The following is a 112,800-nucleotide window of genomic DNA, read 5'->3' as shown; positions in this document are numbered from 1 at the left end:
AAGAGAGGCAGGCAGGGCTCCCCTGTTGCTAAGGTCACGGCTCAGCCAGGCTGAGCAGACTCTCCCTCGTGGGCTTGGGCGAGCTCTTTCCCCACACAGGGTCCTGGCCTACATCCCAAGCCTGGAGAAGAAGGGTCGTCCCAGTTCAAAAGGGCCCAGGGACACAGCACCATGAATGGACCACTGGGGGGCCTCAGACCAGCTCCTGCTGCTTCCGTGGCCACCTGCCCTGCCCCAGGGCCACCCGAGCCCATCCAGAAGCTTGACCACACACAGTGAGTCAAATTCCTATCTGATACTCGCCCAGATCAGCAAAAGGAAGGATTGTTCAACAGGATCCAATGGACCCTGCTGGCAGGAGGCTGGGAAGGGGGGGGTGTCGATTAAAACACTAAGTTCTGTTTATCTGTTTAGTTAAACAAATATTTATTAAGCACCTTTGTGCCAGGCACTGTGCTAGGCGCCCTCACTGCACGCTGTCCCCACAGCACAGTCATCTGCTCAGAAGTTAAAACCCAGGAAAGGAACACTGTCGCAACCCTACGAACTGGGGGTGGGTGGAAGGGGGGCAGAGTGGGTGCAGGCAGTGCCTGTGAGCCCACCCCAGACTTGTTTGCTCTCTCCGGACAAGTCTCTACTAAGCGGCTGCTTTAAAGCATCTTGATTCTTACCGAGAGGGAAGGCAATACCCCCATGCCCCGCGCACGGGTGCCTGGTGGACGTTCAAATGCTCTGAACGTTCTTCCAAAAAAAGGAGGTGGAAAGCGTGTTCCTATTTGTAATAGAAAATCCTTTGCTCAGTTGGTATGGTCGCAACAGCCCTTAAGAAAGATACAAACATCCCTGCCCTGACTACGTAAACGTTTAAGGGAGACCTAGCGCGGGATTCCTGAGTCAGAACCTTCCAGATGTCCGCAGCCTCGCGAGGTCAGGGAGGCGAGAGGAGGCGTGTGTTCCGGAGGGGAGAGTGGACGGCACCACGGGTGTGGAGGCGCAACAAACCACACCTGCACTAACAGAGCGACGCACACGAGAGGACGCCCCAGCCCTCGGCCCACGGCCCCTAGCTGTCGGCCCCCAGCTTGGAGAGGCCGCGGCGGAAGTCGTGCAGGCCGTCGATCTTCGCGTCCAGCACCTCCAGGAAGCTCTTGAGCTCCACCTTCAGGTGGCGCTGGCGGTACTTACTCTCCTCAATGTCCGTCTTGAGGGACCGCACCTTGCCCTCCAGGTTCTGATTGTCTCTCTCTGCCGCCTGAAGGAAGACACACCGGGGGACCGGTCACCGAGACCCCCTCCCTCTGGGGGGCCCGCATCCTTAGCTAAGTCCCCCAGCACCCACGCCTGTGCCTGCTGACGTCAGCACAGAACTCGGGGCTCTCCGGTGCACCCCCTTTCCTGATGGTTCCCTGGCAGAGTGCGTGACCAACACCTGAGCTGATAAAGGGCGGCTCCACACAGGACGCAGAGCTTGGGTCCTGCCTGGGGGAGCCTGAGGCAAGAGGGCCTTCTCACAGAGTGCCCAGGGGAGGAAGCAAGCAGGCCTAGCACACGGGGTTTTCCGCTCCAGTCCCAGAACGGTCAGCAGAGACCACATGCTAGTTCCATTCTGAGACAGAGAAGCAGGTCCAACGGGAGAGTGACTTGTCTCCCCGGCTCTACGGAGAGGCTCCCGGGCCAGCCTCTGGCGTCCATGAGGAAGGTCGGAGCCGTGCCAGACTCAGGCACAGCGGTCTGGGCACCGGCATCAGGTGGTGTGACCAAGGGGGCAGTCGAGCTCCTAAGGGTCTGGTGGCTGCGAGTCCTTAAACAAGGTGTAAGCCTGTGCTCTTCACATCCAGTAAGAGCTTCATCTTATGGACGTGATCAGGAGTGTTCTGCTCACGTGTACAGGAACCACCGACTAATATGGGGGTCGTTCCTGAAGTGGGGGGACCCTTGGAGGTGAAAGGGGATGTGGAAACCCCTCTCTGTGGATCGGGAACCTGAGGCCAGTGCGGTGGGGGGGGGAGGGGGAAATGGGTGCCCAAGGTTAAGTCCAAGGTCACGGGCAAGGTGGGCTCGCACCGGGGTCTTACACTCTCCGCCCTCCCTTCTGCCGGGCTCCTCACCGCCCAAAGACTCTGCAGAGACTTCTGTGGGCGGGAATCAGTCACCGCACGATGATTATTCACAAGACACCTTTGCAGAAGTGGAAAAACCAGAAGGCAAACACTGCTGAGTCTGCACCCTGGGGAGGGGTCACAGATGGCATCTGGCAGGCGGTTACCAACGGCTTTTCAGGACTAGAAAGTCACTGTTCTTTACCGCGGGAGGTGTGAAAAGGGGGAGCCCGGAGAAACGGGTAGCCCCCACGAACGCCTTCCAGTCGGAGCCAAGGCAGATGCGCCCCTCCTTACCTCTAACTTCTCAGAGACGTATTCGCACTCCGACATGAGCTGAGGTATGATTTCACTTTGTTTGCGGAGGTCATTCAACTCCTACGGGGGACAGAGGTTTGAAAAAAAATCGTGAAAGCAAGTCAGATTAAAAAAAAAAAAAAAAAAAAAAAAGCCCTCGTGAACGTCCACGACCCGTGTGCAGCCGACGGAGGCAGCTGTGCTGAGTCCGTACCGTCTGCGTAACGACAACGGGGATGAAGTTAACACGTAACGCGCGGCCGGGTGTGTTAGGTGTTGTTATCGCGTGAAGTCTGCACACCACCACAGAAAAGACAGGTGCTCTTACGATCCCCGACTTGCAGATGGGGAAACTGAGGCTGGGAGGTTTGGTACCTCAGCTGTCCTGCCAACCCCCCCACCCCCGCCCCGGGGCGAAAACAACTGCCTGATCGCAGATCACCTGTCACAGTTTCCGAGTGTTTCGTAAGCGTCCAGCTCCCCCGCGGGTCGGAGCCGTGGCCTGGCGACACAGCTGGTGTGGGGGCTGCGCAGGGCAGGGTCGGCCCCGTGCTCTGAGCGTTTGTGCCTCGATGCAGCTCTGGGCGGTCCCCCGCGGATGCCCAGGCAGCTGCCAGGCAAGTCACGTGCTCCCCAGACACCTGCCGTGTCCCAGGCATGGACGGCCCCTCCGGCCCACTCACCGTCTCCTTCTCCCGCACTTCGGACTCCAGCTCCTCGATCCTCTGCTTCAGCTGCGTGTTCCTCTCCTTCTCTCTGTTTATCTCGCTGCACTGCTCCTCCAGCTCGTCAATCTTTCACAAAGCAGGGATGCCACGTTACTTCGGTGGTGAAACAGAAGGTCACCACGGCTGTTTATGCTGTCTTTCCAAACAGAACCACAAACTAACCCCCTTTCGCATCTTTCCTCGCGTCTACGAACCAACTCCGGGCGGCTGCCCTCCTTCACCCCCGGCAGAGCCCAGTCCCGTCACCAAACCTGGCTTCAGGACGAGCCGGGCTTCCGGTTCTCTCTCTCAGCCACGGGATAGGAACTTCAGGTTTGCTTTAAAGGATTCCTCACAAGTATAGGGGCCAGATGTCACATGAATCTATCTACTTCTCCCCATAATGATCGGTACATCGTTTAATCAGGTCCTGGATCATTCTGTTTCATCTCAAAGGCTTAAGCCAGCAGGGAAGAGAACCAATCAGCCGTGTGGGACAATGGCCACCAAATGGGACACAGGGACATTTCCAACATTTTAAATCAGGGTGACCTTTCCTTACCGGTGCACGGCAGGAAGGGCCTGGCCCGCGAGCCTCCTCCTGGAGACAGGCGACGTGCAGACTGAACTGGTGAGTCCCCAGAGTTCATTCTTCTCCCCTTCCTAGCCCTGACCCCCTCAGAAGGGACTCAAAGGCCTCACCACCTTGGCACTGCTGTGTGTCTGATGCTGAGTGCTTCCCAGCGGCCAGAGCGCACGTGCGCAGTAGGAACGCAACCCGCTGGTGACACAGAACCCCACACCGACGGGGTCCCGCAAACAAGCAGCAGGCCTCGAGGCAAAGGGCACTGGGCGCTCACCACGAGGACACTCTCAGAGGTGGCTGGCACACCAGCTCTCGGGGTCTGAACCCCCAGCCACAGGAGCTGCTGGGGACCCCACTGACTTCTACCTTGCACCCTGGAGGTTCCCACTGCTTCTCGTTGAGGGGAGCGGACTCCTCCCGGGTTTGGGTCTGACACTCAGACGCAAACAGAAACCAACTCCCTGCTTGGAAAGAGCAGCAAAGGGCCACCGATCCCTCTGGCAGGCCACTCGGCCAGGCCTCGGGAGGGAACGCGGAGTCAGCACTTGGCCTGGCGCCCTGGCCGGCAGCACTTACGGCGCCGAAGTGAAAAAGACAACACGAGGCAGGGCTCCGCGCCATCCGTACCAAAGGAAGGTGGGGGGACAGGGGGGCGGCTCTGCGGGTCCATCCAGGCCGGGCGGGCAGGGGGCCAACGGGGGAGCGACAGCCAAGTGAACGCCAGCCTCCGCGCGATCCCCCCCACCCCTCCCCCGCCCGGTCCTGAACGTCACAAAGCAGCCCCCGACCACGGCCGCTGTCCCGGCGCCCACCTTGTTCCGGAGCCGATCGTTCTCCTCCCGGCACAGGGAGAACTGGCGCTTCCACTGCTCCACGCTGGCGGCCGACTCCTGAAGCGCTGCCGTCAGCCGGGCGTTACTCTCCCGCAGGGTCTGCAGCTCCACCTCCCACTTCTTCACGTTGGCGGCGCTGCGGGGGCGCGCGGGAGGTGACCGGGTGGCCGTGTGCCCTCCGCCCCGCTCCACCCCACCTGCCACCCCGGCAGTGCGGGCAAGACCCCCTCGCTCCCTCCTGAGCCCTGGCCCCAGAGCCCTGCGTCGTGTCCTGTCCCGTCCCTTCCTGAAGGAGTGTCACGACAGCCAGGCCCTTTCCAGCAATCCCGGACACCTGAGGACACCAGGTATGACAGACACTGGCTCCGGGCCACAGTAGGCCCCTGTGTCCCCTCCAAGCCCCAAGAGGACTCCAGAGCCAGAGACCAGAGGGCAGAGGACACAGTGACCGTGTGAGAGAGGGGGCCCAGGCTGACCTGACGTCAGGGGCAGAGGACGACCACAGGTCTGCGGGACACCTCCATGTGACCAAAACAACCTCGTGTTTGCCCTTCATCCTCTGTGCTCCCTGAAGGAGCTTCAAAAAACAAACTTGGCGGGAGGGTGGTGCCTGCGTGGCTCAGTTAGTTGAGCATCTGACTTTGGCTCGGGTCATGATGTCGTGGTTCAACGAGTTCGGGCTCCCCATCGGGCTCTGTGCTGACAACTCGGAGCCTGGAGCCTGCTCCGGATTCTGTCTCCCTCTCTCTTTGCTGCTCCCCCACTTGAGCTCTGTCTCTCCCTCTCAAAAATAAACATTTAAAAAAAAACAAAAAACAAAAAAAGAGAAGCAAACTGGAATCAGGTTCCCCTCAGGTACTGTTGGCTTTCATGTTCCTCTGTCTCCTGGCTTTGGAGCCCAGCGTGGGGTGTCGTGGGTGCCCCGAGGGCTGAGCCGCACAGGACACACAGGGCAAGCCCGGGATTCTTATCAATCCTGCCTGGGTGAACAACCAGACTTCTGTCTCTAAATGCTTTTTGACAGGGGGAAGGGCGGGGGGGCGGGGGGGGGAGATTTTTTTTTTTTTTTTTTCAGTAAGTAAATAGGACTGTATCTCAATAATCTGTGTCACCTTTCATCCTAGTCTCAAGGATCTAGGAACTTCACTGGAAAAGATAAGCTTTCAAACACCATAGCAAAAAAAAAAAAAAAAAAAAAAAGGTAAAATATAATCTGATTAATTTCAGAGGTAATGATCGAGAATGTAAGCTGATTTAGAGAAATGGTTTCATGCTCTCTTCCTATAATTCACTTGTTCATTAAGTGGGGATTTAAAAACATTTATTTTTAGGGGTGAAACGTTTTCATCCAGGCAGTGCTGTGTTAAAACCACGAAAGAGTGAAAAGCAGGTGGTATGATGGAAAAATTTACTAGCCGTGGGACCTCAGGCATGGACTCACTTTTTACCACCTGGGACTAAGTTTCCTCATCTGTAAAATGGAGTTCATATGACCCAGCTTTTTAATGGGGGCAAGTCTGAGGAGAGCACCTTCTCAGCCACAGGAAGGTTGGGGGAAGCTGGCCAACCCCCCCGCCGGGGGAACGGGATGATTCCCAAGGATAGCAGCAGCTCTGAATATGCTCACAGGGTCAGATCAGCCCAGCCTTCCGGAAAAGGGCCATCTCAAGATACAAAAACATACACATAGCCTGTGTAGTCATTACAAATTAAAGTCATGTTGATATTATTATGGGGATTGTGTTAAATAATTTATACATCAGTTTAGGGGAAATTGATTCTATCTATCTATCTATCTATCTATCTATCTATCTATCTATCTATCTATTATTTTTGAGAGAGACAGAGACAGAATGCAAGTGAGTTAGGGGCAGAGAAAGAGGGAGACACGGAATCTGAAGCAGGCTCCAGGCTCTGAGCTGTCAGCACAGAGCCGGGATGTGGGGCTCGAACTCATGAGCTGTGAGATCATGACCTGAGCTGAAGTCGGATGCTCAACCGACTGAGCCACCCAGGCACCCTGGAAATTGATTCTTTTTAAAATATCAAGGCTTCCTACTACTTTCCAACAGAAAATATATTTTTTAATTATTCATTTATAGTCCTCAAAATCATTTTAAAGCTTTCTTTACAGAGATACTGTATTTTCTGAAGTTTTCTGTATTTTATGATTCTGGCTCATGTAATTTATGGTTCTAGCTCCTATTGTTAAAGGAAATCTCTTCTCCAAATACATATTTTCTATGTGATGTTTGTATATAGAGAAGCTATTGATTTTTGTCAGATGTTATATTATTTTTCATAGTTTTTCATAGTTTGTTAGATTTTCACAGGTTTTTCTTGAGTATTCAAGATGCAATCTTATATGTGTAAATGATAAACTTGGGTCCTTAGAAAACAAAACAGGGAAATCTGGGTGGCTCAGTCGGTTGAGTGTCAGACTTCAGCTAAGGTCACGATCTCAAGGTTAGTGAGTTCTAGTCCCGCGCTGGGCTCTGTGCTGACAGCTTGGAGCCTGGAGCCTACTTTGGATTCTGTGTCTCCCTCTCTGTCTCCCCCACTCACGCCCTGTCTCTTTCTCTTAAAACTAAGTAAACATTAAAAAAATGTAAAAAAAAAACCCACGAAAAAAACCACATACAAGCGCAGGCACACATCTCTGTCACACTCACACAAACCTCTTTCACGTTCTCTGTGCTCTCACTGTAAGCAGACACACACACACACACACACACACACACACACACACACACACTTGCACACTCACACACATGAACTGACACCAGTCTGGTCAGCCAGACGGAGAATAGCCACAGAGCCAGCTGGCCTTCCTTTGGCCCGGAGACAAGACCAGACACTCTGAGCAGGACCCCGTCTCCTCAGGAAACCCTGCCCAGCAGGAAAGGCTGCAGGGAGGCACTGAGCCGGGAGAAAATAGCGTCTGGATTTCAAACACCCTTACCTCTGCGTCAAAGCAATCTTCAGCTTGTCGTTCTCAGACTTCAGGTGCGTGTCAGCAGGACCCACGTGAGAGGCCTTTTCATCGTCCGTCCCGTTGACGCTGGATGCCTGAGTAGAAGACGGGCTTTCACACCCAGATTCCTGGCCAAAGTGAATTCCCTTCACACATTACTGTTCACAGTAGCAGCAAATCGGGCATAACGAGAAAGCGTGTTAGTGAGCGGGGGAGAAGCAAGTCGTGGGACCGGGATGCGGCAAAGACTAGCACGTGGAAAGATATCAAGAACAAAGGAAGGGGCGCCTGAGCGGCTCAGTGGGTCGAGCTGAGCATCCGACTCTTGATTTCGGCTCAGGTCATGATCTTGTGGCTTTGGGAGTTCAAGCCCTGTGTCGGGCTCTGTGCTGACAGTGCAGAGCCTACTTGAGATTCTCTCCCTCTCTCTCTCCCTCTTTCTGTCTACCCCTCCCCCACTTGCACCCTTTCTCTCTTGAAATAAATAAACATTAAAAAAAAAAAAAAAGAACAAAGGAAAAGGCCCAGAGGAGTCTCCTCAAAAGCTCAGAAAGTCTGTGCACTTTACAGAGAAAAAGAGTCCACCCGGGGCCCTGACTCAGGATCACTTACTCAACTTTATACATAAATCTAACAAGCTTGGACACCGGGCCTCCCTTATTTAACACAGAAGCCACAGACGAAAACAGGGGGAGGGATTCACAACAAGGAACAAGAAAGAGGGAATGAGGAGAAAGTATTAGAAGCCGGAACTTAAAACCCCCTGGGGCCACAGAGAGACCAACACTCCTTAAACATGCAGGACTCGGATGTGGCTGTGGCCTCCACTGCTGTCAGATTATGAATATGAATATTCTGAGCTGCTTTGTGTAACAAGTCATACCAACCGTGGGTGACATCTCATCTGGTCTAGGATAAGACCTTATTTAGCCTCCAATAAGCATAAAGGCAAAGGCAGGGACCCGAAAGGGAATGATGTGTACTTCTGACTTTAAATTTCTGCTCTCTCTCTTAAAAAAAAAAAAAAGTGCCATAAACAAAATTAAAATGCACACAAGAAATGTGGGAACATATCTGCTGCTGAACATTTGCATATATGAAAAACAAGATGTTAATACTTTTCTTGTGCTGGAAAACTCTCAGAGGCCTTGTCTTCTAGAGCCACGCACTGACATGTTTACAGATGAAATGATCTCTGGGATTTGCTTTAAAATTTAGGGGGAGAGGAGGGTCCGGGGTGGGGCGATGGATGAAACAACAGGTCATGAATTCTTAATCGCTAAAGCTGACCTATGCGTCACACGGAGGTTCATTTTACAATTCTGCCAAGCTGTGAACAGGTTCAAAAACGTCCACGTTAAAAAAATAAAATTCCTAGAAATCTACGCTAAAAGATTAACACTTTAATGTTTTTTAAAAAAGGAAAAAAAGGGGCGCCTGGATGGCTCAGTCGAGCGTCCAACTCTGGATTTCGGCTCACGTCATGATCTCACAGTTTGTGAGTTGGAGCCCCGCATCGGGCTCGTCGCTCTCAGCAGATCATACCTGCTTGGGACTCTCTCCCCCTTCCCCTCTGCCCCTCCCCTGCTCATGCTCTCTCTCTCTCTCTCTCTCTCAAAATAAATAAATAAACTTAAAAAAAAAAAGGAAAAAATACATAATTGACATTTACAGAAGAAGAAATGCATAGAATCAATAAACAAAAAATATTTAATCTCACTGGTAAAGAAATACAAAATGAGAAAAGGCCAAGAGAATATAGTTTTCTTCTGTCAAGTCAACAAAGCGTTGCTGGTGAGAGCGTGGGAAGAAAACTCGCTCTCAGTCACTGCTGGGGGTAGTGAGAAGCATCCATTTCTGTGGGCTAAGTCTGCAGTATTTATCAAAACCTTTTAAAATGTCCCTGCCTTTTACCCCAGTACTTCCAGCCCAAGAATTTATCTTGCAGAAATGATCAAACGCACAAAGATGTGCGAGGACGTTCATCACAGTGTCATTTGTATTCATGAAAAATCAGAAACCACGTGGATGCCCCAAAGTAGAGGTTAATGGAGTAAGGTGTGATACAGACAAACACTAGAATGTTGTCTAGCCATTAAGATAGTTTTGAAAAGGGATATTTGAAAACACAGGGGAATGATCACGAAACATAAAGTAAAAAAGGTTAAAAAGAACAATATAAATATATACTAGATATTTCACACATCTCTTTGTGTGGTGCGGACTCTATTCTTTAGAGAATGGCAATGTTTTGATTTTTACAATAAATATATATTGCTTTCACGGTCAGGATGAAACCCCTATTAAATGTTTAAAATCTTCAAATATTTGGAACACTGGGCCAAAGTGTTCATTCCCCAGGAGATTCAGGAAAGCAAGCAATTGTATGACTTCTAATAAAAATGAAAAGAAAAATGTACAGTGGTCTCTACATCTGGGGACACATCAAGAAGGATAAATAAAAACTAAACCTTAGAGATAAAAAAAAAAAAACCTGATAGGTAATTAATACATACACATAATATAGCATCTGATGGGTACACATGATTTAAGGTTTAAAATACCTTTTGTGTGTGTGGGGGGGGGGGGAACAAAGATTAAAATAAAACACTTATATAAAGAAATTCTGATATTAAAGTTTAAAGGTATAGCTATAATATGTGGTGTCCAGAAAAAGATTGTATATTAGAAACTCTAGACTGTGGACCATTTTGGGGGTCCAATTTCATTTCAGGGGTCCAATTTCATAGGTGCTCAGTGGTTACTTATGGTTATCAGTTTATGAAATTAACAGGATCACTCAGATTACATTAAAGATTATTCAGAAAGAGTCAGGAGAGTTCTTGCCCACCTGAAGTCTAATACGCATTCATTTCCATAAACTCACACGGGGCATCTTTCATACGATGAGCCGGGACCGGCGCTGGGAAATCCCGGTCCTGAGGGTCAGTCACCGTGGTGGCCAAACCCGGGGCCCTCCGCTCTGCAGCACAGACTCACTCAGCACGTGCCTGCCTCGGGTCAGTAACGGGGAGATTTCTCCTCTGTCTTCCTCGCTGGGCCCCTTCCCATAGCTGGGCAAACTTAACAAGGCTCTAGCTTTGCCCTCCTCTCCCCACGGCTTCTTGGAAAGGCCAAGCCTTCAGCTATTACTTCTTCGAGGCTGACAGTCAAGTCTAGAATGTCAGTCTTGACAGCTCAAGATGCCCAGTCCCCTGGTTCTCTTCCTACAGGCTGTCCTCAACGTCCCTCCCTTCCTCCTCACCCCTGCAGCTGCGCCCTCGCCAATCCACCGACCGTCTGTGGCTCCCTGACTTCCTCCCCATGTGAGTACAACCCTCACATCAATTCCAGAGAAACAGTCAGGGAACACCTCCAACGTCTACCACAACAACCCAACAATAAGTAGACAACAAATAATAAACTGCTAGTCAAGAATTCCAGGTCTTTTGCAGGATCACCAAGTCCAGCTCCAATTCCTCTCACAGGGCACCTTGCTCCCAGCCAGGCAGACTCCCGGCTGTGTTGGCTGTTGTATCGTGCTTGTTCCGAACCCCGAATCCTGCCCCTGACGTCTCCTTTCCGTCTTTGTGCACATAACCTTACCACGAGATCAAGGCTTCCACCCACCATTATGTACACCAAACTAGACCTCAGAAACTAGACATTTTTAAAATGTTTTTATTTATTGGGGGGGGAGGGGCAGAGAGAGAGGGAGACACAGAATCCGAAGCAGGCTCCAGGCTCTGAGCTGTCAGCACACAGCCCGACGCGGGGCTCGAACTCACAGACCGTGAGATCATGACCTGAGCCGAAGTCAGACGCTCAACCGACTGAGGCACCCAGGCGCCCCAATCGTCACACTTTTAAGTAGACAGACAACTCAATTTCTGGCAAAGCCGTATCTCCTTTGCTAAACCAGAGCCGTCGGAATACCATCTCCCATCTGACTTTGTTAAAACAGAGAAGCAGAGCCAAGGGTTCTCCGGCATCAGCCAAGTTTTCTCTCTTGTGGGCACGAGGTACCCACCGGTATTGTCACTGCACATCGTTCACGCAGACTCGCCCCCCAGCACTGAAGGGAAACACAGTGCTTTGCCTCTGGTATTTAAACACAATGACAAAGAATGCCTCCTAGGGGCCAGAGGCATGCGGTAATTCTAACCTCATCTAGTGCTTTCCGTCAAAAATACATCAGCACATCTGGAAAACTCAAGACTCTCAGAGAAACACGTCCTCACACCTCAGTGCGAGCAGGCTAAGAGTGGAAAAAGCCTTCACAACGCCCCTAATGCCGGAAGTCCCTACTTCTCGTCGCAAGTGACAAGGAACAAAGAGGCTCAATTACTGATCACACTCAGATTTATTTTGTGGACAAATCACTTACTTGGGAATGATTGCTCGAAGTCTCCGTTTTCTCCTGGGACTTGTCTCTGGCTAGTCTGGCGGCTTCTTTCACCTCCTGGAATTTCTCTGCAAACTGAACGTGAACAGGAGTTACTGAGGTTGTTCTCAACCTTACACACAGCTGGTCTCCAGGACCCACCTTCGGGACTTTGCATTCATTTCAAGTCAATAAAATCTGTATAAATCCAGAAGAATAATTTTATTCAAGACTAAAACTAAATGATACAAGGAATGCCTCTTCCAGTAACCTCCCGGCCTAGGTCAGATCAGAATCATTTTCTAAGCTGCTGAAGCCAGTTTGATACTGAAGTATTGGGACACTTGGGTGGCTCAGTTGGTTAAGCATATATGACTTTGGCTCAGGTCATGATCTCGCGGTCTGTGGGTTCAAGCCCCGCGTCGGGCTCCGTGTTGACAGCTCAGAGCCTGGAGCCTGCTTCCAATTCTACATCTTCCTCTCTGCCCCTCCCCTGCTCAATTCACCTCTATCAAAAGACCTGAACGGTCCAAGAACTTGTACGATATGATGGAAACGAAGAAGAAGATCCAGTGAGTTGGGGAGAAGGAACTGGTCTAGACTTTAAAACTTGAAGCCGTAAAACAGCAAAATGCAAAAAACAGCACAAGTCAACATGCGGCATATGATCGAATCCTGCCCTGAACAGACCATCCGTGGAAGACTTACAGGGAGGCAAATGAAGAAATGGGAACAGAGACTGGATTTAAATGACATCAAGGAATTACTCATTTTACTAGACATGCCCGTGATGTCATGGTTATGAGGGAAAATGTCATTATTTTTTTAGAGATAAATCCTAAAATGTCTGGATGTCTGCAACGTACTTCAGCAACAATCATATAGACGAAGGGGGCGCCTGGCTGGCTCAGTCGGTTAAGCGCCCAAATTCAGCTCAGGTCACGATCTCACAGTCCGTGGGTTCCAGCCCCGCGTTGGGCTCTGTGCTAACAGCTCGGAGCCTGGAGCCTGCTTCAGATTCTGTGTCTCCCTCTCTCTGCTCCTCCCCTGTTCACACTCTGTCTCTGTCTCTCTCTCTCTCTCAAAAATAAACATTAAAAAAATTTTTTTTAAATAGATGAAGAAATGTGGCAAAACAAGGGTTAAGTCTGGTGACGTGTATATGGTGTTTTTTATCCTATGCTCTCTACTTTTAAAAAATGTTTTAATATTTTCATAATAAAAAATTTCTTACAATGCCAGAGCAATCAAATCAATCACTGGCTTATAGTCACTGACAAGGCAACTGATTTTAATTAGCAAATACATTGTTCAAGCAGAGAACGTTCTGTGATAAAGCTGGCATTACAAAGCAAGAGAGAGCTAAATGTGCTTGCTGCAAAACACAAAGAGCTAGCAAGTTGCAAGGCTGCGAGGAGGCTTCTGCTGAGAACACGTTAATTTCGGAGCACAGGCTACTCTGGGAGCATGTTTACAACGCAGGCAGCAGTGGCCCGCTTGGGAAAACCTTGCCAGATGACAGACACTGTGAACAAAGCACCCTGGCTGAAGCAGGAAAGGACAGCCCTTCTGTGCTGGCCGATGTTGCTCCCGCAGGACCATAAATAAAGCCCAGCCACGGGGCTTCATATTTAACCATCCCAGAGCAATCAGAGGAAAATCACATTACTTGTTTAAAACATGTGAGGTCCAGGGGCGCCTGGGTGGCTCAGCTGGTTAAGCATCCATCCGACTTCGGCTCAGGTCATGCATGATCTTACGGTTTGTGAGTTTGAGCCCCGCGTCGGGCTCTGTGCTGACACCTCAGAGCCTGGAGCCTGCTTCGGATTCTGTGTCTCCCTCTCTCTCTGCCCCTCCCCCGCTCGTGCTCTGTCTCTCAAAAATAAACATTAAAAAAGAGAAAAAAAACCATGTGAGGTCCAGCCTGAGACAAAGCCCTCCCCTCCCTGCTTCCTCTGAGGGGACTCTTAAAGTCAAAACATCATGCCAGAACTCCTTGATGGTAGGGTCCATGCCTTTCTCTTAGAATCTACCCAGCACCTGCAGAGAGCAGGCACAAATCAGTTTGTTCAGTGAATGAATGAACTCTGGGTTCCAGACTCACACACCCTCTGGCCACTTGAAAAACAAATCACGTCCAAGGTGCTAGTGGAGCCTGAGAAAGGCACAGCTCTCTTCTGCTAGACCAATGAGCGGATACTCTGCGAGGAACTGCGGTGAGTGTCTGGGGGCATCCTGCCCCATCTGGCCGCCTCCTACGCTTACCCAACTAGATGGGGCATCCCTCAGAATATGAGCGTTATCCCAGAAGAGATTTTGTGTAGGCACCATAAAGACCTTTCAATCCTATTAAGACGTTAAAAGATTCCATTTTTAAATTTTTTTAGCGGTTATTTATTTTTGAGAGCGAGTGGGCGTGAGTGGGGGAGGGGCAGAGAGTGAGGGAGACACAGACTCCGAAGCAGGCTCCAGGCTCTGAGCTGGCAGCACAGAGCCCAACGTGGGGCTCGAACCCATGAACCAGGAGATCATGACCTGAGCCGAATGAAGTCGGACGCCTAAGGGACCGAGCCACCCGGGCACCCCTCAGAGATTCTATTTTCGAAACGCATCATTTTAAGTGCTTTTGTCCAGTATCCATTAAAAGTCAAATGTGATGTGAAGAAAACTGTTCCCAACAGACAGCCCTGCCGGGTCTCGCCCGTGCTGCACTCAGCAAGGAGGGGGACGCCTCTCTCCCTACCAGCAGGCCGATGTTCTGCCGGGCTCCCAAACCAAATGGGCACTCTTTCTCACGGATCCTTTCTTGTCTCTGTCTTGTCTCTGCCCCTTGTCTCACGGGAAGCTGTTTTTAAACTAGACTGGAAATGTCATTAGCCAGCGTCATGCTCATTCAGTCAAAAACACATGGTCCAAGCAGCACTCAGCCCTTCGGTGGAGAGGTACCCCTCCCCTCCCCCCCCCTCCTCCCCGGCCACCATGTGTGAGCTGGGCCCTGCAGGAAGCTGGGCGCTGAGGCATGTATACTCATATACTCAGATATACTCAGATATACTCATATACTCATATTCAGATACACTCATATACTCAGGTATACTCATATACTCATATATTCAGATATACTCATACACTCATATACTCAGATATACTCATATACTCAGATATACTCAGATATCTGGTGCAGCTACCAGAAACCGCTCTGCCTCCCAGGAGGCCAAGAGCTGAGTAACAGAAGTCAGTGGCAACCAAGTCAGTATACAAAGTTCTTCCAGGCTTTGACAGAACAAGTCACTTCTGGATGAGTTCGGGGCCTCCATTCGCTCTGTCTCTAACATCCCTAACTGGTGAAGACCTTAGCTCTGCTCTTGGAGACTCTCAGCCTAAGGCGCAAACCTTCCATTCCAGGGGCGGCTTCTTTCTTTGTCCCCTGACACCCATCATGGCGGCCCCTCAGTGGTCCCACAGTCGCTGCCTTGGGTAGGCGTACTTACCCCCCACTTCCCCTGGGCCCTGAGCACAACCATATCTACGTGTGAAGGAGTGGAATGGCTTCTTAACACACGTTCTCTCTTCTGGTTCCCCCCCCCCATTCTGTACGACGGGATAGCTCGACAATGTTCCGATGAGAAAATGCAGCCTTAGGGAGGCTGGTTAAAGCCCGGGGTCACACGGCTAGTTATGATAAACCTGAACTTGGACGCAGATCTGTCTTCCACACACCCAGTGAGCTTCCTGTGCCAACAAGAATGCCAAGAGTCTTGCCCAAGGCAGTGGCTGAATACTTATCTGATTAGGTTTTCCACTTGCAGAGAGAAGCTCCATTACCTTAAGATGTAAAACACGGTTGTAGACACTCCCTCTTTAAAAGAAAATTACTGGGGCGCCTGAGTGGCTCAGTCGGTTGACCATCTGACTTGGGCTCAGGTCAGGATCTCGTGGTTCGTGAGTTCGAGCCCCGTGTCGGGCTCTGTGCTGACAGCTCAGAGGCCTGGAGCCTGCTTCAGGTTCTGTGTCTCCCTCTCTCTCTGCCCCTCCCCTGCCCACGCACTGTCTCTCTCTCAAGAATAAATAAACATTAAAAAAAAAAAAGCCTTTAAAAAATTACTTCTAAAAGCTTCAACTCAAAACAGGCCACGGGGACCTTTAAGGCAAAGACGAGGCTTGAGGCACAGAATGCCAGATATGGAGTGGGGAGCCCCTGGCCAGTCCCGATTTTGCAGCTCTCCTCCGCTACACTGATGGGCAGCTCTCCTTCTCAGTTATAAAGGGAGAGCACGAACACATACACCAAAACACACAACCGCAAAGGGACTGCGGGATGAGGGTGCCGTTATAAATAACAACAGCCAGGGGCGCCTGGGGGGGGGCTCAGTCGGTTGAGCGTCCGACTTCAGCTCAGGTCATGATCTCGAGGTTCATGGGTTCGAGCCCCTTCTCGGGCTCTGTGCTGACAGCTCAGAAGAGCCTGGAACCTGCTTCAGATTCTGTGTCTCCTTCTCTCTCTGCCCCTCCCCCACTTGTACTCTCTCTCTCAAAAGTAAATAAACATTAAAAATTAAAAAAAAAAATCATAACAGCCTAGAACATCTCAGAAAAGGAAAAAGAAAGACACCTATTCTTGGCTTCACAGGGATAAGAGGAGAGCAGCTGGAATGTCTCGTCTGGCCGTGCACTCCCAGCGACCCTTAGGCGCTCAGTATCCACATGGGGACACGTGGGTTTCGTAACCGCCAAGGTCACCCTGAGACTGAACACAGGCCATCTGACACCAGCACTGGACACTACAGCGTCCTAAGACTTACCTGCTTAACTGCTAGCTTGGGTGAGCTGCTCAGTTCCGACCCTTGTCAGCCTTTCAGATGCAGGGAGATGAGCCACTCTGAACCTCGGTTTCCTCATCTATAAAATGTGGGCAATAACACTACCTCCATGGGTCACTGGAGAAAAAGGACAGGGCCTTGCTGGGCATGTGACAGGGGTTCAAACAGGGAACTGTGGCATCTCTGGCCTCGATCTGACTAGTCTCTTCAAGTAAAATAGAAGCGAGAGCCTTGAAACCATGAACGTTAGTAAAAAGAGTGCCGAAACAGGGTGAATTCATTCATTCAGAACTAGGAAGTGCTGATCTCTATGTACCTGGGACTGTGCCGGGGACACTGAAATACCTAAGATTTGGTTTCTGTCCTCAGAGAAACTCTGAGTTTTTGGAGGATTTTGTTTTACATTCAAATGGGTGAGGAAAAAAAAAGGAAATTTCACAAAGTAAGCCTAAAATGCAACCAAGTAGGATCCCTATAGGATCAATTTGGAACAAAAATAATCATTGTAGGGGCGGTGCCTGGGTGGCTCAGTCGGTTAGGCGTCTGACTTCGGCTCAGGTCATGATCTTGCGGCTCGTGGGTTTGAGCCCCATATCGGGTTCTGTGCTGACTGACAGCTCAGAGCCTGGAGCCTGCTTCAGATTCTGTGTCTCCCTCTCTGTCTGCCCCTCCCCTGCTCACACTCACTCTCTCTCTCTCTCTCTCTCTCTCTCTCTCTCTCTCTCTCTCTCAAAATAAATAAACGTTAAATTAAAAAAAATTTTAATAAATAATCATCTTAAAAGATGTGTTATCAGTAGCCGCATGAGGGAAACAGGCCCTACCTCTTACATAAACATCATCTTGTGACAAACGAGGAATCGATACACTGATAGGGAAGGTTACCCCACAGAGATGGAGTGACACAACATTAGTAAACAGGGGAAATGAATTTAAACCTTTACTACAAGCAAGTGGCATGATACATGATCAGTGAGGTAATGGGGTCGGGATATTTTTTAAAAATCTGGATGCAAACAGAATTGAACGTTCACCAAACTTCTGCTTGAGGGGTAAGAAGGTAATGTTCTCAACTTGGAAGAAATAAAAGAGAATCACAGAAGAGACAGATTTGTCTAAAAAAAACAGGTGAAAGCTTTGCAGCAGAAAAGGGGAAGAAAAACTAAATCAGAAGGGAAACAAATGCCTGGGGGGGAATATCCGTTGCTAGGCTGGTATCACAGAGAAGGGGCCATTATCTTTAGTAGAGGAAGTTCGTACACACTGAAAAGGAAAACGTGAAAACCCCAGTAGATAAACAGCAAAATGCACAAATATAAAACACAGTAAGTAAGCAATTGATAAAAACAATTGTTCAGTCCCACTGGAAATGCAAATCAAAACAATGAGGTACTATTCTTTGCTTGCTAAATTAGCAAACAGTAAATACAGTTACAATACCCAGGGCGGGCAAGACATTTCCAGATCATCAGTGAAAACAGCGTTCACACCCCTTGACCTAAGTGATATCACTTCAGGGAAACTATTCTATGAAAATAATTGAGAACGTGAAAAAAAAAAAAAAGGCTTCAATACAAAGATGTTAATCCTAGCATTATCTACAATAATGGAAACTTAGAAGCAACCAAGGAGCCAGGGGATTGTCCACCGGTGAAAAATCTTATCTCCGAGGCTTAAGTTTTCTAATATTCCTCCTTACTATAAAAAAGAACACGCAGGGCACCTGGGTGGCTCAGTCGGTTGAGCATCCAACTTGAGCCCAACTCATGATCTCACAGTTCATGAGTTCGCGCCCCGTGTCGGGCTCTGGGCTGACAGCTCAGAGGCTGGAGCCTCCCTCGGATTCTGTGTCTCCCTCTTTCCCCCTCCCCCGCTCACACTCGATCTCTCCCTAAGATAAACATTAAAAAAAAAAAAAAAAGCACAAGCTTCTGAATGTAGAAAGTACAGTTTAGAAAAAAATATTCTTCAAACCTATGGTCCCACCACCACATAAACTTCCAATATTTTCCTATCTCTATGTATGCATCCATTACACACATTTATCTTTGAAACAGAATGATATGGTACACCTCGTTTTATAGCCACTTTTGAAATTAACAGGACATTAATATTCCCATGCAATTATATGCTTTTCTATTACCGCATGTGAATTGCTATGCAGTATCTTGCCCTGAAGGATATACTGGAATGTATTTCACCTAATTTCTTACTGTTGGACATTTGGCTGGTGTCTTGATTTTTTGCTTTTGCTGTTATAAATGATATTTCAGGTCAAATTCTTAAAGCTCAATCTCTGTACTCAGTTATAATTATTTCCGTAGAATAAAAGCCAGTTAATGAAACCAGTGGATCAAAGGATATTCCAAGCATAAAGCTTTCTAAAATGTATGCCAAATTCTCACGTCTTTATTTGTTAGGATAATTTTCTGAAGTTTTAAAAAAAAATTTAAATGTTTTTTATTTATTTTTGACAGAGAGAGAGACAGAGACAGAGCATGAATGGGGGAGGGGCAGAGAGAGAGGGAGACCCAGAATCTGAAGCAGGCTCCAGGCTCTGAGCTGTCAGCACAGAGCCTGACGGGGGGGGCTCGAACCCACGAACCGGGAGATCATGACCTGAGCTGAAGTTGGACGCTTAACCAACTGAGCCACCCAGGAGCCCCTTAAAATTAAAACAAATTTTTAGTGTTTATTTGTTTTTGAGAGAGAGGGAGACAGAGCACAAGTGGAAGAGGGGCAGAGAGAGAGAGGGAGACACAGAATCCGAAGCAGGCTCCAGGCTCTAAGCTGTCAGCACAGAGCCCGACGCGGGGCTCAAACTCATGAGCCGTAAGATCATGACCTGAGCCGAAATCGGACGCTCAACCAACCGAGCCACCCAGGTGCTTCATCGTTTTCTGCAGTTTTTAAACTTGCAGTAATAGTTTTTTAAAAGTTAAAATCATCATCTTTTTCATCATTATCCTGCTAGAAAATGAAAGACTATTATCTTATTTGTGGCTTTTTTGGTTTTTTTGGCCTTGGCCAGTGAAGACTCTGCGACAGACACTATTTGCTCCATTCAAAATCCATTTCTTGTTTTCTCTTGGCTTAACAAAATCTCAAATTTGACTGGAGCAGGAAATTTGCAAGGTGAGAGAGAATGAGAACCACTCCAAGCTGGCCATAGTGACCTACTTCTTCTTCCTTTTTTTTTTTTCCCCTGTGGGAAGGTGGCCCAGGGACTGACAGTTGGACCCAAGGAGAAGTCTGCCAAAGGACCTCACAGGGAAGTTCCTGTAGCACCACCTTCTACCTTCCCCTCTTACGATGAATGCAGATGTGATGGATAGAGCTTGAGAAGCCATATTAGCATCATGAGGAAAATGCCAATAAAAGAAACAAACATGCAGAGCTCTCACACCCAATATCGTGGGGCCACGGCATCCTGCTGGCAACTGTCTGCCTTAGGACTTCTCTTCTGTGTGTAAAGAAGAACTCTATTTGTTTCAGCCTTGTGACTAGTTCCCTGTTACTTGCAGCCAAAGGCATTCTCACCAAAACATCAAAAGAATGAATGACTACTATCTCCTACTTTAAAACAACTGCCCTTAAATCAGAAAGGTGGCAGATAGAGCAATGTTCTTACAACTACACAGACTTAAGTGAACATAAGGATACAAATATGAATTACAGGTGAAATAATTAAAATGGGTCAAGAGCAAATGTTCTGTGTGCGTGTGTGTGTGTGTGTGTGTGTGTGTGTGTGTCAGGGTTCAGACGAATCAATCGCAGGGCACAAGCAACCCCACCCTGGGTCACTGCCTTCGTGGCAGGAAGTGCTTCCTTCTGTCTGGGATAAATGACACCAAACTCAGAGCCAAACTCAGAAGACTGACATCTAAGGTCAGATACCAGAAAGAATCTAAACTCTTGCAAGTGGCTCACTTTTACATTTGGGTTTCCTTCCTTTTTGTCTCTTTTCCGAAGCTCCTCCTTTTAGCAGAATGTGCACATCCCTTTTAACGTTCAGTAGGCCGCCATCACGTCCCCTCGGGTGGGTGGACAGCCGAGTCCCAGCTTACCTCTGGGACTACACAGCTGCTATTATTTTTGGAAAGCCTGTCTAAAGAGCAGAAAGTGTCCCTGTAGGACTTTTGGGACCGTGGTGTAAAGTGGCCCTTATAATGGGAACAGTGGAGACCAAGGTTTCTATTTTCCTTCCGGGGGGTAGAGAGAGACGTGCGTAGAAAGTGTTCTCAAATGAAAATAGCCGCGCTGCTGTTCCTTTTTCTAGCCTAGTTATAGGGTTTGATTACAGATTCCTGTCTCAGGACTGTGGGTGGTTGCTCTGTGGAGTCAGAAATACTCGGCCACAGCTGTCCCCTCAGGTCCAAGTTCCTTTCTGCTAGCTAATTGCCACTTGTCGAGACCTCCAGCCGCACTTCATGGTAATTTATCCGTGTGTGGTTAATCGTTCCCTTCACAGGGAAGGGGAAAAGTTGGCTTGAAACATTCTGAACAAAGGAGACATCCGAGGGCTTCTTTGATAAGCCTCTGTGACAAGGGCAGGTCACAGTCACAGAGCCGAGACTCCGCTAGCAGAAGAGACCAAGTGACTCGGGAAGACCAGACACTCCTCCTTAATGACAGGATGTTTTCTTCTGCCTGGGAAGGATGCAAAGTGGCCGAGCGTGGAGGCAGGCATGGCTTGAGGTCCCCCCAGGTCTCGGCGGACAAAGAAGTGAACTTTCACAACTTGTTCTGATTTTTGAGTTCTCCCTTCCTTCGATTCTTTCCGTTAAACTCTCTCCTGTTTATCCTTCCTAGCAACTGTGATTCCTCCAAAGATTGAAGAAGTTGTTCCAGGCAGCTGAGAGGGATTCTGCCTGGGCTTCCAGAAGGCCTGGAGCCTCGGGCGGGGTCAGGGACACACGGCCTCAAGGCCCCGCCAACGCCCTGCCTCCCACAGGAGACTCCCCGTATTGCTGCGTCCCCAGGGGTCTGAGGACCCCAGCGGGTGTGGGAAGGGGGCATGGGGGGCAGGGCAGGGGCTGCTCCCAACTCCCCCACCCCGCCTCCTCCGGGCAGCCGTGGTGCCCACCCCAGACAGGAGTTCTGGAATCATTCATTCACCAAACCACGATCATACTTGCTTCCAATTCACAAAAATCCTCTCTGATCCTCACAGCCCCTCTTCTTCCTCGTTTCAGAAAATGACAGCTCTGTCCATCCGTCCATGTGCCCGCCCTCATCCCAGAGCCCCTGCCTCCCACGTCCACTCACTCAGGTCCTCGCCATCTCCGTTCTGGACCAGAACAACCCCGTCTCCCTCAACACTGGAAAGATCTGCCTGCGGTGCGGATCCGACCATTTTCGTTCTTGGCTTGAAACCCTTCGTAGGCTGCGGTTTCACGTCTGCGCCGGCCTCTACCAGCCCGGCCCACCCCCAAAGCCGCACGCCGCATGACCAGCCCCCGGCACACGCTGTCATGGGGTTGTCCATGTGGGTCCCGTGACGTGGACGATGATGGAAAAGGAAAATCCTCCCTGTGGGCACGAGCTGGAGTGTTTCCTTGTCCGGTGTGCACGGGGTAGGTCGCCTGGAGTCGGGTCTACACTGAACCCTGGGGAAATGGTGAGGGGCCTCGCTGCCTGGATAGGGACTTGGAAGAAACAAAGTGGGAAGCTTAGTGACAAAGATGTGGGAACGGCTACATCAGTGGAACCCAGTGAGCCCAGAGGGAACCCAAGTCTGAAAGATTCATATTCTGCATGAATGGCTGCAACTGGCTGAAAGCCTGTGCCCCCCTCAAATTCTTACGTTGAGGTCCTAACCCCCAATGTGATGGATTAGGAGGTGGGGCCACTGAGAGGTGATGAGGTCATGAGGGTGGCTCCCTCATAAAAGGGATTAGTACCTTTATAAGAGACCCCACTGATTGGGGTGCCGGGGTGGCTCAGTTGGTCCAGCGTCTGACTTCAGCTCAGTTTATGATCCTGCGGTTTGTGGGTTCGAGCCCCGTGTTGGGCTCTGTGCTGACAGCTTGGAGCCTGGAGCCTGCTTCCAATTCTGTGTCTCCCTCTCTCGCTCTGCCCCTCCCCCACTTGTGCTCTGTCTCTCTGTCTCTCTCTCTCTCAAATAAAAACACTAAAGAAGAAGTTATTAAGAGACCCCATAGAGCTCTCTTGCTCTCTTTGGGCCACGTGAGAGCACAGTAAGAAGTTGCCAGGATACAACCAGAAAGAGGACCTACCCCTGAACCTGACCGTGCCGGCATCCCGATCTCAGACCTCCGGCCTCCAGAGCTCCAAGAAGTCAGCTTCTGTTGCCTGTAAGCCACCCCAACACGTGGCATTTTGCTTTAACAGCCTGAACAGACTATGCTCTTCCAAAGTCCCCACCTTCACACCAGAGAGAATCCTTAAAACCAGACGCCCCACCCTGGTCCTGCAGGCAGCCCAGTGCTCGCCCAAAAGGCTTGCCAACACACTCGCCGGGCACCAGAGAGAGAGGCCCCTCGCGACCTAGATGACCCATACCCCTGCTCTCCAGGGCCGCCCCACCCTCTGACCTGCTGAGCACCAACTGCCAACAACAGGGATCCACCCTGAGCCCCCAGATCTGCACCGCGCCCTCAGGCCACCTGCCAGTGGCTCGGTGGAAAGCGGATCGCACGGGGGCCCTTCCTCCGGAGCACTCCTCCTCCCTTGACAGATGCCATGGTCTGTCGTGGGTAGGCCAGCCCCGCCGCCCGGAGGCCTCCTGAAGGTCTCCTGTGCCACACAACACAGCCCGAAACCAGCCAACCCGCTTCTGCGCCGACGAAACGAAGCAGCGTCCGATAACCTTAGGACTGTGGGCCCTCCCGCCTGCTGTGCTGCCTGCGGGAGCACCAGGCTTTCCGGGTGGGAGCACGTGGTGCTTCTCCCCAGAGGCGCAGCATGCGAGTCCGGGGACCAAGGGACATCGCCTTCCACGATGATACCCGATGACCTAGACTCAAGGATTTTCCCTGTGCTTCACAGCCCTGGTGAGCTGGACGTGTTGGGACCCAGGAAAGAATGCTCCTGTGAGCAGGTGGCAAAAAAGAGATGCTCAAAGTGCCACCAGGTCATTTTGGGTCTCTTGGGCTTCTTAGGGAGTGGCGTCCATGTAAGGACCTGGGGATACAGAGGGCCTGGGGTGCCCTCCATCGGGGTCGCATGTCTGGCTGGACGTAGGATGGCTGGGTCTGTGGGCTGCACGCCTCCTTAGAGATGCGTGTGTGTGCCTAAATGTGCACGTGTATGTGTGCCTAAGCGTGCACATGCGTGTGCCTAAGTATGCACGTGTGCATGTGCCTAAGTGTGCACATGCGTGTGTGTGCCTGAGTGTGCACGTGCGTGTGCCGAGGTGTGCGTGCGTGTGTCCACAGCACACGCACACACGTTGAACAGAGAAGAGGTACAAATCCGTGGGGCCCTGCGGGGCGGCTTCCTGGCTCATCTGAACCTCCTCTGAAAGCTGTCCCCCGTGTACTCAAGAAATCCAAGCATCCCAGTCCATACCAAGTGGCCCTGTCAAGTCCCCCGAACCTGGAATTTTGTAAATGCCTCTGGGGACGGACGGGACCACAGCTCCACGTGCTCAGCGCCTTGCACAGGGTCCGCCCAGCCACAGCTCAATGAATATGCTCACGGCAATGGTCTAGAGAGAAACAACTCCCAGAGCCTAGCCTCCTGAAGCCAGCCTGGCTCCAGCCCTTCCCTTTCAACTCTCCCCCGGGGTTCCCTGAGGCCCTCTGACCTTCCAGTAAGTTCCTGTGTCATGTAAACTAGCCAGTCTCGCTTTCAAGCAATGCGTTCTGAACACGCACACAGGGCTCCTTCCCCATCCTCCAGGGAAGCCCACTTGCTCACACATCCATCAGCCGGGGAGCCTCTCAGAAGTGGTCAGCTTGTTCCCGCAGACCCTGGGGCTCTCCAAGCCTGTGGTCGGTCACGATGTGCTCCTCAACACCTTCTGACTGTCCACAGAGCGTGTCCTGGGCCCCTTGGAGAATCAAACCTAAGCTACGAATCCTTTCCCCAGAAACCGTGAGACAAAACGCGGTGTGACGCTTTAAGGGGCACAGGGCCTCCAGATTAGGAGCTGTTTGCTAGTGAGTAGTCAGCAGGACCTCCCTCTCCTTAAGGGCTCCAACCAGGGGGTCATTGATGCTGGTGGCCGCCAGGCGCACGCACTCTGGGCACAAGGCCTGGGGTGACACACGGGGAAGGAACCGCCTGCAGAGCGGCGCACTGGGGCTGGGATCTCAGGCTCTGCAGGAGCAGGTGTCCTGTGAGTTTCCTTCTCCAACAACAGCTTCATTTCCAGGGACCTGGGATTTCTAAAAGGTCATCCATCTGGTTGGGCAGCCCTGCGGGGCCAGCCAGGGTGAAATCAAAGGCTGAAGAGGAATCCTGCTCACCAGCAGGGCCACTCAGGCCCTCAGCACCCAGGGACTGGGTGACAGTGTCCGGACGAGGGGACCTCATTACCTTTGTCAGCTGCTGCTCCGAGGAGAACCCCAGGCCGAACACCGTGTTGGCTCTGCTGTCCGCCCACTGCCCAAACTTCTGAGACGTCTTGGTGAAGGTCATGTTGGGTGTGATGGTGCTGTTTATAATCACCTGCAGGAGAAAACCCAGGAGAGCAGGAAGTGAAACACAGAATTCGACACCAACGGAACTCCTTACAAAGTCTTCATCTGGCACGGCTGGTACCTAACGTACGCGTCCCCACTCTGTTCTTTTTGGTCCCGAGTTCCTCCTCTCCTGGCACATTCTGTGCTGAGTCAGATACACAACCATGATAAGGGGTAATTTCAGAGACTTAAAAACAGACCGTCGGGCTAAAATAAGATCGTACAAGTTAGTGGGAGAGAAGTCTGCCCTGAGTGGAGAATAGTTTCCAAAACTGCTGTTTATTTCCTCAAAGCTGCCACGCATCCAACGGCCCTTCGTGGCCAGCCACACCACACACTCTGACGACCAGCGCTGTGCACCTTTTTAAGCACCCGGAGCCCCAGTGTCCAGCTCCAACAACTTAAAATCTCCATAAGCGATTGGGGCTTGTTGTTTCCCAACAAGAAGGTGAAGGTATACTTAATGGGGGTAATTTGCCTAGGGTTAATTTACAAAGGAAGTAACGATACAGGCATGAGCTGGGTGGAGGGAGGCTGTAGGGGGTGGTGCGGGGGACCTGGTGTTTGATGTGGCCCCCTTCTCTGGCTCAAAGGATCAGGGAGGAAGAGGCTACAGACTGAGGAAGGCCAGAGTCACGTAGAGCTGGCTGCCTGGAGGAGAGAGGTGACCTTTTGTTGAGAGACATCCCAGGATACGCATGGCTTCCCACAAGAGAGGAGCCGGGGGCACAAATACCCTTGCTTCTCCCCTTGATCTCCTGCCACTGGCCAGACCCAACCAGAAGCCGGAGGCCCCCGGGGACCCATGCTGCGGTCTGCAGATCAGCCTCTGGGAGGCCACAGCAGGGTACGAAGGGGAGAGAACGAACCTGGAATGATAAACCCAGCACATGCTACATTCATACATTCATATACTGAGCATTTACTTGTCAGGCATTCTGTTAACCGAATACGAGATGAATGAGTCAAGATTCCTCATCTTCTAGTTGCAGGAAGTCAGGAAGAGGGTGGAGACATGTAAATAAATAAGGAACAACTGAGAAGTGTTAGGAAATAGCAAGTAAGGCTCACTCTGGCAGAAATCCTTCGAAGCCCTGAGGCTCTAAGAAACAATCAAGAAAAAGGTCCCTGGAAATAAGGGATTCTTGGACGTGTGTTAACAGGCAGGAGTGACAAAACTCGCTGCTGACTTCCTCATCAAATGGCTTTTGATGATCTGAGCAGGAACGGCAGCATGCTGAGTAGGGGCGCACCTTGTTCTGCTGGGGTTCACGTTACTGCCTGTCACGGATAATTGCGTTGTTTACAAACTGGAGGTTTGTGGTTACCCTGCGTCAAGCAAGTCGATCGGCACCATTTTTCCAACAGCGTCTGCTCACTTCAGTGTCACATTTTGATGATTCTTGCAATATTGCAAATGTTTTCAATTATTTAAAACAATTTTCTTTAAATATTTTTGAGAGAGAGAGAGAGAGAGGGACAGAGTGTAAGTGGGGGAAGAGCAGAGAGAAGGAGGCACAGAATCCAAAGCAGGCTCCAGGCTCTGAGCTGTCAGCACAGAGCCCGTCGCGGGACTTGAACCCACACACTGCAAGATCATGACCTGAGCCGAAGTCGGACGTTTAACCGACTGAGCATGTCTACTCATTCTCCACTGTATGGTGGGAAATGGGTATGAACACACTGTTAGGGTTCCACATGACGTTATCACCTACAAGAGAAAGCTCCCCTCTTCGTCTGCTGGGCAAGTGGGGAGTATAGCAAATCCATGTTCCACGCAGGCACGGAACCAGGTCGGGGCCCAGTTCCAGCTCTGGTCAGGCTCAGTCCGCCTCTGCTTCACTTCTGTTTTTAGGGCAGGCCCTCCACGGCTCTCAGCTGTGAGCCTGGCACGTCTTTATATCCTCTTCCCCGAAAGGCTTTGGGAGATCATCCCGTTCTGTCTGAGGTCTTCAGCTTCGTTCCGTAGCCTTCCAGATTTTAACCTTCAAATCTGGCAAACCTTGAAGGGGAAACGGGCTGTGCCGTCTGGGGCTGCTCGTCCCCAGTTCTGTCACTCAGGGTCCCACATCTCTGCTGGTCTGTCTTTTCCCCAGGGGCCAAACACGGACTTTGAGGCTCCAGCTCCTCCCCACACCCTTTAGTGCCCCGGGGGAGGGGGGGATGGAGATGCCAGCGCCAGTCCCCGCTCCCTCTGGAGCTTTCCTGCCTTCGCGGTTCTTCTCCAGACCCCTTGGCAGGCCTCCACTTCTTAGCACCGTAAACACGAGGGAAGTTTTACTCGGCCTTTTGGAAACGTCCAGCCTACCTCCAGACCCGCAGAGACTTGCCGTTCAGCCACTGTCTTGTAGGGAGGCCAGCCGTGGGCCTGAAGCCCACCGGCCTCCGAGGCTGCCCCCCGGGCCCTGGGCGCTGTTCCCCGTTCTGTGCGCTTCCTTCCTCCCCCCAGCAGCCCCGGCCGGCAGCCAGGCCTGGCAAATGCTCCCGACACAGAAAGAGCTGCCACCTGCCACTGACCTCTCCAGTGGTCCTCTCCTCTCCGGAATATTAGTCCCGCACGTCCATAGTGTTTCTACAGTTCTCTGATGCCTTTAAGCATCTTACCCAGGTTCTGCTCGCGGCCGTCAGAGGAACCACTGCCTGCCAGAATTTATACACCTTACACAAAAGTGCAAGTGCAGACGCCGTGGGAAGTTCGCAGGGCTGCAATTCACCACGTGTCTCAGGCGACACATTCTGCTGCGGAAACATGCAGCCTCGCATGGGGCTGCTGTTTATATCGAGAAGCAAAACACAGGGCGCCTGGGTGGCTCTGCCCGTTGAGCGTCCGTCTTCGGCTCAGGTGATGATCTCACGGTTGGTGGGTTCGAGTCCCACGACAGGCTCTGTGCTGACGGCTCGGAGCCTGGAGCTACTTTGGATTCTGTGTCTCCCTCTCTCTCTGCCCCCTCCCCAACTTGTGCGCGCGCGCACGCGCGCTCTCTCTCTCAAAAATAAATAAAATATATTAAAAAAAATTTTTTCAATATATTCAAGGAAATGGGAAAATGGACAATGTAGATGAAAAAGGATATCCCCAGGGACTCAGGAGTTTTTAAGTTAATGTATTTCTTTTGAGGGGGAGGGGCAGAGAGAGAGAGAGGGAGAGAGAAAATCCCAAGCTGACTCTGCACTGTCACCGCAGAGCCCGGCCTGGGGCTTGATCTCATGAACTGTGAGCTTGTGACCCGAGCCGAGATCAAGAGTCGGATGCTTAACCAGCTGAGTCACCCCTGAATTTTGTTTTTAGGAATCAAAGGGACATTCCAGAACTAAAAAATGCAAAGTCTAAAATTAACAGTTCAGTGAGTAGGTTTACTGATTGGATACATCAATAGCCAGGATTAGGGAACCGGAAGACCGATTGACAGAAAACATCAAGATTGAAACAGAACCAAGAATCAGGGGGTGGAAAGCTGGTAAGAATGTAAACCATGTTGGATGCACTCAGGAGGTCTAGTGGACACGTAACCAGAGTCCCAGAAGGCGAGGTGAGAAGACGGAACAGAGCGATATTCATAGAACAGTTGAGAATCAAAAAGAAAAAAAAATTTTTTTGAGTCCACAGATTTGAGAAGCTGAATGAATCCCCAAGCAGGAGACAGATTTAGCTCTTAAAGCCAGTTAATCACTGTTTTCTAAGTAATACGTACATTACATTCCTTTTCAGCACTTACTAGTTGTATGACCTTGAACATGTCATTTGATAAACGTGACTTTGTCGAGCCCAGTTTTCCCATCTGTAAAATGGGAATTAGATAGAAGACTGTATGAAAAAGTGCCTTAGGATCTGTTACATTCTAAAGAACTACCAGGGGACTTCACCTATGTGATTCCAGCCTGACTCTGGAAGAGCCTGTTTGGGGTGAGCTTCAGAAGTGTGTCCTCTACTCTGCTCAGCCTCTGTCCTCTGACTATCAAGAGGGTTTTGGGGAGGCTGACCTCAAGCTACAGGTTTGCTGTAAAGGAGCAGAAAGATCTAGAATGAATCAGGTTTCCGAATGGGTTTGGTGATGGCTTTGCCCTTCCCAGCATCCTGGTAATTGAGAGGTGATCAGGGTTGGCTTTCTGGGATCATGGGATCCACGCTGATCGAGCAGCCCAGCCACACACCAGCCCTAGGCCTGCTCTGATTCCACCATATCAGTCCCAAGCGGAGCTGTGCCAGGCCCCAGCCAACCTAAGGCCCCAGAAGCATTCCTTTATACTCGCCCCTGGTTTAGGCCGCACTTCCCACTCCCCTCCTCCCCCCCCCATCACCGACAGCGTCCGGTGACAGCAGGCAGAGCTCTTGACCAACTGTATCAAATTTAGTTCTCTGAAAAATGCTTGATAACGTGTCCGAACTCACATGGGCTTTGGTACCCCAGGAGAGTTACCACGTGGATGGGAAGGGAGCCAAGAGTGCAGCGGGGGGCGTCCCTAGTCCACAGACGGGGTAAGAAGGGAGGTCGTCACGCACAGAAGGAGAAACGTTGTATAGAAATTCCGAATACAGGTTTTGAGTCGGACAACCTGAGTTTTATCGCTAGACTGTGCTCCTCACCGGCTCGTTTTCTTGTCCTGTGAAATCAAGGTGAGAGCCTAGCCCCAGGCCTCCGTGAGCTGACAGAGGCAATAAACGGTCGTTCTCTTCGTATTAACTTCTAGAGGTTGTTGTGCCAAGCAGGCAATGTTTATGCGTGAGCTGATGCCTCACTAGAAAACCCAGTAGGCATGTTCACACACGCACAGCAATGACACTTCTATTACTAGAGTACCTGCTCAGTGTCCTCTCTTCCCTGCTTTAGCAGATGAAAGAAAAGCGTTCTGAGTTGGCCCTGGAGAATAAACATTTCCTTCATAAGGAAAACCGCTAGTAGATTCATTCTTTGGAGTATGTGTAGGCACACCTCAGAGATATTTTGGGTTCAGTTCCAGACCACGGCGATAAAGTAAATGTCACAATCAAGTGTGGTAAGCGAGGTTTTCAGTTTCCTAAATGCATATAAAAGTTATGTTTCTACCGTGCTGTAGTCTGTTAGGTGTGCGATAGCATTATGCTTACAAATAGTATGTCATTTTTTAAAATTCTTTTAACGTTTATTTATCTTTGAGAAAGAGAGTCAGAGCATGAGCGGGGGAGGGGCAGAGAGGGAGGGAGACACAGAATCCGAAGCAGGCTCCAGGCTCTGAGCTGTCAGCGCAGAGCCCCATGCGGGGCTCGAACCCACGAACTGTAGTGAGATCATGACCTGAGCCGAAGTACGATGCTCAACCGACTGAGCCACCCAGGCGTCCCCCAAAAGTACACACGTTAATTAAAAAGTGCTTTATTGCTAAAAACGTGAACCATAATCTGAGCTTTCAGTGACTTGGAGTCAGTGATCACAGATCACCCTCACGAATACAATGACTGAAAATGCTCACAGGGCACGTGGACGGCTCAGTGGGTTAAGCCTCCGACTCTTGGTTTCAGCTCAGGTCACGATCTCACGGTCTTGTGAGTTTGAGCCCCTCTCATCAGGTTCTGTGCTGACAGTGTAGAGCCTGCTTGGGATTCTCCCTCCCTCCCTCCGTCTCTCCCTACCCCTCCCAAACTCTCGCTGTCTCTGCTTCCCTCTCAAAACAAACAAACAAACAAACAAACTCAAAAAAAAAAAAAAGAAAATGTTTGGGGTGCTTGGGTGGCTCAGTTGGTTAACCGTCAGACTTCGGCTCAGGTCATGATCTCATGGTTTGTGGGTTTAAGACCCACATCGGGCTCTGTGCTGACAGCTCAGAGCCTGGAGCCTGCTTCAGATTCTGTGTCTTCCTCTCCCTCTGCCCCTACCCCGCTTGTGCGTGGGCACGTGCTCTCTCTCAAAAAGGAAAAAAAAAAAAAAAGAACTTTCCAGATTCAGAAGAGAGGAAGAAATGGGAAGGAAAGCTATCATTGACTTCCACGTTACCCATTATGCTGCCACAGCTCCCCGGAGGTAGCTGGTCTGACCCACCTCCGGGCCATACTGCTGAGTCCATCTGTAACCAGTGAGACAAGTGGCTGGCTGTGCTCCCAGGACACCCAGGGCGAGAGTCAGTGGGAGCAATGACATTGTCAAACACGATCAAGCCCACAGCCTGCTTCCTTCACTTTCCACCAACACGGGAACCTCATTCTGTGCTGCACGTGGGGCAGCCCAGCAAGACTAGTCTCCCGGGAAGACACGCCTCGTGCGTGTACTCCTCTGGGCCCCCAAGTCACGTCTGGCCACGCGGTCTTGTACCTGGAATTCACCTTAATGCTTCTGCTTCTCTCGAGGCTCCTTCACCCTCCTCAGCCTGCACGAGGGAGCACAGGAAGGGGACGCCCGTGAAAAGCCCATCAATCTGCTCGGGTCTGCGGTGGGAGTGCCCTGCGCAGCTGTGGGGTAGGAGGGACGCCCTGGGGTGCAGGGAGGACCCAGTCCCCAAGGGAGGCTCAGCTCTGGGCTGACGAATGGACCCCTCTCTCGTGAGCCCGGAGACAACGAGGTAGGGTGAGTTTCACAGTCAGAAGTTTAAACTCCATTTCCCTAGTAATATGGAAACTGCATGCCCATTACCAGTATCTACTCACCAAACCCAAAATATGTCTGATGATACCAAGGGTGGGGCAGGGGCAAGGGCATGGGGCACTGGGGGCTCTCACAGACTGCCAAAGTCACTTTGAAAAACAATGTGGCTTTCTCGCGCAAGTTAAGAATGCACCTTCTCAGCGCACCTGCCTGAGTGCCTGACTCTTGGTTTCGGCTCAGGTCACCATCTCACAGGTGGTGAGATCTGACGCGTTTGCTGAACAGCACAGAGCCTGCTTGGGATTTTCTCTCTCCCTCTCCCTCTGCTTCTCTCTCAAAATAAAATGAATAAACTTTTAAAATGTATTTTAAAAATAAGTAAATACGTAAAGAAGAATGCACATTCTCTTTCACTCAGCCACTGCACCACTAAAGACACTCATGAAAGAAATCTTTGCACAGGTCTAGCAGGAGAAATAAACAAGAATGTTCTCAGTACCAGTTCTGCAAAAACAAATGTTCACTGCCAGCAGAACACATAAACTCCCATATTCCTACAACGAAATACTATCCCACGGTCAAAATGAACCAAGGCTGCAGGCATCAACAAGGACAAATCACAAAAACAATGTTGGAAGGTGATCGAAGGTACAAACTTCCTGCTGTAAGATACATAAATACTAGGGACAGAAGGTATAACATGATGACCACAGCTAACACTGCTGAATGATATATGGGGAAGTCATCAAGAGTGTAGATCCTGGGGCACCTGGGTGGCTCAGTAGGTTAAGTGTCAGACTTCGGCTCAGGTCATGATCTCACGGTTCATGGGTTCGAGCCCTGCATTGGGCTCTGTGCTGACAGCTCGGAGCCTGGAGCCTGCTTTGGATTCTGTGCCTCCCTCTCTCTCTGTTTCTTCCCCGCTCACTCTCTGTCCCTTTCTCAAAAATAAATAAACATTAAAAAAAAGAGAGAGAGACAGAGAGTAGATCCTAAGAGCTCTCATCACGAGGAGAAACCTTTCAGGGTGCCTGGGAGGCTCAGTCTGTTAAGTGTCCAACTCTTGGTTTCATCTCAGGTCATGATCTCGTGGTTTGTGGGTTTGAGCCCTGTATCGGGCTCTGTGCTAACAGTGCAGAGCTTGCTTGGGATGCTCTCTCTCCCTCTCTCTCTCAAAATAAATAATCTTAAAAAAAAATAAAAAGGAAAAAAAAAACAAGGAGAAACTTTTTATTGTATCTGTATGAGATCAATGTAGCTAAACCTACTGTGGAAATCATTTCATGATATATGTAAATCAGGGGCACCTGGCTGGCTCAGTGGGAGGAGCATGCAACTCGATCTCGGGGTCATGAGTTCAAGCCCCATGTTGGGTGTAGAGATTAAATAAAATTTAAAAAAATATATATGTATGGGGTACCTAGTGGCTCAGTCGGTTAAGAGTCTGACTCTTGATTTTGGCTCAGGTCACGATCTCACGGTTTGTGAGATCGAGCCCCACATCGGACTCTGCACTGACAGCACAGAGCCTGCTTGGGATTCTTTCCCCCCCGCTCTCTGCCCCTCACCTGCTTGTGTGTGCTCTCTCTCAAAATAAAAAAATAAACGTTAAAAAAATACATATATATTTGTAAATCAAACCACTTTGCTGTATGCCTTAGACTTACACAGTGATGTGTGTCAGATATGTCCCAATTAAATTGGGCAAAAAAACCCCAACGCTAAGCAAAATAATAAAAAGGAAGTCACAAAAGGAGATACACAGTATGAGTCACCAGTAGGATATTTATATAAAGGTCAAAAACAGAAAAAAAATATATATTATTTAGGGCAAGGAACAAAAAAAATATAGCCCGCAGGCCAAATCCAGCCCATAATCTATTTGTGTAAATAAAGTTTTATTGGCACACAGCCATGCCCATTCATTTACATACTGGGCTACGGTGGTTTTCTTGCCACAAGAGAAGTTGAATAGCTAGACAGAGACTATACAGTTCATTAAAAAAGTATGGGGTGCCTGGGTGGCGCAGTTGGTTAAGTGTCCGACGTCAGCCAGGTCACGACCTCGCGGTCCGGGAGTTCGAGCCCCGCGTCAGGCTCTGGGCTGACGGCTCGGAGCCTGGAGCCTGTTTCCGATTCTGTGTCTCCCTCTCTCTCTGCCCCTCCCCCGTTCATGCTCTGTCTCTCTCTGTCCCAAAAATAAATAAACGTTGAAAAAAAAAATTAAAAAAAAAAATTACTACAAGGCCCTTTAGAGTAAAATTTTGCCAACCTCTGGTTTAGGGATACACACAGGGGGCAAAACCATAAAGAAAATTAAGAGATCGCTTAATGCAAATTTCAGGAGAGTGGTAACCTTCTGAAAGGCATATAATTAGGGACAAGCCCATAAAGGGACTTCTGAAGGAGCAGTAAAATCCTAAGTTCCTCAACCAGGCGGCTGGGTATAAGAGTGTTGGCTCTATCCTCAGACATTAAACGGTACCAATAAACAGTTATAACAAAGTTGGGGGCGCCTGGGGGGCTCAGTCAGTTCAATGTCCGACTTTGGCTTAGGCCATGATCTCCCGGTTCGTGGGTTTGAACGCCATATCGGGCTCTGTGCCGACCGCTGGGAGCCTGGAACCTGCTTCGGATTCTGTGTTTCCCTCTCTCCCTGCCCCTCCCCCGCTCATGCTCTGTCTCTCAAAAATAAACAAACATTAAAAAAAATTAAACTTGTCAGAGAGGCTGATCTTCACTGTGAGCAGAAGCTTCTCAAATGGGGAGGTGGAGCCCTACACTCAGGGACACTGAGGAATTGTGCTGGGGACAAAGGAAGGGGCTGGGCCTGTGGGTTCCGGCCTCAGGGGAGAGGGGGGCTTAGCAGACTGTGGGGTTACCGGAGTGGGGTGTGTCCCCAGCAGGAGGGGACAAAAGAACAAGAGAAGAGGCCCCGGTGGCACCAAGAGGAGCAGGGGAAGGACGCAGGAGGCAGTGGGGACAATCCAGAGGGAACAAGAGAATGAGGTCCTGGGCGGTGGGAAGGAGGGTTCCCCGTGGGTGGTAAATGCAGCAGCAGAATGAGTCAGCAGTGCCTCCGTGAGGGGCGGAGGGTTGTCGGGGGGGGGGGGGGGGGGGGGGGAGAAGGTGAAGTCCAGAAGGATACTTTATATAAAGCATCTTGGGGAGTAGGCTTTAATGTGAGCTCCTGTCTCCTGCGCCCACCCCCTTCCTCTTTAGAGAGTTATCACTGGAACTTGCACAGAGAAAAATAAAAAAGACTCCGTGGTAAAAGACCCAGCTCCTGCGGGTCGCTGGAACCACGTTTTTGGAGAAGGCACAAATGTGTCCACCGCCCCCAACCCCCGGCCTGCGGCCTTGCTCTGGATTTCAGAGGATGCTGTTGTGGCACAAAATGGCAGACATCCCTGGATTCCTCTCCATTGAGAGTTGTCTCCAAATCCAGGGTGTTGGAAGCTGGAAGAACCCGCAAATTTTCTACAAGAGGCTGGGACCGAGTTACAGCAACTGACAGACATGTTGCCTGCTTCCAGAGTACGGATTAATCGATGCTTTTTCTCTTTTCTTTTCAACCCCAATCAGGGAAGAAAAGAAACCAACGTTCATTGAAAACCTACTGTGTGCCGAGACCCTTCCATATGTCAGCTCCTTTAACAGAAGGTGATCGGATCCGAAAGAGGAAACTATAATGACGGGGGAGGAGGGGACCTGGCTGTGTTCTTGAAAGCAGTTTCGCATTCCCAGGAGAAAATACCAGCGAGTCAGGGCTTCAGATGCTGACATCCTCCGAAATTTCATGGTTAGGCAGTCCTCACTATGCAGCGGACGCTGCTAAGTACTTGCAGAATGGATGACCTCCGAGGTCTCTTCTGACACAGGTTTCTGTGATCCTATAAATAACAGAACCAAGGGCAGCAGAGCCATCCAGAGCACCTGAGAGAAGCACCTGTTCCCGGCAAGTGCCGCCCACAGGCGAGGCGACACCTCACAAGGGGGCGGTGCTGAGCTCGGTCGGGAAAGAGGGCCAGTGGCACAATGAAATCCAGCGCCCTTGTGGCTCTGGGAACGGAGTTCCCGCATAACGGAGGTGGCTGTTCCGCCCCCAAACTCCCCGCAAATCGTCCCACTGTTGGTGTGCAGCTGGTGGCCATGGAATGGCTCAGGTTGCCGCTCTGGGTGCCCTCGCTCCTACCTGTCTGTCCACGCACAGGTGACACTGAGGTGCGGGTCCTGGGTCCCTCTCGGCACACGTGTCCCAGAGCCAGAGGGGATGTGGCCAGGCCCGGCCTTGTCACCCACTGACTATCCCACCCACCTTGTGGTGCGGCCCGGTCTGACTTGGCCCCGGGACCCCAACGATGAGCCAGGCCTAGTCCCCGGTCCTCAGATAGAGCGTGGCACCCTGGCGGCCCACACACAGAAAAGGACCCGCGTGACCCCCCAGAATCGAGCAACGCCGAGATGACGCACCAGACTCCGGCCCAGCCGTGCCTTTGGCAGTGGGTGGGGCTGACACGCAAAGCCTTTTCCCTGAGAAGAAGAAAGGGCCTACTGTTTCTGGAAGAATGAAGAACGGGTCTGAATACAGGTTTTTCCTGGGATGAACAGCACCAACTGCTCTCAGGGGAAGGAGAGGCCTTCCAAATCCTTCCCCAAATGGATCATGACAAAAGCCTGGATGGGACCCAGCACTTGCCGTGTCCTGGTGTGGGATGGCAGCCACCACCTTCCCTTAATGGGGAGCCTGTGCGCTGCGGGCCACTCGGACGCTGAGTCTGCTGTGGCCTCTGCTCACAGCGACCCCAAGTCCCTTCCACACCTGCATGTCTATTCCATGGTTTGGGAGGGACGGCTGGCTGACAAGGACCAATAAGAGGCTCAAGGTTGTGGACCTGATTGGCCAGGCCAACAGACAGAGGCAGGACCCAGGCCCTAGACCTGCCCGAGGTCTGAGGTGCAATTACCCACGCACCAAGACTCAGCCCCAAAGGCTAAAAACATCTGACCGATCGGCCACCTTGGTTCGGATCAACATTTAGGATGAAAGGCCTAAAACAAAGCAGTGACTGCTATCTGTGTCCTATGTCCCAGTTCTCACGGCAGGAAACTTGCCTCGCCCCCACCCCCACCTCTTCCCTGAGCGCTAATCACAGTAATTAAATGACTAAGGTCCCTACATGCCCACTACCCTGGGCCTCCTGCTCCCTCACAGGACACCCCCTTTTGCAGGACAGGCCCTGTCACGGTTCTCGTGCCGCAGGGGTAAAGTGGGAGCCCTGGGTGGGCTCTACGAACACCAGGAGGCCAGGCACCATAGGAGGGGTGGCCCAAGATCCTCGGGCTCCGTCTCTGAATTCCGGCAGTGTCCCATGGCCCAGGTTTCCAATTCCCACTCTGTAAGGGACCCCGTAACTTGACAGGTCCCCGGCACCGAGCCTGAATTGGCTCCACTCTGCAGCCAGGGTGTCGGCCCCCCTGCACCCATGTGATTCCTCACGCACCACTGGCACGTCCAGCTCACTCCCCACCACACCGTCCTGGCCCTTCAGGAGCCGCAGAGCTGTCTGATACAGTGGTTGACACTTTGACAAATTACTGAAAGCCCAGCTAATAGGACTAAAGCACTTTCTCTAAGAAAAGCGGTTTTATCTGTATTTACGCCCAGTATATCCTTGGATAACAGCTGACAGAAGGGTAAGCCCAGCTCAAGGACAGCAGATGAAGTGACAGCGTCTACAGATAAAATAAAGTGGGTCAGCTTGACTGGCCACCCCTATCAGAGAATCCTGGCAAGAATCAAGGGGATTCCAGCTCAAAAGCATAGAGAATCGGGGCGCCAACTCTGGCTCTGGTCATGATCTCATGGTTCATGGGTTCAAGTGCCGTGTCGGGCTCTGTGCTGACAGCTCAGAGCCTGGAACCTGCTTCAGATTCTGTGTCTCCCTCTCTCTCTGCCCTTCATCTGCTTGCACTCTGTCTCTTTCTCTCTCTCTCTCAAAAATAAATAAACATTAAAAACAATTTCGGGGCACCTGGGTGGCTCAGGTCATGATCTCACAGTTCGTCAGTTCGAGCCCCACATCAGGCCCTATGCTGACAGCACAGAGCCTGCTTCTGAGCCTCTGTCTCCCTCTCTCTCTGCCCCTCCCCGACCTTCACCCAAGGAAACAAAACCACTAATTCAAAAAGACGCACTCCCACGTTTACTGAGTGTGATTTACCACAGCCAAAAGCACGGAGGCAGCCCAAGTGCGCATCCACAGACGAATGGGTAAGGATGCGGTGCATGTACACGATGGAATGTCACTCAGGCGTGAAAAAAGGAACGAGGTCTTGCCATTCGTGACAACATGATTGGATCTAGAGAGTACGATGCGAAGTGAAATAAGTCAGAGAGAGAAACGCAAATACTGTATGATCTCACTTACATGTGGAATGTGAAAAAAACAAATGAACAGAAAACAGAGAACAAACTCATGGTTGTCAGAGGAGAGGCAGGTGTGGGGGGGGGGGGTGGACGAAATGCATAAGGGCAAGCAAGAGGCCCAACCTTCTGGTTAGAAAATAAATAAGGCATGCGGATGAAAAGTCATGCACAGGGAACAGTCAATAATACTGTAAAAACGTTGTTTGGTGACAGGTGGTGACACTTCTGCTGAGCACGAAGTAACGCGTGGAGTCAGTGAGCCAGTATGTCATGTACCTGAAACTCACATAACATCGTATGTTGATTACACTTCAATTAAAAGAAAAAGACGGTCTCAGGACAAGTTGTGGCCATAAAACAAAACAGTAGGCATAAACGTGAGGTACTTCAAAGGCAGATTCTTTTGACCAACTAAAAAGGGAATGAGTTTCTACTTTTTTTCTTTTCTTTTTTTAGCCCAAATGATTGGGAATGAAAATGGAGAGGTGGTTTAGAGGGCAAATAGGGGAATTCAGCTTCAGATACACTAACTTTCTTTTTTTTAATAAGTGACTTTATTTATTTAAAATTTTTAAGTCAACTCTACGTCCAACGTGGGACTTGAACTCATGACCCCAAGAACAAAAGTTGCACACTCTAGGGGCGCCTGGGTGGCTCAGTTGGTTGAGGGTTCGACTTTGGCTCAGGTCATGATCTCACAGTTCATGAGTTCAAGCCCCGTGTCGGGCTCTGTGCTGACAGCTCGAAGCCTGGAGCCTCCCTTGGATTCTGTGTCTCCCTCTCTCTTTGCCCTTCCCCTGCTCATGCTCTGTCCCTCTCTCTCTCTCTCTCTCAAAAATAAATAAACATTAAAAAAAAAAAAAAGAGAGTTGCACACTTTACTGACTGAGCCAGCCAGGCGCCCAGACAGACTGAATTTCTGGTGCAGCAGATAATGTAAATTGTAAAACTGTCCAGTGGGATGAACAGAGATTAAAAACAAACAAAAAAAATTCATAAAGCATCAAATCTACTTTTTTTGTTAACTTGGTGATACTGCTGACATGCCTTCTTTATCCTGCTCCCATAGCAATGTGGCCAAAATATCAAGGAAGACAGCAGAATAATACAAGCATCCAGAAAAAAAAAATGTATTTCAAGAAATACTATAAAATCTTGTAATAAAATTCAACTTCCAGGAATAACACCACCAAAACCAGACTAGATAGGACACCCAATGCTGGTAAGGGTGTAACACGCGGGCATTCTCGTGCGTGCTGGAAGAAGGGACTCTTCAGAAGGAATTTGGTCACGTCCATCATAAGCCATAGTTAATATCTCGGCCTATAATATTACTTTCGGGAATCCATCCTAAGGAAATATCCACAAGAAAGCACTAGGTATGTGCTGAATGAGTGAGAGTATTTGTTGCATAAAGATGCTCATTAGGGGCGCCTGGGTGGCTCAGTTGGTTAAGCATCTGACTCCGGCTCAGGTCATGATCTCACGGCTTGTGAGTTCGAGCCCCGTGTCAGGCTCTGTGCTGACAGCTTGGAGCCTGGAACGTGCTTCAGATTCTGTGTTTTCCTCTCTCTTTGTTCCTCCCCTGCTCACACTCTGTGTCTCTCTCTCTCTCTCAAAAATAAATAAACATTAACAAAATTAAAAAAAAAGAAGATGCTCATTATCTGTAACAGTAAAAAACTGGAAGCTACTTACATATGCAACCAGAAGGGGAGAGATCGAGAACATTACGGGACCTCAGTGGAGCCATTACACGGGCATTAAAACACCAGTTACAAAGCCAATGTGGTAACAGGGAAATCTTTTTTTTTTCTTTTTTCACTTACCATAATTTTAAATGAAAAAAAAAAAAAAGCAGGCTGTGTGACTATACCAACGTCGTGATTTTAACAGCAGCATTTGCGTTAAGCATCAGGATCCGGTGCACCCTTTCCCCTCCAGTCTCAAACCTATCTGCCTTTGATGAGAAGGGAGGAATGGAGGATGTTAAAATCAGCCTCTGGGGTGGTACCTTGGCTCCATCCACGCTGATGATGCGATAGCTGTTCCTGGTGACATCGTAGAAGTAGGAAACGGTGACCGCCTGCTTGCTTGCAGGCACCCAGTTCTTCTTGGTGCTGGGGTCGATCTGGAAGACGTGCGCCCGCGTGGTGAAGATAGGCTGTTCTCTGCGAGAGGAGAGAAGCGCGCGTGAGTTGAGGGAAGACGGCTTCGTGTATCGCTAGTGACTGCTGGCCCCCCCGTGGCCCCCAGAGACTTTCATAGCTTACTGGCAAAGATACATATGCATGAGGACAATGAAAATAAGGGGAAAAGGAGACCCCAGCAGAGGAGGCACTGAAACCCCGCACACCGAGGCTTCAGGGCCACTGTCCTAACAAACAATTTGCCTTAAATGCCACTCCTAGTCCAGTGTTTTGCATCCTGCCGCAGGCCGGCTCTTTTCCTGACAGCCTGTTGGCCTCTTGGGGATTTTGCGACACATTTATTTTGGGGGATTCTGCCACCATTTGAGCATTCTGTAATCCACTTGCAGCTTGGTTGTTACATTTCTAGTGAGTACTTCTCAAATCCGCAGCATTTTATGAATGATGGCTTCATTCGTAATGGACTGAGCCTTCAAGTTCTGTTTCCAACTTATAAACCTTTTTGAGTTTTAAAGTCATGAAACCCAGCTCTTTTGCTATTCTTGCCTCCGTATCACTGTTGTTGCTTTTTCCCTCTGCACGTCTGTAAATTTTTAATGTGATTCTTTGCATGTTTTTTTTTAATCTTTATTTTTGAGAGAGAGACAAAGGCAGAGCGTGAGTGGGAGAGGGGCAGAGAGAGTGAGAGAGACACACAGAATCTGAAGCAGGCTCCAGGCTCTGAGCTGTCGGCACAGAGCCCGACGCGGGGCTTGAACCCACGCACTGTGAGATCATGACCTGAGCCGAAGTCGGATGCCCAACAGACTGAGCCACCCAGGCGCCCCTAATGTGATTATTAACCAAATGAGCACACTATCCAGGTTTCTTTCTGACAAGTGGGGAATGAATTCGATCTTGACAATAAGCATCAAGAAATAAGGCAGATGGATAAAAACCATAACGTATTATACTGCAATTCATATTTTAAGGTGTCTGCCTCACAAAGTAAGGTAAAAATCAAACACAGCCTCATTGCAGAATATACCTAATTTTAAAGAAACGGTCTTCAGGCAAACTGGCTCAAAAATCCTTAAGGTGTTCAGGGGCGCCTGGGTGGCTGAGTCGATTAAGCATCTGACTCTTAATTTGGCTCATGGTTCAAACCCATGGGGTTGGGATTCTCTCTCTCCTCTCTCTCTCTCTGCCCCTCCTCTGCTCATGTATGCACACATGCTTTTCCTCTCTCAAAATAAATAAACTTAAAAAAAATCCTTTAAGTGTTTAAAATAAGATGGGGGAAAAAGCCAGCAGGATGTAAAGATAGCCCCATCATTCATAAAATGCTACAAGTGTAATAAGCATTTACTAGAGATAAAAACAAAACCAAAAGGTAACTTAGGACGAGTTTTCAAAATCCCGACGATGCCAAAAGAGACGACATAAAACAGTAGGACGTGACAAATGGGTAAAAAAAAAAAATCAAAAGGAGAAAGTGAATTTTAAGTAGTCTGGTCTCTAGACAGAGTGGTTTCAGGCAAAGCAGGCTTTGACTCCATCCTGCCTACAGAAGGCTCATTACTGGAAAGAAAGCTCTTTCTTAGAAGAGAAACTTCTTCCTAGAAAAGCAATTTACTACTTGAGCCTCATGCAAAGAGTACAGAACATCACCATGAATATCAGCATCGGCCATCGACTGTAGACAAATGCAGAAAGATTTTCATGACTGTTGTTCTGGGAGAATAAAAGCCAAGGGCATGCTATGCATGCCACCTCGATGCACCTGTTAATCAAGAGGCCAGCTTTCCAGAAGAACCAAAAGAAACATTCACTGCCCCCCGCCCCCCCCCAGAAACCTCCCTTTTAGATCCCAGAGCAGGACATGTGCCCCTGGGGGTGTGGATTACTAGGACATCTGTCTTCCCTCAACTGTGATTAAGTTCACCCCCCGACCCCATTCCCAAACCGACACCCTTCCAGCGGCAGGGGGACTGCGTGTGGAAACAAAAGGGATATTCTCATTGTGATTTCCCGCCTCTGCTGTCACCAGGGGCCAGCCTGCGGGGAGTGTGTGCGCTGCTAATCACGTCCACGTGGGGAAGTCTGACATCTGGATCCCCCAGCTGTGCTGTCGGCCCCGGCACCATGTTTTGCGAATCATCTAAGCACAACACCATAAAGGAAAACAGTTGTTCACATGGCATTCTCGTGCATACGCAAGAAGAGGGGCTGACGGAAAGGGCAGAAACCACACAAAAGGTTTCCAAAGAAATCATGCAATGTGTACACATATCCAATCACGGTATACACCTAAAACTCACAGTGCGATATGCCAATTGTACTTGGATAAGAGAAAATAACCACACTGTGCTGAAGTCCGCACCTCCCCGGCACCGAGGGGGAACAAGCGGGCAGGGGCCCGGGGGTCAGGCAGGAGCCCTCGCTGGGGAAGGGCTCGGCTTTCAGACTTGCCCTCGTGTCCTCCACACTGAGAAAGAGGGATTGGGTCCGGGCTTTAGCACCATTAGACCAGTGTTTCCTAAACCTCTGAAAAAATTAGCTGGGGCACTTAATAAAAATACAAGATCCCCGGGGCGCCTGGGTGGCTCAGTCGGTTGAGCATCTGACTTCAGCTCAGGTCATGATCTCGCAGTCCATGAGTTCAAGCCCCGCGTCGGGCTCTATGCTGACAGCTCAGAGCCTGGAGCCTGTTTCAGATTCTGTGTCTCCCTCTCTCTGACCCTCCCCCGTTCATGCTCTGTCTCTGTCTCAAAAATAAATACACATTAAAAAAAAAAAACACCAAGATCTTGAGCCCCAACCTACCCCACTCCCCACTCCCCAGAAACCTGGCTCTAGAGGGAGGAGCTAGGTAGGTCTATTTCTTTTTTAAGTTTATTTATTTTGAGAGAGAGAGAGAGAGAGAGAGAGAGAGGGAGAGAATGAACAGGGGAGAGTCAGCCGGGGGGTTGGAGACAGGGTGAGTGGGAGGGGACAGAGAATCCCAAGCAGACTCTGTGCTCTCAGAGCAGAACCCAATGCCAGGCTCAAACTCAGGAACTGTGAGATCATGACCGGAGCCCAAATCAAGAGCTGGGCACTCAACCGACTGAGCCACCCAGGCGCTCCTGGGTAGCTCTGTTTTTAACAAGAGCTCCAGGTGATTTTTACCCCCAAAGAAAATGGGGAGATACGCACATCAGACGTAGCAGGTGATCTAGATAAAAAGATGGAAAAAGTGACCCCACAGCTGGCATCTCTCCTCCAGAAAGACACAGCTAACTTTGAATGACACGGAATGACTCGAACACTTCCTCCCTCAGCCTGAAGGGGACTACGGTGACACCAAGAACAGGAACTTGGGGTGCAAAGGGTGGGGAGATGCACGGTGAGGCAGGAGTGCTCTGGGCAGAGACGGGGGTGCAGCTTGTGTGGCCAAGCAGTGATCTCCTGCAAGCACCCTGTGTCCCTGAGGCCTGCAGGAGAGAGGAAGTGAGGAGAGCAAAGCGAACAGAGGCGGGGTGGGAGGGACAGACAGACAAGAGACGGGAGAGCTCCTGACCAGGGATAAGCACAAGAGGAGAGTCATGTGCATGGCGTGATTCAGGTCAAGGTGAACACACGGACAGGAAGATGCCCCAACTCCACATCTGCCCGCTCAGCTCTGGGGATGGGCCACAGCCATCGTGGGTCACCCTGGGGCCTCACCCAGAACCCCAAGTGTGTCGGAAATGCACAGCGGACCCAGCTGGCCACGCCCTCGGTGGCCGCAGCCCCGCTCGCCGTGGTCAGGTCTCTGCAGGGCAGAGCGGGGAGAGCCCAGGACCTGCCTTCCTCAGTCCTGGGAAAGCCAGCGGGCCTGGTAGCAGCTTTACACCCAGGAAACTACCTGCGATACTGAGATTTCCACGTGAATAACCAAGCCTGAGGCCAGTGGGCAGTTCCATTTAATTCTTCTAAAATTCAAAAATCTAATGATATTTTAAAAAAAGGCGGGGGGGGGGGGGGGCAGGGAAGGATTGAAAAAAAAAAGCCAGCAGTTAACATTAATGACTACTTACCATCTGCTGGTTTTGACATGTGACCTCTCCTTTAGGAGCACACCAATTCTCTGTCTGGGGAAATGGGGGCTGAGAGAGGCCAAGGACCTGCCTTGGGCTACACTGTAAGCGGCAGACCTGAGATTTGAAGTCGGCTCTAAGTAACATGGTCACCCTCCCTCTTAATCATTATGCCACACTCTCTAAAATAATAGCTGTCTGCAAGAGGCAGCTTTTTTTTCTTTACTTTTTTTTTAATGTTTATTTATTATTGAGAGACAGAGAGACAGAGCATGAGCATGGGAGGGACAGAGACAGGAGGAGACACAGAATCCAAAGCGGGCTCCAGGCTCCGAGCTCGCAGCACAGAGCCTGACGCGGGGCTTGAACTCACAAACTGTGAGATCAAGACCTGAGTTGAATTTGGACGCTTAACCGACTGAGCCACCCAGGCACCCCTGCAAGAGGCAGCTTTTGATATGGTTCCCAACCATCCCCACCTCCTGGAAATCACGCCTTTATGTAAGCCGCTTCCCTTGAGCACAGGACAGTGGGGGTGGGGGAGGGAGGGTAACCTGTGACTTGCTTTCAACCAAAAGAATACGGCAAAGGTGATGGGACATCATTGTGCAAGTAAGCTACCTAGGATCGTAGCTTCTGTCTTGCTAGCAGATTCTCTTGACTCTCTTGATGGCATTGGTGAAGCAAGTCGCCATGCTGGGGAGACCCCCAATTGCAGAACGGAGAGTGGCCTTCAGCCAATAGCCAGAGAAGAAATGAGGCTCTCAGTCCAACATGCCCGGGGAACTAAAATCCTGCCCAAACCGCTTAGAAGCTTGAGGTCAGATCTTTCCACGGTTGAGTCTTCAGATGAGATCTCAGCCCCCACTGACACCTTAACGACATCTCCTAAGAGACCCAGAGGACCCACTTAAGCCATGCCCAGACTCTAGATCCAGAGCAAGGGTTTTGTTTTAAGCTGCTAAGTTTGTGACAACTTATTGCACGGCAAAAGATAACTAATACATTGACCTTCATAGAAAGTTTACTATATACCACAAATCCTTACATCTTTATGGGCAAAATCCGGGGAGTCTATAAACCTGACCGTAGAATTCAGAAATGCAGACCCCAGCTCTGAGAGATCCCCTGAAAAAACGAAAATGCTGGAACTAGGGCACAGAAGTCAGTTCCTGTAAGTGTGCAAATCAGTATAAATAGAAAAATTCAAGAGAAGCAGAACTTTCCAACCCGGGAGGCCGCCTTTCCCTCCCAGCAGGGAAAAGCTGAGGGGAGTGCGTATCAGAGAACAGAAACTACCTTCATACCCAATTTTATTCTCCTTTCTTTGGTGTTCCATGGTTAGGGAGTGTATTTCAAAAATACTCCCATTCGTTCTCCAGCGCTTTAAATAGAAAGCAGATGTTTCCGGATGGCAAAAACGTTTCTTTAGGCAGACAATATAACCTACTGTTCCCTCGCACAGTCTTTTTAGAGCTGAATAAACACCAATTGCTGCTCATTGAACACATTTTGGAACCTGACAGTAATTGTCCCCAAGAATAATTAGACACTCTGTGCAACATATGTATGTTTGGGATATGAAACCCACTCAGCAGAGACTCCCGCTTTGAACAATTCCTGGCTCCGTGTAAGATAATTCTGCAAAGAACTGGCAGGGCCAGTTTTTGCAAGAAAAAAAAAAAAAAGGAAGAAAGAAAGAAAAATGATGTTTTAATGTATCATAATCCTTCACTGGCAATGCTCAGCTTTTTTCTGAGATGAATCTGTAAAACCTCATGATTCTTATTATTCGTACTTCTGTTTGATTTGAATGAAAACGAAGCATCCAGGCATTATGTTACAGCTATTTAAACCGTTTCAGAGTCTCACAGGATGCCCTAACTAGTTTAGCTACCTTGGGTCTTGAACCCCTGCAACACCACTCACACAACACCAAGAGAAAGGCCTGCCCTCAAGCTCAGCGGACAGTAAGGTAGGGTCTGCCCCGATGCAAACACCTTCCCCGGTTCTATGCTCCCTCGGACCCACTCCAGTCGTGCTAACGTGGTCTGCAAGCCCCCGGTGAGCCACCCCAGACGGCCCTGCTCTTTTCCTGCGGGCACTTCCGAATCACCTGCATTTCCAATGTGCATGTGCACGTGACCTGCCTCGAGCCCATACTTCCTCCCCTGCTTGGCTGGCCAGAAGCTTCTATTCATCCGTCAAGTCCCATCAGAGCACCGCGAGACGTCTCATGTGTGCCCCAGGACACGGGCTCGGGACTGAGCATCTGTCACAGGGACCAGCAGAACTGGCTCACTTGGCTCCTAGACTTTGCTCTAGATGGTTCATAAGGCGCTAGCTGGCAGTCTCAGATTTCCAAAGCCTAGCACACAGAGAGGGTAAAAAAGGAGATAACGGACAAAAGGTCCCTCTAGTGCATTCTTCCACGCAAAGACTCTAACTCGTGGGCATCCCATGGTTCTACTTTCGTACAAAAGCCCCATAGTAAATATAACATAGTAAAGTGATTGTTGTTTGCAGATAATATGACTGCACACCTAGAACACCCAGGAGAATCAGCTGAAAATCAAGTGAATATGAATAATAAAATTCAGCAAGATGACTAATTATAAAATTGTCAACAAATAAAACCAACAGCCTTACCACATAGGTGATATAATGGTTTTTTTTTTTAAAGATCCCATGGACAGTAGCAACCAAAAGCATACTATGTGTAGGAATCTATTGAAGAGGTATGCACAAAGCGTATTAAAAAAAAATTAAGAACTTCCAGGGGAACCTGGGTGGCTCAGTCAGTTAAGCATCTTGATTTCAGCTCAGGTCATGATCTCACAGTTGTGGGATCGAACCCAGGGTCAAGCTCTGCCCCAAGCATGGAGGCTGCTTAAGATTCTCTTTCTCTTTCTGCCCCTCAACAAAATTAACAACTTCTTCTTTTTTTTAATTAAAAAAAATTTTTAATTTATTTTTGAGAGAGACAGAGCATGAGCAGGGTAGGGGCAGAATGAAAAGGAGACACAGAATCCAAAGCAGGCTCCAGGATCCCAGCTGTCAGCTCAGAGCCCGACACGGGGCTCGAACCAACAAACTGTGAGATCACGACCTGAGCCAAAGTCGGACGCCCAACTGACTGAGCCACACAGGCATCCCAAGAACTTCTAAAGGCACACAAAAGCAAACTTTAATAAGACACGTTCTGCTCTTAAATAGGACAAGTGAACATAAAGCTGTCTGTCATCCCTAAATTAATACATACATTTGTCACAATGATCAACAGGAATATATTTAGAACTAGATAGGGTTATTCATGTGGAAAACTCACCGTATGAAGACAGCCAAGCAGATTCTGAAAATGAAGAGCAATGAGGAGATTCAGCCCTATCAGATATTGAAATATATTATTATAAAGTTACAGCCCATGTAACAAGGAGGTACGGAGCAAAGAAACACATTGATGCAACGGAACATTGTTAGAAACAGAAGTCCGAGTGGCACAAAAACAGGCACTCAGATCAATGGAACAGAATAGACAACCCAGAAATAGACCCACAAACGTATGACCAACTAATCTTTGACAGAGCTGGAAAGAATATCCAATGGAAGAAAGACAGTCTCTTCAGCAAGTGGTGCTGGGAAAACTGGGCAGTGACATGAAGAAAAATACCTGGACCACTTTCTTACACCAGACACCAAATAAACTCAAAATGGATGAAAAAACTAAACATAAGACAGGAGGCCATCAAAATCCTAGAGCAGAAATCAGGCAAAAACCTCTTTGACCTTGGCCGCAGTAACTTCTTACTCAACACGTCTCCGGAGGCAAGGGAAACAAAAGCAAAAATGAACTTTTGGGACCTCATCAAAATAAAAAGCTTCTGCACAGCGAAGGAAACAATCAGCAAAACTAAAAGGCAAACGACGGAACAGGAGAAGATATTTGCAAATGACACATCAGATAAAGGGTTAGTATCCAAAACCTATAAAGAACTTGTCAAACTCAACACCCAAAAAACAAATAATCCAGTGAAGAAATGGGCAAAAGACATGAACAGACACTTCTCCAAGGAAGACATCCAGATGGCCAACCGACACATGAAAAAATGCTCCACATCACTCATCATCAGGGAAATACAAATCAAAACCACAGTGAGATACCACCTCACACCTGTCAGAATGGCTAACATGAACAATTCAGGCAGCAGCAGATGTTGGGAAGGATGCGGAGAAAGAGGATCTCTTTTGCACTGCTGGTGGGAATGCAAGCTGGTGCAGCCACTCTGGAAAACAGTATGGAGGTTCCTCAAAAAATTAAAATTAGAACTACCCTATGACCCAGCAACTGCACTGCTAGGTATTTATCCAAGGGATACAGGTGTGCTGTTTCGAAGGGACACATGCACCCCAACGTTTACAGCAGTGCTATCGACAATAGCCAAAGTATGGAAAGAGCCCAAATGTCCATCGATGGATGAATGGATAAAGAAGATGTGGTATATACATACAATGGAGTATTACTCGGCAATCAAAAAGAATGAAATCTTGCCATTTGCAACTACGTGGATGGAACTGGAGGGTATTATGCTAAGTGAAATTAGTCAGAGAAAGACTAACATCATATGACTTCACTCATATGAGGACTTTAAGAGACAAAACAGATGAACATAAGGGAAGGGAAACAAAAATAATATAAAAACGGGGGCTACAAAACAGAAGAGATTCTTAAATATGGAGAACAGACAGTTACTGGAGGGGTGGGGGGAGGGGGATGGGCTAAATGGGTAAGGGGCATCAAGGAATCTACTCCTGAAATCATTGTTGCACTGTATGCTAACTAATTTGGATGTAAATTAAAAAGATAAAATTAAAAAAAAAATTTTTTTTTTTTTAAAAAGGAAGAAACAGAAGTCCGAGGAATTAAGCATGATGCAGGCGGAATCGCTCATCAGCGGGGGCATGGGACTCGCTCCCCGTTACCCCATGACGACAAAGGATTAGGGGCTCCCTGGGGTGAACGTGCACCTGCTGACGCTAGCCAGAAGTCTGTGTCCTCGCCTGGTCTGAGCACTGACAAGCGGGTCACAGGGGACCCATTCTATTCAAGTTATTTCTGCCTGCCCCCAAACTGCCCGGATTAACAAACCTGATAAACGAGAGATCTCATGTGAGTCACATTTGTCACAAACCCTCCTCCTCCACCGACTGGGGATTCCCTTTTTGGGTCACATTTACATCAGAGATGAGGCAAGTGACCCTGATGAATGCTGGCAGGCTTTCTTAATAACGCTGCCTTATATCCCCGAGGGCTTGATGGTTTTCCGGGGCTCTCCGCACACGTTCTTGGTGGGTCCCCCTGTGATGTGGGGTTGACGAACTTCCAGGACTGGTTCACAGGCTGTGGGCTGCCCCAGAGGGACAATCGGATCCACTCTGGGGAAGGGTCAGGAGTCTCCGAGAGGGGTGGTGGTCCCGAGCGGCGGGTGGGGATCTCGCCAGTGAGGAGAAGAGGCAGAGTTTCAGAAAAGCAGAGCTGGTGTGGGAGTCAAATATGCGCATGGGGTAGGGTGGGGAGCTTCTCTGGGGTGCAGGGCAGGAAAACAGGTTATGGGAAGACAAGACCAAGGGCAGGATTAAGACAGAAAGTACAACAAAACTCACTCGGCTCTCAACTGCAAGGGACACGAGAGAAGCTTCTGGAGCGCAAGAGATGTTCTCTATCTTCATCTGAGTGATGGACGTGTGGTTGTGCTCACTTTGTGAAAACTCCCTGAGCTGGGTTTTACACTTATAATTTATGTATGCACTTTTTTGTATGTATAACTGAGAAAATTTACTTTAAAAATGTGTCATAGGCAAAACTGACAAAAATGATGATACCCCAGAAATAAATCTTGTTAAAGAACTGTTGGGAAAAAAAGAAAAAAAACAAAAACACCTCTCTGAAAACTCTAAGACACTGATGAACTACCCTACGACCTAGCAATCACACTACTAGGTGTTTATCCAAAGGATACAAAAATGCTGATTTGAAGGGGCACATGCACTCCAATGCTGTTGTTGAGAAAAAGAGAGAGAGAAAGAGCACAATCAGGGGAGGGGCAGAGGGAAAAGGAGAGAGAGACAATCCCAAGCAGGCTCCACGGTCAGCGCAGAGCCCAACACGGGGCTCAATCCCACGGGCTCCAAGACCATGACCTGAGCAGAAATAAAGAGCCGAATGCTCAACCGACTAAGCCACCTAGGCTCCAATGTTTACAGCAGCATTATCAAACTATGGAAGCAGCCCAAGTGTCTGTCGACAGATGAACGGATAAAGAAGGTGTGGTATAAACACAACGGAGTATTACTCAGCCACAAAAAATAACGAAACCTTGGCATTTGCAATGACATGGATGGACCTAGAGAGTGTTACGCTAAGCGAAATAAGTCAGAGAAAGACAAACACCATGCGATTTCACTTATACATGGAACTAAAGAAAGAAAATAAACAAAGAAAAAGAGACAAGCCAAGAAACAGACTCCTGACTTTATTTTTTTTTTCAACTTTTATTTTTTTTATTTTTTGGGGGACAGAGAGAGACAGAGCATGAACGGGGGAGGGGCAGAGAGAGAGGGAGACACAGAATCGGAAACAGGCTCCAGGCTCTGAGCCATCAGCCCAGAGCCTGACGCGGGGCTCGAACTCACGGACCGCGAGATCGTGACCTGGCTGAAGTCGGACGCTTAACCGACTGCACCACCCAGGCGCCCCAGAGACTCCTGACTTTAAAGAACAAATTACTGGGTAGCAGAGGGGAGGTGGGTGAGGGGATGGGTAAAATACATGATGGGGATTAAGGAGTGCACTAGGGGCGCCTGGGCGGCTCAGCTGGCTCAGCGTCTGACTTCGGCTCAGGTCATGATCTCTCAGTTAGTGAGTTCGAGCCCCGCACGAGGCTCTGTGCTGACCGCTCAGAGCCTGGAGCCTGCTTCCGATTCTGTGTCTCCCTCTCTCTGTCCTTCCCCTGCTCGTGCTCTGTCTCCCTCTCTCTCAAAAATAAACATTAAAAAAAAAAAAAAAAGGGAGTGCACTCGTGATGAGCACCAGGCGGTGCATGGAAATGTTGAATTACTCTATTGTGTATCTGAAACTAATATTACCCCGTATGTTAACTGGAATTTAAATAAAAATTAAAACAAAAAAAAAAAGAAATGGTATTCTCTACCCCAGACTGCTGGACGTCACCTGGGAGCTGTGGGTGCAGCAGTGTCCGTCACTGGAACCACACGGGAGCGAGCGACCCCCACTTGCAAACTGGCCTTCACATCGATGGGCACCTTCTGTTCACATTCTGTCTCTGGAAGGTAACACTGTCTGAGGATTTTAACACATATTCGTGATTTTATTCCGTTACGTGGCATACCGAGGGAGCATTTGTGCTATCAAAACCCAGCCCGTCTGAATCTATCAGGAGAAAAGGGAGTTCTAAACAAAAAAGCAGAGTTCTGTGATTCATGTACTGCGAACACCAAGCCAAGGATCGGAATACATCCAAGTGATGATTTCTAAAAAGCCAGGTGGCAAGCTGCCCAAGTCCTAACGATTAATGAACCCCGGGACAGCTAATTCAGGAGAGCACAAAATACTGCCGAAGCAGCAGTTTCTCCTCCCTTCGCTATGATGCATCTGCGCACAGAGTCCCATATTACACCGCGATGGAAACAAAATACAGGAGGCTGCACGCCACACCTGGTATGAGGATATGACTTGGCAACATTATGCCCGATCACGGCAGATGGGATCTTTCTTAAAGGACGGGAAGAACAGCGTTCTCAATTTTAAATGCTGAGGGCTTTTTTTATTGGTCTATAGTACAAATGGGGAGAATGTGGAGTGACAGCTAATGGGTTCTGGGTTGTTTTTTTTTTTTAACATTTTTTTTTTAAGTTTATTTTGAAAGAGAGAGAGAGACACGGAGGGAGGGAGGGAGGACAAGCAGGGGAGGGGCAGAGAGAGAAAGAGGGGGACGGAAGATCCGAAGCGGGCTCTGAAGCAGGCGCTGTGCTGACAGATCTCATCTGAGAGCCCGACGCGGGGCTGGAACCCATGAACTGTGAGATCTTGACCTGAGCCGAAGTTGGACACTTAACCGACTGAGCCACCCAGGTGCCCCACATGGGTTCTGGGTTTCTTTAAGGAGGGATAAAAATGTTCTAAAATTAGATGGTGTGGATGTCTGTACCAGTTCTGAATATTTAAAAAAAAAAAAATCAATGAATTGTGTATTTTATATAACTGAATTGTACCATACCCGAGTCAAACTGCGATACCACTGCTTTGGGTTTTTTTTTTGTTTGTTTGTTTATCGATTCGGTTTTGTTTCAACATCAAATGTGGAAGAAAACAGGGAGAAGGACGCCCCAGAGGCCGAGTTTCCTGGCTGGGGCAGTGGAGGGATGTCCGCACTGTGCTGAGCACCTTGCCCGCGGACCATCTGGCCGAGACGCTGGAAGGCCGACGGGCTCCGTTTTCGGGGTGACGCTGCGGGGTTAGACTACGCTGGGGAGCCCACTGGGTCGACGAGAGCACTCAGAACGCCCACAGGGAGAAAGGAGGACACAGACAACGGAACCAGGGAGGCAGCAGCAAAGTCCTGGAGCTCAAAAAAAGTCCTCGGGGTCACCCCACAACCATTTGGTTTCACGTCTATTGAGAGCTACCACGCGCCCCACCTTTTCTGGGAAAGGAAAGCAAAATGACAGATATCTGAACGGTGGACTGAAAAGATTTAAGTATCTTCATTTGTCTCAGGGACATAATAGCGTTGGATTTTATCTCATTTCTGTCCCGTCAGGGGACAATGTTGAGAAAGCAGAGGGGCTCCTTCAAACTTCAGACTGGGTGGTCTCTCTTCCTACAGGGCAGGAGGAGGGGGACCAGGCGAGGGCCCTGGAGCAGGGGCTGCTGGCCCTGCCCGTGGGACCTGGGACGAGTCCCCTCACTCTGAATATAACGATGCAGGGAACATGATCCCTTTTCCACCTCAGCTCCGCTCGCCCAAACGGAACCTAGCTGTCTCTCCTGTGATCATCAAATTCAACAAAAAGTCTTCAAAAAGAGTGACTGTGTGCTTTCACAATTTAAAAAACGTTTTCAAGTTTAAAAAATGTAGGAGTCTGAGACTGGTTTTCTCCTTTACTGGTCAATTAGTCTGAGTTCTGGCAAACTGCTTGAATGGTTCATCATTTCCCCTTCACGTTCCCGGGTAGCAAAGTCAGTATTCTAGGACCAGCTCAAGAAGCCAACCCTCGCTGAATGTGTGGCTACTCCTCTGAATTCGGGTTTGGGAGGAAAAAAGCTATTGTTATCTTAGGATTCACTCCTATTTAAAATTAAAACTGGGGGGGAGGGGCGCCTGGGTGGCTCAGTCAGTTAAGCGTTCGACTACAACTCAGGTGATGACCTCGTGGTTTGTGAGTTCGAGCCCCACGTTGGGATCTGCACTGACAGCTCGGAGCCTGGAGCCCGTTTCAGATTCTGTGTCTCTCTCTGCCCCTCCCTGTTCATGCTCTATCTCTATTTCCTTAAAATAAATAAACATTAGGGGCGCCTGGGTGGCTCAGTCGGATAAGCGTCCGACTTCGGCTCAGGTCATGATCTCGCAGTCCATGAGTTCAAGCCCCGTGTCAGGCTCTGTGCTGACAGCTCAGAGCCTGGAGCCTATTTCCGATTCTGTGTCTCCCTCTCTCTCTCTGACCCTCCCCCGTTCATGCTCTGTCTCTCTCTGTCTCAAAAATAAATAAACGTTTAAAAAAATTTTTTTAAATAAAAAAGAAAAGAAAAAAGAAAAAAAAGAAAAAAAATTAGAAAAAAATTAAAAGTAAACAAACAAACAAACAAATAAATAAATAACATTAAAACTGGGGGGTTGGGCGCCTGGGTGGCTCAGTCGGTTAAGCGTCCGACTTCAGCTCAGGTCATGATCTCACAGTTTGTGGGTTCGAGCCCCACCTCAGGCTCTGCGCTGACAGCTTAGAGCCTGGAACCTGCTTCAGGGTCTGTGTCTCCCTCTCTCTCTGCCCCTCCCCCGCTCGGACTCTGTCTCTCAAAATAAATAACATTAAACATTAATAATAACATTATTCTTAACATAATAACAAACATTAAACATTAAAAAATAAAATTAAGGTGCAGATATACCTCAAAAGCACATTTGTGATGTTTCCATTTACACTATCAATTGGTCTCTCAGGCTATCAGATATTTCGTGTATTACAAAAAACTGTCTAGAAAAACAGGTGGCAATTATAGAGGTGCCAGATTTGGCAAGCACACGTGCGCGTGCACGTGCGTACACACACACACACACACACACACACACTACAGGATTTCTGGCTAAATTTAAATTTCATATGAACAACGGATAGTTTTTACGTTATTGTTATCGAGTTGTAATTCAGACACCATAACACTCCCCCTGCGCACAGTTCCAGGGGTCTCAGCTGATTCACAGGATTGTACAGCATCACCGCTCTTTCATTTCAGAGCATTTCCGTCACCCTCCCCCCAAACCCCGTCCTCACTTCTCCCATCGTCCCTCCTCCCAGCCCCAGGCAACCGCTCATCTCCTTTCTGTCTCCATGGATTCGCCTGTTCTGGACATTTCATATAAATCCAATCATACGGTGTGTGGCTTTTTTCACGGAGCACAGTGTTTCCAAGGTTCACCCATATTGTAGCGTGCATCAATGCTTCACTGGTCTTTTTGGCTGAACGTTCATCCGCTGTATGGATACGGACACGTTTTGTTTCCCCGTTCATCGGTGGATGCGCATTTGTGCCGTTTCCACCTTTCGGCCTTTATAAATAACGCTGCTAGGCATTGCTTGCGTCCTACGTTTACGTGCGCATATGTGTTCTTGGCTCTGGGTACATACGCATCTAGGAGTGGAATTGCAGGGTCACAGGGTAACGCGATGCTTAACTCTTTGAGGAGCCGCCAGGCTGACTTCCAAGAGGCCGCACCATCCTGCGGCCCCCGCCAGCAGCGTAGGAGGGTTCCGATTTGTCCACCTCCCGCCCAGCACTTGTTACTGCCTTTTTCAGGTTTTTTTTTTTTAATCGTTTTTGTTGTTGTTGTTAAGTTTATTTATTTATTTGAGAGAGAGAGAGAGAGAGAGAGAAGGAGCACAAGCAGGGGAAGGGCAGAGAGAGACGGAAAGAGAGAGAATTCCAAGCAGAGAGCTTGCAATTCAGAGAGCCTTCTGCTGAGAGAATGGAGCCCGACACGGGGCTCCCACTCAAGAACCGTGAGATCATGACCTAAACCGAAATCAACAGTCAGACATGGAACCACTGGGCCGCCCAGGCGACCTGTTATTGCCTTTTTGATTACAGTCATCCTAGTGGGTGGGAGTAGAGGCTAACAGATACTTAGCACATTCTAGAAGGATACTCGTGGACATCCACCCCGAGGAGACAGAGGTGTGCCTACTCCACTGCCTTTCTTGGTTGCTGGTGGCCAAGGAAGGAGCCAGACTGCCTATTTCAAAGTCTCTTATTAACAGGAGAATTTTTTGCGTGCTTTTAGAAACACGGAAAACACAGAGAGGCGGGGTTTAGAGAGTGCCAAGAAAGGAGTTCAATCAACAGTGCAGCCAATGGTTTTTCCATAAGGCAACCTGGGGACACGCAGGCCAACCTGTAGACGGCGGGGAGGCCTCATCTCAAGGCTAGGAAGATGCCCTTCCGGGTGCTGCCATTCTCTGCTGGTCTGGAGTGGCCTGGACAGAGTTACAGCCCAGCATATCCCTGTGCCCTGGGGAGGGAGACCGACAGAAGCACCCAGTGCTCAGGGAGCGCCTCCACTTTTCTTCCTTTGCCTCGAAGTTACTCTGACCATCGTGTGGAGGCTTGAGCCGCAAGGAGAGGAGAGCTCCAGATCCTTCTAGAACCTCCCTTTTGCAGCCGGAAATGCCCCAGCTGCTCCTGGCCAAAGGTGCCTGCCAGCAGGGCCCAACAGTCTAAGCGGGGACCCACAGCCCAGAGCACACAGCCCTCCCATCCCCTCATCTCGGCGACTGTCCTCGCTTCTGGTATTTCATCCCGGCAAGTAGCACTCAGGGGCCACCTTCCTTAGAGACACAGAAGCCACTGCTCGGAAGAGTAAACTAAGCACAGACGAGCGATCACGCAGCCAAGCTGTGCAGCCTTAGGAACCAGGTCTTGCCCCCGCCCCTGCCTGGACCCTTCGTCCAGACTCCCACGTTCAGGGTCCCCGCACAGCACAGTCCCTCAGCCTGGTGCCCTGGGAGGTCTCAGCTGCCATCTCTTTTTTCGCCATTTATTCACAAAGTGTGCAGAGCACGTGGAAAGAGGTTTGCTCCAAAAAGTTAAACGCAGAATTACCACGGGACCCAGCAACTCCACGTCTAGGCACACGCCCGGGAGAACTGAAAGCAGGGATTCAAACAGACCCTCGTACTCCAGTGTTCACAGGAGCGTTATTCGCTTCAGCCGAAAGGAAGCAGCAGCCCAGTGTCCACCACCAGATGAGTGGATGAACATACAATGGAACAGTATTTAGACATAAAAGGGATGCGGTCCTGACACATGCTACAACACAGACGAGTCCTGAAAACGTTATGCTGAGCGAGACGCAACAGGCTAAAAAACTGTGGGGTGCCTCAGTGGCTCAGCTGAGTATCTGACTCTTGATTTCGGCGCAGGTCATAATCCCAGGGCGGTGGGATCGAGCCCCACATCAGGCTCCGTGCTGTGGATGGAGCCTGCTGGGGATTCTCTCTCTCCCTGTCTCTGCCCCTCTCCCCTGCTCATTTTCTCTCTCTCTCTCAAAACAAAACTGTATGATTCCACTCATGTGAATCAAAAAGTCAAGTTCATCAAGACAGAAAGTAGAACGGTGAGTGCCAGGGGCTGGGAGGAGAGAGGGGTGGGGAGTTACTGTTTACTGGGGGCAGAATTTCCATCTGGGAAGATGAAAAAGTCCTGGAGGCGGATGGTAGTGACAGGTGCAGAGCACGGTGAATGTTTTCGATGGCGCTGAACTGCAAATACGTTCAGAAATAGTTAAAATGGTGAACTTTATCCTATTTTACCATGACCGCAGAGTGTGAGGCACGGCCCCTGGGGGGGGCTGGAGGGGTGGGGAATGGTGTCCTCGGGAGGATGGGGTGGGAACAGCAGGTGGAGAACCGCGCAAAGGCGCAGAGGAAACTGAACAGCGCGCACCGACGGGCAGGTGAAGTGCGGAAGCTGAGCGAGCAGAGAGGGGCAGACGAAAGCAGCGAAGAAGGCGGCTAAGGCCGACGCCTGTGGGCACAGAGGTTCCAGGCGGGATGGCCCACGGCACCGAATGGCTCCACGGAGCCACGGATGAGGCCCGAAGACGGCCCGAAGAGACACGCGTCCCCAGCGCGTGGTGACAAGTTACGCCTTCTCGGTCGAAGAGACACAGTGAACAAAAACAAGAGCCTTTCAGCTACAAATTAGAAAGAATAGGGAAAAGAAATCAATCACGGGCTGCAAAGTTCTGAGATGGGCAGTAGTGACGGTCACGTAGCAAAATGAATGTGTGTCACGCCCCCAAACTGCACACCTAAAAATGGTTAAGGAGCCCCTCATCGGGCTCTGTGCTGGCAGCTCAGAGCCTGGAGCCTGCTTCGGATTCTGTGTCTCCCTCTCTCTCTCTCTCTCTCTGCCCCTCCCCTGCTTGTGCTCATGCTCTCTCAAAAATAATAACCTTATTAGAAATTTTTAAAAATAATAAAAGATTTTGTTAAAAATCCAGGCTGTCAGAGTGGAATCCATCTGTCTCTTTTGCGTATAACTTGATGGTAGGCAATTTATCACCATGCAGCCCAAGCCTTAAAACTGGCCACTCCAGAAGCCAAGCATTCGCTTCTACGAATCTGCTCAGGGGCAACGAAGGAGGGTATGCAAAGATACTCAGGCATAAAGGACGGCCACTGAAGTACTGTCTACGGAAAATGAAAATAAACACACATACATGCAAAAAATCTCGTAAATAATCCACAGGCTCCAGAGCAAGGCACTCGCTAAATAAAGAACCACATATCCATGCAACAAATACCATTCAACCTTTACAAGCCGTAAGTGCCTACTTACTAAGATGGAAAGATGTTCCTTTTTTCTTTATCCATTATGATTCATTCTCTATTTCATCACAGTTCAATGATTTACACCCAGAAGTTACAAAATCAGGAGGCCATCAACTGTGGCAGAGTCCCAGATCCTTCTGAACAGAACTATCTAGACCTTGGAGGATTTGAATGTCACTCAAAATCTCTTGCTTCAGAGAAAACAAAACAAACAACGAGAAAGAAAGAAAAGAAAGAAAGAAAGAAAGAAAGAAAGAAAGAAAGAAAGAAAGAGAGAGAGAAGAGAAAAGAAAATTAAGGAAAAAACCCCAACAACCTTATAGGTTCCAGGACTCCCACAAAGGCTAGCCAATACTAGGACTGTGGATGTTAAGGACACAGTATTGAGAGAAAAGACAAGGTCACAAAACAGCATCATACTGTGCTCCCATTCTTACGAATACGAATACTAATATAAATACATATTTACTTAACAAATATTTACTCTGCAGCTACGTAAGCGGGCTGGGCTGGGCACTAAGAATACCCCCAGGAAACAAGTCACGGCCACTGCCTCAGAATCCAGGGAGCTCCTACCTGTCTGTGTTTGGAGCACCTGTGTGCACAGGAGAAAGACTGTGGCATGGTGGCTATGCATCTGGAGTCTTCTCTGGCAGGACAGAGAACAGGTTTATTGACTGCACACAATGTGAAATGGTGTCTCTTGCTTCCCCAGCCAAAGGTCAAATGTACAACCACGTGGACCAAATAAGACAGGTGTGTGAGGGCCCCAGCACCAGCTGACAGATGGAGCCAGGCAAGAACTTTCTACAGCACAGTGCCTGTGGTTAACAATATGACATTGTAGACTTGGAAATTTGCAGAGGGTAGACTTACGGTAACTTCTTAGTGTGCGTGCACACACACACACACACACACACACACAAATAATAAGGATGATGATGATGAAGAAGGAAGAAGTTTTTGGAAGGAATGGAAATATTTATGGCACAGACAGTGGTGACAGTTCCATGGTGTGTATGTATCTCCAGGCTCATTAAGTTGTATACATTAAATATGTACAGTTTCTTGCAGGTCAATGATACCTCAGTGAAGTGGTTGGTTTAAGTTTATTTACTTAATAAATATTTATTTACAGGGCGGGGGAGGGAGCATGACCCGGGGAGGGGCAGAGAGAGAAGGGGGGAGAGAGAGAAGAGAGAGAGAATGAATGAATGAGTGAATGAATGAATCCCAAGCAGGCTCTGCACCACACAGAGTCTAACTTGGGGCTTGAACTCACAAACCATGAGATCATGACCTGAGGCGAAGTCCAGAGTCGGACGCTTAACAGACTGAGCCACCCAGGCGCCCCACCAACAAAGTGGTTTTTTAAAAAGTTTAGATAGCAAGGGGACAGAGATGACAGAAGCTGGTTGGCAATTTGGCACCAAGGGAACTGAGCCCCCAAGGTGCCCTCTGAGCCCCCAGGTGTTTGGCTGAGTATCTCCCAAACCACGGGCTGCTCTAGAAAAAGCCAGAGCCCTCATTTTTTCGTTATTATTTGGGCTTGATTCTACCTCACAGTTAACTCACTGGTTTCCAACCTCGTGACCAGGAAATACTCATTTATTATTTGTATCTTCCCCGTGGACCTCATCTATTGAAAGATGTTGGCCTTCCAGGCAGTATTTATGAAAGAAAAATCTGTTTTCTCTTATCCTTATTGATCAAAGTCACATAAAACTGCCAAATAGCTTTCTAATCAGCAGGATTTCACCAAGGTGGCCTCAAGGATTGATAGGATTCCAGCCAAAGACAAGGTACATTAGTTACCAGCTCCAGCGGTGGGAAGGGCTGAACAGTTGCCCTTTGTCTCGGGGAAATAATGAGACGTGGGGACACCTGTCCCTGCTCTCCCAGGCCCCCGGGTGGGAATGGCTGGACAGCCACTTCCCTTTGTGCCCAAGGACACTGAAGGTGCACCCAGGGGGTGCAGGCAGTGGGGAAGAGGGGTGAGGGGGGGGGAAGGGGAATGGAAGGGGAGGGGGAGGGGACTAGGGGAGGGGCAGTGGGGGGAAGGGGGAGGGAGTGGGGGGAGGAGGAGGGAGAGGGGAAAGGGACTGGGGAGGGGTGGGGTGGGTGAAGGGGGAGGGGCAGTAGGGGTGGGGTGGATCTGTCCCTTGGGGGCAGGAACAAGGCCCCCGTGTGCACACACACGGGAGAAAATGACACCTTCAGAACTTAACTACAAGGCTGAAGCACTGGATGTCTTGAGGGAAGAAAATCTAGAATATAAAAATAAACCCATTGTTCTAGAGCTGCAGGAGCTTACTCGGACACGTGGATGCACAGGAACAGGGCACCTCCCCCCCCCGCCCCCCGCCCTTGCTTTGTTGCAGTCCCACGAGTGCGGCAGGTCGAAAACATTTGCTAAACTACATTCTTTGGCTTTGATGTGACGTGGAAATTCTATCACTCGTGCCCAGCAAGGCAAAACCCCTGTTATGTCCCACAATCGTCAAGGGCAAAAGTGTAAACCAGCTTGTCTGGTTCAAAAGGACAGGGGTGGGGCCCCAAAACAGGCCTCTTCTGGTCCCTGGGGTCAGCCCTGGGACAGCTGCTGAGGACAAAGCTCCGCAGGAGGGAGCCAGCCTGCAGGACAGGTGCACCACCCTCCCTGCGGGTATCATGGAGAATCCCCAAAGAAAACCCAGGGGGCCGGGAGCTGGCAGGGCTGTTGGAGCCCGCGTCACCCACACGTCCACTCCACTGCGCTCGTAGAGCCCTTCAAAGATCCAACAGTTGGCCGGGGGGACAAGACGTGAATGCGGTACCACCCTCCCCCACCGCGCTCACCGCGCCCACTCCAGGCGAGCACGGAGCACAGAAAGCCGACACCCGAGGGTACGGGTACTGGGACTCAGGTGTGGCCACCAGAGGTGTTTGCCAGGGACCCTGTAGGGCGGCGCGATCTCGTTGGGGCACTCAGATTGCCCTCCCACCCCAGCCTCGTTTCCGTTTACTACTCGAGTACCAGGCCCCTCTTAGCAGGGGGCTTGCTCCTTCCCAGTTCTTCTCCAGGGACTGTTTCCACACGCTCACTTCCAGGGCATCGAGAGGCATCTGTACCTGCGGCCCAGGTGCCTCGGCTGATCTCTGCCGGCATCTCTCCTGCCAGCAGCTCTCCTGGCAGCCCTGTTCAGGGACTCCCACCAGCAGATCCACCGGCAAGCCAGAGACCCGGGGACCTGCTGCACCCCGCAGCCGGGGCCCTCAGCCTCCTTGCGAGCCGTGTCCTCAAACGGGGCACGGCCGCGCTGAGCCGGCTTGCAAATGACCGTGCAGCGTACAATCCCGAGGGCGTCCATCTCCGGGTGGTCACGAAACACCTGCATACTTGCGCCCAGTAGCTGCCACACGGCAGATATGCAGAAGGTATCTGAAGAAAGGAGCGCCTTTCGCCTGTCCTTGGGCTGAGAGCAAAGAGCCTGTTGACAACGAGATCTCCCCGAGCCTCCGGGTGCAGAGCTGAGCCTGGGACAACTGGAACGCCCGGGGGGTCACTTCTGACCATGACTGGTCTCGCCCTTTTACCCGTGTGCCATGTGTCCGTGACGTGAAAAAAGACTGGGAAACGCCAAACTTGATGAGTATAGCGTCTTTCTGTGTCTGGATCCTTTCTGTCAGTAGATAAATAAGCTCAGGTCTCTCCCATCTGTACCAGACCCGCAGACCCACAAGTCAGCCCCCAAGCGCCCCCCAACATTCCTTCCCGCCCACAGGCCCCTGCTCCGGAAAGCACCAGGCCGCTCTCAGCAATACAGGATCAGAAGGCCCACGGGCACGTTCGGTGGCTGGCCTGGTGCCCAGCACAGTAAGGAGCCACCCTCCCTTCAGCACCGGGCCACCACTCTTGCACGGGAGGCCTCTGCCCTCCCCATGCATGATGATACATTCCTAGGGTAACAATTCAGTTCTCCAACTCTTCCAGCAAAGAGGCTCCATGGGTCGAGTGGACCTCAGATTCCAGCCTTATTTACAAAAAGGTCAACAGAAGTTATATGGAACGGCCAGTACCCGGAAGCGTTAAGTCAATAAATTAACACGAGAGTACGGTGTAACCACCTGAAAAAGAGAACATTATGACTATACAAATATTGTTCCCTGCAGAGCCAAGAAATGTGCTAGGCTCATATTTCTTCCTGTACAGTTCCAATGTCAACAGCCAAGTGCTCCTCAAAGAAAAAAAGCTCCCAGAATCAAGGTCAAAGAGAAGCTTGTTCGTGCTCTCCCAACCGTTCCAAACACAGGCAGTATAGGGGCACCTGGCTGGCTCAGTGGGTAGAGCATGCGACTCTTGATCTTGGAGTCGTGAGTTCAAGCCCGTGTTGGGCATAGGGTTTACTTACAATTTTTTTTAATAAAAGCAGGCAATATCTTAGTGTGCCTCATATTTGGAAGAAGACATGCTGGTGACTGCTTTTTTTTTTGTGGGGTTTTCTGTTGCCTTCTTTTTCCTCCTGAGAGAAAGAAACACAGCCCATCCCCCACAACCCTACTGTCTTCCAGCTTCTTGTGCGTTCTGTCCATCGTCTGGAATCCATTTCAGTGTCTGTCCTGAAGATATTATTCTTGGAACCAACGACTCTCAGTTCTAACTTGTACCAGGTGCTGCGGAGGCCTGCTGACAGCCGTCTGTCTGGGAGTTCTTTTCTCTGGACTCCTGGAAGCCACCAAATCTCTCTGCCTCCCACTGCCTCCTTCAGGGTTGTTTTCACCCTTGTTTTGCTGGTGTGGACACTCAAAATGAGTGGGAAGCAACCCTTAAGGACCTGCACATCTGTAACTGTCTTTATGGGGCGCCTGAATGGCTCAGGTGGTTTAAGCGTCCGACTTTGGCTCAGGTTGTGATCTCGCGGTTTGTGAGTTCGAGCCCCACGTCGGGCTCTGTGCTGACAGCTCAGGGCCTGTAGCCTCCCTTGGATTCTGTGTCTCCCTCTCTCTCTGCCCCTCCCCTGCTCGTGCTCTTTCTCTCTCTCTCAAAACATAAACTAAAAAAAAATGTAAGGGGCGCCTGGGTGGCTCAATCGGTTGAGCATCCGACTTCAGTTCAGGTCACGGTATCACGGTCCGTGAGTTCCAGACCCGCGTCGGGCTCTGGGCTGATGGCTCGGAGCCTGGAGCCTGCTTCCGATTCTGTGTCTCCCTCTCTCTCTGCCCCTCCCCCATTCATGCTCTGTCTCTCTCTGTCCCAAAAATAAATAAAAAACGTTGAAAAAAAATTTTTTTTTTAAATGTAACTGCCTTTATACCTGACTGGTTTGGCAAGGTATGTCAGTTCCCTAGGGCCACTGCAACAAATCAGAACTTGGTGGCTTTAAACAACAGGACCCTATTTTCTCACAGTGAAGAGGCCAGAGGGCCGCAGTCAATGTCTCCGGGCTACAACTGCAATGCCAGGAGGGCCGTGCTCCCCACAGAGGCTCTGGGGAAGAACCAATGTCCACCCTCCTCCAGGCTCAAAGCCCTCAGCTTAGCATCTCCAAGTAATTCCCCATCTCAAGACCTTACTTTAATCCCATCCGCAAAGACCCTTTTATCATACATGGTCACATCTACAGGTTGCAGAGACTGGGATGGAATATCTACCGGGGGCGGGGGGCGGGGGGGCGTTTTTCAGTCGACCACACTGGATATGAAATTTTTGTTTTCAATAGTTACCAAATGCTTTTCGCTCAGAGCCTTACTAGTATCCTGCCTCCGTTCCATCTGATGAGAAGTTTATTTCGCTGGCCCTTCCTGACTCCTGACTCCCTGATGCCCTGGCACTCCACATGCTCACCCCAGCTGGTCACCCCTAGTACCACGGCTTGGAACACCATCCACCCGCCCCGGGGCCACGCCAGACCAGCGCAGACTTCACTCCCACAACACCAACCAGCCCGCACTCCCAGCCTGGACTCTGCCAGTAAGTACGCTCGTCCTCATTCTCTCCTACTAAACACAGTGTCTGTAGGAGTGCCGAGGAAAGTTCCAGGGCTGCCTGGGTGGCTCAGTCCGTTGAGCATCTGACTTTAGCTCAGGTCATGACCTCAGGGTTCATGAGTTCAAGTCCCACATCGGGCTCCACGCTGACAGCTCGGAGCCTGGAGCCTGCTTCGGATTCTGGGTCTCCCTCCCTCTCTGAACCTCCCCTGCTTGCGCGCTCTCTCTCTCTCTCAAAGCATAAACATTTAAAAAAAAAAAGTGTTAAAGTTCCAGCTTTTAGAACGACTTCCCATTCCTGCCCTGGGCTGGACCTGTGGGCTTGGTCAAGAGACCCTCTGGAGTCCGCAGGGCGGACTGGCCCCCCCCCCCCCCCCGGCCCACCCCACCCCCACCCCCCCAGCCCCCGCCCCCGTACTCAGGCTCCTCTGACACACCGTTGGCATTACCATTCCCCTGCCTGCTTTCTATCATCCGGAAATGTGCTGCAATCTCTCAGCTCCTGCTAATTCCCTGCAGTTCCCGGCCGTAGGATTATGCTGCTAGTAATCGTTTTATTATCATTTTAATGGGTTCTGCGGAGGGAAGGCGGAGGGAAGTCGTGTGTGCTGAATCTCCCATCCTGGACGCTGAGTTACTCTCGTTCATTTTTCAGTTACAACTTGCATATGCTGAAGAGATAACAGACATTCTATTCTAAGCCCCTCGTCCTTGACTCCTCTTGGTGGGAGCTGAGTGGGGAGGGCTCGGCGGGGGGGGGGTGGCGGTATAGCAGGGTTCAGACTCACAGCCCACCTTGTCCGACCTCCGACTCCTGCGGGCCCTCCCCGTCCGAGCTCCGCTGCTCGAGGCGCGGATCTGCCGGTGCATGCGGAGGAAGTGGGAAACGGCATGCGAGTTTCCTCTTTCCAGGATTTTTTCTTTTAAACAAGCAAAGTGCCTCGGTGGCCTTCCCTCTAATGCCGGATGCATGCGTGGAGGCGTTAAATGAAAAGAATGGACAGCTTTAAATCGAGCACATCTTTTGCTGGTTCCATCAGTCCAAGAGAACCTTTTTACTCAAAAGCAAAGCCCGCAGGATACATCCCTGTTTCACAAAGGCCCCAGTTTAAAAATAAACACGGGCGTTTGAAGGAGCACAGAAATAGTCTGCGCCCACAGTGCCTCACAACACGAGGCATACGCGGGCTCGGAAGGAGCGAGAGGCCGCGGTCCACGGAAAGTTAGCCCTTGTAGACCTCAAACAATGACCCACGAATGAAGGCAGCCGTTTTTGTGCCGGATCCCCTTGTCCGACGCCGTGTCGGCCGCATCCCATTCAAACCAACCACAGGCGTCCACCCTGTCCAGCTATTCACCAACAGGCTCTGAAGGCAGCCCCCGGAGCTGGAATTCGAATCTTCACCAGCCTTTGTCTCCACCTGACTTTGTGGTCTCCTCCCCGTCGATCCCTGTACCCAACCTCCAGGCTTGACAGAAGTCCCTGTGCCTTCAGGCGATGCCTCTCGTGTGTGCCCACCCCCCCACCGGTCAGAATCCTCTCATCCGTCAAGGCAAAGTGCAAACCAGTCCCCTCTTCCATCTGAAGCACCTGGTTCCACCACCAGACCGCGTTCCCTCCCTGGAGCCCAGCTCTCTGCACCCTCCCACTCTGTCTCGTTTGGGGGGGGGGGGGGGAACCTAGTCGTGTGTCATACCCCCCAGACTGGGGGAGGAGCCCCCTTGAGCAGGGATCGGTCTGCATTTCCAAAGGCCCCGCAGGGCCTTGACAGAGGAAGAGCTCAAAGTTGAAGCCAGGAGCTTTGAGTGAACTCGGACGAGCTGCCAGCTGGCGGGATCCTGGCACTGCCACAGGGTAGGAAGGCAGGTCCTTGCTGGACAGCAGTGGAAACTCTCTCTCCAGCAGACCTGGCAGGTAACGCTCTCCTCCCAGGCACGCGCACACACATGGGCCCGAGACGCATCGACCGCCCCAGCGCCAGGGCTGGAGGCCCAGCATATGGCTTCCCTACCGGCAACCTCCTCCCTAATCTTACCCAGTGTGCGGCACAGGTGACCTCTTCCAATGTGCCCTGCCTGGCCTGAAAGCCCAACTCTGCCAGCGTGAGCTCGATGGCCACTGACCACATCTTCTGTGCCGTGTCACAGCCAGAACCTGGCAGCAGTAAATGTGTCTCGACAAAGGAGAGAGAGGGCCGCCTGGGTGGCTCAGTCGGTTGAGCGTCTGACTTCGGCTCAGGTCATGATCTCGTGGTTTGTGGGTTCAAGCCCCGCATCGGGCTCTGTGCTGACAGCTCAGAGCCTGGAGCCTGCTTGGGATTCTGTCTCTCTCTCTCTGCCCCTCTCTCTCTCTCTCTCTCTCTCAAAAATAAACATTAAAAAAAAAAAAGAAGAAGAAGAGAGAGCAGAGGAGAGAGAGAGAAGGAGAGAACAAGAGAGGACAGGAGCAAGCACCCAGCAAATACGTCCTACTTCTTCAGGTTTGGAAGGAAAACGTCCAGAGTCCCGGTAGGTCTGCAACAGACAGAAATAAGTGTCTAACAGAAGCATGTCGTGTCCCCCGTCACTCTGTGGAATGCTCTGGTTGCTGTGTGTGGGCTCCAGGTTATAACCCACCCAATGCGGGACTACAGAACTGGGTCTTCTCTGGTTTCTTCTCTCTTTCAGAAAAGGTCTGATGCTCGGCTTTTAGCAGAATGAGGCAGCCGGCAGGTGCCAGCCAGCTGGGGCCCGTGTGTGCGGCCCAGAGTCTGGCCCCAGAACAGCCCGTGCCTGTTCCCTTGCACCAAGGACACGTCGCCCGTCTCCTCCAAAGGGCCAGATGGCTGTGTGTAGACTTCTCCCCACTTCGTTTTTATCTTCTCCAAGTGCTCTGCATCAAGCTTGCATTCTCAGATGCGCGGGTTTGTGTGCACATTCACATGCTCCCCTCCTCTGTGTTTTTTCAGGTGGAAATACCTTTCCATGGTCACACAGCAATGCCTCAATCCTCCCCTCCCGTCTCAGCAGAACCTCCTGGAGGTACTTCCGAAGGCTTTAGCAGGTGCCGTCTCCCACTGTGTGCCTTGATCCTGCTGGGCACTGACGTCATAGCTCACCTGATTTTCCCACCAACCTTGAGAAATCAGCATCTGACTGCTCATTTTACAGACGAAAACAGAAAGGGGGGCACACTACAGTAACCTGCCCAATGCCATAGTCATGAAGTGACAGTCACCTAAACTGCCTGAGCCCAACACACAGGGCTTCAGGCACCCTTCATGCCAGTCTATTCTGCGTGTTGCCAGTGATGTCCCACACCCGTGCTCCACTGACCCCCTCCCTAGATGGCCCGGCCACTCTCCCCTCTCCCTATCACCACGGTCAGGCTGAGACGCTCTTGAGGAACTCGGCAGGTCCCTGAGCAGACAGACTCATCCTTATCTGTCTCTCACACAGGCTGCCTTCCTGCAGCATCCCCACAGCCCTTCCCCAAGTCCCAGTAGGCAGCAGAGAGTCCAGAAAATTCTGTCTGAGCTCCAGTTCCTGACCAAGGGCTCACAGACCCGAAAGGTGCCTTGGAGGCCCGTCTGGACCATGTTGATCAACCAACCACCAGATCAGTAAGGTGGGGCTCACCTGTTGTTTCAATAGCCCGCCTCCTGGGTGGCTACAGAAAACCTCCCTTGGGCCCCCCAGGGTCTCTCTGCAGCCTCCCAATACCAAAACAGATCTCTTCTTTCCACAGCACTAAACAAATACCCTGGGAAACCTCCTTTTCTCCCAAGCTCCATGCACCCCACCCCCACTCCCGGCGCCAACGTGAGGCAGGCCTCCTTCTGGGTGCGGCCCTGAAAGTACCTACTCCCTTTGGCCGTCCCTGGACCACACCTTCCCACCTGCCACCCTCTCAAATGGCACTTCCTCAGGCAAGCTAAGATGCTGCCTAATGTGTGGTTCCCCCACCACCACCACCACCACCGAGCAGTTCTCTGAGACAACCAGCTGGGTGTCCTACAATCCACCTCAGTTCCGACACGGTCTACCTGCAGTCTCAGACCCCACGGGGGAAGGGCTCAGCCCACGTGCCCGCCCCCTCGCTCCTACTTCTGCTGCCAACTGCAAGTCCAGGCTGTCACCTGTGCTCCTGACTTACCAGCTGTACCTAGGAGGTTCCCACCCCCCCTTCTTGGGCTCATCGATCTGCTAGAGCGGCTCACAGAACTCAGAGAAACTTTGTACTCACTAGATCACCAGCTCGTTCTGGAAGGATGTCACTCAGGAACAGCCAGATGGAAATGACTCACGAGGCACGTTGTGGGGACGGGGTGCGGAGTCTCCATGCCCTCGGGGTGCGCCACAATCCCCAAATCTCCATGTGTTCACCAACCCAGCAGCCCTCCCAGCCACCCTTTTGGAGTTTCATGGAGGCTTCATTACGTAGGCATAGTTGATGACATCACTGGCTACTGCCAGCTGATGCAGACTCCAGCCAGGTCTACTCCTCGAAGGGGGCGGGGACTGAAAGTTCCAACCGCGTCCCCACAGGCCGGGCTCACCCCCCTCCCCCTCTCCGCCAGCTGCCTTCCTCAGGACCTTTCCAAAAGCCACCTCGTTAACATAACAAAAGACACCTTTCCGGCTCTCAGTTCGGGGAAATTCCAAAGGTTTTAGGAGCTCTGTGCCAGGGAGGGGAAGACGACCAAATACATATTTATTATAAAATACTGTAACACAGCAGCCCCCAGACCCCGACTGCCCGCCCTGTAACTCCCCCTCCGAGCACTGCACCCGGCCGGACCACTGTTTTCCTCGCTGCCCCTCCAGACACCTTTTCCCTCCCCCCAAAACTCCCCAGCTTTCAATCTCTCCTCTTCCGGCTGTCATCCACTACCCCTCCCAGTCCACCACGCTACCCCTCCCCACCCACCACGCTACCCCTCCCCACCCACCCCCCTGCCCTCGCCCCCTCCCTATCCGCCCCTACCCCCTCCCCCTCCCCAGCCACCACCCTATCCCTCCCCGTCCACCCTACCCCCTACCCCTCCCAGTCCACCACCCCTCAGCGCAGCCAATCAGCAACCCCCGTGTCACTCGGTCACTTCTCCATGATTTTAGCTTCTAGGCCTCATCCCTCTGTCCTACATGACTCCAGCCTTCTCAGTCATTTCAATACACACACACAGATGAGCCTCCCCCCACCTTTTCTCCCCCCTCAGCCCTGCAACCCTCAGTCATAACCTGCCCGGTATTTGTAATTCCAGCCTATCCAGAATCTTCATTTCCTGCCTCTCCCTCTGCAAGCAGACACCCCCTCCAGCCCAGCCTATCATACTTCCAGCCATCTTTACCCACTGGTTTCCCATGGCACTTAACACCTGCCACCCCCAAATACAACGCTTTGGCATACTTGTTATTTTTAATTAAGGTCACTTTATTTTTTTTTAAGTTTATTTATTTATTTTAGGGGAGGAGGGGCGGGGGGGGGAGAGAGAGAGAGAGAGAGAGAGAGAGAGAGAGAGAGAGAATCCCAAGCAGGCTCCACACTGTCAGCACAGACCCTGATGCGGGGCTTGAACTCACGAACAGTGAGATCATGACCTCAGCCGAAATCACAAGTCGGATGCTCAACCGACTGAGCCACCCACGTGCCCCTAAAGTTACAGGTTCGAGAAGGATAATCTGAGTCTTCTTTGTCTCCCTAAAAGCAGGAGGTGAGTCTCCCATGTGAAGATGTCCTCCCTGGACCAGGAGGACGAAGGGCATCCTAATCACCAGAGACAGGAAATCCAAGGCTCAAAGGCTGTGTAACCAAACCCTGTTACTTCTTCACTCATCCAGCACACCAAGCTCAAACCTGTCTCCTCAATTCTGCCCAAGTTTATTGGTTCTTTGTCTAAAAGGTGAAAAGCCTGCCTGCTTTGGTCGCTTCTTCGAGCCCCGTATCTTTGGGGCTCCCGTACATAGTTAACATTTTCTCTTCTTAATCTGTTTTATGTCCATTTAAATTATTAGACCAGCAAAGAATCTGAAAAGGAAGAGAGGAAAAGTATTCCTCCCTTACACCACAAAATTTACTTGTTATATTTGACTCACTTCTTAAAGTTTATTTATTTTGAGAGAGAGAGAGAGAGAGAGAAAGAGCAAGTGAGCAGGGGAGGGACAGAGAGAGAGGGAAAGAGAATCCAAAGCATGTGGGGCTCAAACTCCTGAACTGTGAGATCATGACCTGAGCCGAAATCAAGAGTTGGACGCTCAACCAACCGAGCCACCCAGGCGCCCCTGTTTGTTCTATTTTAACTTATTGTACGTGTCGTTCAAACATGAGCTTCATGAAGACAGGGTTCCTCGTCTGTCTGGTTACCGATATCCTCAATAAGTGAAGAGCTCTTAGTGCAAATATAGACACTAAACAAATACTTGTTGAATTAGTGAATTATAATGAACTGTTTTGTAATTACTCAACATCCACTTTCCCTACTAGGACAGGGCCAAATCCATCTCAGCCACTCTTGGAGGTACTCGGCAAATATTACTTAACTGACTGGATGCTGGAGCACAGGTAGGACGTAAGGCACTCACTGCTGGGCTAACTGCTGTTTACAAGGTAACCTCCACCTGGAGCTCAGCTCCGCTCCCGCTGGCTGCCAACTTGACCCAGGCGACCTAAACTAAGCTGTTGGCTCTGATAAACCCAAGGACACACCAGAAGCCCTTGGACACAGAGATAGGAGCACAAACAGTGGTTTCTGTCTCTGCCATGCAAAGATGTGGTCCTACAGATCAGGAGAATCTGATGATATCAGTTACCAAGAACAGCTCCAGAGATCACTTGAAAATTTTCATTCTAAAACCCGATTTCCTAGAAGACCCTCACCATGAACTTCTTCTAGGAAAAACAAAAAAAAAACCCAAAAAACAACCCACACTTAACAAGGTCCCATCTAGGTATCAGGTCAATTTCCAGCCTGTCTCTTCCTCTTCAAGCTGCACCTGCCATTCCCTGGGTTAGTTTAACCATTCGTGGGTGAGAGACCGGCTCCAGGGAAAGGGGCAGATGAATAAACCAAACAAGTTTTACAAGATGCATGGAGAACACCACATTTCACTACTTCAGACTCAGTCTGACCCCTTACCTAGGACGAAGGGGCTTGAAACCCTCAACTTCTATGGAGACCAAGTGCCATTTGATTGGAAAACCAGGCCTGAAAACCCCATCACTGAGGCACTTTTCCCAGTTAGGTCTCATGGGCAAAACCTTCTATTACAGGCGGGAGAGTCCCAGCTACAACATCACAGCTAGAGCACTTGGGAGGGAGGGGAGGGGAGGGGAGGGGAGGGGAGGGGAGGGGAGGGGAGGAAGGAAGGAGGGGAGGAAGGAAGGAGGGAAGGAAGGAAGGAGGGAAGGAAGGAAAGAAAGAAGGAATGGAGGAAGGAAGGAAGGAGGGAGGGAAGGAAGGAAGAAAGGAGGGAAGGAAGGAAGGAAGGAGGGAAGGAAGGAGGGAAGGAAGGAAAGAAAGAAGGAATGGAGGAAGGAAGGAAGGAGGGAGGGAAGGAAGGAGGGAAGGAAGGAAGGAAGAAAGGAGGGAAGGAAGGAAGGAAGGAGGGAAGGAAGGAAGGAGGGAAGGAAGGAAGGAAGGAAGGAAAGAAAGAAGGAATGGAGGAAGGAAGGAGGGAAGGAAGGAGGGAAGGAAGGAAGGAAGGAAGGGCTCTCATGCATCTTTGAGGCAAAGAGAGCAGACAACCACGTACAGCAAGAACCACTGACAAATCTGAGAGATCCTGACCTGCTGCCACGAAGAGGGTGAGCACGTGGGTTTTGCAGAACTTACAGCCCTGCTCCTGTCCAGATTGATACGGATACAACTGATCACATGTAGACGGAGGCCCACAGAACTGATCACATGTAGACGGAGGCCCACAGGGACTTACTTATTGGAGACGCAGAATGTAGATTCCTATCGCGTGATCTGAAACCCGTCTCGGTAGATGTGATCACAACGTTCGTTTCAACGACACTAAAGAATTAAATCTTTCTGAGAATGTCCACTGAAATCTGAGAATAAAAGGACCCAGGGAGAAAGTGGGAGGCAGAAGGATGAGGAAGGAAAGACAAGAACGACGGCTCAGTAGATTCTGGGGGGAAGAAATCTGTGGAACACTCAGACAGATGTGTGAACAGCTGTGAGGGCACGTCGGAGCAAATCCCTGCTTCGAACCCTCCCTTTTAAAGGCGTACTGACGGGGGTGCCTGGGGGGCTCAGGCGGTTAAGCACTCAACTCTTGACTTTGGCTCAGGTCATGATGTCGCAGTTCATGGGATCGAGCCCCACATCGGGCTCTGTGCTGAAAGCGAGGGGCCTGCTTGGGATTCTCTCTCTCCCTCTCTCTCTCTCTGCACCTCCCCCATGTCTGCTCTCTCTTTCTCTCTCAAAATAAATAAATAAACTTAAAAAAAAAGATACAGGTGTACTGACAGAATTTCCTGGGGACACATCCTTCTAAACCAAGGTTTAGGGCACAAGTTGTACTTTCTTTTTTTTTTTTTTTTTAATGTTTATTTATTTTTGAGAGAGAAACACAGTGTGAGCAGGGGAGGGGCAGAGACAGAGAGAGAGACACACACAGAGAATGTGAAGCAGGCTCCAGGCTCTGAGCAGTCAGCACAGAGACCGATGTAGGGCTCGAGATCATGACCTGAGCCAAAGTCAGATGCTTAACCAACTGAGCCACCCAGGCGCCCCACCATAAGTTGAACTTTTGAAACAAAGGCCGTCTTCCTGGCCAAACTGCAGAAGTTTCGCAGAGCATGAGCCTCAGAAGTCGAACGACACACATCTTGGTCACCAGCCCCACCAGATCTGGCCCAGCGGTCTTCCCTTCACCAACTGAACCTCTCTGAACCCCGGTTTCCTCATCCATAAATCATAAACCTTTAGGGAAATACGCAATAAAGACAGTTCCCCTCACCCTGGCTGAACTCGCTCTTCTACAGAAACAGACAAAGATGCCACAATGACCGTCTGTTATGACCCTACGTCTGCCTGGCACGTGCCATTCTGTGGCCTTGGTGACATAGATCCTGGGTGATCACAGAGTGGGGCAGACAGCGGGGGAATAGCCGGCCAGTGCTGAGATCCCACCGCTGCTCCTGGAGGGAAGGCTTTCTGCCAGGAGTAGCCTTCTCTTCCCTACACACGTTTTCCAGAAATTTCTACCAAGTACACACAGAAGCCAGTGCCAGTATGACAGTGGTTGCGAGGATACAGGCTTGGCCTGAGGCCACTGTCCTCTCTCGTGGGCAGTCACGTGGCAGTGAGGGGACACAGAAGGCCAACTACACATAAGACCGTGACACAAACGACGGATGGACGGAGCCTCTCAGGGCAAAGCTGGCCACCATCATCCTCTTTCGGGACATCGCCAGGGTGGTGCCAATTTCACCGAATGCATGAAAGGCAGCTGTCGGAAACCACACCGATTTTCTGATTCTCCTGAGGAGAACCTCCGGGGGCGCCCACCAGGCTCTCCCCTTGAGGGACGGGCCCCCAGAGGCTCCAGCGTGACCAGGCCTGGGTGACACCCCATTCTCAGGATACTCTACTTAATTATTTAAGGAATGAGACATTGTTTCCTTTGTGGGCAAAGCTTCCAGGACATTTAAAATTCATGGGAGAAGCCAAGGAGTGGCTTTTTTTAGCTCCCTTCCTTAAAGCGAGTGGTACGGCTTTCAATCAGACTCGTGGGATTCCAATTCTAGTTTTCCAGAATATTCCATCCTTGGTGAGGCATGCCTGCTTTTAGGAAAAAAAAAAAAAAGATTGAAAGAAGAAAACAAAACATAAAAACAAAAAAAGAGGAAGCTCTGACAAAGCCAAACTCAATTAATCATCACTTTTGTCTCACAGGAGTCACTTGTCTGTGCCAAAGTAGGGCAGGAGTCCAACCGTCCCTCGGGACACGCAGGGCCCGCTAGGGGAGAAAGCTGTGCTCAACCCAGGCCCACGAGTGCCACAGGATGCCACACGGGGGAAGGGAACCCAGTGCCGCAGACCGCGTGGGTGCGTGACGGGGCCCACGAGGGGGGCTCCCCACCCTGAATGGGACGTGGGGCTAAGCTCAGACAACACCACGGAGAACACAGTCCCCACACCACAGAGGAGCCAGCTGAGGCCCCCGAACAGGTGGAGGGCCCACTCCCCAGAATGATCTTTAATTCTCGCGGCTCCAGAAAGGCAGGCTTCCGGGGGCCCCTGCAGCCCAGAGCTGCACACCTGAGCACCCACGGGGGCCTCGTCTCCCCAGCAAAGCCCAGCCCGTGAGATGCTCTCCCTGAGGACGGAGAAAACCCGGTCACACCCCAAGCCATTCTTCATCAGAACAGAAGATCCGGACAGAGTTTCTGCCAGTCACAGCCCCCGACCCCCAGCTTCTGTCACCAGCCCGATGCGTACCCCACCTGTGACAGGCGCTCACAGGTTCCCCCAGATGCCCGCAGAGCCAAACCCTATGCCTCCCCCTCACTGAGCCAGGTTCCGGCAGCTGAGTCCACACAGAGCGAGCCCCGAAGGATGGCTGGCTGTCTGCATGGAAACTGTTCTCCTCTCCCCCTACCCTCACTCTCCGGCCCCAGTTCTCCCTCGCCAGTTAAATGCACCCCCAAGTCTTTTCAACAGTGGCTCTCATCTCTTTTTGGTCAAAGACCCCTTTGAAAATCTGATAAAAACGATGGATACCTCCCCAGAAAAGCACATTCGTCGAATTCTCCATGGAGTTTGGGGAAGGGGTGTTCACGGACCCCCCGAGCTGCATGGAGAGACCACTCTTTAAGACACCCTCCTTCAGGCCCCCCGGGCGGCTCAGTCGGTTAAGCGTCCAACTCTTGGTTTCAGCTCAGGTCATGATCTCAGTTCATGAGTTCGAGCCCCACGCCGGGCTCTGTGCTGACAGCGCGGAGCCTGCTTGGGATTCTCTCTCTCCCTCTCTCTCTGCCCCTCCCCTACTCCCCTCGCACACACACTCTCTCAAAAATAAACAAACTCTAAAAAACAAAAGACAGCCTCCTTCGATCCCCCCTCTCGGAACGTGTCCAGACCGCTCCCGCTCCGCTCCTCCTGAAGACATCCTTGCACACGTCTAAACCGGGATGAACTCCGGTGCCAGAACCCAGCATCCAGCTGCAGAGCAAAGCAGACCATCACCTCCTTTATTCCTGCCGCGTCACACTTGACTGAGGTCTTCAAAGCGTCCATCAGCGTTTGGGACGAACGCATCTTCGGGGCGGACTCAACACGGAGCTCACCTTCCCACTCCAAGGCCCTGAGTCCCTCCCAGGCCCGGGGAGATGTGCCTGCCCACCACCACAACCCAGGACGTGAGCACTCCCCCCTTTCTCGGCCACTCGGCCCCACTCAGGCTCCAGGCTCCTCCCCGCACCGCCCCCTTCTCCAGGGACTCCCCGAAATCTGTCCTGAGGTCGGCAGGCACCGGCAGCCCAGCCGCAGGGGTGTTCCCCGCACCTTCCCACCTTCCCCGAAACCGGGCCAGTCCCTGAAGGCCGCACGGCCACGCACACACCCGCACCCACACCGCTCTGTGCCTCTTGCCTTGCAGGTAAGGAGAATACAGGGGAGGCAGAGGATTCGGGCCCTGGTGGCCCCCACACGTGGCTCTCACCATGGCCTCAGAGCCCGGCCATCCCCGCCACCTGCCTCGCAGCCAAGCTCGCCAGCCTCCACGTCACTTCCTGCCACTGATCAGGGGCTTCAGCTCCGGGCCCAGCTTCACCCTCTGCCCACCGCCTGTCACTGTCACCACACACGTGGATGACCCCCAACGCCCCGGACTCAGCTCCTTGTCCTCCGCTGCAAGGCCCTCTTCGCCCCTTCAGGGTGCTCTCCCACAGCCGTCGGCGGGACCCCTCGCCACCGGGAGAATGCCCCCTCCGAGGGCGACTTTCCAGCACGGAGGTACCTCCCACCCCACAGACTCCTCCAATCCACTGCCTGGCTCGCTCTCCACCAGCCACCTCCTGGCCTCACGCTCTCCCTCCACGCCCCCTACCCAGCCTGGGGGGGTCTGTCCCTGCCACCCGTCCCGCGTGAACACCCTCCGCCCCAGCCTGGCACGCCCCGCCGTCCACCTCCTCCAGGCCCACACCCAGGCCACTGGGCAACATCCCCAAAACTGGGCGGACACGTCTCCCTGTAAATTCCGGTTCTCTGACCTCAAACTGTCAGTCAGCGATGGCGCACAAGCTTGGGGCTCTCTAGCAGGCCCGCCACCCACTCCCAGACAACCCGCACCTTCTTCTCCTCCGTGTTCCCACACCCTGCCCTCCACCCTGGCTCTCGGCACATGACCCCGCCCATGCTTCTTGGAGAAACCAGGAGCACCACCAGAGCCCGGGTATCTTCCACCAAATGCACACCTGCCTGTATCTGCTCCTACTGTGGCCCCCTCCCCTCCTTCCCGTGGCAGGGCGCCTCCCTCGCCCCTCCAAGGCGCAGCCCTTCCCCGGTGCTGAACCCCACCTCTGCCATCTTCTCAGGGCCGAGGCTCCCCTGTCATCCCTGCCAGCATCCACGTGTGCTGGGGCTCTCTTACCTTAGATACATTTGCTTGTTTGTTTGCTTGCTTTTTTTGAGAGAGAGAGAAAGAACGAGAACGGGCAGGGGAGGGGCAGAGAGATCAGGAGACAGAGGATCGGAAGCGGGCTCTGCACTGACGGCAGAGGGCCTGACTGGGGGCTCAGAATCACAAACCATGAGATCGTGACCTGAGCTGAAGTCGGATACTCACCCGACTGAGCCACCCAGGCGCCCCTTAGATACACTTCTCCTTCACCGGCAGCCTCTCATGAGATCGTCCTACTCTCTGCTCCCTGAACGGCCAACCCCCTTCCCAGCCTCCTTCGTTGTCCCAGCACGAGGCTCCCAGCCCCACCTCACCACTGACCCAGCTCACGTCAGGGCCGTCAGCAGGTGCCACTGCCATCTGCTCAGAGCGCAGTCCTCGGCAGGGCAGCGTGGGGGGTCCAAGCCCTCCTCCCGAGACGCTCCTCCCCCAACTTCTTGGCCGGCTCCTCGTCCAGTGCCAGCGAGGAGACAAGCGTGCTCTGGGCTCGGCCCCCTGCCCACCCTCCCTCCACCATGACCTCGTCCCACCTCCAGCCTGACGTCTGCGGAGCCCCACATGCGTGCAGTGACCTGCCTTCTCCCCAGCTCCGCTCACCACCTCAAGCGGGACACGTGGATCCCTGACCTTGACTCCCCCGGCCTCACTCCTGACCTGCTCCTCCTCCAGGCTTCCCCACATCTACTGGGTGCTCAACCCAGAAACCCCAGGAGTTCTCCTTATTTCCTCCCTCTCTCTCATCCCTTACCCCACAGCTAGTCCCTCCGAAGGTCCCGGCAAACCCATCTCCAAGCTCCCGTTCCTTCCCCTCTCCTCTGCCACCTTCTTAACCTCGGGCAGTGCCCTCCGTCACCGGTCACCCGGAGCCCAGGAACCCCAGCTCCTGCTTCAGCACTCGCCCCCTGCCCGTCCAGGCTCCACAGAGCGCAGGGGGATCTTCTTACAAGCTGAGGAGTGGGTCACCTCCCTGGTAAAACCCTCCAATCTCACGGACTTCAATTTCTCAAACACTCCAGGAAGCCCCTGCCCACTCTCAGTCTGTACACCTGCTCTCCCCTCTACCTGGAATGCTCTGTTGCTGTTCTTCACACGAGGCAGCAGCTTAAATGTCACGTCTTCGGGGAGGCGTCTGGAGCCACACGCTCCCACGTCCGTCTCAGCCCTTGCGGCTTTCCCTCGCACAACCCGCAGTCATTTTGTTTGCAAATCCATTTACAACGGGTCTTTTGCTTTGTTTTTGTTTTTTTTGGTAATGGGGAGACAACGGGAGTCTTTCTCCTTCACCAAAATGTAAATTCCGTGGTAAGAGAAACCATGTCTCATTTACTCATTATTGATTCCATGTTGAAATGATGATGTTTTGGGTATACTGGCTTAAAATACATTGAACTCATTTCACCTGTTTCTTTTTGCTTGTTTACTGTTTTCATTTTCTCTTCGAGAGAGACAGAGAGAGAGAAAGAGAGTGCAAGCAGGGGAGAGGGGCAGAGGGAGAGAGAGAATCCTAAGGAGGCTCCACACTCAGCATAGAGCCTGATGTGGGGCTCGACCCCACAACCTTGGGACCATGACATGAGCCGAAATCAAGAGTCAGATACTTAACCGACTGAGCCACCCAGGTGCCCCTCTTTTTGCTTTTTTTTTAATGCGGACCTTAGAACGTGAGAAATTCCGTATGTGGCACTGATGTTTCTATTGGACTGTGCCGGTCTGGTTGGCCACGATGGGGGAGACGCAGATCACGGTAATATGTTGACATAACCCTGCATTATAATGACATGTTTTGTGTGATTAACGACACAGGGGGGCATGGGCCAAGTCCTCAGTGTACCCAGAAGGCAGGCAGGTCAGGCTAGGTTACAGCAGGCCAACTTCCTAAGGAGGAAGAAGTCACAGATCACTGCTACCGAGCCGGAGGCCTTGCAAGGAGCTTACGTCACCATTCGACCCATGTGCCCAGGTGAAGGCTGACACCGGGATGACAGAGGATGTGTTTCAACATGGTCACAGGGCAGATATCCTAATGCCCATGCCAGCTCTGGTGTATTCCCAGTCCTCTGTGAAAGAACACGCAGTCTAGATATTCCTGTCTGCACAAGACTCTGTGCTCCCATCCCCTCCTCTCCCCTTCTTAAAGAATAAGGGGCGCCTGGGCGGCTCAGTCAGTTGGGCGTCCAACTTCAGCTCAGGTCATGATCTCACAGTCTGTGAGTTTGAGCCCCGCGTCGGGCTCTGTGCGGACAGCTCAGAGCCTGGAGCCTGCTTTGGATTCTGGGTCTCCCTCTCTCTCTGCCCCTCCCCGGCTCCTGCTCTGTCTCTCTCTCTCAAAAATAAATAAACATTTAAAAAAGCCTTTTTTAAAGAATGAGGCTCATCTAAAGCGACACGGTATTTTTATGACTCGGTTTCTCTGACCATCTCGGCTCTGGGCCATGGTGAGACTCCCTGAATGGGGCTGAGCAGAGACTGACGTGCAGGAGCAACCAGCCCATCTTCCACGAGACACCTGCTAGGCCAGGAGGGGGTTGGGGGAGGGGGTGGGCACCGAGAAGCCGCCACCACCCTCCTCCAAACCCTCAGGCGTCGAGCTCACCCTCCGGGTCAGCACATTAATGTTCGTCCCTCCAAGAGATTATCTGCTCCTGTGGAGCAAGGAAATCCACTTCTCACAGAGGTTAATAAACTTACAGATCTCATTACTCGAAGAGGTCATGCTGGCAAGAATTTTAATGCGTTTTTTAGAAAGGGTCTGGAATAATTATTACAACAGAACAATGGCTACTCGGAGGAGCGAGGGCAGAAAGGTGACTGATGGGGACAGAGCAGCTCCCCCTCCGTCCGTGCAGCGTCCCCCCACTGTGGAAGGCACGGCGCTAGGAGTCCAGACAGGGTGGCCATCTCTGTAACGCCCACCGTCTGGGGCCGGGACCACCTGCCTCTGCTCTCGCTCCCGCGTCGCTGGGCGTGTTAGCGAGTTTTCTAGCTGTGGTGACTGGCACCTTCACAGACTCACGCTCTTGGGACCCTCAACTGAGCCCTCAAGGCTACTCACCAATGTGGATGTGCCTCCAGCTCACTCCCGGCCCCGACCTCCACAACCAGATGTACCAAACCATTTACTTCTTCCCGATCTACCCCGGCCCTCCACTCAGTTCCTTAGCTCAGGCTGAGAAGGAACAGCCAGCCAACCAGATTCACCCAGCCCCTCGTTCCCCTTCCCGCCATGGCCTCAGGATGCCTCCACTCCTGCTCCATCGCCTGGTCTCAGGGGACGACCCTCCAGGGCCCCTCCGGAGGCTTACTCCTCCCCTGAGGCTCCTGCTCTAGCTGCCTCCTGCCCCCAGCCTCACCGGCTCTCGCTTTTTCTAGTATCTTCAATCTCTTCCTCTTCTTTGCCCTCAGCTCCCAACACGCTCAGTTTATCACACAAAGTCAAGCTTCCTTCCACCCTGACTCGCCCACAAGCTCTCCTGCATTTTCAGCCAGATGGTCCACTCCTCACCACATACCCACTCCTTGAAAGGCCTTAAATGGATTGGAGCTTTACTCTGGGCTAGAGCTCCCCTTAGAATCCACCCTGCCCTAACACCATTCCCCACACAGTGGTGGTTGGGGTACGCGTAGGTCCCCACCCTTCTCCAAGCTTTCCAAGGCCTCCGCCCAAGAGCAGCCGCCCCACTCAGTGTCCTCTCTTCTGGCCTCTCTGTCTCATCTACTGGCTCCTTCTCCATCCCTTCAACTGTCACTCTTACCCAGAGCTGCACAGGTCATCTCCCTGACCCGTCCTATCCTTGAGAGACCGAATCCAGAGGTAACAGCTCCCAAATCTGTACCTCTGGTTCTACCTTGACTGCTGAGCTCCAGAGCCGAATTTCTACTTAGAGAGGCCACCCTGTGGAAGACCCACCACAGATGGGAATTCATCATCTCCACCCAAAACTAAACTCTCATAATTGCCCCCCACCAAAAAAAAAAAAAAAAAAAAAGTACACCTCCCCTTGTGTTCCCAACCTCAGCCAATGGCACACAGTCGAGAAACATCTGAACAGCTGGCAACCCAGCCTCTCCCAGCAATCAAGAGCCGTGGGTCCACTGGCCACATGACTTCCACAGGGGATCTGGCCCCCAGGAAGTGCATCTCAAGAACACGGACTTTGCTCTCAGACTCAAGCTGGATTCCCAAATTCTGCCACCTTCCTCTGGGACCTTGAACAGATCATGGAATCTCCCCAGGCCAGTTGCCCCAACGACGAACTCGAGGGCTGCCGTAGGAGTTCAATGGGATGTAGTATAAACACAACAGTTGCAACCTACCAGCATCTCAGGAACGGATGGCTTCATTTGTGCCCCAATTTAACAACTCTCTAGGAAAGATCCTCGAGCCCTCCCAGCCCCAGCGAGGCCCCATGCATACATTTTCTGTTTTCTCGTATCACGTGCATTCCCCAAGCCTGTCCCGGATCCGTTACAGAACAGGAGGGGGTTGACACCACATGCACCTGTGTCACGTCTTCTCTCTCCCTCCACCCCTTCTCCTCCTGACATTCTGCATGCAGACTGCGGCTCGGTCCCGTAAGCCTCTTCTCCCCAATCCATTAACCCTCCACACCGCCCGCCTCACTACTGTCTCTGGAACGATGTTCTCCACCCAAGTATCATTCTCGTCTTCAAGCCTAAAAATGTCCTCTCATTGCCTGCAGACTGAGTCCACAACTCCTTGGCATACACCACACTTCCTCCTCCTGCCTCCAGTCATCTGCTCCCCGAGCTCCCTGCCTGCCGCCTCTGCCAGGCCTCATTCTTTGGTACCAGGACTCCCCTACCTGTGGCCTCGCCCCTGGCTGGCTCCTTGCCACCCACGGGATTAAGTCCCAACACCCTGCCACCAAGGCCTTTCCCTCATGCCTGCACCTTCCTGACCTTCTGAGCACTGGACCCGGCCGTGTACTCGACGTTCTCCCTCCCCTCTCTGCCCAGAACTCACAGCTACAGCATATCAAAATGTGTTGCCTTTAACGCTCACAACCACCCTATGATGTTGGCGCCATTCGTATGCTAATTTCACAGATGAGGAAACTAAAGCTCCAAGGCAGGCGGTGTCTCGCTCTGCGTCATGCAGCCAAGTGAACGGGACGCTAGCATTGAGTCCAGGGTCTCTGTGCTGGACCTCCACGCCTCGTCGCTTCCCGTGGGCATGAGCAGCTCTCCCCATCTAAATGTCTCCCATCGCCCACCCCAAACTCCTACTCCTCTGCCTGGGAAACTCCTACCCACCCTTCAAGACCCAGTTTGAAGGTCACCTCCTTCAAGAAGCCTTCTCAAACCTCTCGCAGAGGGAGGCATGTTACCCTTGTTCGTATTTCAAGAACGAGGCTCATCTCGTTGCCCTAACGTCCTGCTCACCATCCTTCTCTCTTGGGAGGGCAGAGCCCCTGTTCTACAACCTCTAACTTCTTGGCTCCTGGCCCAGGGATGGCGCTCAGCAGCCAAGTGGTGGTCATTGGTCAGGCAGGAGCTGATGAAGAGTTGAGAGGGGGTGAGGAGGGAGTTCAGACCCCTGGGAGCGGGTGAGGGCCACGAAACGCCAGGCCCTGAAACCCACGGGTGCATAGCCCACACGGCCCCCTGGCCCATATTGATCCCTTAGGTAATGTCTGTTTAATGTCCACCTTCCTCGCTACACTGTAAGCGCCATGGGACCACAAACATTCACCACTCTGTTCCTGGCACCCCGAAGTGGATGGCCTCTTGAATTTCTTGAAGGAACGAGTGAGTGATCGCACGACGGGCTCTCTGACCAGCAACGTAAGTCGTTAGTCTGAACCCACAATGGGGAGCAACCTCTCATTTCGTTGCCCACACTTACCCCTCCCCGTGAAAGCAACCGGCCGGCAGCCTGGCGTTCTTGTTGGCAAATGTGGGTCGGCTCTCCTGACCGTGCCCATCCTCTGCCGGTGACTGCCCTCCACCCACACAGCCTGTGGGGTTTTGTGCTGCGAGCAAGGCTCCAGAGGGCAAACTTCATATCGTCAGGGTCACCCGATGACGGGAACGACTCCAGCACCGCTCAGGACTGGGAGCAAGCAGCCGAGAGGATCAAAGATCAGGGACACTCTGGCCACATATTCCAGAAGGTTCCTCAGGGGTCAGCTGCCAAACCCCCACCCAAAGCAGAAACGATGGTGATGTCGATGACAGTAATCACAGACCTGGCCACCACATGCTGAGTACTTATGTGTCGGGCACTATGCTGGACGCTTCACACACATTCCCTTGTTTGTGGTCACTTTACTGTGCATTTAACAGACGAAGACATGGGGGCGCCTGGGTGGCTCAGTTGGTTAAGCGTCCAACTTCGGCTCGGGTCACGATCTCGCGGTCCGTGAGTTCGAGCCCCGCATCGGGCTCTGTGCTGACCGCTCAGAGCCTGGAGCCTGTTTCAGATTCTGTGTCTCCCTCTCTCTCTGACCCTCCCCCGTTCATGCTCTGTCTCTGCCTCAAAAATAAATAAACGTTAAAAAAAAATTTAAAAAAAAACAAAAACAGATGAAGACAGTGACATCTGAGAGATGAAATGACTTGTCCAAGCTCACACAGCCAGGGGCTGGGGATCTGACTGCATTTAACCCTCCCCCCCCCCCCCCCCCCCCCCCCCCCCGCCCCACAGGCGGCCCTCTATGACAGTGAACTGGCCACCGCGTAAGAATGGAAGTTCTCTCTTGAGTCACTCGGAGGCGTCAGAGAGCTCTTCCCCGACCTTCAGAGCTCAAATCTGCCTGGGCACGTGCTCTACTAGAAGCTCCTCTCCCGGCCCTTTGGAACCTCCCAGAACAGCTCCACTCCTTCTCCCCACGAGGACCTTCTCTGTCACCTCCCTCCCCGAGGACAACACAAGTCAAAGCGCCTCTCCTTTCCTCCATGTATCTGAGCAACTCCATTAAAAGTTTTCCCAATTAAAGATCCCAGAAGGAACCCAATACCCAGGCAGCAGGGTCTGCAATATTCCTCACTAATTGGATCCCTGTGGACACCCCCTACCCAATAATCCACAGACGACAGTGCCCCCCCCGCCCAAGACCCAGAGGACAAATGGTCTCAGTGCCCCCCCCAACCAAACGGCCTCAGGTGCCATTGCCTGTGACTTCCCCAGGACAAGGCACAAAGAAAGGGGCCTGCCAGAGCCCCTCCCTTAGCGGGACCCAGCCTCCATTCAGCTGGAGGACACCTGCACGCCAAGAGATTTCTTTTTTATTATTATTATTTTGATGTTTTATTTATTTTTTAGAGAGAGTGTGAATGGGGGAGGCACAGAGAGAGGGGGGACAGAGGACCTGAAGCAGGCTTCGCGCTGACAGTAGAGAGCCCAATGTGGGGCTCAAACTCACGAACCGAACCGCAAGATCATGACCTGAGCCGAAGTCAGACACTCAACTGACTGAGCTACCCAAGGCCCCCCCGCCAAGGGATTTCTCAGTGCACATCTCTCAGGCTAAACTCTTTGGCTGGTGGCGACACCCCGGTCCCCAATTCCCCAGCTGAATAATAATAATAATAATACGACTATCAACCAGGGTTGTGAATAAAAATGTGTTTTTCTCCTTAAATCTCTCTAGTCGTTGACAAATGTCTAAATGTGTTCCCCACAAGCATATTTTTATTCTAACAAGCTAATTCGAACTATAGTTTAAATAAATTCTCCCAGAACGATACCATATGACTAACAGCGCTCAGAGGCAGAACTACTGGAGACTCTGCCGTAGTTGAGCAGAGACTTCCAACCCGCTACCTTCCCACACAAGCGCGCCCCACTAGGAAACTGGGCCACGATGCCAGTGCTCACCTCCAAACCCGTAACACGACCGAGGGCAGCCTATGTGCACGGTGTCTAGAAATACGGAAAACAAAGAACTGGATGCAACCGACTGAGCCACCCAGGCGCCCCTGCCTGTGTTGGCTGAGACATGTCACAGGATTTATCCAGCTTGTGTGTGTGTGTGTGTGTGTGTGTGTGTGTGTGTTAATTGCCTCACAACTGAAGCAGGGAATAGAACGTCCTTCCAGTATATATGTCCCTGCCAGCCCTCTCGCCAAGGGAATTCTCCAAAGGAGGGGCCGCGGTGCCCACCAGACAAAGGGCTTTGAAGCACCGTGCTTTCTGCTCACGGAGAACCTTCCTGTCCAGGTCTGCAAGCGGAATCACTCTGCCCTGATATTTCCAAACAAGCAGAAATAGTTTGAGCAGCTGGGTCCTCGTCCACCAACCACCCTTAGCAACAACGATGAATTCTTGATGTTCTCACCAAGATTCACTAAGGAGCAGTGACTCACCCAAAATTACGCAGCCACTGCAAATTACCCGATGTTAATTGTGATCCTGGTTCCTCTACCATTTCTTTCCTTTGGTAATTCATTTAGAGCAACCGATTGCTTGAAGGAATTGTCAAAATGTCTTTTTTTTTTTTTTTTAATACCCTGCCTTGTTCTAACAGAGGACTTAAGCGAGTTTACAAAGATGTATAAAATTTAGCAAAACGACAAATTACAAGTAGGTGTGGATTTAAAAGATGACATATATTTGGGGCACCTGGGTGGCTCAGTCAGTTAAGTGTCGAACTTCGGCTCAGGTCATGATCTCGCTGTTCGTGAGTTTAAGCCTCTCGTCGGGCTCTGTGCTGACAGCTCAGAGCCTGGAGCCTGCTTCAGATTCGGTGTCCCCCTCTCTCTCTGCCCCACCCCTGCTTGTGCTCTGTCTCTCTCTTTCCAAAATGAATAAACATATAAAAAGTTAAAAAAAAAAAAGAGAGATGATGTATATTTATAGTCACCGTCATGAAAAGATGTCCACTCAAGGTATTTTAAGTTGAAAAACTTATGTTACAAAACAGATGTAGGAGATGATTCCATTTCGTTAAAAATACATTTGTTCTAGGTAGACCTACATCTAGACACAGAGACACACGTACATGCAGAGAAATCTGCAAAGACAGACATCTGATTGCCCAGGGAGGCTATCCCTGAGACGTGGGATGACAAGTAATTTTCACTTCCTTCTTCATGCTGTTATTTTTTAGTATGAACGTGCAACATTTTTATAATTAGGGGAAGAAAAGCAAAGCTATTTTCATTTTGTTAAAAAAAAAAAAAAAGAGAGAGAGAGAAGTAAGAGCAAAGGAAGGGCCATCCGACAAAACAAGGAATAAAGGTAACGGACGAGGGCTGGTAAGTCTGCCGAGGGTGACCGCACATTTAACTCTAGTTCCCCGGGAGCCGTTACAGAAAAGAAACCCACTATTGACACAAGTCATGAAGTCCACTTGACAAGAACAAACCACCTGCTTTGCTCTGAGTCTGTTTCCAGCAAGAATGATGGCACGTCCCCCAAAGTGAAGGTCAACCCAAAGAGTAGTCATTCATTGCTATTCATTCATGCATCCATGCATTCATTCCATACACGCCTAGTTAGTGCCTACTCCATTGTATCTTCTTCCAACTCTGACACGGAATGTGACACTAAGGGCTGCCTACGTACGTGAGGACGGTGATCATCAATGCTAACAGCACCCTGGTAGTCCCTGTAGCATACGGGGGCATCTGTCCTACATGTCCCAAATAGGCGGGCACTGCCTCTGACACCCTTTGCGTTACAACATCTCGTTGAAACACACACATAAAGCTGGTACTTCTACACGTGGCTTTACCTCCGATTCGGAAATACAATCTCTGTTAAGGGCAGGAGTGACCTAGTAGGTCTGCTCATCGTGAATCTCCCAACAGACCCTCCCAATAAATGCCTTACAGACGAACAGATCGAATGAACCTTAGTAAAGTGAAGTTTAGAAAGCCCAAGACAGAACCAAGAAAGACAAGTTCCTTCAACAGATCTGAGAGACCGTATCTGTTTTTGTCAACACGAACCCAAAAGCAAAGTTCATACTCTGCAGGAGGAATGGAAAATTACACGAGAAGGAATGAACATCAAAGGAAAGCTACCCAGTATCGGTTACCGAAAGGAGGCCCAAGGTATTAGATCACCGCGATTGTTATCGCGCGGTGCAACGTAATCTTGGCCGGACAAAATAAAGGAGTGTAAACCAAAGCCTGACAGGACTACAGTCGGTCTTGTTTGTAAACACTGACAAAATCAGCCAAGAGTCACAACAGCAGGCAAGCTGGCTTTTCTGTTACCTTTTGCAGGCGAGTAAAAAGATAATTTATAACCCCAATACTCGGATGACAGCTGACAGCCTGAAAATTAACCCAAGTCATAAGAAAAGCTAAATGGCTTGCTTTAGCATTAAAAGAAAATTGCATCCAAATGTGATTTCTTTCTCTCTTGGCCCTTGTAACCCTCAATTAAGCAAGCCATATAACAGGTGATCCCAAAATTATCACAGCTCCCAGGCCAGCATCCAAGCAAGGCTGCCCACCACATTGAAGCATTAACTCCATCAAAAAAGTACCGGGGCCTACAAGGGGCCTGTCACTATGCCAGGTGTTAGGAGACACAGGTGACAAAGGTAAGCCCCTACCCTTGTGGGATGCCAGCAAGGAGGACAGATTGTAAATAAGTGGGAAGGGAAGGTGAAGGGAAGGTGAAGGGAGGGTGAAGGGAGGGGAGGGGAGGGGAGGGGAGGGGAGGGGAGGGGAGGGGAGGGGAGGGGAGGGGAGGGGAGGGGAGGGGAGGGGAGGGGAGGGGAGGGGAGGGGAGGGAAAAGAACCCACATGATTGCAGGTGCCCTGTGGTGAGTAATCGCAGACAAATAGGTGTGGCTGTGTTCGCAAGGAACGGCAGGGGTCCGAGAGGCTCTGCAGGTGACCCTGATGTGGGAATCTGAAGCATGAGGAGGAAGGTATTTGCAGAGTTAGGACAAAAACCTCCCAGGCAGAGGGAAGAGCAAGTTCAAAGAGGGCCCCCCCCACCCCCCCACCCCCGAGCAGGGCAAGAGAAGAAATGAGGCTCACGTTAGCAGAAGGCAGTGAGGGATGGACAGGGGACACTAGAGATGAGGCACAAGCCATCCCCCTGTGGCTGCAGGGTCTGCGAGGTGACCTGATCCGATTTGCAATTTTTAAAGCCAGCTACTTGGGCCCCCGTATGGAGAATGGACTGGAGATACCCAGAATGGGAGCTGGTCCAGGAAAGAGGCAATGGTGGCCAGGACCAGTGTGGGGGCTATGACCATGGGGACAGGTGGACACCAGACAGTATCCCGGAAGTAGAACCACGGGGCCCACTGACAGCGTGGACGTGGAAGGTAAGGGAGAGGAGAAGCAAGGATGATTCTTAGCAAGCAGGTGGACGGTGGGGCCACTGACTGGGATGGAGAAGATAAAGGGAAGGTCAGATCTGGAAGGGGCATCAGGAGCTCGTTCATGGACAAGAGTTGGAGGCCCCCAGAAGGGCTGTGTTGGAAATAAAAACGTGGGAGTCACCAGCAGGGGTGGGGGGATAACGTTACCTAGGAAGGGAGTGTTGACCGCACAGAGGAAGCGGTCCGGTCCGTAAGCGGCCCATCATTCAGAGGTCAGACAGAGGTGCAACACTGGACAGGAGCCATCAGGAAGGGGAGCAGAAAAGCAGGGGAGTGTGGCGGCCAGAAGCTGGCTGGAGGGGGGTGGAGCAGTTGTTCCAGGGGGGAGGGAACGGCCAAGAGGCTAAGGCAAGGGCACAGGCTAGCAGCGACCCCACAGTCGGGGTGGGACTGCAGGGTGTGGAGGGTAATCAAATGGTAGGCCAAGAAAGCCAGTGGACGCAGTGGCTTTGGGACAGATGTTTTCAGGGGAAGGGAAGCAAAAAAGCAGGAGAGAGATGCAAAATGACAGAAGCTATGGTGGTGCTCTCCAACATGGCGGCCACCACCATATGTGGCCATTTCAATGGAAATTAAATGACAAACTCAGGCCCTCGGTCACACCAGCCACGTTTCAAGTGCCCTAGAGCCACAGGTGGCTGGGGCCGGCCAAATTGGGCCGTGCAGACACAGCACTTTTCCATCAGCGTGGAAAGTTCTACTGGACGGCCCTGAACCAAAGCATGTTTGTATAGTGACGGGAAAGAGCCTGGGCGGGGGGATGTGGAAGAACAGAGCAACGTTGCCTGACGAGGTGAGAGGGGGACAGGGTGGTGGGACAAGTGGGTGAAACAGGTGGGAGGCAAGACACGGGGCCACAGGGAGATGAGACTCTCCTTGGTCCGTGGCTCCTGTTTCGTTCGCGGAGGGAGGCAAGGTGTGGTGGGGAGGGGACAGACAGAGGTCTGAGGAGGAGAGAGAGTGTGCCAACGGCTGCCTCGGGAGTCAAAACACAACCTTACTGGGGAAACCACACACTTAACGCAAAACGCTTCACGGAAGAGAAGCGGAAACAGTGAGTGTCTGAAAGAGGACAAGCATCTGAAGTGGGAGAAGTAAACTCAGATTTTTTTTTTTTTTTGTTTCTCTTAAGTCTGGGCCACGTCTACACAGTGGAGCCGTGACAGGGCTACGGGGAGGGCCGCGATGAGGTTCTCTACTGGCTGCCCTTTCCTCCTTCCCCTCGTCCTCCTCCACTCTCGGAAAGGATGACATTGGTTCTATTTTGGGTGAAAATAGCTCCCTCCACCCTCCTCTGCCTGAACTGCTTATCCAGCCTTAACTCCATTTCAATTTACTGCCCTGGTTTGTCTGCACACCTCAATTACGGAAGAAGCGCGTATATTAAAACTGGCAGAAGTAGGCAGGACTTGCAGACCGGCCCTCACCTACACGAAGGGACTAACAGCCCACGTACCGGACGACGGGAGAACACTCCGGGAAAGCCACACTCCATTTTCACAAGATGCCCCCAAGCCACTCCTCCCCGACGCTCCACAAACAAAAATTATCTTGACATTTTCTTTCAGCTTTTGCGAGTAAACACTTTCCTTTCCACAGAACTATTTGATCTCAACCAACAGAGTTCCAACGTTTGTTTCTGGATCACGCAAGTGTGTTGAGTCGGTTTTGTGTTGTCTGGGGGAGGGAGGGAGGGAGAGCGTTAAAATGATCAGACCCCTTTTATCTTCTATCTGGAGACCTACATTTGCCAACTCCTTTTTCCCCATCAATTTTTCTTTTCTTTTCTTTTCTTTTCTAAGTATGAAATCTGAGAGCCTCAAAGGTTCCCACTGCACAGAGAGCGGCCTTTTCATAATCTACCAAGAGGTCACTGGAAATGTTACAGAAAACCCGCTGCCCAGCCGGCGTGCCTCTGGTAAAATCACCCCCAGTTTCTCCGTGTGGGAAATCTCCTGGACTGACGCCAACGTCTCAGGCGAATCTCTAGGCCCCTCTCGCCACCCCCCCACCCCCCACCCCCACCCCGCCCTGCTCATGGAGCTCTGGAGAGCCCTCACACTTCACCCAAACTCCTCTTGGCCTGCCTCCGGGTCCTGCAGACCACACAGGTGAAGTTGGCCGGGAAAGAGGACTCCAGAAACGGCCCGGAGTAAGGCGCAATGGAGCCGCTGACCCACGGGGGCTAGGTCAGGCCACCAGGACCACGTCGCCCCTTCCACTCCTTCCCGATCCCGCAGAGAGAACCAACATCTCCAGACGCACCCAGCAGCGGCCTGGGGGTCCCGGGAAGGGCTGTCTGGAGGGCGCTGAGCACACAGCAGGAGGCAGACACGCGGAAACTCTGGTTCCCTGACCCCCAGCGCCGGCCCCACGCCCCCCGGCAGGCTGTGACTTCCCCTCTGCGGAGGCACCAAATGTCCCTCCACAAACGCCCGTCGGCTGCCCCCCCCCCCGGGGGCAGTCGCCCGACCACCGAGGGCGTCAGTTTCCTCATCTGTAAATCGGGCTACATAACGGACGGCCCCTCACCGCCCTGTGCTCCCATGGAGCGAGCAGATGCAAGGAGTTAATCGTGTTATTAGCACAGTGGCTCCCTGACTCACAGCGCCTACTGCTCACGGAGACGCCAAGGAGAAATCAATCCTGCTTTTTCAAATTACTTTATATACTCACAAGCATTAGTCACTCCGACAGAGTATTTCAACTTCTCCCCCTGAGCCTCTTACTCCGTCGTGTCCGAGGCCGGAGCTCAGCCCGGCTCCTTCCGCACTCCCTCACCCCCATCCCGCTCCAAGCAGACTCCGAACCCGCTATTCCTACGCCGGGGGGCGGTCAGGATTGCTCGGTCTGCTCCCCTTCCAGGAAAACTTCTATTTCCATTCGGCTTGTCACGAACCCCGCCGCGGAGCACGACACACTGCCCCGCGCGCCCGCACACACAGGCCCCGGAGTTGACCGCGCGCCCGGGGCCGGCTCGGAGGCGGAGGGCCACCGCGCGGGGGCCCCAAGTCCGCGCCCCGGCCGGGCCGCCCCTGCCGGGGGACGACGGCCCCCCCACCCCCGGCCGGCCGCGCGCCCGTCCCCCTCCCCCCGGACCCCCCGACGCGCGGAGAGGGCGCCGGCCCCCCGGGGGCTCCCTCACCCCATCTCCGGCGCTGCTCCGGCGGCCGCTCCGACGGGCCCTCTGGCGCTCGCTCTCCGCGCGCTCCGCAGCCGCTCCCCGCGCCGCACATGCGGCGGCCCGTGCGCGCCCGGCTCAGCCCCGGCGCCGCTCCATGCCGCGGGGCTGCGCGGCTGCCGCTGCCGCTGCCGCCGCCGCCGCCGCCGCCGCCGCCTGGCGCGGGCGGGCGGGGGCTGGGCCGGCGGGGGCTGGGCGGCCGCGCTCGGGCCCCGCCCCGTCCCGCCCCGCTCCCCGCGCCGGCTCCTTACGTAACCTCGGGGGGCCCCCCGGCCGCGGCGCCGGGCAGAGGGCGGGGGGCGTCCCCCGGCGCCGCCGCGCGCTCCCCGCCCGCCTCCCGGGCGGCCCCCTTCCCTCGGCGAGCGGCGTGGGCGCGCCCCGGGCGCTCGGCGCAGTGCCCGCAGCGAGCATCCCGCCGGTCCGACCCAGAGCCCCGCTCGCAGCCGGAGGGACTTTGGGGCCACCCTGCGATTGCGGATGAGGGAACTGAGGCCGCGGGAGGGGAAGTGAGTTGCGCAAGGTCACGTATTCAGATCAGAGCTCAGATCTCCAGAATCAGAGATGCGCACGGCCACGCCCCTCCTGGAAGCCCACCTTGGCGTCGCCGCCCATTGCCAGGCTGGGTGGCTCAGGGTACCCGCTGCCATGAAATTCCGGAAAGCCAACGTGGCGGGGAGGATCCGGCACCTGCAGCAGGTGTTCTGGGCTCTTCCCAGCGTGAAGGTGGGACAGGGCTTCCAATTACAGTGTAATAGCTTTTAAGGAGGCTTAGTTAAGCTTGGTTTTATTCTTAGAGCAAGGGAAATGGAGATGGCAAAAGAGGAATTTAAAGACGAGCAGTCTCTTAATCCCCTTTCCACACATCGTGTCCTGATTCCCTACTAAAGGCTGGCACTGGGACTAAGCTAACCTCCATCCCCCGAGGGCCTCCCACCAGATCATCTTCTGCTGAGAACACACTGCCCACATAAGCCTGCCATCTGAGGACAGCGGGGGGGGGGGGGGGGGGGGGGGGAGGGTGGGTGAGGGGGGAGTAAAGGAACAAGCATATGAAGTAGGGTCACCATCTCAAATCTACCCTCACCTCTTCGGGGACCACAACTTTACCTGCTAACTCCCCAAGTCTCCTCAGGGTGCACCCCACCCCCTGTAATTCATACTGTGGTCAGTAATTTTCTCAATCACAAATCTGATCATATCACTCTTCTTAAAATCCTTCACTGGCTTCCTTTTCACTGTCCTTGGAATGAAGACCAAGACACTAAACATGCCTATAAGGCCCTACCCCATTTTGCCTCTCCAGCCTTTTCTCTCTCATTATCCTTTCTGCCCTTAGCCAACTGGCCATCCTCCTTTCAGCCTCGGGACCTTTGCACATGCTATTACGGCCATCTGGAAAGATTTTCTCCTCTCCTGTGTCTGTCGCCCCTAGTCAATTCCTACTCATTCTTCAGATCTCAGTTAAACTGTCACTTCTCTGTGGAAACTTTACTTAATGCCCTAGACAAACTGAACACCCATCCTTTTTCTTTATTGCACTTATTATTTGTAATAAATATTTGTGAAATTATCAGTTTAATATCTGTTCTCCCAGGCACATCTGCAAACTCTATGAAGCCATATCTTTTTGCTCATCGTTGTATCTCCAGTGGTCAGAGCTGTGCCTGAAAGTCCTCCGTAAATATCTGTTGATTGAATGAATTAGCATAAGCCAGGCCACAGACACACAAAATTTGCCAGAGTCTGTAAGCACAAGTGAGTCTGTTTAAAGCCAGGGCTGGTACTTGGTCCGGGAGGAAACGAATCTCTCACTCTATCATGAGCTGGATTCCAAAGATCGGCTGGGGGGGGGGGGGGGGGATGAGGGGGATGGGGGTGAGGGTTGCCCTCAGCAGCGTCAAAGGGAGAAGTCAGCATAGGGGAATGAATGGCAGAGGTCAGCTTAGCTGGGGTCGGAGTATCAGAAGACAGATTCACGGCGCGGTGGGGCCAAGCAGTCTCCCAAATCCTGAAGAAGACTTTCTTTTTGTTCCGCTGATGGGAAGGGCACACCCACATTACCCCGGGGAGATGCAGTGAGGCAAGACAGGTGGGGCTGCTGAATCACTTGGGCTGCTTCCCACAGACAGTGGGAAGCAGGGCACTGCTGGAGGTGTGAGCCCACGTGAGGCTAAACACTCCATGAGTAGGGGCATCTGGGTGGCTCAGTTGGTTGAGGGTCCAACTCTTGAGCTCAGCTCAGGTCTTGATCTCAGTGTCATGAGTTCAAGCCCCGCATTGGGCATGGAACCTACTAAAATAAAATTAAAGATATAAATAAAGACCCCATGAGTAAAATGCCCATCCCTCTGGACAAAGGCCCTCGCTACAGGGTGAGGGGAGGGGGGGGAAGAGGAAACGTGTGGATCAGACAAGATCTGGAATCAGCTGCCCCTCCTTTCCACCAGCTTTGAGCGGCCACCCCGTGGGGACCCGCGAGGAGTGCCTTCCCCCCTCTCCTTCAGCCCCCAACTCCAGGCCCAGATTGGATGCTGCCTCTTGGGAACCTTCTGAGGTTGCCAGAGCCGTGTGTAAGCTTCCTGGGGTGGCCCCCAGCAGGAGCACTTTGTCATTGTGGGATCTGCCCGAGCGTGGGGCCCCTCAGGGTCCCTACCAGTGCCTCCTGCTTCATCAGAATCAATAGTCACCCCTTTTCTGTGAAAAATCTCCCAGCAACATGCTCTGTGCGGCCCCAGTTGTCGAGGAAAAGGATTGAACAAGTCTCTTCAGCAAGAGGCCTGATGTGAAGAAGGGGGGAGAGAGACTCCTTGCCGGCTGGAGGCTGAGACGAGGCCAGGAGACTCGAGTGTCCTTTTAGGCTGAGCATGAGGAGCCAGGGAGGGGGCACGAGACTCCAGCCCCAGGCAGAGGCGTGAGCCTTGGAGAGAAGAGGGTCTAGGGAAGAAGACTGATGGCGGTTGAGGTTCCATTCTGCTCAGAGAAGCAAGGACACCTACTGAACATGCACGAGTGAGGGAAGGTGTGGAACGTGAGCCTTGGGAGAGTCAAAGGATCAGAGTCAGTGGGTCCAGAGTTGGGAGTGGGTGGCGCGGAGATGCCCCCGGAAGTCTGGGAAGCCAAACCTTGACCGGCACAGACTCGGGCACCTGGGGCTCCCGCCAGTCCGTGTGGCAGCAGAGGCTTCCAGAATCTGACCACCAGGCACAGACAGTCCGTCCGAGAAGGTTTTGCACTCTCCCCAGGGCAGATGAGACAACCGTGGGTGGCTCACCAGAGAGCTATAGGTGCAGAGGGCTGAGGAAGTAAGGAAACACACCCCTCCTCTGTGTTGCCTACAAACCCCCCCAAGCTTCCTTGGCAGAAAAGCGCTTTGCACCCTCTGAGCCTGAGAGGGTGACGTTCCACAGCTCTGGCCTCCCGTCTGTCAGGTGCCAGCTCCTGGAGAGATGGCTGGCTGTGAGCTGGGGCAGGGGAAATACAAGATGTGCTAGAACGTGTTGGTGCACCAGGAAGTCAGGAAGGCTCAAAAAACAAAAGGATGGAGGCTTGTTAGAGGGACACAGGAAAGAGCTTCCGATGGCCAGAGTTGGAACGATTTGAACAATAAAATAAACGACCCTGTATAGCATTATAACGCAACATAAGAAATGAATATACTTGAGTCCATATTTAAAGAAATTGTTCAATAAGTGGAAAAGAGGCAAATCCTCTGTACAGAAGAATTCCAAATAAGATATGGAGATACTTCCCTTCCAAGAGGTAGAGTTCAACACCCCCCACTCCCCCACTCCCTGAGAGTAGGTCTTAGTGATTTGCCTCTAAAGAATAGAGTATGGGGGTGGGGTGGGCGCCTGGGTGGCTCAGTCGGTTAAGTATCTGACTCTTGACTTCAGCTCCTGTCATGATCTCAGTTTGTGAGTTTGAGCCCTGCGTGGGGGCTCTGGGCTGTCACCTGCTTGGGATTCGTTCTCTCTCCTTATCTCTCTGCTCCTCCCCTGTTCATGATCTCTCTCTTTCTCTCAAAATAGGTAAGTAAATTTTAAACAAATAGGAATAAAGTATGGACAGGGGAAAATGGTAACTTTACAGTGGAGAAACCACTTTCTTGACCAAGTGGTGCAGGTTAACATCACCAGTGATGAGCCACTTTGGTATCACGTGCCCTCTGATGGGGTGTTGAGGAGGCGTGTACTTCCCCTGTGTGATGTTTCTTCCCCTACACCCATCGCCCCAGTAGGATCATGAGAAACACGCCAGACAAATCCACAACGAGGAACATTCTACATAATACCTGACCAGTGCTCCTCCATCAAGTTCATGATAAACAAAGACTGAGAGACTGTCACAGAGCAGAGGAGACCCAGGAGACAAGACGACTGAATGCATACGAGATCCTAGATTCGGTCCTGGAAGAGAAAGAGGAAAAACTAAAATCTGGAGTTCGGTTACTGACGAGGCACTCGTCGGTTCCTCGTGGCACACGCCCCGTGGCGACGTAAGACCCTGACAACGGGGACACTCAGGTGAGAGGCACCCAAGGACCTCGGCACTGTCTTTGCCGCTTTTCTGTAAATCTAAAACTGGTCCAGAATAAAAACGTTATTGAAAAAGAAAGCAGCCCTGGGAGTCTCCCGTAGACCAAAGCCTGCGTGCCGTCTCGCCACCGGCCGTGCGTGAGAGGTACGCAAGCAGAGCTCATAAAATGGAAACACGACTTCTGTATATGTATGGAAGTTACACAGAACAATTCTTACCCCCTCACCTGCAAAGCGTTTTCCCTTCTGTTCTATTTTGAAAAGCAGCGCTATTCACAACCGACCACACTGATTTCAAAAACCTGCAATCTATATATATTTCTCTTTCAACGGCAAGATTAGGTTTACTGTGTACATGTATATGGTGCTATATATTGCTGATGCAGGGACCTCAAACATTTTGTTTTCTTCCGACCATGAAAGGTCAGCTCTTGACGTAGGAAACAAACGTTTCATTAAAGCCATTAATCAAATGGATATCTGTCAGGTGTTACACAGCCACTAGATTATGTTTGTGGAGGCCATATAGTAACATAGAAAAACACGTATTCTTTCTGCAAATACTGATCACCTACCGTGTCTCTGATGCTGAGCTGGACATGAGGGAGAAAGTAAGTGCTCAGCCAAAGAGACACAGTCCTTCTGTCGTGGAACTAGAACATCGAGTGGAAGACATATGACAAATAATCACACAACATAAGCTGTGATCTGTGTGAATAAAAGAGTCCTAATTTAGGTTGAGAAGCGTGGGTAGGAATGGCCTCTTTGGAGGGGCACTGACCAGGGATGGCGTGGGAGCAAGAGGTCCCAGGCAGAGGAGCGTCAAAGGCACTGAGGTGGACAAGACCCAGGAAGTTCCCCAGAGCTGCAAAGTCAGCGTGGTTAGGATGGTGTGAGTTTCGTGAGGCCCAAATGCAGTGGCAGGTGGGGAATGCTAGGATCCGGTTTACATTTGTTTTCTTCAATTTTTTTAAATGTTTATTTAGTTTTGAGAGACAGAGTGTGTGAGCAGGGGAGGGGCAGAGAGAGAGAGGGAGACACAGAATCCGAAGCAGGCTCCAGGCTCCGACCTGTCAGCACAGAGCCCGACGTGGGGCTCGAACTCGCAAACCGTGAGATCATGACCTGAGCCGAAGTTGGACACTCAACCGACTGAGTCACCCAGGCGCCCCTGGTTTATATTATTTTAAAAATCACTCTGGTTACTGGGAGGAGAGATAAGAAGGGGGCAAGAGTAAAAATACGGAGACTGGTTAAGAGGCTCTCACACAAAGCCCAGACAAAAGGTCCGGGCAGAGGTGAAGGAAGGTGAGTTACAGATCAGACATGTATTTGGAGGTAGGCTCAGGAGGACTTGGTGAGGGACTGGGTGTAGATTTTGATATAAAGTTAAGTCCAGTGATCTATGTTCCCACACTCACTGTGTTGGGACTCTGGTTAGGCGAAAGCTGTTTGTGTGTAGGGAGAAGGCCTGGAGGTACAGAAAATGAAAAGTCTGGTTCACGGGGCAGCAGAAGGAATATGGGGTAAAAACACAACATCGGAGTCAGACAGACCCGGGCTGCGTCCCGGCTCTGCCGCTGACCATCTCTGTGCTGGTGGGCAAGCTCCAACCTCTCTGTTGACTCCCCTGTAAGGTGAGGAGACCTCACCAGATCTTAGCTTGCTCCCTGAATCTTCAGAATCAAGTCTTTTGAAAGCTTAAATGAGATACGACATGTAAAGTGCTTAGCTCAGCCCCTGGAATAGTACCTTCTTAATACATTGTAAGTACCATTATATCGACTGGCTATCATGGTGGAACCGGGGAGAAATTTTCATTCTTTATTGTCACTGAATTAATACTGCTATAATGCTATTTATATAGTCAACACACTAAAATTTAGAATTGGTTTGAGGATTCTGAAACTGTACGGAAACAGCTCACGCATTTCCTGCCCGGTAACACTTTGCAACCCTGTGTCCCAAACTCCTCATAGCTTCAGGATTCTTCTGCAGGGCACCCGAGGGTCAGAGAAGACTACAGGCTATCTCTTTAAGATGACACCAGATGGACGTGGGACCACCAGGCCCAGACCCTTGTTTCCAGTCGAGCCGAGGACCTGCCCTTAGGAAGGCGAGCTGGAACTGATTGCCAGCAGTCCCATCCAGGGCTTTCCTAAGTCTGTCCGTCCTAGCTGCTGCTGGGGATTCTGAAAGCATTCATTCAATCACTGAACCTTAACAAGCCAGGCTGTGTCCTCAGACAACCTAATAAGCAAACTATAGTGTAACCGAGGTATAAATAAAGTTCATGAAACACGGACTTTGCCTGGCTTCGGCTTCAAAAGAGAGACATCACAGCTGGATCTTAAAGGATGTATGGGAGAGAAGGCCAGTTCCTGCGAATGGACCAGCACAAGAGCGTGACTCACACAGGGAATGACAGCAATGTCCATGTGGTTGGCTCAGTAGCGTGTGGTAGGAAGTGGCCAGGCATGAGAGGGAGGTTGGGACCACACTGGGAAAGATCTGAGGGACACATTAAGGAGTTTGAACTTGATTCTGAAGGCCGCGGGAAGCACATCCAAGTTTTGAAGCATGGTCACATTAGCATCTTCGATGCTCTGGCAGCAGCGGGGAGAATGGGCTAGAGAAGCAGAGATTAAGGGCAGAATTTTGTTAGGATCCAAGTTGGGCGGGTTCAGCCGAGGCTGGGGAAGGAGGGGAGGTGTGTGTATCAGCCTCCAGTAAGGGATAGGAGCCCAAAACGAGACCACGGAGCGCTTGCGGGTCTGGGCGGAGGGCCGGTCATCCAACAGCCCAACAGCCTTGAGGAGAGGCCAGGCCTCCCTGGCTGCCTCCCAGCAGAGTTCAGCCACGAGAGGCACAGCTGGAAATGACCCGCTGGGCAGCCCAGCCAGCTGCAAGCGCCCCAGGGCTGTCCAGGCTGTGCTGCCTCGCTGCCAGGAGCCAGCACCCTGTCACCTTACTGTCCTTTGGGATGAATCCGCAAGTGAGTCTCCCCGTAAGAGTGATCTTCAAAAAAAAAGAAGAGAGTGGCCTTCAAGGGCGGGGTCCCTCCCGGGTCTTCCTTGCTCTGACTGTGCTCTGTTCTTAGATAAGCTCTCTTCCCAGCTCTGGTCCCACATGCATATATTGCAAGAAATTAGTAAATTCCCCAACAATTCAACCCATAGTCCCAGAATTGAGCTGCAAAAATTTTAAAAAAAAAGAGTGGAAATATATGTTGCAAACTGGTCGTTCTCAACCTTGCCTGAAGATTAAAATCACCTAGAGAGCCTTGACAAAAGGCCAACGCCAGTGCCCCACCTCCAGAGAGGATGATTTAATCGGCCTGGGTGGTGCCCAGGCATCGGTAATCCTGTCAACTCCCCAGGTGATCCCACCGTGCAGCCAAGGCTGGGAACCACTGCTCTGAGCCTCAGGTGCCCAAAGAGGGCATAGATACGTGGCACACAGAGCCCCGGGGTGCGGGAACTGGGTCACTGGTTGGGCTTTCTTGAGACTTAGGGCTCCGGAGGGGAACTAAGAAACCCAAGGAGTTTGTGGGGCTCAGCGCCTGCTCTGAGCACAGGACAGAAGGAATGAATCCCGAAGCCCACAGCTGCCCCGTGGAGCCCCTGACAGCCTGACGGGCGCCCGTTTGTACATCCAGGAGAGCTGGGGTGGGCAGGCTCAGACAGGTGGGGCCAGCCTTCAGAGCTGGCTCAACAAGACAGGGTGAGTTGAAAAGGTTTCTAACTGGAGACATCATGCAGATGGCGATGGCTCTCGAGGGCACATGGAAGCCCGGAGGGAGGCGGGCAGCAGAGAGGAGAGAGGGTCGGGGCAATTTTGGACCCGCTGAGAAGCAGGATGCTGCAGGCAGGGAGCAAGGAAGGGGAACTCGAGAGCCGAACCCAGAGGACCCCAGGAGAAGCACACTGAGCTGGTGGGGCAGAGCTGGGGCTGAGGACGGCAGGTGGCATCACCAGGGGAGGGAGGGGAGCCTGGAGGCTGAAAGAGTGGCCCTGAGCACCCAGGGGGCCACCTGTTCTAGATGTGGACCGACCCCCCCCCCCCACCTTTAGCTTGATTTAGCTGAGTCTAGTATCTTAAAATTCTTTTGCGGGGGGCACCTGGCTGGCTCCGTTGGTTAAGCATCCAGCTCTTGGTTGGGCTCAGGTCATGATCTCGTGATTTCAGCCCCGCGTTGGGCTCTGTGCTGCCAGCGCGGAGCCTGCTGGGGATTCTCCCTCTTTCTCTCTCTGCTCCTTCCCCACTCACGCTTGCTGGCACTCGCTCTCTCAAATAAATAAATAAACTTAAAAAAAAAAAACCTTTCGGGGTGCCTGGGCTGTCCAGTTGGTTAAGCATCTGACTTCAGTTCAGGTCATGATCTCACGGTTCACGGGTTTGAGCCCTGTTCTGTGCGGGCAGCTCCGAGCCTGGAGCCTGCTTCAGATTCTGTGCCTCCCTCTCTCTCTGCCCCCCCACCGCTTGCACTCTCTCTTACTCTCTCTTAAAAATAGATAAACCTTAAAAAAAAAACAAATATCTTAAGTTTTTTAAAAAAGAAACGCTTTAGTAGAAAATGAAGAACAAAACAAAAACAAACAAAAAGCAAAATCCTACAAAATAGAAACGAGTGAGTTTTCAATCCATTTCAGTGTAGCAAATAGACACCGAACGCCTACTACGCGCCAGACTAGCCGCAGATGGCTCGGCTGGCATGGCAGCTTATCAGACACCCAGCCCCACTCCTAGTCCCCCCCCCCCACCCCAGCCCCCTCGGGGAGGCCACAGCGGCCCTGGGTCCCAGCACCTCTGCCTCCAATAAAGCTCGGCTCACCCACCGGTTGTTCTAAGTGAGGCCTCCCTGCAAATCTGGGGTCTCCTGGCAAGTAACACTGTTCCTGAAAGCCACCTGTTTCTCATCAGCTGCCCGGCGGGTTTTGGCTCTGGGTTCCAGAAAGCCCTTGCCTGGGCTGGGCTCCCCAGCGGGAGCTGGCTTCTATGCCAGGCCCCACCTCCGGCTCTTTCCCATGCGGCTCAGGGCAGAGAAGTATGAGCCGGCAGTTGGTGCAGAAATGAGTGAGAACCCCTCTTCTGGCCATTTCTAACCATCTCTCCAACAGCTCAGCCCCCGGAGGCGGCTGGGGGGGTGGGTCCCAGAGTTTCCTTCCCCTAAGTCAGCGTTGTAATACCGAGGAGCAGAAAATCCCTTCCAATCAAGACCATGCCTCTCTACTCACTAGAAGCAAGAAGTGTCAGGGTCATTCCTCATTCTGTCACTCACAGCAAACATGTCCCTCACCCAGCCTGGGGGGGGTGGTGTGCGGGCTGCCTCCTCACAGACGCTCCCCTTTAAAAGTTTGCCTTCTACTCCCTGTGACCTCTTTCACCTGTGCTGTCCCCCAGGATCGTGATTCCATCCCTCCTTCAAAACCAGCACGAAAGCTGCCTGAGTGTTTGGCTTTCTTCACTCAAGTATCCCTTTAAATCCACTTCTGTACATTTGCTGGTTTATTGCTTTGTAAATGCCTTTTTTGGTGGCTCTTGGGTATATTGTCTCTTGAACAGGTTGGGGCTTTCCCCCCTCCCCCCCCCCGAATTGTGGCCAAATATATGTAACATAACATCTGTTTTAATCACGCTTAGGTCTACAGCTTCGGTGAAATTAAGTACATCCAAACAAGTTTCTCGATGTCCGGCGAGTAGGGACACGTTTAATTGACTTATTCCTCATTCTACGTATAATATGTGTTCCATAAATACTCTTGGCTAACTAGAACAGACAAGAGGTTTAATATAAAAGGCCCCAAACAGGCACCAATAGCTTATCAAACCATCTTTTCTAAAAAAATTTTTAATGTTTTATTTATTCTTGTGAGAGAGAGACAGGGCACGAGCAGAGGGGGGGCAGAGAGAGAGGGAGACACAGAATCCGAAGCAGGCTCCAGGCTCTGAGCTGTCAGCACGAAGCCCGATGCAGGGCTTGAACTCACGAACTGTGGGATCATGACCTGAGCTGAAGTCACGTGCTTAACTGACTGAGCCACCCAGGTGCCCCAAACCACCTCTTCTAAGGTTACTTCTTGGGGCACCTGGATGGCTCAGTCGATTAAGTGTCCGACTCTTGTTTCAAGTCAGGTCATGGTCTCGAGGTTTGTTTGAGTCCCACATTGGGCTCTGAGTTAACAGCATGGAGCCTGCTTGGGATTCTCTGTCCGCCCCCCCCCCCCACCTCTCTGCGCCTCCCCGACTTGCTCTCTCTCTCATAAATAAATTAAAAAAAATTTTTTTAAATAAATATGGGCGCCTGGGTGGTTCAGTCAGTTAAGCATCCAACTTCAGCTCAGGTCATGATCTTGCAGTTTGTGAGTTCGAGCCCCACGTCGGACTCTGTGCTGACAGCTGGGAGCCTGGAGCCTGCTTGGGATTCTGGGTCTCCTCCTCTCTCTGCCCCTCCCCTGCTCATGCTCTGTCTCTCTCTGTCTGTCAATAATAAATAAACGTTAAAACAATTTTTTTTTAAATTTTAATAAGTAAAATTACTTCTTACTAAGACAAGAAGGAGAAGACTGACTCCCAAAGAGGTAGAAAACATATAGAAGTTTATTCTAGATGAGTCCCTACATTAAGCTATGACCTGGCCCTGGCCAACGGTCTATGTGTCCAAGACCTCCGAAGAAGATGAGGAGGAGGAGGAAAGACCCTGTCCTCTCTTCTGAGACAGCCAACAAAAGCACCTGGAGGGATGGACAAGCCCATCACTCCTGAGACTCCTTGAACAAAGAAGAGTGTTTCCCCAAACTTGGCTCATCACAGAGATCACTCAGAGCATCCATTAAAGAGACCGAATCAGTACTTCTGGGGTGGGGTCTGGGAATCTGCATATTTAATAGTGCCTAGCATGATTCTTATGAAAGACAAATTTGGGAAGAATGAACTAGAATGTTCCACCAGCAAGGTGGGGCCAGCCTAGCCGCCTGGGGCTGTGAAGGTAAAGGCTCCCAGCCAGACTTACTTTATGCTCCCAAGAGCTATTCAGAGCCGTAGGCTGCTTTCCAGAACCTTCCCAAGGCTGCTAGTCCCCAAGACTCCCGTGGGCCTGGTGCTTCTAAACGCTCGGGCCTTCCTCTTCCGACATCCGATACGCAGGGCCCATACGCCGCCTCTCGTTTCTTCCTCTGTGCCGAGGCCTTGCACGATCCCAAGTTCCGGCAGCTCCGTCCTCTGGCTTGGTTCCCCATAGTTGAGGGAGGACAATGAGACCTAGTCCTAATTTAGAACAAAAGAGCCAGGTGGTCATGGCCAGGTGTTAATTAGGGGCTGACCACAGACAGCTGGTGACATCACAGTCCACCTTTAGCTCCAGCTGGGTCATCACATGGAAAGAAGTCGGAAAGCTCGTATCTACCAAATCTGAGGTCAGTGTTTACAGAGGGAGACATTGGACACCAACCATATCGTCACAGCTGAAATTTCACCTCGGGGCCCTCCTGACACACGCCCGCCGGACCAAGCCTGGGAGGCTCCTTCACACTGGAGTGGCTCCGGTGGGCCTCCTGGCCCACGAGCATCACAGAGACAGGACCACCCTCTCCCACAACCACTCCCGGGTACGGTGAGTCAGAGCGGGTCAGGGCACAACAGGCTAGAAATTCAGAGGTGTCTTCCTGTTAATGAAGCCCAGAAGGTTTTGTTTTCATTACAACAAATTTTCCCTCTCTCTCTGCCCCTCTGCTGCCCACTCATAAATGAATAAATGTTAAAAAAAAAAATGAAAACAAAGAAGTTACAAGGAAGCTATGTCAGAAATTTTGTGTTTATCTTCACTCCAGAAAGTTTACACAAAGCGGTGTTTCGGTGTTTCCGTGGAACGTCAACAGGTGTGATGCAAGAAAAGTTTCCGTTCTCCACAGGTTTGGACTAAACTGAGTGAAACAGATTTCTTTACTAGTCCTTTTTTTTTTTTTTTAAAGGAAGCTTTAATATGTCAGTATAGACAGGAAACTCCCCAGATGTAAATGCAATGGACTGTATTTTCTAAATAAAATTGATTTATTAACAATGAAACCTTAAGTAAGTTTTCCAGAGGCCACGTTTTGGCAAATGCTGAAATAGAAGATGCCATTACCCAGGACCAAGGTGACTTATAAGAAATAAGCCCTTGCTATTTTGTTTGTTCTCTGGTGAATACCTCCTCCCTCTGTTGCATCCCTCTCTGTAACCACAAAATTCACTTCTTGGGGTTAAGCAATAGAGCACAGTAAAGTGAGTGGGCTGTCTGGGGTCTTACCTGGGCTTCTCCACTTACCAGCCTTAGGCGTGTTAACTAACTTCCTTAGGCCTCAACTTTGCCGTCTGTAAAATGGGCAGCACTGGTACCTTCTCTTGAAGGTGGTGGCGAGGAACAGACAAAGCCTGAGCTATTACTGTCAAGCCACAGAGCCAGTCTCCTGAGGGGAGATCCTCTTGCCCACTTCTGGGCTCGATGGTCCCGCAGATAAACTAGCGGTCACTTTGGAAGGTGCGGCACACCAGGACGGAGGGGCAAACGCAAGGGTGAGAATCAACTGAAGAGGAGTTGTAGCTAAAAACCCAGAGCATCTGAGACGCAATACGGACGTACAGGCCAGGACCACAGGGCCTGGGATGGGAGGGGAAGGATCCCTAAAATGTGCAAAAAGAGGAAAAGAATCAAGTCAACCTTGAGACAGGGCGTATAGAAATATGTACTTACACGGGTCAATACGTGCATTATAAACACACAAAAAAAGAGAAAAAACGTAGAGGAGAAAAAAGAAAAGTATCAAACCTCAAAATGTCCTTTAGGACGGCACCAGCTGTACCCATCACCCCGCTCTTAGGAGGCTGATGACCTGGACAGCTCTCTGGCCACACGGGGGTGGGGGTGGGGTGAAGGTCACTGAGGAGTCACAGGGGGACAGGGGCATCCAGAGTGGCACTAAGCAAAGACAGGGAAATATGGAGCTACAGTAGCTCGCCCCCAACCGGGCCCTTACCCACCATTCACTTGCCACCCCCGCCCCCCCGGCGCCCTTACCCACAATTCACTTGCCCTCCTCCCCACCCCCTGGCTCTTACCCACAATTCACTTGCCACCCCCACCCCCACCCCGGCCCTTGCCCACAACTCACTTGCCCCCTTTCTCCAACCCCGGTCCTTACCCACAATTCACTTGCCATCCCCCCCCACCTCGGCCCTTACCCACAATTCACTTGCCACCGCCACCCGCCCGCCCCTCCCCCCCCGCCGCCCTTACCAACAACTCATTTGCCCCCCCTTCCAATCCTGGCCCTTACCCATAATTCACTTGCCCTCCCCCCCGCCGCACCTCGGCCCTTACCCACAATTCACTTGCCACCACCCCCCGCCCGCCGCCCTTACCCACAATTCATTTGCCCTTCCCCCCAACCCCTGGCTCTTACCCACAATTCACTTGCCACCGTCCCCCCCGCCCCCGCCGCAGCCCTTACCCACAATTCATTTGCCCCCCCCCTTCCAGCCCCGGCCCTTACCCACAGTCACTTGCCCCTCCCCCCTACCGCCCTTACCCACAATTCACTTGCCGCCCCCACACCCAGCCCTTACCCACAATTCACTTGCCCTCCCCCCCCCCGCCGCCCTTACCCACAATTCATTTGACGCCCTTCCAACCCCTGCCCTTATCCACAATTCACTTGCCACCACCACCGCCCCTCGACCCCCCCCACCCCCGCCCCGCTGCCCTTACCAACAATTCATTTGCCCCCCCACACACACACCCGGCTCTTACCTACCATTCACTTGCCACCCACCCCCGGCGCCCTTACCCACAATTCACTTGCCCTCCCCCCCACCCCCTGGCTTTGACCCACAATTCACTTGCCACCACCACCCCCACCCCGGCCCTTACCCACAGTTCACTTGCTCCGCCAACCCCGACCCTTACCCACAATTCACTTGCCACAGTTCCCCCCCCCCCCCCGCCGCTGCCCTTACGCACAATTCATTTCCCCCCCCTTCCAACCCCGGCCCTTACCCACAATTCACTTGCCCCACCCCCTGGCTCTTACCCACAATTCACTTGCCACCCCCACCCCCACCCCGGCCCTTACCCACAATTCACTTGCTGCCCCAACCCCGACCCTTACCCACAATTCACTTGCCACCGTTCCCCCCCCCCCCCCGCCGCTGCCCTTACGCACAATTCATTTCCCCCCCCTTCCAACCCCGGCCCTTACCCACAATTCACTTGCCCCACCCCCTGGCTCTTACCCACAATTCACTTGCCACCCCCATCCCCACCCCCGCCCTTACCCACAATTCACTTGCTCCCCCAACCCCGACTCTTATCCACAATTCACTTGCCACCGTCCCCCCCCCCACCCCGCCGCTGCCCTTACCCACAATTCATCCCCCCCCCCCCCCCCCCCCCGCCTTCCAACCCCGGCCCTTACCCACAATTCACTTGCTGTGGGTTCAGTCGCCTACAGCCGACGCGGGTTTTCCGGCGCGGATGGTCGTCCTCCCGACGCCTCCTCAGAGGGTCACTCGCAGCCTAACGCCACGTTAGTCACGTGCCCGCTCCAGTGCCCTCATGTCACCTCCTCACGTGGCGCTTTATCACCTCACATCCTCCCAGGAGGAAGCACTATGACAGAGAGGGCACAGTCACATAACCTGTGTTTCAGGCATGTCGCAATCACTCTGTTTTACCCTGAGTTACCAATTTCACCTCCTGCGTGGCCCGGTGTATACATTAGGCGTTAGCAGAAAGCACACGGTATATATGGGTTCTTGCTTTCAGCGTCCGCTGGGGGCTGGAAACCCCCCAGATGAGGAGCGGGGCAGCCGCTATATAATAACCGAGAGGGAGGCTGGAGAGGTCTTGCTGGTGAGTTCCAGCACTTCGCTGGGGCTCTCATATTACCCTTTCTTTTTCTTTCTCTCTCTTTTTTTTTTAATTGATTTATTTTGAGAGAGAGGGAAGGAGAGAGAATCCCAAGCAGTTTCTGCAGAGCCTGATGCGGGGCTCGAACTCACGAAACCGTGAGATCAAGACTGGAGCTGAGACCAAGAGTCGGACGCTTAACCCGCTGAGCCGCCCAGGCACCCCTCAAATTAGGATTTCAGTCACCTCACTGGCGTTGCAGGACGGACAGCCACTGCGGCACAGTGACTGGGCCACGCAGGCACACCGGTTCCTCAGAAACCCTCCAGAAAACATCTGAGCGGGAATAGCATCCTGTGCGACTTGAGAGAAGAACCTTGGACTTCCTCAAACCTCATTATGGCTGAGAATGCGCTCACCAGGTCGGTCCTGGCAAAAGCAACTTGGTCTCTTTAAAACCACAACGCAGCGAGGCAACTCTAAAAAGGATACTTGCGGAATCTGGGAAATTTCAACACTGCCCTTTGATGATATTAAGGAATAGCCTGATTTTTTAGACATGCTGATGCGTTGTGAGTAAGTTTTTGAGAAGGAATCCTTGGCTATTAGAGATGCCAACAGCTACAACTGGCTCCAAACAATCTAGGGATGCAGAGAAGAGGGTCAGTATAGACATGGAGTTGGATTGGCCGTGAGTTGCTAATTGCTCAAGCTGGGGGGCCAGTGGGGCTCATTCCACCGTTCTGCTTCGGTAGGTGTTTGGGATTTCTCATTAAAACCTCCGCAAAGCCGGGGCACCCGGCTGGCTCAGCAGGTGGAGCTTGAGACTCCTGATCTTGGGTCATGGGTTTGAGCCCTAAGTTGGGGTAGAGATTGCTTAAAAACACTTTTTTAAGCCGGGGTGCCTGGGTGGCTCAGTCGGCTGAGCGTCCGGCTTCGGCTCAGATCATGATCTCGCTGTCTGTGAGTTCAAGCCCCGTGTCGGGCTCTGTGCTGACAGTTCAGAGCCTGGAGCCTGCCTCGGATTCTGTGTCTCCCTCTCTCTCCGCCCCTCCCCCACTCATGCTCTGTTTCTCTCACTCTCAAAAATGAATAAATGTTAAAAAAAATTTTTTTTTAACTTTTTTAAGGGGCGCCTGGGTGGCTCAGACAGTTGAGCATCCAACTCTTGATTTTGGCTCAGATCATGATCTCACGATCCGTGAGATCAAGCCCCGTGTTGGGCTCTATGCTGACAGTGTGGAGCCTGCTTGGGATTCTCTCTCTCCCTCTCCCTCTGCCCCTCCCCTGCTTGCTCTCTCTCTCTCTCTCTCTCTCTCTCTCTCAAAATAAAAAAATAAACATTAAAAAAATAAAACTGCATGGGCACCTGGGTGGCTCAGTCAAGCATCAGACTTTGGCTCAGGTCATGATCTCAGGGTTCATGAGTTTGAGCCCCTCATGGAGCTGCCTGCTTCACATCTGCTGTGTCCCTCTCTCCCTCTGCCCCTCCCCCACTTGCATGGCACTCTCTTTCTCTCTTAAAAGCAAATAAACATTAAAAAAAAAACGGCTGAGACATCTCATTACACAGAGAGGTCATCTAATGTAAGTCTGTAAATATAAAAGACATTTTATTCATTCATTCACTCGTTCAAAAATATAATTACATATGATATGTATAATTATATATCTATAAGTATGGTAAAATTCATTTAATGTAAAATTCACCATTTTAACCATTTTATAGTATGCATTATGTCAATTATAGCTCAAAAAAAAAAAAAAAAGTGTAGGGGCCCCTGGGTGGCTCAGTCGGTTGAGCAACTGACTGACTCTTGATTTCAGCTCAGGTCATGATCCCAGGGTGCTGGGATCAAGCCCCACATTGGGCTCTGCACTAACAGCTCGGAGACTGCTCGGGATTCTCTCTCTCTCCCTCTCTTTCTGCCGCTCACCTGCTCACACTGTCTCTGTCTCTCTCTCTCTCAGAATAAATACACTTAAAAAAAAATAAAATTCAGAAAGTACACAAGAGTTTGCAGTGAAAAGCTTCCCCCCGACCTCTCTGCCCCAGTGGCACACAGCTTCCTCTCCAGAGGCATCTGTTTCCCACACACCCTTCCAGAGATTAAACCTCCCCTCCCCCCTGGTTCACCAGAATGGTACCATTTTGTACACACCGCTTTGCAGCTGGCCTTTCCCCCATCACTTACCTTGGGTTCATTCTGTAACAGAACACAAACAGCGCCTTCCCTTTTTCCCAGCTGCATAGTACTCCACACGGTCAGGCTGCTTCACACCCTGCGGTGAGTGCTTCGGGGTTCTGGAAACTCTTTTCCCAGCCAGCTCAGAGTCTAAAAAGCACTTTCTTTTGATAAGGGGGCAATAAAGACAAACCAGAGGCTTCTGCCTCGAGGCCGACCATCATCGGAGCTATCTTCGCAGACGGGCCCTCGGAAGGGCAAAGGCAGCTAACCTGGAGGGTTCTCCAGGGGATCTGCCAGGTGTTGCCGGTGAAGGTGGCAGGGAATTGCTGGCCATCTTAGCCTCTAGGACATAATTGATCATGTCACCTGTGTCCTCCCTTCTTTCCTGATTAGAAAAGAAAGGACTTCTTGGGGAAATTGAGAAGTGCATACAGAAGCAGAAATTTACCCAGAGTTGTTTGTAAGCATTTAAAAAAATTTTTTGTTAATGCTTATTTTTGAGACAGAGAGAGACAGAGCATGAACGGGGGAGGGTCAGAGAGAGAGGGAGACACAGAATCCGAAGCAGGCTCCAGGCTCGGAGCTGTCAGCACAGAGCCCAACGTGGGGCTTGAACTCACAGATGGTGAGGTCATGACCTGAGCTGAAGTCGGAAGCTCAACCGACTGAGCCACCCAGGCGCCCCGTAAGCATTTTTAATAGCTGCTTAAAACTGAATTGTACTGGATGTGAGGGCGATCTGGCTGCGACATCTGTCACCCCATTGATCGCCAGGGTTGATTCGGCTGATCTGGCTGGCTAGGCGGGTGTCCCCTTCCTCCCTCACCGCTCCATGTGTGTCCCTCCCGAAGCTGCGCGCTCGGTCGAAGAGGACGACCTTCCCCGATAGAGGAGGACCGTTCTTCGGTCAAGGGTATACGAGTAGCTGCGCTCCCCTGCTAGAACCTCCAAACAAGCTCTCAAGGTCCATTTGTAGGAGAACGTAGGGTAGTCAAGCTTCCAAGACTCCAGACACATCCAAATGAGGCGCTGCACGTGGCAGTCTGCCTTAAAAAAAAAAAAAAAAAAACTGAATTGTACTGGGAGGTGCCTGGGTGGCTCAGTCAGTTGGGTGTCCAACGCTGATTACAGCCCAGGTCATGGTCTTGAGGTACGTGGGATGGGGCCCCACATTGGGCTCTATGCTGAAAGCACAGAGCCTACTTGGGATTCTCTCTCTCTCTTTCTCTGCCCCTGTCTCACTTGCGTGCTCTCTCTCTCTCTCTCTCAAATAAATAAACTTAATAAAAAACTGAATTGCATTGGGGTGCCTGGGTGGCTCAGTCATTTAAGCATCCAACTCTTGATTTTGGCTCAGGTCACGATCTCATGGTTCGTAGGTTTGAGCCCCACATCAGGCTCTACACTGAGCTGAGGCTGGTTGAGATTCTCTCCTTTCTTGGCTCTCTGACCCTCCCCCACTCATCCTCTCCCCCCCCCCCCCCAATAAATAAACTTTAAAACTGTATTGCATTGAAACACTGTAACTTACTAACTTATCTCTGCTTTCACTTCTGCATCTTAGAGATCCAGGAACTAAAGCCACATCAGATGTTTATTTTAAGGAGCTAGAGAAACATCTAAGTCCATGCACCAAATGAGACAGGTAAGACACTTGGCACCAGGTATGAATATTTGAAAATTATCTCTACGAAACAGAAACCGTATTAATGAATAATCTCGGGGATGAAGAGAAGACCAGTGGCTGATAATGAAGGCTTCGGGGATTCCAACAGTTACTGGAGAGTAAGCTAAGAACCCTGCATATTAAATAGAGGAACATTTATTTAAATAGAATAGAAGCCCTGTCTCCTCAGTAACTACAGGAGACGCCTGCCAACCTAGGCACTAAACGTTTGCTGGGTTGGACGCAGCGCGCGGCCGGAGGGAGAGGCACCTGGGATGCGGGAAGAGAATTCGTGGACGGCATACGTGTTGGGGCAGGGGCTGCAGCGCGCAGGTGGTAGTGGAATCCACAGGGACAGTCCCAACTCGTGCGAAGAGTGTGGAGGATGAGGAGAGGTCAAGGGCAGAGTCCCGGGCACGCTGGCGGCCGAGAGCGTGGGGAGTGTCACGGTAGCCCGGGGCTCTGAGCACGGCCTCGTCAACAACCCCACCCCAGAAACTCTTCCTGCCCGACCCGGGTGGACAGCGCTGGCAGGAGGGCTTGGGGACCTTTAGGGACGTCTGGATCAGCAGGGGACTTGGGAGGGGAGAGCAGGGGAGAAGGGTTTTAGGGCCTAAAAAGAGGTCCCTATCACCAGGGACCTGCAAAATGCACAGAACTCTTCCTTCCCTAACAATACAGTTTCCCCTGAAAATGGACCTAATAATAGGCCTCACACTACTACCACGGCTAAATTGGACTCCACTGACTCACAAGTCTTTTTATGTCTTCAGTTCCGATCCCTGCTTCCCATACAACTCGGTAAATGACAACACCGTTGTTCTTTCGCCGAAGAATCTATTTCAGGGATGGGCAGTGGATGGTCTCCGGCTGTGTGCTATTATTACCTGCGGCGTAGCGGGGCCTTTTATAGCATTCGTTTCAAACATAAAGGAGAAGGGGAAATGCAAAATGAAGCGGAGTGCTGTCTTGCAAAAGGCAAATCTCCTGAGATGAATGTCTTTCTCCCGAAGTCCCCGGTGTCAGGGGGAAACACCGGACGAGACGGCCACTCCATAAATCTTGCCGCACGGTGTTTGCGCGCATCCTCGTGGGTTAGAAGCAGCATTCGACCGAGAGAGTCTGTTGAGTGAAACATCACCAGCTCCCGTTTGACCAAAAATGGCTGCAGATAAACAAGTCTCATCCCTGGCAGGATGCGGCTCCGTCTGGCAAATGTTTATCAAGCGCCAGCTGTGTTCCAGGGATGCAGAGGCGGAGAGCCACGGCCCGTGGCCCCTGGTAGCCCCCGGGTACGCCGGGAAAGGACACTCTGGGTCATCGATGGGAAGGAGGCAGTGCCTTCGCAAAGAACGTGTATTGTTCACTGTCCATTAATAAACTAGCATCTGGTTTACTCAGAAACCGGTGGGGGGGGGGGGGTGCTAGCTTACACAGCTTGGTTGGCAGAAGCCAATACTCAATAGCAAGCAACTCTGATCTCTGGATGTTTTCAGCTGAGGCCTGGATCGTGCCACAGGTGCAGGTCATTAAAAATCCCTGGGGGGCGGGAGGGGCGGGAAGGGCAGGTAGAAGAGGCCCAGGGTCTCCTTCCTGCCGGCAGGGTGCTTGGTGCTTGGTGCTAACACTGTTATTCCCTCAGTCCTGAACCAGGTGAGGGAACAGCTGGTGGCCAAGGGCAGGGGATGGAGGGAGTGGGTGGAGGTGGAGACAGACAGACAGGCAGACACACACACACACACACACACACACACACAGAGGGAGGTGGACAGATGCTGTTGGGGAGGCACAGACACTAAGG

General features: G+C 51.5%; 1 protein-coding gene across 5 annotated transcripts; it reads right to left on the bottom strand.

Moving 5' to 3' along the window:
• Window positions 1-405: 405 nt before the first annotated feature.
• On the bottom strand, window positions 406-107,154 carry HOMER2 (homer scaffold protein 2). 5 transcript variants are annotated; one of them, XM_043554645.1, is made up of 12 exons: window positions 106,711-107,154; window positions 105,066-105,215; window positions 103,272-103,525; window positions 96,016-96,130; window positions 40,350-40,506; window positions 25,206-25,337; window positions 11,884-11,976; window positions 7,485-7,624; window positions 4,502-4,658; window positions 3,080-3,190; window positions 2,397-2,477; window positions 406-1,252 (listed from the first exon to the last, which is right to left on the bottom strand). In XM_043554645.1, the coding sequence occupies exons 4-12, from the start codon at window positions 96,108-96,110 to the stop codon at window positions 1,064-1,066; spliced, it is 1,155 nt and encodes a 384-aa protein (XP_043410580.1). In that variant the 5' UTR covers window positions 96,111-96,130; window positions 103,272-103,525; window positions 105,066-105,215; window positions 106,711-107,154; the 3' UTR covers window positions 406-1,063. The 5 variants fall into 5 exon arrangements, with proteins under 5 accessions (XP_043410580.1, XP_043410581.1, XP_043410583.1 ...); XM_043554646.1 differs by having other exon boundaries at window positions 7,485-7,591; window positions 106,711-107,143; XM_043554648.1 differs by lacking the exons at window positions 96,016-96,130; window positions 103,272-103,525; window positions 105,066-105,215; window positions 106,711-107,154 and adding an exon at window positions 91,689-91,885 and having other exon boundaries at window positions 7,485-7,591.
• Between the last annotated feature and the right edge of the window lie 5,646 nt (window positions 107,155-112,800).

Source organism: Prionailurus bengalensis, chromosome B3 (genome assembly GCF_016509475.1).
Source record: "Prionailurus bengalensis isolate Pbe53 chromosome B3, Fcat_Pben_1.1_paternal_pri, whole genome shotgun sequence".
NCBI lineage: Eukaryota > Metazoa > Chordata > Mammalia > Carnivora > Felidae > Prionailurus > Prionailurus bengalensis.
Note: the sequence above shows the minus strand (reverse complement) of the source record. Positions and strands in the feature narration are given on the sequence as shown.

Excerpts from the sequence above, each read along its gene's own strand:
- HOMER2 (XM_043554645.1), bottom strand. The coding sequence starts at position 96,110 with ATGCATTCAGTCGTCTTGTCTCCTGGGTCTCCTCTGCTCTGTGACAGT. Across the intron at positions 4,659-7,484 it reads AAGATTGCTTTGACGCAGAG|CGCCGCCAACGTGAAGAAGT; the intron begins GTAAGGGTGTTT and ends GCGCCCCCGCAG. Across the intron at positions 3,191-4,501 it reads ACGATCGGCTCCGGAACAAG|ATTGACGAGCTGGAGGAGCA; the intron begins GTGGGCGCCGGG and ends GCTTTGTGAAAG.